The sequence below is a fragment of the Halichoerus grypus genome, chromosome 3 (assembly GCF_964656455.1).
Source record: "Halichoerus grypus chromosome 3, mHalGry1.hap1.1, whole genome shotgun sequence".
In the NCBI taxonomy this organism is placed as follows: domain Eukaryota; kingdom Metazoa; phylum Chordata; class Mammalia; order Carnivora; family Phocidae; genus Halichoerus; species Halichoerus grypus.
The window spans coordinates 140,042,352-140,186,530 of NC_135714.1; the positions used below are offsets into that span (position 1 = coordinate 140,042,352).

Sequence of the window (144,179 nt, forward strand, 5' to 3'; positions counted from 1 at the left end):
TAAATTGTAGTAAATGATAAACATGCACATTTTGTCTTGTCTGGTAGAGATTTAATTGGCTATTTCAACATCTCTCCTCTCCCTATAAAAATGGTCCTGCCTCTACAATGTACTTCAGCATTTCTCTTACTTCATGTGCATTTGTGTGTGTGTGTGTGTATGTGCTTTTGCTTTGAGCTGGTTATAACATCTGAGGGAATGGTTCTCTCACTCAGTGAATAGAATAAAATCCTTAACAAGTTCTCATTTTTATGTCTGTATGAGCATCATGATTTTACCTTTTTCTGAAAATTATCTTTTAACACACATAATGATCAACAAATGATTTTAGGGGCGCCTGGGTGGCTCAGTCGTTAAGCGTCTGCCTTCGGCTCAGGTCATGATCCCAGGGTCCTGGGATCAAGCCCCACATCAGGCTCCCTGCTCGGCGGGAGGCCTGCTTCTCTCTCTCCCACTCCCCCTGCTTGTGTTGCCTCTCTCGCTGTATCTCTCTCTGTCAAATAAATAAATAAAATCTTTAAAAACAAAAAAACAAAAAACCAAAAAAACAAAAAAAACCCAAATGATTTTAGATCAGAAACCCTAGAAAGAAACATGAATGTTTGTGTCACAAATAATCACATATAATTTACAAGATAAAGAGTTGCTTGGTGGTCACATGGGGGTCCATAGAAAGAGAGACACTGGCCCCTTGGCCTGGAAGTGACACATGTCATCATATCTCACATTCTGTTGGTCAGAACTAATGACATGGCCTCACCTAGATGAACAGGAGCCAGGAAATAAATCCCTGACTGGGTAGCTATTTACCCAAAACAACTCATATTATAGAATGAGAGCAAGAATGCTTCATGGACTATTCATGTCCTAAACAGAAATATATAGTGGATAATTGTGCTCATTGCCATGTGGCATTAGTAGACTTCTCACACTTAAATATTCCACAAAAGAATTCATGCTATCTGCATGAAAACAAATGTTTCAAGGTTGGCAAGTATTTTTCTCATAAAGGGACTTCTCATTTTTTATCTTTTTAAAAAAGTAACTTTGTCCAGCTTCAATCACTATTGAAGTACTAAAAACTTTCTATTATGTTTCAGTGTAAAGAGATTAGAGAGAAAAACGTATGTCAAAATCTGAATAAATTTAATTATAGAGTAACCCTATGACAACACAGCCAACTGTGAAATACACATAATCTTTGCAGCTTTATTTTCAGAGAAATCTTCCAAACTATGAAAGTGAGTGAATGCAGGTTGCATATCATTGTTCAGAACCATAATTGAGAATCAGGTAAGGAAAGTTTTCCTATCCTGATTTTTTTTTTCAGTGTATTAAGTAGCTCTGTTTTCCTATTTGCATACGCTTGTCATGGAACATACTATTTTCACTAGTTTAAAGTTGCCCTAAATGTAGTCCCTATACAGAATGTTGAGTTTAAATAAAATTATATGTAATTGTTGCTATTATTTTTTAATTTGAAGTTTGGAATTTTACTTTGGAGGTTATTTATCATAAACTGGAATATAAAGGAGTACATTTATGTGTTTGTATAGCTAGCAAAAGATATCACAGTTTACAGTCCTTTCCATAAATTCTCTTTAAATGATTACGTTATGAATTTTTCTTTCTAACAGTGTAGGTTAAAAAAGAAACAATGGGACCAAAATGGAGTCACTTGTGCTAAACCCCACATCAGTAAACCAAGACCTAATACCTAACTTAATTGCATTTCAGCCTTTCCCAGGAATGTGAACCTTTAACCACCTGGTCAGGATTAATGAGGTAATTGGCTTGATAGACCCCATCCACCCCCTAAAGGAAGGTGACTTTGCCTGAAACAAGCCACTCATTTTTAGAAACTTCCTTTATCTGTCCTCTTCTGCCCATAAAACTCTTCCATTTTGTACAGCTCCTCAGAGCTCCTTTCTATCTGCTAAGATGGGCTGCTACTTGATTCATGAATCATTAGTAGAGCCAATTAAACCTTCAAATTTACCCCATTGAATTTTGTTTTCTAACATACATAGTTTGGAGACTACTTAAAATCAGGGCTTCCCAAGTGTGTTTAATGGGCATTAGTTTTTCAAAGTGTTCATAGGTATAATGTTTAAAAAGAGTTATTGTAGTAAACTTGGACATCAATGGCTTACAGTCAAGTATGTTTCTTTTCTAATAAACTTCTTAGAGCTTTAATGTATAAACATTTATTGGGAAACATCAAGAGGAGAAATAGTTTTTCCAAATTTATTTAATTGTAGACCCTTTATTTGTCATGAAACAACTAACATTGTTAGTGATCTGGAGAACATTTTAGGGAAATGCATTCAGTTTGAGGGGCTTATTCTTGGAATCCTCATGTCCACCATTCAAATATGTTTAGAGGATATCATAAGGAAACTAAACTAATCCAAGACCATCTAGATTCCATAGAGTATGGCTGCAGGAGGGGTCCTGTGTTTATGCTTTACTAATCAGATTAATAAATTACAACACAATGTTAATTTATTTCCCTTCTCCTCCTATCATGTGGAAAAATGTCGCTACTGAAGTAACCAGTTATCAGTGTTTATTGCAATATTGTCATGTTTGTTTCCTCCAAAACAAAGGATCTGCATTGACCAAGCACTTAAGGCTGTCACTGACAACTCTAAAGATTCTGAATATTTACTGGCTTTTAGATGATAGGGACTTTTTTAAAACATAAATTTCTTGTGAAATCAGATCACAAAAGTATTTTTTAAAAAATAGCTAATATTGGGTGCCTGGGTGGCTCAGTTGGTTAAGTGACTGCCTTCGGCTCAAGTCATGATCCTGGAGTCCTGGGATCGAGTCCCACATTGGGCTCCCTGCTCAGCAGGGAGTCTGCTTTTCCCTCTGACCCTCCCCCATCTCATGCTCTCTCTATCTCATTCTCTCTCTCAAATAAATAAATAAAATCTTTAAAAAAATAAAAAAAATGGCTAATATTACTCTGAACTAATTCCAATTTAAATGCATTCACGACTTTCAATATATTAATATATTTAATCCTTACAATTACCTTACTTATATACTTCCCCTGTTATAAGTGACAAAGATAAGGCACAGAGAGATTTTTGAACTTTTTCTGAAGTCATGCCACACTATGGTAAGGGACAGAATTTGAGTCCAGAATCCAGATAATTTTTAGTCAGTGCTGAACAATGCTCACATGAAGAAATCACCTCCAAGATTCATTTGCACCCTATCCAAAATAACTATGTCTAGAAAGATCTTGTTACTTAGTTGAAACTTTAGAAATTATCATTATTAATATGTAAAAACATTTGAAGAGTGACAATTTCACATGTTTGACCTCATGGCAAAGAAAAGTAGTGAGATGCCAATGTATTTTTTTTAAGATTTTATTTATTTATTAGGCAGAGAGAGAGAGAGAGAGCATGCACACACAAGCAGGGGGTGCAGCAGGCAAAGGCAGAAGCAGAAGCAGGCTCCGTGCAGAGTGGGGAGCCTAATGTGGGACTCAATCCCAGGATCCTGGGATCATGACCTGAGCTGAAGATAGTCGCTTAACCAACGGAGCCACCCAGGCGCCCGAGATGCCAATGTATTTAAGTATTTATTGAGTACACACAATATGTTAGAAGTACACATAAAATTACTAGAAGTTGCAGATACACAGGTGAGCCACACAGACCTGGACCGTAATTTAAAAGTTAATTAAATTATCCAAAAAGTTGAATACATAATTACAAAGTGGGTTAAATGCTTAAGAAAAAAGAAAATCTGGGGCTGAGAGTGCGCAACAAAGGGATCTGATTTGTTTTGGGGGTGGAATTAGGAAAATTTGCCTGAAGGAGAGAAACTTGAGTTGAAATCTAAAGGTTGGATAGGAATGAATAAAGCTCTGGGAGTGGTGGGGAGGATGGGAAGATGAGAAAGAAAGGGAAGGAATGGGAAAAGAAGGAAGATGGGAAGAAATAAAAGGGAGCCATTGTAGGTGGTGGAGAAAGGCTTTCTGGGCAAAACCAATAGCATGGGTGAAGATTTGGAGTTCAGGAATATACGTGCTGTGTTTGGGAGACTGAAGAAAGACCAGTATTTCTAGAGTGTGGAAAACTTCCAGAGGAGGAAGCATGGGGCCAGTTAGGGATGTGGGGTTTTACCAGAAGAGTCATGGGAAATTACTAAAATGATTTAGTAATATGATTAAATGTACATTGTTACCAAATTATGGATGGATCCTATAAAACACACTCTGCAGACCATTGGAAAAGTAACATAAAGGTCCACTTCATTCCTGATGAAGAACTCAAAATAAATTTTAAAAATATATCTTGAAGTTGGAATACTTGTAAATCTTTGAATCTACTTAGAGTAAATTTGTTCTAGCTTTTATAAATAAGCATTTATATGATATACCGTAGTCAAAGTATTATTAAGTTATGTTTAAGAATAGATTTAAAAAAATCTACTTGCATGACTCTCATGCAAATATAAAATGAACACAGGTCAAAGATGTTATTTAACTAAACAGATGATGAAATCAGTCAGATGTTACAACCAGTTTCAAAAGAAAATTTAAAGAATGACATGTCCATGTGGAATTTAAGAAACAAAACAAGCAAAGGGGAAAAAAGAGAGAGGAATACAAACCAAGAAAGAGACTCTTAACTATAGAGAACAAACTGATGATTATGGGGTGGGGGGTGAAATAGGTGATGGGGATTAAGGAGTGTACCTGGGTGATGCATGGAAATGTCGAATCACCGTACTGTACACCTGAAACGAATATAACACTGTATGTTACTTGGAATTTAAAGAAAAACTTAAAAAAGAATGACACATACATAGGCAAGTAAGGAATGCTGAAAAAAGTTTACAAATAGGTGGGCAACGGGTCTATCCTCAAGTAATAAATTGCACAGCTAACACAATGAATTTGTACTTCTGTGGGAAAGAATCTTTGCATTTATTATCAGTTACCACTTGCAGGGCTGTAAAAATAGTGCAAAGACAATGGAAGAGTGAGAAAGCCTGAAAGGGTATGCTAGAGGAATACATTTTTGGTCAATTTCGAAGTCTTTCAGAATTTTTCCTACACATATATAAATATTATACATTTTGTGGCCTATAAAAAGGCTGCTCTAATATTGGGTCTAAAAAATACCGCTGTACTCTATAATAGATTTGACCTAAAATCAATGCCATTATTCCTGGCAAAGCTCTACGGGCTCCTGGAGCACTTCTTTATCTTGGTGTAGGTCAGCTTCAGAACCTGTGAATCCAGACTGATTTCAGTCACGCGAGACCCTGAACAGCGAATCCAGCCATATGACGTGGGAGTCTTAACCCATGGAATCTGTGAAATAATAAATTTGTGTTGTTTTAAGCCACTAAGTTTGTGGTAAACTTTTACACAGAGTACAAAACTAATATAAATATATACTGTACGATTCAATTCAAATGGAGCTCAAAACGAGGCAAAACTGAACCATGGTGTTCCATGTTAAGATCGGAGCTACCTCAGTGGCGCCTGGGTGGCTCAGATGGTGGAGCGTCTGCCTTCGGCTCAGGTCATGATCTCCAGGTCCTGGGAGAGAGCCCCGCATCGGGCTCCCAGCTCAGCCGGGAGTCTGCCTCTCCCTCTGCCCCTCCCCCTGCTTGTGCTCTTTGTCCCTCTCTCTCAAATGAATAAATGATTAAAATCTTTAAAAAAAAAAAAAAGATCAGAGCTACCTCTGGGAAGTGAGGGGCAGGTAACAATTGTTTGGGGTTTGAAGGGACTTCTGGAATCTGACCGTGCTCTAGTTCTTGATCTGGGCAGGTGTGCTCATTTTGTGGAAATTCATTAAGCTGTACACTTGGGATTTGTGTACTTTTTTGCAGGTATAGTTTGGTTAAATATTCTTGAAGAAAAATATGATTTAGCCTTCCTTCGGGTTTATATTTCTGATTCCATTGCAAAAAAATACTGATAATTTTAACATATATTGAGCCCTTATAATGTGCTATACATAGTTCTAAGAGCTTTATATAAATTAGCATGTTTTTATATCTCAATTTTGGTTTTGGCACCCTTTTTAATATAGACATTTGTTAATCTGAGAGAGTCAAATGTAAAAGTACTTGCCCTTTGGAGTGTACTTGAATCTTGTTTAAAAGTCTTTCCCTGCTCTGTAATGCTTGTACAGTTAAATCAAAACAGAATTGATTAAACTGCTTCTAGGAACAAGTGTTTTCCACATAATTAATTTAACATGTTCTATTTGTTTTAAAGGTAAGTATGAAGTCGTTGGTGTGTATGAAAGGCAGTTTCCTCCCCCCACACAGACACCTGTAATTAACGAACATTTCATTAATTATATTGAACTTATTTTTTCCATTCACTTTGAGAAGCAACATCACTTTTCAGTCCTAACATATAAGGAATCTATTATAAGACTATTCTTGGTCACAAGAAAGATGCAATATTTTCTTATTGGGATTTTTCTTCTAGATCAAACAGAAAGATGTCATTTGCATTTCTCTAACAAGTCTCAAGTATAAAGTCATGGTTGCTTAGCCGATCATTCTTGTCGTGTGGCTTACAGTTTTTACTCTTCTTAAATAAAAACAAAAGCTGACTTATCTTTCAAAAATCATTAAGTAATATAGTCCTGAAACGATCTTTAAACAACCACTTGTAGGTGCACAGTCCATATCAGAGAGAACATAAAATGGTGATTTCTGAGTGACTCTGACACTGGACTCTATAATAACTTATTCCTTATTAATAGATACCATAAAAATCATGTCATTTATAATTATATGGTGCAGAAGGAATGTAGATGCTTCAGGAAAAAATTCTTATGCATGGGCAGCCTTTGTCAACTTTCACTAGTTAAATATGATGTTCACTTAAATATAGTAATAAATTATTTAGGATAGTACTATAAAGATAAGATATATGGCATTACCAAAGATGCTCATTACATGAAAATATGCAGACTATTTCTACTATGGGACCAAGAGGAAAAAATAAAACCTGTAAACTAAAAGGAAGACATTTTTTGTTTTTCTTATTACATTTTCGATAGAAGTATGTTAACAGTTTTAATTTTTTCCTAAGAGAACATTGTCTACAATCACTGAGTGGTTTTTTTGCATGAATGATAAAATAATTTTTCTTAGTGATCATTATCATTTTGTCATTACAGTCTGGGTTTAAATGCTCTCCCCAGTTTGGCATTCCAAGCAATTTTAATTACATTTACTAAGATTTTAAATAAATAATATATTCCTTTGATTCCAAATTCAAAAAATACAGAAGTGAACACAGAGAAAAATCACCCTCCTACTTTTGTCTCCAAGACCACAATTCTCCTCCCCCTAAGCAAAATATGGCATCATTTTCTTTTGTACTTTTGCAGAAATATCTTATGCATACACAAAGCAAATATGTACAGATTATATATGCATGTATATTTTTTCCCTGTTACTCAGAAACGATCAAGCTGTTTTTAACACTTAGAGACAATAACCTCCTTGAGATGAGAGTTTGTATCTGATTCATCTGTGTGATTTCTCCAGCACACTGAGCTATATATATAATTCCGCCCCCCCTTTCTTTTTTGCACATGGTGGCATATATGCCCATTCTGCACTATGTTTTGTTTTGTTTTTTAGATAACAATATGTTTTCTAGTTTTATTGAGAAATAACTGACAGATGTCACTGCATAAGTTTAAGGTGCCCTAGAGCTTGATGGTTTGATTTATGTATATTCTGAAATGATTACCACAAGAGGTTCAACTAACATCCATCTTCTCATGTAGATACAATAAAAAAAGAAAGAAGAAAAGAAGAAAGGAAAAAAATTTCCCCTTGTGATGAGAACTCTTAAAATTTACTCTTTTAACAACTATATATCATTCAGCAGCGTTAGCTACAGCCCTCATGTTGGACATTACATTCCTCGTATTTATCTATCTTATAACTGGAAGTTTGTACTTTTTGACCACTTTTCTCTAATTCCCCCTCCCCCTCCCACCTCTGATAACCACAAGTTTAATCCCTCTTTTCCATGACTTTAGTTTTTTGGGTTTTGGTTTTTTTAGATTTCCACGTATAAATGAATCATATGGTATTTTTCTTTCACTACCTGATTTGTTTCACCTTTATAATGCCCTCAAGTTCTATCCATGTTGCAAATAGCAGGATTTTCTCATTTTTTACTGCTGAATATTCCATTTTATATACATATATATATATATATATATATATATATATATATACCACAACTTCTTTCTCCATTCATGCATTGATGGACCCTTAGGTTGTTTGCATGTCTCAGCTATTGTAAATAATGCTGCTATGAACATGGGGGTGTAGTTATCTTTTCAAGTTAGTGTTTTTGTTACCTTTGGGTATATTCCCAGAAGTGGAATTGATGGATCATATGGTAGTTCTAGTTTTAATTTTTTGAGCGTCTTCTATACTGTTTTCCATAGTGGAAAAACATTTCTTGTAATGAGTTCCATATCAGTACCTAAAGTACTTCCTTATCCCTTTTCATCGTGGTATAATGTTCCATTGTATGTAACATTCCACACATATATAACTCTATCCCCCCAATCTCCTCTACGTTCATATTTGGGTTTTGCCCAATAGTTTGCCATTATAATGTACATGTGGTCATCAAAAATAACTAACTTCAACTGAGAACTTGGTATGGCTTGGGCACCATGTAAAATGCTTTACATTCAATTCTCAAGCTAACTCTATGAGGGCAGTACTTTTTTTATTCCTACTTCACAGATGAAGAAAACAGGAGGTTGACTAATTTGTCTAAAGTGAGAAAATGAGTAACTGGAAGATTCACAATCTGACTGCTGCTCTGTGTGTCTTCAAAACTCTTATAACAGAAAATAATTACATAGATATTTACTAACAATTTCTATGTATTCAGTGTGCTGAGGAGGGAGATCACACAGATACATCAGACACAGACTCTTAACTTGAGGAGCTTATTGTCTTTAAGTGTTAAAAACAGCCTGATCTGGGCGTGTGGGTGGCTCAGTCAGTTAAATGTCTGCCTTCGGCTCAGGTCGTGATCTCAGGGTCCTGGGATCGAACCCCACATGGCGCTCTCTGTTCAGCGGGGAGTCTGCTTCTCCCTGTCCCTCTGCCCCTCCCCCCTGCTTGTGCACACTCTCTCTCTCTCTCAAAACAAATAAATAAAATCTTTAAAAAAATAAAAAGCAGCCTGATCATTTCTGAAAAATGGTAAGTCAGTCAATTATAGCAGATTTCAATAAAGTGATAGGTCAGTAACAAAAATGTTTTGTGTACACACTATTACAGTTTAAAATCACATTCTCAATTTCAAGTTTTATAATTTAACTAAAGAGTACCAAATCTAAAAAAAGTAATTACAATATCTAATAAAACTCTAAATCTGTGTCTGATGTAATCACAGTAGGCTATAAACTTAATACCTAAATTGCAAAGATGACCACTTTTTAGAGATGAACCAGAAAACATCTTGAAATCATTAATTATACAGTTAGAAAAAAATCTTCCAACAAAGGAAAATTTGAAACAAATATTAAGAAAATGAATGGCTTGAGAATAATTCTGAAAATGGCTTGCTTGTTTCTAGGATAGAAGTTAAACTTAATTTGATTATTGGATTTTGGAAATTTCTGTTTCATTCTTTTCATTGCCAATTTCCTTCAGGGACAAAGATTAGAAGTGTCAAAAATGACACGTAACAGACATTTCTTCCAAATGTTGGGGTTTATGTAGGGATGGAAAATGTTATAAAGAAACTGGCTTCCAGATTTGCAGCCCAGTTTCAAAAATTAAAAAAAGAAAAAGAAAAAAACAGTTGTAGTAAGAACAGAAAACACTGTTTATAGAGAGACACTTATATCCAAAATGTACTCTTGTCAATTAAATGACTCTTCTCACTCTAGTTCCTCAGTTGCCCTTGAATTTACTGCTCACACTCTGTTTGCCCATCATATTCCTTATCTAATGACTCCTATAATTTACTTACTGAAGGGACGCCTGGGTGGCTCATTTGGTTAAGTGTCTGACTCTTGATTTCCACTCATTTCATGATCCCAGGGTGGTGAGATGGAGCCCCGAGTGGGGCTCTGTGTTCAGCGAGGAGTCTGCTTGGGATTCTCTTTCTCCCTTTCCCTCTGTTCTCCCTGCCCCAAATAAATAAATAAATCAATAAATAAATAAATAAATAAATCAATAAATAAATCTTAAAAAATGATTTGCCTACTGAAAATAAAAAATTATGATAGAATTAGAACACAGTCGAATTTTTAAGTTTTGGACTTTGAACGGGCAATTGAATCAACAGATATGACTATCAAAATACAGACTCTTTGGCCCCAATCCTGACTTTAAAACAAAGTATTGAGAATTTTGGTAATTCCCATATGCTCAAGTCTTTGAGCCACTGTATGGACAGCAAGGAAATGACAGGGATTACCCATGACTTCTCTCTTCCTCCTCACATTTAGGGACAAACCAAGGGATTGAAAGTGCACCAACTTAAGAGACTGGAGAATTGTGTTCTCTACCAGGCTTTGCTACTTCCTAGCAGACTGACCTATGGGTCACTGAACATTTATGAGTCCCCCAGAGTCCTCCTGCTCTCCTGTGTTATTGTGGGGTTAAGATAACAAACAGATGTGCTGGCTCTTTATCTCCTGACATAAAAAAATATATGTATTAATAATGTTAATTAATAATATCTCAGAATAGGGGGTGTCTGGGTGGCTCAGTTGGTTAAGTGTTTGCCTTGGGCTCAGGTCATGATCCCAGGGTTCTGGGATCCAGCTCCGCATTGGGCTCTCTGCTCAACAGGGGAGCCTGCTTCTCTCCCTCTCCCTCTCCCTGACGCTCCCGGTGCTTATGCTCTCGCTCACTCTCTGTCGAATAAATAAATAGAATCTAAAAAAATAATAACGTCTCTGGGCGCCTGGGTGGCTCAGTCGTTAAGCGTCTGCCTTCAGCTCAGGTCATGAGCCCAGGGTCCTGGGATCGAGCCCCGCATGGGGCTCCCTGCTCAGCGGGAAGCCTGCTTCTCCCTCTCCCACTCCCCCTGCTTGTGTTCCCTCTCTCGCTGTGTCTCTCTCTGTCAAATAAATAAATAAAATCTTTAAAAAATAATAATAATAATGTCTCAGAATAGGTTAAAGAATAATATATTTTAAAATAGATACATTTCTATTTCCAAAAAAAAGATAAAAAACAAGGAAGGAAACAAAAAATATTTATTAACTATTTGTAAATTTATGGCAGTATTATTTTTTAATAATCATTATGATTTTTAAATAATTTTTAAATTACTATGATTCTTAATTTAATAGCTATTACTTGTTACTTTTTTACATTTAAATGAAGAACACATTTGTTTCCACTGATTAAGATGACAAGTTTCACAGTATAAAGCATTGCCTATTTTTTGAGAGAATTGAGTTTCACTAAGTCTCTGAAAATCTTCTTTTGTTCTTGAAGGATGTTTGCCTTGGGGATTACAGTATCTCTTGCTTTTTATTTTAGAAAAGAAACATGACTTAGTCTGACATGTGTGACTAATATGATCACAACCCTTGGAAATTAGATGGTTTTCTGGAGATATCACTAAAGAGTACTGACTGAAACTATTATTGCCTGACATATGAGTCGCTCTATACACCAAGGCTAAAAACTGTCAGAATGAACAAATACCAAGATGAGTATCTTTAGCTAGTTGCTCAAACTAGTCCAATCACTGATGACTCAGACACATCTGCCAAATGCATAAGCTTATTATCATTTTGGAGCCTCAAGAATCTCATAAAAAATGAAAAAAAACAAGATCAGATAATGAAGGCATCATCCAGGATTAGGGTTCTGTGACGTATCTCGTATCAACATGACATGAAAATAGGGATGCTTGAGCCAACAACAGGGTTGAGAAGAAAAATAGAAAGGAAAAGTCCAAAACTATGAAGAAATGAAAGAAAATTGCAAAGCCAAAGTGCTGTATATTGATCTCACTGAAGAGAGGGAAGAGGAAAATGGCAGCAGCAGGTTTAGTTGAAAAACAAAATGTCCAGAATGGCCTAGTGGTGAAGCATGAGGTCTTCAGAGCCAGGCTGCCTCCATTAGAATCACAGTTTTGCATTTCTAGCTGTGTGGCCTTAGGCAAGTGACTTAGCCTCTCTGTATTTCAGTTGCATTATCTGTAAAATAAGAGTAGTGGTAGACAGTGCCTGCCACAAAGGAACACTCTAATACTAATTTTATCGATATTATTAAATGGGCCATACAGTTAATATCCAAAGTTACCTATTATAGGATCTGACATACAGGCATTTGACAAATGATTCTTGATCTAATTAGTGAGAGACTGAGCTATTGTTTTTAATTTAAAGTATCAAGTTCTCCTAAGCTTTGCTCTAGATGTTAGTCTACTACAAAATATGAAAATAAATTTATAGGGGCACCTGGGTGGCTCAGTCAGTTAAGCGTCAGCCTTAGGCCCAGGTCATGATCTCAGCATTCTGGGATGGAGTCCCACATCAGGCTCCTTGCTCAGCAGGGAGCCTGCTTCTCCCTCTCTCTCTGCTCCCCCTGCTTGTGTTCTCTCTCTCTCTGTGTCAAATAAATAAAATCTTTAAAAATAAATTAAATAAAAAGAAAAGAAATTTACATTTAATTTTTTAATATACCTTAAATAGGAAGAAAAATAAGATATTTTCCCTTACTCATCTGCTTTATTCTTACTCAGAATTAAATTACATATGTATTTCAATGTAAATACTGTCAATCTTATTCTACGATTGCATAAATAAAGTTTAAAAGATATCAAAGACATTTTTAAAAATTCTAATAGGGTAATTGATTTCATTATTCCACTTAGTTTAACTTTTTAAGGCTAAACTCAATTCAAAGTTCTATGGGTAGAAAAATGACATTTAAAAAGTACCTAATTAAATTAATCAATGTGAGATATGTAGACTTGCGATTAACCAGACAGGTCTCCTTAAAAAGTAAATGAGACTATATTGTCAGTCCTACATTGTAATTTTACAGCTGAAATATTTCATCAGTCTGATTCATTAGGGGAATTCTTACTAGAACCCTGGGAGAGGAGGAGTACAACCACTTTGCTGCTTGTGGCTCAATTATATAGATATGATGTGCAGTTTAGAAGACAACAAGGAAAACTAGAGTTTGCTGCCCTCTGATACATATTTTTCCTGGCCATGGTTTTGTGAACACTGCAGTAACCCAACTCTTATATGTCACAGTATTATTTAATGACTCTGGGTTGAATTCATCCGTATTAAGGGATGAGACTGACGGGAATTCAAAACACGATCTATTTGGCATTAAGAGAATCCCAAAGGAACATTGGCATGGCACCTGCTATTCCTTTCCAAGGACATAATCAAAAGATAGTTGGACAACCCACACCACCCACATTTCCCAGGTGGTTAACAAATAACTGGATCATTACTGGATAGGCTAGAAGAGTTGCATGATATTTGAAACAAACTGTCCATGACTACTTTTCAAGTTTAGAAACATCTAGGAGCTCATTCTTTGGTATTTAAAAAAAAAGCTGTAGTTATTTTCAAAGGAAGAAAGTAACCCACCTTGGCATGGGGGTAAAACAGTTTCTATTGTTTTTGCTACTGCTGTTGTTTTTCTCTTACTCTTGGCAAAGCAAATTGTTTATTCTGAAATTTAGAATGATTGTATTCTACTTTACGTAAGTTACATAATTTGGTTAATATACTTCTAAGTTTAACAGAATTGTGGTTCCAATAATTAATAGGAATCTGTTGCACTTTTTGCTAAAGTCAATATATTTCAATCTGCTTACACATGTATTTGGTGATGGTTTGATAAGTTTGACAGGCACTAGTTTTGAAACAACAGAATTAAAAGAATGAATTAAACTAATTAAAATTACTTGGACAAACAGGGGTTGGAATAATCTTCAATGGATAAACACATGACAGCTTGAAAGTTAAACAGCATAGAGTATTAAAGCAAAAAAAGAAATGTTAACATAGATATAAAAGTTTCCCTTTCTCTCTAGGTCTATTCTACATTCTATATTGTCTTTTAAATTACAGCTTTATTGTACCATGTATCATATCAGTACTCCATTTCTTTTTATCACCAAATGATTCCTTTATTTACACATAATTTTCCATGTATGGATATACCACATTTTGTTTATTCATTCTTCAGCTGATGGACATTGGGGTTGTTTCCACCATGTGGCTATTATGAATAATGCTACCATGAACACTGTGTATAAGTTTTTGTGTGGGCATATGTTTCCATTTTCTTGACATATACCTAGGAGTGGATCATGCTGGACCTCATGGTAACTCTATGCTTAACATTTTGAGAAACCTTTATTTTTCAAAGTGGCCACGCTCTTTTACAGTTCTTTTTTTTTTTTTTTTTAAGATTTATTTATTCATTTTAGAGAGAGGAAACACACAGCAGGGAGGGGCAGAGGGAGAAGTAGAGAGAAACTCAAGCAGACTCTACACTGAGCACAGAGCCCGACGAGGGGCTCCATCTCAGGACCTGAGATCAGGACCCAAGCCAAAACCAAAAGTCAGACGCTTAACTGACTGAGCCACCCAGGCGCCCCTTTTACATTTCTACCAGCAATATATGAGAGTTCCATTTTTCCACATCCTTGACAACACTTGCTATTGTTTGTCTTTTTTATTTTGGCCATGCTAGGGATGTGGAATGGTATCTCCTTGTGGTTTTGATTTGCATTTCCCTAATGATTAATAGTGTTGAGCATATTTTTGTGTGCTTACTGAACATGTGTATATCTTGTTTTTGTAAAAATGCTTATTCATTTCCTTTGCCAACGTTTAATTGATTTGTCTTTTTTTAATTTTATTTTATTATGTTATGTTAATCACCATACATCATTAGGTTTTTGATATAGTGTTCCATGATTCATTGTTTGCATATAACACCCAGTGTTCCATTCAATACGTGCCCTCTTTAATACCCATCACCAGGCTAACCCATCCCCTCACCCCCTCCCCTCTAGAACCCTCAGTTTGTTTCTCAGAGTCCATAGTCTCTCATGGTTCGTCTCCCCCTCTGATTTCCCCCCCCCTTCATTTTTCCCTTCCTATTATCTTTTTTTTTCATAGTTAACTTTTTTTAATGGCAAGAATCTACTCTCAGCAAGTTTCAAGTATATAATACCATATTAAGAATAGTCATTCTGCTGTACATTGGATCCTCGGAATTTTTTCTCCTTAGAACTGAAAGTTTATATACTCTTTGACCTAAATGTCCCCATTTCCCCCTTTCCCAGCCCCTGGCAACCATGATTCCAATCTCTGTTTCTATGAAATTGGCTTTTTATTTATTTATTTATTTTTAAGATTTTATTTATTTATTTGACAGAGAGAGACACAGCGAGAGAGGGAACACAAGCAGGGGGAGTGCGAGAGGGAGAAGCAGGCTTCCCGCTGAGCAGGGAGCCCCATGCGGGGCTTGATCCCAGGACCCTGGGATCATGACCGGAGCTGAAGGCAGACACTTAACGACTGAGCCACCCAGGCACCCCTTCTTTTTTTTTTTAACATATAATTTGACTTTTTTAAAAAGAGCAGTTTTAGGTTTACAGCAAAATTGAGGGGAAGGTACAGAGATCTTTCACATACCCCATGCCTCCCACACATGCATCACTTCCCACATTATCAACATCTCCCACCAGAATGGTACATTTGTTAAAGTTGATGAACCTACATTGACACATCATAATCACCCAAAGTCCATAGTTTACAATAGGGTACACTTCTGGTGTTGTACTTTCTATGAGTTTGGATAAATGACATGGGTTCATTATTTTCACTGTCCTAAAAATCCTTTGTGCTCCATCTATTCGGCCATCTTTCCCCAAAACCCATGGCAACCACTTATATTTTTCCCTGTCTCCACAGTTTTGCCTTTTCCAGAATGTCATATAGTTGGAATCACACAGTAGATAGACTTTCAGATTGGCTTCTTTCACTTAGTAATATGCATTTACGGTTCTCCCATGTCTTTTCATGGCTTGATTATTTCTTTCTTTTCAACATTGAGTTAAATTCCATTATCTGGATGTACCACAGTTTATTTATACATTCACCTACTAAAGTATATCTCATTTGTTTCCAAATTTTGACAGTTATGAATAAAGCTTCTATAAACTTCTGTGTGCAGGTTTTTGTATAGACATAAGTTTTCAGTTATTTGTCTTTTTAGAGTTGTAAGTGTATTTTATATATTTCAGACATGAGTTCCTTATCGGATACATGATTTGCAAATATTTTTTCTAATACCAGGAGTGTCTTTTCACTTTTTTTTTAATATGTATGTTAGTCACCATACAGTACATCATTAGTTTTTGGTGTAGTGTTCCACGATTCATTGTTTGTGTATAACACCCAGTGCTCCATGCAGAACGTGCCCTGCTTAATACCCATCACCGGTCTAATCCATCCCCGCACCCCCCTCCCCTCTAGAACCCTCTGTTTGTTTCTTGGTTGTTCTCTTTTCACTTTCTTGCCAGTATCCTTTAAAAAGTTTTTGAACTTGATAAAGTCCAATCTGTCTGTTTTCTTTTGTTGTTTGTGTTTTTGGTGTTATATCTAAGAAACCATTGTCTAATCCAAGGCCACAAAAATTTACTCCTATGTTTTCTTCTAAGAGTTTCATTGCTTTAGCCCTTATATTCAAATCTATGATCCATTTTTTAATTGATTTATATATATGTTACAAGGTAAGGGTCCAACTTCTTTATTTTGTCTGTGTATACCCAGTTATCCCAGCACAATTTGTTGAAGAGACTCTTCTTTCTCCATTAAATTTCTTGACCGCTTTGTAAAAAATTACTTGACAATAAACTTAAGGGTTTATTTCAAGATGCTCACTTCTATTCCAGTCATCTACGTCTAGACTTACGCCAGTACCACAAGGTCCTGTTTACTGTTGCTTTGTATTAAACGTTGAACTCTGGAACCATGAGTCCTCCACCTTTGTTTCCTTCTCAAAAATTTTTTTCGTTATTCTGGGTCCCTTGATTGGGTTCCATATGTATTTTAGGATCAGTTTTCCAATTGTGCAAAAGTGCAACAGGGATTTTGGTAGAGATTGTGTTAAACCTGTTTATCAGTTTAGGAAGTATTGCCGTCTTCACAATATTAAGTCTTCTGTCCCCTGATCATGAGATGTCTTTCCATTGGTGTAGGCCTTCTTTTAATTTATTTCAACAATGGTTTATAGTTTAATGTTTGCACTGTACTTCTTTTGTTAATTTTTTTCTAAGTATTTTATTCTTTGTTGCTATTATAAATGGAATTGTTTCCTTAATTTCATTTTTGGATTGCCCATTGCTAGTATATAGAAATCCATTTGATTTTTCTACATTGATTTTATATACAAACTTGCTGAACCCATTTATTAGCTCTAATAGTTTTTTAGTGAACACCTTAGGATTTTCTATGTAAAGGTAATGTCATCTGCAAATAGACATGGGTTTTATTACATTTTCTTGCCTAATTGACCTCCAATATAGTCTTGAATAGAAGTGAGATCAGAGATCCTTGTCTTTTTCTCAAACTTAGGATGAATGGATTCAGTCTTTCACTTTAGAGTATGATTTTAGCTGAGAGTTTTTCATAAATGCTCTTTATAAGGTTGAGGACATTCCTTTCTACTCTTAGTTTATTATGAAAGGTTGCTGGATTTTGTCAAGTGCTTTTTCTGCATCTCTTGAGGTAATCATGTGGTGTTTGTCCTTTATTCTACAATTATGATGTATTACATTGACTGAATTTGGTATATTAAAAAAACCTGCTTTCCTGTAATAAATCTCACTTAATCATGGTGTTAATTCTTTTTATAAGTTGCTGGACTTGATTTACTCATATTTTGTTAAGTATGTTTACATCTATGTTCATAAGGGATATTGGTATATAGGTTTCTTCTCTTACAATGTATTTTTTTATCTTTTTTTATTATGTTCAGTTAGCCAGCATATAAGTACATCATTAGTTTTTGATGTAGTGTTCAATGATTCATTAGTTGCATATAACACCCAGTGCTCATCACATTTCTATCTTTGATATCAAGATAAATCTGACTTCATGGAATGAGATGTAAAGTGATCCCTCCTCTTTCTTTCTTTCTTTCTTTCTTTCTTTCTTTCTTTCTTTCTTTCTTTCTTTTCTTTCTTCTTTCTTCTTTCTTTCTTTCTTTCTTTCTTTCTTTCTTTCTTTCTTTCAAGTTTGGAAAAGGTTGGTGTTAACTCTTTTTTAAATGTTTGGTAGAATTCACCTGTGAAGCCATCTGGTCCCAGGCTTTTCTTTGCAGAAATTTTTTTGATTACTAATTTATTCTTTAATCATAAGTCTACTTAAGGGACTAGATTAAATTTTTAATCTTTAAATTTCAAAGGCAGTATTATAATGGAGATGAAGAATATGTGACCATGTAGAGAAATATTATATTCAAAATTAATAGGGTAAAATGGTTATTTGGTCATTTTTGTCCACCTGGCAGCCAACCCCTTTCCTATTTAAGAGAAATCCTAGAGATCGGAGTCACAATCTCACTTCCAGTACTGAAGTGTAAGGAAACCACAGACCTGAGCTTTGTCAATTGAATGCTTCTGCCTGAGACTGAATCTGGAGGTATTACGGCAAAGGCATGGAAGCGAACACGTGACTACCTTAAGAGTGGTTAGATATGGAGGAAGTGATGAGAGAGGTTACACGATGCTTCTAGACAGTTAGGATAAGTACACAGAGGTGTGACCAGGAAGGGCTAACTCTGTGTGTGTCACAGTTTGGGATTTTGGTACAAATTACCCGTTATAAGCTTATAAGCTTTTCTTAAAACATAACAGTCTCTTTCATAAGAGGAATGAGAGTTCAAGTCTTCCTATTTGTAAAGGAGTTTGCGTTATTCAATATCCCATAAGAACATTGCAAGCACAGTAATTTAGCAAATAGATATGATTTGGAATAAAGTGTCAATCCTGACAGTCTACTTTTAGTAAATTTTATCTTTTCCTATGACAATTATCAGGCTAATTCCTTATACCTTATTCAACTTATACTGTTCCCATGATTCTTTCTAACATTTTCTTTGATTGATCTGATCAATAACAAAATTTTAGACCAAAGTCTAATTTTTGGTTCAATAAAATGAGTCTTTATTGAACGTCTAGCCATTGTAGGGATACAATTATCAACAACAGAATCCCTAGCATCAGATAGTATAGTATCTTGTGGGTTGAGACATGCATGATTATAAATATAATATTAGACAGAAAATCACCACTTCTGTAAATGAAGTAAAATTGTTACAGTGGAGAAGAAATAGACTTACAGCTATGGATACTTAGAAATAAATCTTGGAAAAGGTGTTATTTGAGTAGGCCTTGATGGATAATAAGATGTTTCGAAGTCAGATTTGAGGAAAGAGCGAAACATGATAAAGGTAACTGAATGATCAAAGAAAGGAGACTGTGAGTATGGCCAAAATTTGGGTTGATTTAAGTTTATGACACATGAGCAAGAAAACAAATAATTAATTTTTTTAAAAGATTTTATTTATTTATTTGAGAGAGAGAGAGAGGGAGAGAGAGAGACCATGAGCAGGGTGGAGGGCAGAGGGAGAAGAAGTAGGTTCCCCACTGAGCAGGGAGCCTGATGCAGGGCTTGATGCCAGGACCCTGGGATCATGAGCTGAGCTGAAGGCAGACGCTTAACCAGACTGAGCCACCCAGGCGCCCCCAAATAATTAATTTTTATTGAGGATATACTATGTACCAGACACAGTTATATTATTTAAACATATTTTAGTTGATCAGCTGCTTTAATCTTCCCAAATCTATGAGGTAGGTGCTATTATTATCTCACTAGTCTCCCCCACTTTATATATTGGGGAAAAACAGATACACAAATAAGTTAAGTGATTTATTTTGGTAGACAGACTCTTAGATGGCTTCCTGTTATCCTCACCTCCTGCTACAAGTGGGTAGGAACTGTGACTTGCTTCTTACCAACAGAGTATGGAAAAAGTGTTGAGATATAACTTCTGTGATTAGGTTACATAAGATTCTAACTTTTATCTTGCTTGTCATTCTATTGATTCTTGCACTGGCTTTGGTGAAGTAAGCTGCCATATGGAGAGGACCATGTGACAAGGCACTGAGAGTGGCTTGCAGATAACAGCTAGCAAGAATCTGATGTCCTCAGTCCAATAACCTGGAGGAAGAGAACCCTACTAACAACAAAGTAAGCTTGGAAGGGCACCCTTTCCCAGACTAGTATCATGTGAGACCCAGCCCTGGCTGATACCTGAGTTTCTGACTTGTGAAACACCCTGAAGCAGAGAACCCAGTTAAATCTTGCCCAGAGTTCTTACCCATAGAAATTATGAGATTATATATATATGTGTGTGTGTGTGTGTGTGTGTGTTTGTGTGTGTTGGTTTAAGTTGCTAATTTTGTGGTTATTTGTTACACAGCAATAGATAACTAACCAACACTCTTGCCCAAGGCCATACAAGTAGTAAGTTGATGAGTGAGGTTATGAAACCGGGCAGTCTGGCTCTGATTTGGAAAATTTATGCTGATGGGTGCAATTTTAGAAGCATTTTACATGAGAATACTTTTCTTTTTTACATCAGTGATCACTCCTCTAATACGAGTTACAATTATAAAATTTCTCATCATAAAAGCCAAGATTAATGGGTGAGATCTGGGAGTCAAGTACTTCTATCTAGTGGAATTATTGGATATCTATTTGCATCCGCTGATAAGTGGATATTTTTAAGATTGTCCTGGGTAGGGGCAGGACACGATTCAAAATCACACAATTTTGAAACATCTCACTGACCTAAGTGCATTCAATACTTGTTAAAATTGCATGCAAATCTGAACATTTTAAGCACTTTTAAAATTATTCTATTCTACAGCATTTACATTTTTACTATATAAGCTAATAGTAACTTGGACTTTGCCTGTTACTGGTATTTAGACAAACAGAAGTATAAGAGAGGCCCTTGCAGCAGTCATTGTATATGAAAGATTATGGAGTTTCTGATATTGGATTTGCTCTAAGAGAGAATATTATCTAGCACAATCCTCCACACTTTAAATATGGCTCCAGAGTTGAAGTAAAGTGATAGTTCAGCGTGTAGCTCAGAGGCAGGTACCAGTTCTAATGACATCTGCATTGCTTTGCACAGAAGGAGACTGTGTGGGACTTGAGAGAGCTGTTTCCCTTGATGGCAAGACCCTAGCATTTATGCAACATGTTATGGGACCCCACTAAATGTAAGACAGAAGATAGGATTTTTCTCCTTTGGCAAGTGTGATGGGAGAGTTCCAGCTCCTCAGAGAGGAGACATTCCTGATAGAACGTCTGTGAATATGTCTGTGCCTGAGGCAGGAAGCCCAGTCCACTAAGTTGTGGCAAGAACCAGCAAGCAGTACCCATAAACACTTGGGTGAAGGTGGGGATGGGAGACTTTGTGGTGAAGCAGATGACAGTTGTTAAAAAAAAAACCAAAAGCTAAAACTACAGGCGCTAAATGGAGTCACTTATGCTAGGTGAAACCACCAAACTGGGATTTCATATCTAACCAAATTGCAGTTTCGACGTCCCCCAGAAATGCAGTTGTAACCAATCCGTCAGGAATTTTCGGGTCAGCATCAACAAGGTAATCTGTCACGTGGCCCTTTCCATTCCCCAAAGGAAGAAGAGGTAATCGACCTAATAAGGCCCTTTTGTCCCCAAAGGAAAGTGACCTCACTCAAATCAATCCTTTTTTTTTTTTTTTTTTTCTGTTAATGACTTCCTTGTCCTGCCTTTGAAAACCTTTCCCTTTCTGTGGCCCTCCATTTGCTAGATGGGATGCTACGTGATTCATGATTCATTTAATAAACGCAATTAAATCCTTAAAATTTGTTCAGTTGAATTGTTATTTAACAGAGTTTAGGGATTGGAGTGTTCATGTAGGTGTAAGGACATTTTCCATGTAGGCTGATAAAGCTGGGACATTTAGGTTATACAAAGATTAAAGAAAATAAACAAGCTATGAAATGCCACAGCACACTTACTCACTTGTCTGTGTCCAATCTCTCCTGTGTACAGTTGGTGATCACTTTCTGAAGAAACTTGTTCCTGAATATCTTATGCTGCCATGTAGTTATCTGAAAATACTGAATAAAACCAAGTAAATTATTTTTGAAAATGAATGTGTTTGTTATGTCAATCTACAGTCATTACTGATTAAGGATCTTTTTGGACAAGAAAGAGACTATTGAAGGCTGAGTAGATATGGAAATATCTCCATTAAGAAGTTTTAAACCCACTGAACCAGACTGAAACTGATGATTTGATCATGATATTTGTCAAATTAATGTCTAAAGACTATAGTCTGTGAAAGATAGTGCAGTTATGCAAATTTATGCATAAAAATAAAAATCCCATATGTGCCTAGAGGGAGAGGTTTCCAGATAAAATGCTAATGATACGAGATAACAATATTTAGCATTCCTACAGATTTTAATTCAAAGAACTCCAAATGTCTTACAAATTTATTATCTGTTAAGTGAAAGCTGGCAATATTATTTTCCTGTTGTAAATTTTAAAAGTGACAACATCTTAGTTGAACAAAAAAATATATATAATAATAAAATCTTTGAAGGGGAAAACACCCGAAAACACCTAAAGTAAACTTCACACGATTTTGAAACATCTCACTGACCCAAGTGCATTCAATACTTGTTAAAATTGCATGCAAATCTGAACATTTTAAGCACTTTTAAAATTATTCTATACAGCATTTACATTTTTACTATATAAGCTAATAGTAAAAATTTTTTAGACAGTGTGAATTCTAGGTTATGTGAACAAAATAAGGCTACTGCCTTATGGTGCTTACAAACTAATGGGGAAAATAAAACTAGTGAATGGCTCTAACATTAACCAGATATTATCTGGTAAAGAGCTCTAAAGGAGGCACCCTGAGGAAACAGAAGAAGACATAATTATCTGTGATTGGCACTGGAAAGGTCAATGAAACCAGATTTTGAAGCACATGTAGGATTTCCCAAGTCTGTATTAGAGGAAGTAAATTTCGGGGGTAATAAAATAATGTTAATGAACTGCCAGAATGTGAAGTGTATTAAGTAGAATAGTAGGGGCTAGACTGAAAATACAGGTCAAAATCAGACTAAGGCAGGATTGTTTTCTCCAGGCGATGATGCCAGACTAAGACAGAATTGTTTTCTTCAGGTCAGGGTCAGATTAAAGTGGGATTGTTTTCATCAGGTAATACGAAATAACCAAAGCACTTTGAACATGACAGTGACAAAATTATGTCTAATTTTTAAATCCAATTTCACAAGACCAATGTTATAAATCTGAAATAGGAAAGACAGGAATAGAAGCAGTTTGTAGGAGAAGATGATAATTTTTGTTTTGGGCATGGAATAAAAAACTGTTCAGATGAAGTCTTAGCAGTGATTTCCTTCATCCATACCCCTACCTCTCCCAACCGGTTTTCTTTCTTTCTTTCTTTCTTTTTTTTTTTTTTTTTTAAGATTTATTTACCTGAGAGAGACTTGCACTCATGCAAGTGAGTGGGGGGAGAGGCGGAGGAAGAATCTCAAGCAGACCCCGCGCTACGTGCGGACTTGGAGATCATGACCTGTGCCAAAATCAAGGGCCTGATGTTTAATTGACTGAGACACTCAGGCACCCCCTCCTTTTTTCTTAACTGCAGACACTGAGAACCCCAGAGATAACCTAACTGTCATTTGTATGTCCAAATCCATACAGTGAATCAGTGGTGTTTTGAGGTTCTGATGGGATGTTCCAGCGGAGATTTCCAGCAGGAGGCTGCCAATGTGAATAATGACGTCACACAGGAGTTGAGACTTAAACTTACAGCTTTGGGACTCCTTCTCATAGAATTTAAAAGAACACTCATGAGGGGAGGGGAGGATAGGCAAGAATAAGGGATGAAGATAAAAGATAAATTCTTCAATGAAATGTAGCCACACAAGGTAAGTAAGAAGGCATGATTTTCATCAGTTGGGAACTACTTTGGCACGGAAGTGCTGAGGCTAGATTTGGAGAGTCTGAATTTGAACCCAGATGCTTTGTTCTTCCTGTAGTTTACTACCTGGGATCTTTGAGACAGAGGACTCCTTAGTGAGTGTTTTTTGAATAACATTATGTACATTTTCTCATTTAATTCTCATGAAGATTCTATGAGATACGTACTTTTATTTTTCTCCCTTTATAAATGAGTGAATTGAGGGATAGGCAGCTTGAGGAGCTTGCCTAAAATCACACAGTGGAATAGTTGTGATTCCAGCCCATTCATTCTGATCCCTGGAACCCATTCTTTTAAACCCTAAGTTCCCCTTCCAGTATGTGCCTCCGTTCTTTCATTTTCTCCTCCTAGTCATTCTGTTTATGCTTATACCAAGAGACAGGAGCTTTACACATATGAAAATTATGAAAGGGAAAATAATCAATGTCACTTAATAAAATTTATTTTGTATTCTTTTTCTTATGGAGAAATATATAACATTCAGTTTTTTAAAAATATAAATGAAATAAAACTTTTATTATGCTAAAAAGATTAATAATATGTTTTATGGGCAGAAAAATAAACAGGAATAAAGTGAAGAAGAATGAGGGAAGTGAAAAAGAAAGAAAAACAAAGAGAATTAGAAAACCAATTGAGAGAGATGGAAACATACATAAGAGGAAATTTGTAAACTAAATTTACGAAACTCCTACCATGCGTCAGGCACACTGCATATTGTGACAGCATCTACTGGTTTCCCACTCAGCGAGCCCCCACTCTCCCTGCTGTCACAGCTCACCCCCTACGATAGAGACTAAGATCATCAAAAACTAACTTTTCCAAGTACCCTGACAGCTGTGGCATGGGTATGTGACCCAATCTTGTCTAGAGGGCTAAGACATAAAGAGGCATATGCAGAGAACCCGACCTTCCTGTTCAGCTGTGATTGTGTTGGAGATTATGCATGGCATTTTGGCAGCCATCTTGCAACCATGAAGGTTCAAATCTAAGGATGACAACCAAGAGAAATAGGGAAAGCCTCAGTTCTTCATGACATCATAGAGCCACTAAAGTAACCAACTTGATGGTTCTCTAGCCCCCATGCTCCTTGTCTATTAGACAAGGATAATGCATACATTCATTGCTTTACCTTCATTTAATTAAGTGTTCTGTTAGTTGCAGCTGAAAGGATCTTAATCTCACTAGTATTCACTGAATTCACATTCACTGAATATGAAAACACATGTTCATAACAAGTCTACAAAGATTCCACCCAGTGCTGGGAATGTTGCCTCCTCTGAGTTGCCCATAGGCATCTTGATCTGGCTCCACAAGGAAGGCAGGGAGGAATATGGTTGGCACTGAGGTCACTCACTTGTATCCCTCCTGTTAGTCTTTTGCTCAGTTTTAATGGAGAGAGAAGCAGCCACAGCCCAGGAGGGGTAAAGACCCCTCAGGGATGAGAATTTATGTCACAACAGTTGAGAGCTGCTGAGATGAGCAGAGGTGAGAGTTTTGGGTGAAGGAATCTTTAATAAATTGTGCAAAAGGGAAACAATAATTGTTGTCTTGGAGCAGCAGAGACTGTGGCTTGTTCGCTGACCTTCCTCTTATGAATTTAGTTTGGGAAAAAGGCCCCTAGAATTTCCATTAATAAGTGGATATGAGTGGTGCAAGGGGTGGACTGCAGTGAGTACTTTGGTGTGCTGCCCAAATCCCCCTTCAGATCTCAAGGCCTTATTTCCCTGGGTTGTTGCAATTGCTGCTGAGACACAGCTTTCAGGTCTCAACCTCCTCAGCAAATTGCCTCCACTAAAGACAATTGCCAAACCCAAGGTCATGTTCCTTCCCAGCACAGCCCGCAGGCCATGACTCGTCATCTTGGAGGTCAAAAGGTCCTGCTCCCTCACTCCAGAAGACAGCTCAGAGGGTCCAACCCAGCTTCAGCAGGGTCAAGTGGGGCCTTTCCTGAAATAACACTGCAGCCCAGTGCCTCCTCCTGCCCAATCCTGTTTCTTCCCACAGATGTTTATCCCAAGAGTGCTTTATAATAAACCACTTGCACACTAATTTCAGTCCCAGTGTCTGCTTCCCAGGGAACCCAGACGGCAACATCTGGCCTGAAATCAGAGAAGGCTTTTCTAAGGAAGCGATCTTAAGTTTGCCGAGTAAATAAGAATAAACCAAAAAAGGGGGCCAGGACATGTAAGTCAAAGGTGATGAGTCTCAATAGGAGTGATTTTCATACCACCCCTTGCCCCCAAGGGGCATTTGGCAGCATCTGGAGACTTTTCTCGTTGTTAAAACTGGTGGTTGCTACTGGCATCTATTGAGTAGAGGCCAGGAATGCTGCTGCACATCTTACATTACACAGAAATGCCCTCCACAACAGAACTATCCAGTCCAAAATGTTGCTAGTGCCATGGCTGAGAAACCAGGGCCTAAGGGAGTGGTAAATGGAGAGGCACTGAAATGGGAGGGAGTGCAGGACATTTGAAGAATTAGAAGCCTAATGTATCTGGAACATAGAGAGTGACAGGGAGAAAAGAGGAGGGAAGCTGCAAAGTAGACAGTGTAAAGAAAGTTGATTTTTTTTTTTTTAATATTAGTGGAAAGCCATTGAAAGTTTCTATGCTAAGGGCTAAAATGTTCAGATTTATGTTTCTAAGAAATCATGCAATCTGGTCACAGGTAATGACCTGGGGAAAAAACAAGTTGTCTAAAGATCATGTGGAGCATGAAGGTGGTGTATGGGGCCAAGGGAAGGCCATTCCAAGCTCTTTACCTCCCACTCAACTGCCTGCTTTACTAGGAAGAGAGCTATTAACAGAGATTCTTCTTTACCTAAGAAACTTACATGTATAATAAGACAAGCTTTGTTTTTTAAACATCCCTTTTCACCTTTGTGCTAATGGTCTTTCTCCCCTTTATATCCTCAGACACCTATGCCTCTCCTTAGCTCATACAAGCTTCATGTTGCCTGACTGTCTTTGGAATTTCCATGTCTGTGCGGATTCCCCATACGTAAGCTATTAAATTTGATTTTTCTCCTGTTAATCTGTCTCATGTCAGTTTGATTCTAAGTCCAGCTAGAAGGATCTTGAAGGGCAGAGGAAATTCTTCCTCCCCAACAGTGGCTTCAATTAGCCTGATGGCAGGGAGGAGAAAGTATTTGAGAAGTATCTAGAAGGAGGAAGTAATAAAACCTAATCATTGTTAGAGAGACAACACAATGTCATGTTTACATACACAGACTCTGGAGCCAGAGGACATGGGTTCAAATTCCAACCTTGTAATTTACTAGTTTGGCAACCTTGAATGGTTTATATTTAATGTCTCTATGCTTTGGTTTTTGGTTAACATGCCATTATGACTGTGAAGTGAGTTAATTTTTGTACAGTGCTTAGGAGTGCCTGGCCCATGATAAATGCTATATAAATCTTAAATAAATCAAATAAATGCAAAGATACAGTTGTCTCCAAGTGTCCTGGCTTTTCTGATTTGTGTAGCTGGTAGACAATTATGCCATTCTCTGAACTGAAGAACTGGGATGAAAGTCTTTTTTTTTTTTTTCTTGAGGGTTGAAGGGGTGGGCAGGGTTACACACAGGAGAGTGATCAAAACTGGTGAGAAGTCAAAACTCTATTTCTAAGAAGAAATAGATGACTGTTTTAAAAAGTACATTCTGAATATTTTCTAAAAAAAAAAATGAGGTCCATACTCTTTGCTGTACACCAGGAATATCAAGTAAATATTGCCTCCCCAACCTTGCATTGCAACAATTAAGATATTCTAGGCTTGGTTCTCCTTCTTCCCAAGCAGTAATTAAGCAGTGAGCTAATATTGATTCAATTATCTTTTACTACTTTGTAATAGTAACTGTTACTAACTTAAGTTATCTAACAAAGTAAAGAAATTCTACCAACAATATATCAAGAATTCCACAAACTCTAAAGATAGTTTTAAGCCTCTGAGTTAATAATTATCTTATTCTTATTAAAAAAACATTGTTTTCCCTTTCCTTCAGATGTATACCCACTTCCTACTATGCAGGCCCGGGATTATAGCAGAACTCATTTAAAAAAATTATTTGGGGATATTATTTTACCCAAGTGTTTGTAAGCAAATCTAAATTTATAAAGGTATCTGTCCATGTGGAGACGTCAAAGAAAGATACATTTGAAGTGCAATTATTCAAAATTATAATGCTAAGGACTATATAAATCATCCTGAAATTTGTTTGCCCAAAAATGCTGAGAATCTTTGTTTTTTCCAATTGTTTATTTAGAGCATGATGTTTCAAAACAAGAAGATTTTCAGGAGTATTGTGCCTAGCAACATTTCTATTTCTCTACTTCTACAAACTAATTTGGTTAATTGCATGGACTATTACTATGAATTTTTTAAAAAAGAAATTAATAGAGGGCTTAGGGAGTTTGTCTTATGTACTACAATCCTAAAATAGGAAAAAAAAGAAAGAAAGAAAGAAAGACAGTGATCAATTTGAGGTGTTAATTGCATAGAGGAAAACAGAAATTGTTTTACTTGTATAAAAAATCTAATTCTAGAATTTTGTGTATTTATGCAAGGTGAGGTGAAAAAAATTTGCTTCCTAGCTTCCTTTGAGCATAAAGTGGATCATCATTACATAGGCTACTTACTTATATCCTTATATTTTGCATGGATTTTGAAGTTTAAGGAGTAATTTTAGAAATATTATTTTACTTGATATTCAAAAGAACCCAACGATGCATGTATGGTAAAGCACAATAGCTATTTTACTGATATAGTAACCAGGAAATAGATGTGAAGGCCACATAGTAAATAATAGATACAATATACATCTGAACTTAAGTCTTCTGACTCCAAGACCAGAGCTATTTATTTCACTCTACTGTGATTTCCATTATGTATGTTTTCTTCACTTGATTCCAGAAACTTGGGCCTTCTAAAAGAAGTCAAAGGACCTGATGAAATCACCAACAACAGCTATTCTTATATTTTTGGAAATATCTCAGAACTAAATGTAGTGGTATAGTGGTCCAAGGCCAGTTCAAGTCCAAGTCCTCATTCCATTTTCTGATAATCTTCGTTTTTAAAGTAGCAAAGATTTTATTTACATTTTATTCGTCTTCCAGAGAAAGGTACCTACACTGCGCATGTATACATTTAGCCTGTCATGCAGTTCATGGTAGAAAATATTGCCTTACTAACTGCATGAATTGAAACACCTGTGCCTCAGGCATAGGCAGGTTACAGACCTGTCACTTGTAACCCAAAGTCCTGGGGGTCAGACAGTGATTTTGCAGGACTGAAGTCATTCTTATTTTTAGAGTCATTTGAAAACCTCTCTATTGAGGGCAGGGGCTCTCCCCGTTCAACACTGCATATCCAAACTGAGTGCAGTGTCTGGGACATAATATGTACTTAGTAAATATTTGTTGAACAAACGAATAAGTGGTTTTAATCATTCTCAGCAGGCCTCCAACATGCATAAAAGACTACATGCCCTTTAACTTCCAATTATGCAATTATCTATTCAGTCAGTCAAAAGATATTATTTTTTACATGCCAGACTATTGTAGGTGCTGGGGACACATAGGGGAAAAAATTCATTGGATTTGTATTCTAGTGGCAAGAAGTCTCCAAATTAATAACAGAAATAAACAAATACAGAAATAAACAAAATGAAACATTAAAAAAATTAAAATGGTAGATGGTGATAAGAGTCAAGGAAAAAAATAAATCAAAAACTGGAGATAGGGAGTATTGGATTGGTTCTCATATCACAGGCAAAGTAGCCAAGAACCACTTTAATTGATGAAACTATTGTTATCTCCATTTCATGTTTTCAGCCACTAAACTGGGTATTTTGAAAGTCACAACTGTTTTTATTTTGCAGAATTGTAATCAAGTGCTGGTTTTTTACTAGACACTGTATACATACATCAATGTCATAGAATTTGTCATATAAGAAATTTAATTTTAAATGCTGCCCCCTAATAATAGTGAAGGTTTTATAGGGTGTACCTGATACACATTAGATGGATTCCTGATATTGGGATGGTGTTCCAATTCAAGCTTTTGAAGCTCATAGTCCCAAACAGACAAACCAGACCAACCTCCCTCCCTCTCTTCCTCTCTCCCTCCCTTCCTCCCCCCTTCCTTTTCCTTCCTTCCTTCCTTCCTTCCTTCCTATTTCTTTTCCAGTGGGTTTTACCTAATGCTATGGGTCTTCAGAGCAAAGTTAAGTCTCCAGACACCCAGGGACAGATCTTGTGTCTAAGAAGGAGCTCTTCCAGTAAAGAGATACACCTGGCTGTCAGTTGAACTCTCCAGATTTAAATGACATTACTACCTAAGAACACATTTGACAAAACTAGTCATTTTCCTCTTCTTTAACCAATGTGTCTAGAAATGGATTTGGTACAATATTACAACATTTAAATGTATATTGTCAATTATTGTCTGTTAAGTGTTATGTGACTATTAGTGATGCAGTTTGATTTTAAAGAAAATCTCTTAAAAATTTGTTATTTCAAAGAAAAAAATTTATTCTTTCTGATTTTACTTCTCTCAGATTAAATGCTTTTTTAGAGTATTTGCAACATAATAAAATGAGCATTTTGAATGTTTTTAATCCCTAATAAACAACACTTTAAGTTTCCTTTGCTATTTCACTGTTATTCTTGGGCTGGCTCATTGATTTATAAATATAACATTTCATTGTTATTTATTTTTCATTCCTTCCAAGATTTTCTAATACTATTTGTGCCTCCTCTAAAAAAAAAAAAGAGAGAGAGAGAGAGAAAGCTCTAAAATACTGTTCAATTTTGCATTAGGGAAAACTTTTTCTTTTCTTAACTCATGGCTCCATAAACCTAGTTTATTTCATTGAAATCCCATGATATGAGTTTTGGTATCTAGCAGATTTTCTTTATACCTCGTCATCATATCTTGTAAGATACTTTTGTAATACCTGACTTTTTACAAATTGTCTAATTTTCCCATTTTGCTCATATTTAAAAAATTATGTATTATAAAGCAAGGCTTTAGTAAGAGATATGAAAAATATCACCTGGTGTTAAATAATTCGGTTTACTAAAATCCATCTTAAAATATTACCTGCCAGGGCGCCTGGATGCCTCAGTCGGTTAAACGGCTCCTTCAGCTCCGGTCATGATCTCAGGCTCCTGGGATCAAGCCCCGCATTGGGCTCCCTGCTTAGCAGGGAGTCTGCTTCTCCTTCTCCCTCTGTGCTCTCTTTCCCTCTCTCTCTCTCTCTCTTTCAAATAAATAAAATCTTAAAAAAAATATTACCTGCCAAGGGGGGCAGAGAGGTGAAATAGATAAAGGGAATCAAGGGCACACTTACCTTGATGAGCACTAAGTAATATTTAGTATTGTTGAATCACTATATTGTACACCTGAAACTAATATAATACTGTATGTTAATTATACTTCAATTAAAAAAAAGGAAAAAATGTATTGCTTGCCAAAATGTATATTTCATGAGGGCAGGGATCTTGACTTTGTTTAGGACATAAGAGATAGTCAATAAATATTGGTTGGGTAAATTGTATGCATTCTTTTCAAAAGTAAGATGTTCAAAAATTCGATCCCAGGAGCCTGCGATCATGACCGGACTGAATTGTGTCCTCACAAAATTCAAATGTTGAAGCCCTAGTCTTCTGTATGATTGTATTTGGAAATGGGGTTTTTAGGATATAATTAAGGCTAAGTAAGGTTCATAAGGGTAGATTCCCAATCCAATAAGATCAGTGGCCTTATAAGAATGGAAGAGAGATCCTTCATCCTTAGCTCAGGATGGCATATAAACCTCAGCTGCCTGGTGGAGAGCTTCATGTCCTTGGGGTTCCCGTACATACCAATTATTTTTTTTCTTTTGTTAATCTGTCTTATGTCTATTTAATTATTAGACCAGCCAAAAAAACCTAGAAGGAAGAAGGGAAAAGGTTTCCTCCTTTACAGTTCTTTTATGCTTAAAAAGAACTCCTCTAGGTTCTCAGTTCTAAAACTAATAGAGTTGATCCACAAAGACTGGAAATACTTGGGTGATTGATGGAGTTTAATTACACCAATGGAGCAAAAAGACAACCCAAAGCAATAGTAGCTGATGGCCGGTAGGGAAGAGCTAGTCAGGGCATGCAGCAGTCTGGGATCTGCTGATTTCAGTGTAGGAAAGAGCAGGAAGAAGGGGCACAGTGGTGGAGCAACGCCACTCTAGAAATTTCTGATGGCTTCTGAGGCTGTGCTCTGAGGAGGGCAATTTGCTGGCCATCCAAGAGGCTCTTGTTCCCACACAGCAGAAATTTCAATCAGCAGGGTTATTTCTAGATTTAAAAAAATGCACAAACAATGAATCATGGAATACTACATAAAAAATAATAATAATAAATTAATTAATTAATTTAAAAAAATGGCCCCGAAAGGCATAAATTGCATACACATTACTTGTACTTGCTGCCTAGTCAATGACAGATTTTCCTGAGACAATGAAAGTTGAGGTTTTGGGTTATTTTTGTGTGTTTTTTTTTTTTTTTAAATAAAGTGGGGAAAGTGAGCAGTGTGTAATTAGGTGGATTGCTGTGTGGAACTATGATCTACCCTGATCACTCCTAGACTCACATTTCATGATATTTATCGACTTATCCTCATCATAACCTCTGCTACACTGTAAAGTTATAAACAGACAACTAGTTTTGCAAATATTGCAGGCCATTCTATGGCAATTTATCCTACAAACTGAACTCTAGCATTTAATAAAATAGAACAATACTGGCAAAACAGGGCCCCCAAAATAAAATTCTTAAATTTTGCTCTTCCTCTTCTCTGTTTTTCCATATTTTTTATATTCCTATTTTAAAAATCAACTGAAATGGTTCTTACTCCTTGTAGTCTTCCTTAATTTCCCAAGTCAGCATTATTCCTCTCCTCCCAATATTCCTAGGACACTTAGTTTACATTTCTATTATGATATTTATTTCATTCTGTCTTAACTCTACTGTATTATAAAAAATATACTCTCACAAAAGTAACCATTGACTTTATCTATGATTATACGCAAGGACATCTTCCAACTTATCTAACAAGGATATTTTCTTGGGATAGCCTGGGTGGCTCAGTTGGTTAAGCGTCGGCCTTCGGCTCAGGTCATGATCCCAGGGTCCTGGGATCGAGTCCTGCATTGGGCTCCTTGCTCAGTGGGGAGCCTGCTTTTCCCTCTGCCTGCCACTCCCCTTGCTTGTGCTCTCTTTCTCTCTCTGACAAATAAATAAATAAAATCTTTAAAAAAAAAAAGGATATTTTCTCAGGACTTGATCCTATTTTTCACTTTGCTTAATATTTTTTATTGTAATTTTCTTTGCTCTCCATCTAATTTATCTGATTATAGTATCCAGCAAATGAGTATTTGTAATAAATGGTTCTGGGGACCATTATCCATGCATATATATCACATTTTCAAAATTCAAAATTAGGAATCTTGAGGTGTAAAATTGCCCCTGGCTAAAAGAGGAATATACGAAATAAAGCACCCAATGTCTACTGCAATTGGGTCTCCTAAAAGTGCAGCAACTATAAAATCAACATCAGATTCCACAGGAACTAAATTGTAAACAAATAATACTGGTCAGAAAACAGTTATCTGGTCTGTAAGAGCAAAAGGAAGAAAGAAAAATGAAGGCTTTGAAGGAAGTCAGCACTTCCAAATATTTTCATCTGTGTATAATGTTAGTGAAACTATAGAAGCTGCTTTTTGGTATTATAAGCAACAGTCTCCAGCCCTGAGAGGCACTTGACCCAAAAAGATGAAAAAAAGAAAGAAAGAAGATCTAGAACATTATTCCAATTGGCATAAATATTGCCTAAAGGGGATTTTGAAGTATGTTTTTATTCTATCTAGCACCATGAATATCATAGGTAATGATTTATATTTGGACACCAATGGTATCATCTGGAAATGTTGGCACTCCATAGTTGAATAGTCCGTATGTGATTACAACTCAAACAATTTGCAGAAGTATTATGGTGACAGCTTACACAACACTATGCACTTTGTTATTCTTTCATCAAACATTTACGGTTTCTGTTGGTCAGGGGGATTTTCCTCTGTCCTTCAAAGGTTCTTCTGGCTGGTCTAATAATTAAATTGACATAAGACAGATGGACGGAAAAAAAAAACCAGATTGACAGGAGCAAATCAAGTTTAATTTTGTACATTTAAGAACCCCACATATATGAGACTTCAAAGACAGAAAGGTCAAGTGAGATGTATGTGCCATCCTGAGCTAAGCAATGGGATAGTAGCCTGGGGCTTCAAAGACGAGGAGGGCAATTCACAGGGCAATTAGAAAAAGAGCAGATGTTTGGTAAGTAGATGTTTGCCCTGCCATACAGATGGGTCATTCAGATAAAATTTCTCTCTGATAATAGCTCTTATTCTGAGAAAGACACCCAGTTTAGATTCTTCTAGGTAGTTAAGGGAGGAACAAAAGTTTCTCTTGAGCCTGCTGAGTCTCGATCATCTCCAGCTCCAAGTCATCCACATGCCAAAATAGCACATTCTGGGGAGACTTGTTCTGAACACTTTCATTTCCTTTATATCTAGGAACTAAGGGCACCAGTTTGCACAAGATGCAAACAAACAGATAAATACCCATGCTCCTAGAAGGAGTAACAGAAAGGACTGATTTGGATTCTAGGTGTAAAGGAAAGACTGAGAAAAGTTGCAGCCTGACTAGTTTCAGGAAGGATTAGTTTGCTAAATAGGTGGAGATGGGTGGGGAAAGAGATGTTTTCCAGACAGAGGGAATGAGTACAAAAGCCCAGAGGTGTGAATGGATAGGTATGGTCAGAGAGATCTAAGTAGAAAGATTTTGCTGAATCACAAAGTTCAATGGACAGAATTGCAATTAGAAGTTTGAAGATGTAGGCAGGAGGGCCTTGTTTTGAAACTGGACTTTATCCTGCCGGTTCGTGTCTCTCTTTAGTGTGTATAAGAATTACCTAGGGAGCTTGTTAAACTGCCCTACTCCTGATTCAGTAAGTCTAGGGTGAGATCCAGAAAAATCAATTCAGCAAAAATCCTCAGTGGCATTTTTGAAGGTAGTTTTTGCTCATCCCTTGAGGAAAGAGCTATAGTAATTGGAAGAAGTTCAGGCATTCTAACCAGGAGCACAACATTCCTCAGGATAACTTGGGGTGGATGCCCTCGATTTGGTCTGATCAGTAAAACCCTCAGTCTGGGATTCAGGAGACCTGGAATCCAAGTTCAGCTCCCTTACTAACTAGCTGTGTTTCTTCAGAGTTAATCTAATATATCTGACTCTCATTTGCATCTTTTGTTAAAGAGTAATATGGCGAAACTTCCTTGCAAATAGATAAAAAATAGCTAAAATACGCTTTAAAAATGTTTATGCTTTATGCAACTTTAACGAAAGTTTTATGGTTATGAACTATGCAAATGTCACAGACTGATTAGATCAAGGATATGACCCAAATTAGCAGAATTAATGGATACCAGCTAACACTTAAGTTATGTTTTTGAAAATATTATGTCTTTCCTTTTGCTCTTAAATATCAATGTAGACTTTAAGGAGTGCATAATTGCTTGTTCTAGTTAAAAATCAAGGCAAGCTTTTTTTTCTCATTAATTTTATTATCTGTGTTACGTTTATAACTGAAAAGACATTCATTTTAATTATTTATGATATTTTTTAAATACTCCAATAGTTTTAGTGCAACAACTTTTAATGATTTATCAATAACGCATTGACCAGCTAAGAATATCTTCACGCCGTTATCAATACTGCTTACCTTTTCTGAACCTTTAGTTCATCTTATACATTGCCTAGTAGTTGGTAGAACAAAGTTTGATTTCCGGCCTTGTGAATACATATGAAAATCTCAAGGGACTGTTTCTTTCATGCCTGAATAAAAAGCTGAAAATTCAGACTTTCCATTTAATATTCCTCTTAATAAACTGATGTAGCAAAATTGACGACTGGGTTTTTTGGTTTGTTTGTTTGTTTAACTTAAAATAAGTGATTTAACCTCTCAGGGCCTCAGTTTCTTTTTTCACTTATTTTCAATTAAGTAAATGCAGAATTTTTTTAAACCTGCCAACTTAGTTATTTGAATATCACATTAATGGGATTGAAGTCACAGGTTCTTAAACCACGTGAAAGGTATTTTTGTCGTTTTTTTCTCTTTGCTTCAAGGCCACAGATTACAACTGGCTAATCATCTTGCAAATGCATCTATTGTATATCAGAAGAAATAAAAAAATTAAAAAAAAAAAAGAAACACTGGGAAATGAATGAATGTTTTGGAACAGCCCCTGAGAGTATCCTTCATAATAAGGCTAATTGCTTAGAACTTAAATAGAGGTTCTCAGACCGAAAGAAGAAAGACGTGGTCAGAACTTACCATTGATATCCTCCTAATAACTTCCCTACGATTACAAATTCAAATAGCTAAGAGATATTTATGTGCTATTTGCCAGGAACTGTTATAAGCATTTTGAATAAGTGACCTCATTTAATTATCTCAAGACCCCTACAAATATGAATATATCCCCAGTTTTTCAGTGGGAGGCACTGATGCACAGAGGTGTGAGCATCTTTCCTAAGGTAACACTAGTAGTTAGAAAGTAGAGCTGGCACTCATACTGAGGGAGTCCGACTCCAGAACCAGCCCTCGTCACATCTCATTGAACTAGATGAGTCTCTCTTAATTTGGACACGTGCAAACAGAGTTTGTCATCGATCACAAGCAATCACTTAGATTTGTGCTGACATGTGATGTTCTCAGTTTCAGTGATCTCTGCCAAGGTAATAATAGTAGACTGTGAATTATGTAAAATGAAAATATCATCTCTTTATTTTTTTGCACAAAAAGCAGAAGCTTCTTCAAATCTATATTCAGACATGTTAGAACAATTCATTCAGAAGTTCATTTTAAAAGTGGGCATTTAAATGGATTCATGTGCAATAAAGACAAGACCAGTGTTCTCACACAAGTTACTGGAGTTACCAGATGAAAAGTCAGGAAACCTGATTTCTTGGCCCAGTACTGCTTCTAACCACCGGTGTGTTCTGAAGAAAGTGAGGTATCTTTTTTTCCCTTGTTTCCCCTCACCCCATTATCACATCACAGGACTAGACTAGGAAGCCTCCAATATCCCTTTCAGCTCTGAAATTTTATGATTCTATAATTAGGAATAAAAGGTGTGGCCCATCCCGTGAGTTAAACATGGATAATAGATGATCCCGGGTCTCTGAAAAATATGCCTTTAATCTCATGTAACACCTCAGGCTCATGGTATCTCGGGAGAGCTATACCAATCACATTCAGCTGCTTCGCTTCTATAGTTTATGGCCGGAATTGGTTTGCTTTAGATAACACACTCTTGTGCTGGGCCACTGTTGCTAAGATACGGTTTTGTAAATAAAAGTTATTTTAAATATAATCCTGGTGCAGGGAGGAAAAAAAAACATGGAAAACAGTTGGCTGAGAATTTAAACTATCTTTTGAGAGGACTGAGACAATGCTTTCAATAAATATTTAAAAGATCCACTTTTAAGTGCATCTTAAAATTATTTTGGCTTTCCAAAATGAAATGGAGTGAAGAGAGGGTGAGGACCCAGGGGGAGCGTGAGCAAGTCTAAGGTCAACAGTGATGATGAGTTATTTTGCAGCTCAGTGATTTGGCCAGTTTGGAAAGACACTGATATTGTTGCTATGAGGCTCTGTGAAGATATTTTGTTCTTGACATTTACTTCTCAGTCTCTTCATCCAAAAGAAGGAGAGAATTTGATTGTCATCATTTTAAAAAGATCAAAAAAGGCCTTATCTTAGGAATTGCTGTTGAAGGCTGAAGAGATTCCAACTGGACAGCCCTGTCCCCAAAAGCAGCTCATGCTCAGGCAACCTGACAGAGATGATAGAGTAAGTTGTTCCTGATGTGCTGGGCAGAAACAGGCAGAAAACCCCGTGGCCCCCAGACAACACCTCCACCACAACCTGAAGTCCCACCGTTAGATGCCCACGTCTTAAAGCCGCAGTGATTTCCACCCTTCGGGAGCCCTTTGGAAATGTGGAGTGAGGCATAATCACTTTCTGGCTCGTGCCTTAGAGGGGGTTTCTGTGCAGCTGGCTGTCAACAGGATAAAAGGGGGTGAGAGACGAGGGGTCTAGAGGGCACCTTGGTTGCCAGGCCAGGAAGAGAAAGAGTGGGAAGCATACGATAGGGTTTCAAAGTCACATTGTGCCTACTTCAACCATTTCAGCGAGGGCCAGCCCAGCTGCTCGAGCTTATATTTGGCTTTGTGCACGAGGCCTGTCCCATTAGCCTATTTCATTTACTTTTTATGAATCTTGGCAAAATTCATATTAATCACATTCAAATTATCAGGCTTCAGGCCTAGGCTGAGCAGACTTGTCCTGTCTCCCAGCCTGTGTATATTCAAGAAGCGTAACTTGATTTTATGTTTATCAGTCAGAAGTCCTTTAGCATCTGATAAGCTTCTGAGAAGGGATTTAAAGCATCCCCCCGCTACGAAGCCTCGTTAGGTCTTTGTAACACTGACTGATCCGGAAGGATCCCACTGAGAAAATGCTCTCTCGCCCACTCACACGCGTCAGGCGCCCCAGCAGCATACCAGTCAGGAGCTGCGCCATGATCAGGGCCGTGCAAACAGCTCTTCTCTTCCACTCCTGGGGCCATGGCCTTCTATTCCCATTATTGTTATTACTAGTATTACATACCCAGCATCTTCATCAGACTCCACCAGACCAGAAGTTGGTCGTCACAACCTGGACATTCTATGTCTTAGCACTCCCGAACCCCCTACCAGCAATGTCAGGCTGAGTACTTGGCACAAGATTAGATTTTAGTTGATATTTCTTAAATAAATAAAAACGATAAGAACAGGGCATCATTGCACCGTTATTTGAAATAATATCTGAAGGCAATGAACATTCTTAGTATTTTTCTCAGTTTCTTAGAGGGGAAAATAGAGCTGAAAATTTCAACCGTGATTTGGTTGTTTTTGTGTGTGTTGCTCTGAGTAATAAGGAGCATAGATCCTGCTCGGAGGAGTTGGAGCTCATAAATGGTAGGTGATGAGTATTATTTGAACCCACAGGGTTTTACTTAAATTTGCTACCCTGGTTTTGCCTCAGTCTGCTTTCTCTTCTTTCCCTTTCATCTGACTCAAGATCACTTACCTTCTTGTCTTTCTGTATATCTCCCCTGTCCAGGTTATAAAAATAAATGAATAAAAGAGTAAAGAAATTACCCTGCTAATAAATAAAAGGTTAACTTAGAAATTGCTAATGTCTGATGCTTGGCTAGTATAAGGACCCATATCATATATTTCTCCAGTATGTGCCCCTGGGAAAATCCTGGAAGAAAGTGTTGGACTAGGAAATTCAGACCGTTTCACAGAAACGGAACCAAAAACAAAACAAGTAGCTTTCACTGCCAAAGAAAAATGAAAACTATAAAGCTTGCCAGAAAGGGACACTAAAAAAGTAGGCAAACATAATAATAACAAACTCAGGACTTCAAACTCACTGTCTTCAGATAATTCTGTGATTCTAAAGATTTGGAGATGTTATATATAGCCATTTCTTAGAATTTTCAATAAGCCACACTTTCTGGGTATTTGCGGTCAACCGTAGCCATGGTTGAGATGTTGCTCCACAATTTACTAGTCTTGTGCCCTTGGGCTTCTGCGTTCTCTAATGAACATGCAATAATGGGTGTTTTTTTTTATGTACAATAGAATTAAATGCTCATTGAGTCCTCCATGCGTCAGACACTATCTTATTCACTATGCACACGTTGCCTCATTGAATCCTCACGTAACCGTATGAGGTAGGGACCATCATTTGCACATGTTTTAAATGACATAGCTGAGATACATAAAAGTTAAGTCAGTCGCCCAAGGTTACACAGATGGTAAGTGGGAGAATTGGGATTCAAGCCCAGGCTAAGGGCTTAAGAACCCACACTCTTAACTACTATTCTTTAAATCAATATGTTTGCAAAATCTTAGAAATGGAAGACACTTTAGAAAGAGTTTAATACAACCCATCTTTTACATTTGAGGAACACGGGCTTCCCAATCAGAGATTTGGTTGGGGTCGCCAAGTGAAGGATTCAGAAGGAGGAGCCAGGTCTCCTGTCTTTGCATCCATACCTCGAACCTCACTCTGCCCTGGGCTATCTGAGTACTTTCAAGAAAGCAAACCCAAGAATATTTATTTTGAGAAAAGTCTTTTATATGGTTTAGATAGTTTATATAAGCTGCTAAAATATATTCAACCTGTCCTGCCGGAATTTCATGTCATCTGCAACATCAGAAGAAAAGAGCTGATAAAGCAGAGGGAAATAGAGAAAAGTGGAAATGAACAGAATTAGATTTGGTTTTTGATTCGTTTCTATCTCTCCGAATATGAGAAGGTATGGCTGTTGGATTGTTCATCCTTGATCCATCACTTACAGGATTTCAACTATATAAGACAACAAAAGATTTTTGATGCACATGGTCTTTTGGGGGTTAGTTTCATCAACCACAATCTCTTTTTCTTTCTCCCAAGTGTGGTGGCCTGTGGCCCAAGAAAGTATTGTAATTTATGTCTATATCTATCTTTGTCTATCACTTTATAGTGTACGTTTTCATCCTACTAATGAAAAAGGTAGAAAAATAATAGAGATGAGAGTCTCTATTCCTCTATAAGGAAAAGGAAAGAAGATATAGGTATGAATGACATCAATCCAGCAAATCAGACAAATGCCCACGATATAATATGAGAGGGTCAAATTTCAGAGCAGCCTCCATTTTTCCTCCAGAGATCTGAACAGCTTTTGTCAGAATTGCCCTAATCTGGTGGTTGCTTAAGTATAGGTAAACGGTTCTATCTGACATAGCTAATTAGCATTCAAGATTTTGTTGGGTGCTTAAAATAGTCTTGTTTTGGTTTAACACATTATATAAATAGTTTCCAATCTGGTATTTATTATTTAGGGTATAGGCTAAGTGGCTTTAATAAGGACATGCCAAAATACTTAGAGCACTTTTACACTCACAGATACTATGAGTTAGGGCTTGGGTTAGGATAGAGCAAAGATGGCTTCCTTTGTTCCAACATGTCTGGGGCCCCAGCCATGAAGATGGGAAGTTCTGGGGGCGATCCAAATGACCAGGAGCAGGAATTGTCTGGAGGGTTCTTTACTGAGGTTTCTGTACCTTGGCTGGAAGGACTTGAAGGCTGGGCTTAGCTCTGGTTGTCATCCAGGACCCTATACGTGACCTCTCCTTGGGTCTTGGGCTTGACACAGCAACGCAGTTGTTCCAAAAGAAGTTCCAAAAGGCTTCCCGAGACTGAGATTCTGGGAAAACCAAATGGAAGTCACATGGTCTCTTCTGGCCAAGTCTTGGAAGTCACATAGTGTCACTTTTGCCATAATTCATTGGGGGCAGAAGTTACAAGTCCTTCAAAGGAAGGAGACATAGACTCCACTTCTTTATGTCAGGTTTTAGAAACTGTCACAGGGTGCTTAAATAAATGAACACTCCGAAGGTGAGCATTCCAGGGCTGGGGATGGCTCTTGTCTTCAACCTACAGTTTCCAAAATTTCTCCAGTTGTCACCATTTTCTAGGCAACAGAAAAGGAAGAGTACAAAGTAAGCATCCATAAAGAGATGACCTGGAAATGGCATTCCTCAGATTCTTTCATACCTCATCAGCCTGAACTTAGTCAAATGGTCTGACATTGGCAAGAGAGCCTGGGAAAATAGCGTGTAGCTTGCAGATGTGAAGGGATGTATGTGCCCAGCTGAAGGTTGAGGAATTCTATTGCTAATATAAGAAGGAAAGAAAGAATACGGGGAGACAGAGGGCTTCAGTCTGCCCCTCTGTACTTCCCTCCTCCTCCAAATCCCACAAACTCTCTTCTTTCTATTAATACAATTCTTCTTCTTCCCCAAAAAAGACAACCCAAAATCCCTTCTGTTTTTCCATACAGCATGAAGTTAGGATTTCTGGGTGATATTCAGTCTTCTCCATCAGATCTGGGTATGGGTTCTTCTTGGCCTGGCAGATATCATACAAGAACCAAACAAAATGTGTCCATGCAGAGCCTCCCAGCTGGTTCTGGATAAATAACCTCTGGCTATTACATGATAGAGAAATAAACAATCTTTTCTTTTACTTCACTGTATTTTTGTTTCTGTCAAACTAATATAGTATCTATCACAAAATCACTTGAATTTCCTGTATTTATTTCAGTTTTATATTTAAAGATCACTTCTTAAAAAACAAAACTATGCATTGTAGCAATTTAGGATTCAGTGAAGTAGAGTCTATTTTGCTTATTTCCAGTTATCTCGCTCAATGCTCTCAACAGACGCTACAATACGGAGCACAAAGAGAAGAGCAGATGGCTGCAAAAAAGAATCAAAGCAAATTTGGCACTCATTGTTACTGTCATTGCCACTTCTTTTGCTTTTAAATGAAAAAAATCATTATAGTTCATTTTGGGAAATTTTCCTACAGACTCAGTGAAACCCGGGGATGTTCTGCAATCAGATTAGAAGGAAATCCTCTCCCCCTTGCCCACTCCTTGTCCAGACAACTGATATGAGGCCACCGGAATATTGCATGTGGAATGATTAGGTGAGGACTATGTATTCACCAATGGACTTCCTGAGCTCCTACTCAACCTTTAATTATTTAGGGATGATTCAGACAGGGTAACATGTAGCAAGTGTTGAAATAAGTTTCTAGGCCCAAGATGGAGCCACTCTTGCCCAGGGAGTCATGAGAGCAAATGGAAACTTAGATAACTTTCACATCCCTGTAAATGCTCCCCTCAACTTGAAATGCAGTATGTCCAGGGGCGCCTGGGTGGCTCAGTTGTTAAGCAACTGCCTTCGGCTCAGGTCATGGTGTCCCAGGGTCCTGGGATCGAGTCCCATATCGGGCTCTCTGCTCCGGGAGAAACCTGCTTCTCCCTCTCCCACTCCCCCTGGCTTGTGTTCCCTCTCTCACTGTGTCTCTCTCTGTCAAATAAATAAATAAATAAAATCCTTGAAATGCAGTATGTCCAGTCAGCCAATCCCCAAACATCAAGCCAAACTTGGGGCTCTATGCTTATTTCCTTGTTCTTTATTCATTTTCTACTTTCTACTTTTCCCTGTTCCTTTTTCTTGATCCTATAAAAAGTCCCTGCTTTCTGCCCTATTTTGCAGTTCTTGGGACCCTTGGGAATGGAGGCCGCCTGCTTTATAAAGTGTTAAATAAAGTTTGTTTGTATCACCTAAACTGTCTTCTTTAATATTTTTAACACAAGTTATGTTTATTTTTTTCTGGAAGGGTCTGTGTTCCTTGAGTCTGTTCAAAGTCCTCGGCTGTTTATTTTACAATTCTGAGATCAAAATGTTACAGTAACACCTCAATTAATCAGATGGTGTGGATAAGGGATAGTCCTGTTAACTGGAGTTTGAGAAAAGAAAACATATTATTTTCAATTGTGACTGAAAAATGAACCAGGATTCCTGTACAGAACCTAGTTTCAGTGACCCTTGCTTTAAACCTACCCGGGGTGCTGGCAGTGGGCAGGGGGCAGGGTCTACTTACAGAAAGCACCAAGATTCTTCACCATAAGCAACTTATTCCAAGAGGAAAAGACCATTAAGAGCATAGGCCAAAGTCTGAAGAGTGTTTCTGAATATAGCTGTGAGAGTGTCCTTTAGTTCAATCTCCATGAACTCACCACTGAGTGCTGGAGCAAAGGAGTTGTAATAAAAATAGGCCAAAAAGGGGAAAAAAATATCTGGGAAATGTCAAGCACATGTTTGAGTCTCAAATATGAGATGGGGCTGGCAGCACAGACATAAGCACCCTTCACCCTGGGCATCTGCGGTTGTTGCCCGGCCAGCAGTGGACGTTCGTGTCAGTGAGGGCTGCCATAAGATGTCTGGAGGCTTTGAGACTGAAAAGATTATGCTGCTTCTCCCACATGGACATTCAAAAAGAATAATAATTCCAAGCTCTTAAATAAATATAAGACCATTTAAATAGGTTATGATTCTGCTATAAACTAAACCAATAAATTTTTTTGAATAGCCAATAAATGTTTTACAGAAGTTTTTCTGATGCCTAGATTTTGTTAGTGCTCTAAGCATGTACTTAATCTGTCTGTTGGGTAATCCAGGCTGGCTTTAAAAGCAGTCTCTTTGGAGAGGAGAGGGCTGGCCATTAGTATTCTGGCACAGATACCATTTTACTGAACACAAAGACACCTATCACAAAAAGCGTTGGCAGAGACAGAAAACACAGCCAGGGCAAGTGGGATCAGGAGAGGAGAAGCATGGCGGGTGCTACACATAGTCAATGGTACTTGCTTACCTAGCATACGTGGACACCCGCCTAAGGTCTGCAAGAACTATTCAGGAGGAATTTGTGAGGAGTCTAGAGTTTTTGCCGAGAAGTTTAGAGAATAGAGGAAAATAGTTTATAATAACTATGATTCTATTTTTTACTTTTAGGTTGATGTGATCTGGCTGTTTTTCGTGATAAAAGATCAAGTATATTACAAATAATTGAATCTTGATAATTCAATGTCTTGAGGTACCATTACCAGAAATCTCTGAGCATTGCCTGTATTATAAAATAGCATAGATACATAAAAAATATGGAGGCAATTGGATTATTGTGCAAAGTGCCATAACATGCCCTGAAAGTTATTTTCTGTTATAGTCAATGTTCTGTCATTTCACTTTTGTTATTGTTCAGGGCAGCCAACACTATTTCTGTTTTTTGTTAATCACAATTTTAAGACATGTGTCAAAATTTCAATTCAATTCAACAAACATGTACTGAACACTTACCATGCATCAGGCAGAATTCAAGGTGCTCAAATACAGAAGATGATGAACACATAGTCTCTGTCCTCAAAAGCTTCACATTGAAAAGGTACACCAAAAAAAAAAAAAAAAAAAAGATTAGAAACAAGTATGATTAAAATAGAAACGCATCAGTAACGTATCAGCACATGAAAAGAATACCTAATTTAGTTGGTCGATGTGGGGTTTCAGGGACAAAACATTTCTAAAAGGAGGTCGTGATTGGTCTTTCCCAGGGGAAGAATAGAAGTTGACCAGGTGATTAAATAGGGGTTGGGAACCACCCATATATGCAGTCATCCAACATTTAACAAAGTCATAGAACATCTGTCTTAGTAAGAGACTGAGCATGCTTTGATGTAACTGAATTGAAAAGTGTGTATGGAAACTTGGGGAGGTAAGCCAGGAAGGGTAGGAACAACCTACTTAATCCTGAAAGTAGGAGGAATTGCTAAGAAATGAAGCAAATGAGGGGCGCCTGGGTGGCTCAGTCAGTTAAGCCTCTTCCTTCGCTTCAGCTCAGGTCATGATCCCAGGGTCCTGGGATCAAGCCCCCCCCATCAGGCTCTCTGCCCCCCATCACGCTCTCCGCTCGGCAGAGAGCCTGCTTCTGCCTGCCTCTCTACTTGTGCTCTCTGTCTCCCTGTCAAATAAATAAATAAAATCTAAAAAAAAAAAAGAAAAAAAGAAAAGAAATGAAATGAAGCAAATGAGGAGCATGATAGGATTTGCATGTTAGGAAATTCATGTACCAGCTGTTTGGAAAGTAGAATGGCAATGATAACTAAGGCACTATTTGAGAAGACTAATTGGGGAACGACAGGGTTTCAAGGAAGGCTTTCTCACCGAGGTAGAAAAAGAGAAAGTATTTCAGAAGTAATGTTGGGGAAAAGGAGCAAGAAAATTAAGATAATTCTCACTTGTTCTTGTAAGTGGCTGTTTCACGAACTGAAACAAGGAAAACTAAAAGAAAAAGCAGATTTGGGTTTGTAAGCAAGGTGGAGGCTGGTGGTAGCAGTTAGAGAAGGTAGATTTGCAATGCTTGTGAGAGATCCTGTGGAGATATCAAAGAGGCATTTGGAAATGGAGATTTAAAGAAAAGAAGTCTAGGACGGAGAGAGAGATATACAATTGAACCCTGAACAACATAGGGGTAAAGAGTGCTGACCCCCCCTCCATGGAGTTGAAAATCTGTGTATAACTTTTGATTCTCCAAAAACTTAACTAGTAATAGCCTTCTACAGGAAGCCTTGCTGATAACATAAACAGTAGATTAACACGTATTTTGTATGTTATATGTATTATATATTGTATTCTTATAATAAAGTAAGCTAGAAAAAAGAAAATTTTATTAAGAAAATCATAAAGAAGCGAAAATACATTTATATTACTGTACTGTAAAAAATCCATATATAAATGAACCCACACAGTTCAAACTTCTGTGTTCAAGGGTTAACCATAATTGATCTTGTTGCATCTTACACAGATCATCTTACACACTATATTTAATCATCTGTTCTATATGGAACATTTCTCTACTCCATGTTCCACTGAGTAGGAAACACCTCATTGTCATTTTATAATATGAGTAAGAACCAAGTAAATGGGATCACAATAAGAGTCAGTTTTAGAAGTCAAAAATGCAAAGGCAGTGGCTGAGAATGAATCCTCTACTAGCCATATTTAAACATCATACTTCATTAAAAGAGACACTTTGAATTATTCTATGCATTTCTTACATTGCCAAAAGGCAGTGTGGGATAAAGTTTAAAAGCATATTTTCTGGAGAGACTGTTTTTTGCTCCCAGTTCTGCCTCCCCTGAGCTGTGTGTAAGTTCTCTGTGTTTCAGTGATCTCATGTGAATTGAGGCTAACGTGGGAATAGCTTACAGCACAGGATTCTCCTGAGAATTTAATGAGATGTTTCAGGTTAAGCATTTAAAAGAGAGCCTGGCATATAGAAAGTGTTTAACACGCATTATCTATCATTATCTTAAATGAACAGTAGTTTTTGTTATTCTTCTGACATAAGTTTACCCAGAATGGGGAAGAGTGGTCTCAAATTTCCTTTTATATCTGTATCAACTGAACCCATCACTGGTACATGATGTACATAGACATTGTGCTCATTTCAGAAGGTGTCTGATACAAGGTCAATGGCGTACATTTTAATTCTAGGGAAATGGAGATCTTTTCCAGCACTAAGGAAAATAAAAGCACATTCAATATATAAAAAATATATTTAGTTTGGGAGAAATTTAGCTGTTTGGCATTGTTTCCAGTAATCAACCAACTCATAGTTTCAGTTTTTCCTAATAATGAAGATGCAACCCAAGTCTTAGTAAACCAACTGTGTGAAGGACAAAAGGGAGAGCTGGTAAAAGCTGGAAATGGAAACAAACGCAATTAATAAGCCTTAATTGCAAAAAACTGAGGGCAATATTTGTTCTTGGGCGTTCCTGTGATGCATTCGGAAGCAGAGCAAATGAGCTTGGAGAGTGAATTGCCAATGAAGACGAGAGGATGTGGGCAGAATCCTGCAGCATCAAAGAGGGAAGGGGAATTTCAGGAAAGGAGAGGTTTAAAAAATAAAGGACGCCAAGTCAAAAGTGTCAAATCGAAACCTGGCCCCTTCCCTGAAAAAGAACCTCTATCCGTGTATCTTGTGTTCAATGAAAGAAGTAGAACTGTGAGGAGGTAATTTAACAGCAGCATCACCCCTTGCTACGTGATGCTCAATTCAGCTTCTGGACTATAAAAATGACCTCATTCTTTCTCCTAACTTTCTAGATATTTATATGCCTTCCTCTGAATAGTCAATGGTTCTTTTTTAAAGCTTTGTTTATATCTTACAATTTTCTCAAAATAAGCACTGTGTCGAAAATTATGTATATTAAAATGCACCAAAGCAGCCTCTCACACCAGTTTCTTTTCTGCATACATTTCTAGTATGCATTTGATAGAGTCGTTCCTAGTTGAAGTTTTACTTAAAAAAATATGAAAGGTAAGCATGGCAAGGTACAATGTGGGAGATATGGAAGGGTGAGAACATGGGGACACTAAAGCATATTTCAATCTATCTAACATAGCTTCCTATAGGATGCACAACAACTAGATACATCTTTTGGAGAAAACAGCATAAAAACAAAGAAAAAACCGACCATGTAGTACAATTTGCTTCTAGGAAACCACCCACACTTATCGATTTGGAAATATATCCTTAGGATATTTTTGCCAGAAATAATATATTATTCTCCATGTTCACATGTTCAGATATCTTTTTCTTTTTTCCCTCTACTTTAGAGGCAAATTGATACATAAGAGACATACCCCCGGCTTTGCCTATGTTCTAGTGCATTTTTCCATTGGTAAAATACAAACTTAGTATTCATTTTAACCTCACAGAAAATTGGTCTAAATGGATTCCAGGTGTGTTGGCTAAGGATGACTTTTACACGGTGACAGCCTTGGCTGCCAGGTTGTTATGCCCTCGGGGTGACTGACATGCTCTGAATCAGATTCCAAGCTCCTGGGGAAGAAAGATTAGGAAGAGCTAAGGTCACGCATTCATCTCTGGTCCATCGATCTCTGGCCAGGTTTGGGAAGACTAGGGTCACATAAAAATATGGCAGCTTTCAGCGAAGTATGGCAATGGACCGAGGGGAAACCACGCAAATTATCTACTACAGGCTCTAAGTAGGGTTTATTCACCAACAGGACTAAAAGCAATCAGGGAAAGAAATTGTTTGGAAAAGATATACTTGTGATGTGACTTAAAAAAAAAAAAGAGTTGTCAAGTTGTTCTCCAGGGTGGACACAGCAGTGTTGCGGCCATGACAAAACAGGAAACCCAAAGGATCTCATCTCAGCTACAGACTGGAGAGTTGTTCTTTATCCAAGGTCAAAGAAAGGCAGGCTAGCTCAGATGACACCATTCCTGTCCCAAGGCCACCAAAACAGAAAATGACAGATGCAGATAACTATGTTCTTGCACCAAGTTTCGCTATGCTTTTCTAAGAATGATGTGTGCCCATGGGGCCCAAACAAGATTCCATGATAAGTCTTTTCTGTACCCAATTTTTCTCAGACGAGTAGCACCATAAATATATATATATATATATATATATATATATATATATATATATGACACTACCAAAATTTTACATGGTCCTGAATGTTTTATTCTTAATGGCAGATCTATAGTAATAATAGCACAAGTTTTGTTTTAATGAAGGTGATTGCTATACTTAGTTACAATAATCTTCTTTTGGCAATAAAAACTATACAAAGGAAGGAAGGGAATATTTACTTAACCATTACTTTTAAATATTCTCAGCAAGTGAAAGTCTATAATAATATAGGTGAGCTTATTCTAAAACTTACATTGAATAGTAGATGCCTAGCATAGCCAATTCAATCTTGAAAAAGAAGAATAAAATAGGAGGAATCTTGATGCCTTATTGTTAAGGCTTACTATAAAGCAACAGTAATCAAGACTAGTAGTATTGGTGAAATGATAGACATCTAAATCAACGAGATAGAATACAGAATCCAAAAATGGACCCACACTAATATGTCCCACTTATTTTTGAAAAAGGTGCAAAACAATTCAGTGGAGGAAGAATAGTCTTTTTAAAAAACAGTGTTGGAACAATTATACATTCATAAGAAAAAAAAAGGATATTGACTGAAACCTCACACTTTATACAAAAACTAACTCAAAATAGACCACAGATGTAAATTTAAAACATAAAAGTACAAATTTTTTAGATAATAAAAGAAGAAAATCTTCAAATGCTAGGGAAAAAAATCTTAGACTTGTCATTAAAAGCACAATCCACAAAAGGAAAAATTGGACCTCATCAAAATTGAAAACTTTGTGCAAAATACCTTCTTAAGAGAATGAAGAGACAAGCTAAGACTAGGAAAAAATATTTGCAGATCACATATTTGACAAAGGACTAATATCCAAAACACATAAAGAACTCAAAAATCAACAGTAAAAAACCAACAATCCAATTAGAAAATGGGCAAAGACATGAAAAGACATTTCACAGTTAAGGATATCCAAGTGGCAAATAAGCATGTAGAAAGGTATTCATCTTCTTCAGCATTAGGGAAATGCAAATTAAAACCTACACTCATGTCAAGACGGCTAAAATAAAAAATAATGACAACACCAAATGTTGGTCAGGATGCAGAGAGACTAGATGGTTTGTTCAGTGCTGGTGTGAGGTATGGCCAATCTGGAAAACAGTGTGGCAGTTTCTTATAAAACTAAACATGTAACTAACATGCAACCTACCAGTTGCACTCTTGGGCATTTACTTCAAAGAAATAGAAATTTATGTTTATGTGGAAAACCTATACACAAATGTTCAGCAGCTTTATTTATACTAACCAAAAATAGGAAACAACTCATCCTAAAGTAGATGAATGGTTAAAGAAACTGTGATACATCGTGCTAGCAAATACTACTCTATAATAAAAAAGAATAAACTATTTAGTACACAAAACTCCCTGGATGAATCTCCAGGAAATTATACTGAGGAAAAAAACCTAATCCCAAATGGTTACATACTGTAGGCTGCCATTTATGTAATAATCTTAAAATAAAAAAAAATTACAGAAATGGAGAACAGATTGTGGCGGCCAGGGGGTACAGGTGGGATAGGGGAGAGTGGGAGCAAGTAAGTGGAAGTTATAAAAAGTACTGCGTGATGGAACTATTCTGTATCTTGGCTGTGGTGGTGGTCACACCAATCTACACACGCAATGAAATGATATATAGGGCTAAACACACACACACACATACACAAACAAGTGCATGTAAAATTTTACTGCATGTAAAAATATGAATAAGGTCGATGGATTCTTTTTTTTTTTTTTTTTTTAAGATTTTTTATTTATTTATTTGAGACAGAGAGAATGAGAGAGAGAGAGCACATGAGAGGGGGGAGGGTCAGAGGGAGAAGCAGGCTCCTTGCTGAGCAGGGAACCCGATGCGGGACTCGATCCAGGGACTCCAGGATCATGACCTGAGCCGAAGGCAGTCGCTTAACCAACTGAGCCACCCAGGCGCCCAGGTCGATGGATTCTTGCAATGTCAATTTTCTGGTTATGATACTGTACAATAGTTATGACAAATACTATGATGGGGGATATTGAATAAAGGTTATGTGGGACATCTTTGTATTATTTTTCAGAGCTGCATGGGAATCTCAATTATACCAAAAAAATGTAAAAAAAAAAAAAAAAAAAGATAAAACCTGTTTCCTCAGAGGGGATATCTCTAGCAATATTCTAGAAGAAGAACACAAAAATAATTTGCAGATATGGGACTTGAGGCACATTTACATGAAACTCAATTATAAATTTAAAAACTGGGGGTCTGGTACCTAAAGTAAAAGATAATTGTATCTTTGGAGATGCTTAAGCTTTTCTTTCATTCATAATCTTTCTGACCAAGCACTGAATTCTATCTATTTCCACCATTCATCATTACCACTTGTTTTTTGCACAATAAATGGACAGATATTTTGGATACTGGCAGTCACTCGCAGAGTTTCAAAACCTCACACTGTGTAAGAGAGTTGGCAATAGAATTATTTCTTCACGGGTCACCTGGGTGCCTCAGTTGCTTAAGCGACCAACTCTTGATTTCGGCTCAAGTCATGATCTTAGGGTCATGGGATTGAGTCCTGGGTTCAACATGGAGTCTGCTTGTCCCTCTCCCTCTGTTCCTCCTCCTCCTCTCTATCTCAAATAAATAAATAAAATCTTAAAAAATAAGAATTATTTCTCCATGAATGGGCCTGTTTCTTCACGTACCCGGGTACTAACTGGGTATAGACTAGGTGGTTTGTGACTTTTGTTTATTCTTCTAAATCCTGAAACATTTTACTATAAATCTCCTAAATTGGTGCATCTCTCAAAACTTCTTCTTACTTATTAGAAAATTATTTTAATCTAGACTGGTGGGGGAGAAATCTTGTCTTAAAATCTCCAATTTCTTGGTTCAGAAGTGAATCAAGAGAAAGAAATGGCGATCTCAAGGTTCAAGGTAGAGATTCATTCGTTTAATTATTCTGCATTAGAAACTGAAGAAACCATGGGAATGAGCACCCAAGGTATTGTGTCTGTGAAATGGGCATGGACGGCCAGTGACAGGAGTGAGGTAGCAAAAGATGAGGTTCTGGAGAGCATGAATTTACACCAGAGCAGAGGTCATTCTACTGGAAGGCTTTGGGCAGGGCTTTGACACTATTACATACGGATTTTGAAAAGATGACTCTGCCTGAAGCTTAGACAATGAATGAAAGAAATCCAGAGTACATGTGGAGGCTTTTGCAGTAGTCCTAAAGAAAGAAATGAGACAGAAATAAAGGAAGCTGGGCTTCTGTTTTTAAGTTTTTAAGAATTTAGAGACATTTCGAGGTAATGAAACTTAACAACTCTATTTGCAAATCTAACTCTTTGTGGTTAAGACTCAAATAGAAACAAAGCCTTCCTTTCACTTCCAAGATTTTTGCAGACTTTGTTCCTGCTTTTTATAAAATTGTACTTATGTGGGACATTTGGCTTAATTTTAAAGACATTTAAAATAGGCAGTCCTTTAGAAGATCATTCCTAAAAGTAGTATTTGTGAAATATTCTTGAAGCACGTACATTTTATTTATTACTCTAGGTAATCTTTTTCCTCTCACCAGACTAATAAAGAGATGTACCTGCACCACAAGATTAAAAGTATTTGGGAAACTGCCCTTATTTACCTGTACTTTTGCATTACAGCAGTGTTCGACAGTGAGGAACACTGTGAGAACCTATCTCATGAAGCTCATTGCTAAACTTATTGTAAGGATGCTGTTGCAATTGTTGTTTCTTATAATATGCAATATCCTTTTTAAGAGGACCTTAGGGAGAAATTTCTCACTGGTCTCAGTATAATAAATGAGTTTCTCCTAAAAACAGATTGCTTTTATCTAAGGCATACTTAATCACAATCCAAATATTTTTACTGCTAGAGACTTTCATACCTCTTCTATCAAAAGTGCAGAAACTGATGGAATCATTATGCAATTATACTACTTTCTACTAAGGAAGCAAACTTGAGTCTGTTTGGGCAGGGATTTCCAGGGTCTTGAGTACCCAGAGAGTGGGATAGAAAGAGGAGCATGGACCCCATGTGGGCATGTTCTTTGGCCTATGGACTCCTTGCACTATGGGTAGCGCATGGCTGAAAGAGTTCTCGTTAGTGGAGGCAAAACCTGTCAACAACCAGCCAATAGCTGCTGAATGGAATGAGTGCTTATACGTCTTACTGGATAAATCATCTGACTGGCATTCCAGAGCATGTACTACAAGATCAGATCAATACCAACATTTCTTCAGTCACTGAGAAAATAGATTTCATGGCTAATATCCACAACTAGGAAAAGCACTGCAAGATACCATTACTAATTCAATCCCCCTAGTGGAAAATAAACAATTCCTGAAAATGTACAAGAGTTAAGAGTTTCAGGGGCACCTGGATGGTTCATTCGGTGAAGCCTCTGTCTTCAGCTCAGGTCATGATCCTGGGGTCCTGGGATGGAGTCCTGTGTTGGGCTTCCCGCTCAGTGGGGAGGTTACTTCTCCCTCTCCCTCTGCCCTCCCCACCCCCCACCCGCCCGCTCATGCTCTCTTTCTCGATCTCTATCTCAAATAAATAAATAAAATCTTAAAAAAAAGAGTTAAGAGCTTCAGAATAGACGTTCAAAGTATTTCACTTCTTCGTTTATAAATATATTTGGATCCATTGATCTTGGTATTAGAAAAATAATCTTGGTGTATGGCTGGAGTATTTGTATATGCCCTGTAAGAGGTAATTTGTGTTAGAGGTATGAAATAACATTTATAAATCTCAGTAAGGTCAGATGGAGGTTAGTTAAAAGAGTGGGTGGATATATTTAATCCACCGAATGTGAATGCTTAGCCTTAGATTCAAAAGCAAAGATCAATGAGAGGAGAGAAATACTCTCTTCTGAATGGAAAATAATGAATATAATTGAAATACACTAGAAGTGTGTTCAATGAGGTTTTTTTTTTTAACTCTAACGAATTTTAGTTGAGTGTTTCACCCTATCAAATGTTCAGACAAAGCAGGAAAGACTAAAGCCATGGATAAGCATTTCTGAGTAGCCCCAGGAAAGAAAACTAGGGTCAAGTAAACTAACCTCCTTAAAATTTTGAGATTAGAGACTCCATTGAGATTTCTGATAAAAGCTAAGGACCCCTCTCTCGAAAAAAAAAAAAAAATGCCTACACTAAAATATTTACCTATAATGTGCTGAGGGCTTCAGCATCCCTAGAAGTACTTCCATGGACTCTACCATTTCAAGAAGGCCAGAATGGAATCTCTGCCTTCCATTATTTTTCATTCCCAGTATCACCATCCTCATCCAGGCAATTTTATAACACTCCTGCTCTATGTTATCCTCTCCCAACCTCTCCTGTTGAGTTAACACTTCCTGTTAAATGTCACTAACCAGTTAAAAATTTGAAATAATTTTCCCTCTACTACTGAACAAAGTACAAACCCCTCAACCCACTATTTATATCTCCCTATGATTTGATCACAGTTTATCTTTTCTCCTTATAAATTCTACTGTCCTTCCTGCTTTATTTCTTGCATATACCTAATAGAACTTTTCCACCTCTATCTAAGTTGTTTTGCTTTTAATGCCTTCTTTCCTGTCTCTGCCTATCAAGCTTAAGGTTCAGTTCAAACATCAAGTACACTTTAATGTGGTCCTTAGGTCTTTCCATACTCTCTACATCCCCATGACATTTAGTTTGTCTCTCATATGGTATTTGGTATATATTTATTTATACTGCAATCATTTATATACATAATTTATCTCTTTTTAAGACAGTCAATGCTTTGGGTTTGGGATATGTCTTGTATACCTTTTTAACCCACATTTATCTACTTAATAAATTTTTATTGATACCAATCATGTGCTTGGTACCTAGTATAAAATCATTAGCAAAGCATACATGGTCCTTGCTATCATGGAACATATAGATAGACAGACAAAACACAGACAATAAATTGGCAATGAAATAAATAATTATAAAATGTAAAATTCGAGGAAAGAAATAAACAGGGAATTTAGTCAAAAAGTAACAGAAAGGAAACCCACTGACAATGATCAGGAAAGGTCTTCCCAAGTAGGAGACATTGAACTGAGAACTTCAGATTGAGAAGGAAGCTGCTATAGGAAAAGCTTAGGGAAGAATACTTCAGATCAAAGGAAAATCATGAGCAAAAACCCTAAGATGAGAAAAGGAAAACCTTTAGAATGTTCTAGAAACTGAATTAGAGTCTATGTGACTGAAGCATAGTGAGTGAGAGGAGGAGTTGTACCAGATGTGATTGTAGAGAAAAGCAGGGGCCAGATTATTTAGGGCTTTATAGTCCATGATAAGAATTTTAAATTTTATGCTACATGTAGGGAGCAGAGGGGAAGCATAATTCAATCTGTATGTAAAAGCTCTTGTAGGCTCTTGTGTGGAGAATGAACTGAAGGTGCAGGAACAACAAAGAATCAGGAAAACTGTTAGAAGGCTAACTCTCTAATGAAGTAGTAGAGAGAGATGGTGGCAGCAGTGGAGAAAGTGCATAGTGTTGACTTGATCTATGAAGGTAAAAAATAGACCTTAGCAATGGATTTAAAATGGAGATGAGAGAAAGAGAAGAACTAAGGATAATTTCTAAGCAACTGGATGATTAACAATTAATTTGTCTTCTTGAGGAGAAATGGATTTAAGCAATTAATTTTAGTTTCTCACTTCATCAAGAATCACTACATCATGAGGCCCCTGGGTGGCTCAGATGGTTAAGTGTCTGCCTTCAGCTCAGGTCATGATCCTAGGGTCCTGGGATTGAGCCCCACATCGGGCTCCCTGCTCAGTGGGAAGCCTGCTTTTCCCTCTCCCTCTGTCTGCTGCTTCCCCTGCTTCTACACACTCTCTTTCTGTCAAAAATAAATAAAATCTTTTAATAAAAAAAAGAATCACTACATCGAAAACTAATGTATTGTATGGTGACTAACATAACATAATAAAATAAAATTGAAAAAAAAAGAATCACTAGAAGATTCTAGGAAGATGATGGCTTGAAGATGACTCTGCTGACCTCCTCCCAACTTTGGTCTAAATACTAACATGAAACCTGAAAGAAACATCTGGGGCCCGACTACAGGTCAGGGAATGAGAGCCAAGTCCAGGCCATCATAGTTCCTGCTGGTATAACCTGTCCCTTCTGGGTTGGGCAAGAACCTTGAGATTGAAAGTTCTTGGAGAAGACCAAAATGCCCAGGAAAAGCTATAAACTGTCTCCAAAACAAGGGGAAGATTGTTTCTGAGAAGACCTGTAGGTCTACCTGACCTCAACAGGGAGAAGCTGAGTGTTGGTCAGCGTCCTCTTTGCCTTCGAGTCTGAATGGAGAGAAGTGGATGTTAGATCCAGAAACAGCAATGTCGGCTATAGTAATGAATCTTGCAATATACATATCCCGTTTTGAATTCATAGTGTGCCATATGATAAATAATGGCTTTTTTTAAATACAAAAGAATATCTAGATGAAGGGGGGAATCAGAGGGGGAGACGAACCATGAGAGACTATGGACTCTGAGAAATAAACTGAGGGTTCTAGAGGGGAGGGGGTTGAGGGGATGGGTTAGCCTGGTGATGGGTATTAAAGAGGGCACGTATTGAATGGAGCACTGGGTGTTATATGCAAACAATGAATCATGGAACACTACATCAAAAACTAATGATGTAATGTATGGTGATTAACATAACATAAAAAAAAGAATATCTAGAATTACAAGTATAAAATCACCTCAGCTAAGACCTAGCATATCTAGAATTAAAAGTATTAAGCCACTTTAGAAAGACCTCAACAACTACACTGTCAGTATCCTCATGTTACATATGGAGAAACTAAGGCACACAGAGAGTAAATCACTTGCCCAAAGTCATATAGCGGCCAAGTGGTGGAGGTGATTTTTAATTCAGGCAAACAAAATCTGGCTACAAATCGTTTACAGTGATAAAAATGCCCCAGGTTTGGTGACCATAGAAAGCAAATCATTTTATCTTATTGAGCCTGCTGTTCATCATCTATAAAGTGTGGTGTGTGGGTCAGATGACTCTTACGGTCTTTTCCAACTCCAAGGTTCCATGAGAAGCACATATCAATGTCTTTAAATAAATGAACATTATGGATTTGATATCAGAATCATGATCCATTTGGACTTAGATTTAATAAAATTAAAAATTTCTTAAATTAGGCTTTTTGCCCTCTCAATGGAAACAAAACTTAGTCACAATATATAGCATTGAAAAGCATTATATCAGCACTGACAGTCTTTAAACGAACCAATACAGAGACTTTTTTTTTTTCTGTAATTTGAGATTAATGTAGTTTTTTCAATAAATAATATCAGGCAAAGTAAAAAATGAGCCAATGTGAAGGTTTAGGTATCTAAATTTACAAATAATGGCCTGAATTAATGGAAAAATACATTTGCTGTTTAGTGAATTGCTTGTAATGATGATATTGGAAATGAGTCTACCTTGAATTTTTGATAGGGCTTGACAGGCTAAATAAAAAATAAGCTTATAACAGCAGGAGCAAAAGACAATGGATTATGATATTAATAGGTCATGAGATGACGAGCAATGAGTGTGCATTTTTTATTAGTAAACTTCCTCAAGAGTTAGTGTTTTTAAAATCTTTTTATTTGGAAATAATTATAGATTCATTGGAAGTTGCTTTTCATCAAGTTCTCTCCAATGGTTACATCTTATATAATTATTATACATATCAAAATTAGAAATTTGACATCGGTACAGTGTCCTATGTCATGAGTTTGTTTTAAACCTTAGGAAAAAATCCTTCATTTCTTCATATTTCATGTGCCTTTCCAACTTACACTTGTGGCTGAAATTGTGGTTGACATTTTAACAGGATAAATCCTGTTCTTGAATAAGGGGCTTACTGCGTGCTCTTCCTGCCATATTTAGCTCTGCTTAAGATATTCTCAACATTAGCTAAAGTATATCCTCATTTGTCCAAAAGCCAGATTTTATCCTATCTTTATAGATAAAGTTGCTGCAAAGAAAAGAAGTATTTGAAAAGTCTGTTAAAACATTTTTTTTAATGGTAGAATTAGTCCCGGCGAATGTTTCTGCCTGAAGTCAGAACTGATGTTTCGAATTCTATGTACTCTGAATTTACAATTTTCTTTTCCTCTAGCTGCTCTGTGATCTTATCTGCTTTACAGTTGTTTGGAGTAATTTTCTCTGTACACCCTGATCTTCTGACAAGTATATTATCAGCTCAATTTATCATTATTGTTGGTCTTTGAGTCTGGTGGAAAAGGCAGTGCCTGAGTTCCCTCCGACACACAGAGAAGGTTACTGACTCTCAGCTCCCTCCACTGTGGGATGTGGAAGGACTACGCTGCAGGAAGGGCAGATTGGAGCTCTAAACCCGACAGGAGCATCAGCTAGATTATGCTTACTTAGATCTTGCTGCACCTCTATTTCCCCATCTCTATAATGTATGTTATAAATTCAAGGACTGCTGAGACACTTTGTTTTTCTTTTTCTTTTTCAGATTTATTTATTTATTTTAGAGAGAAAATGCAGGGGGGCAGGGACCAGGTGGTTGCAGAAAGAAACTCAAGCAGACTACCAGCTCTGCAAGGAAACGATCACTGGTGGGGGAGCTGATCATTGGGCTCGATCCCACAGCCCTGAGATCATGATCTGAACTGAAACCAAGACTTGGAGGCTTAACTGACTGTGCCACCCAGGTGCCTCTAATAACCACTTTCTATGTTTAATTCAAGAATTCTGTGATTTCTCCAATTCAGCTAGGTCATGCAAATTCTACTCTGTAGCCAGCAGTCCCTAGTATAGAATGTTATCAGCAGGAACATAGTTTTAATTCTTTGAAAGGATACAGATGATATGCTTGAGACATTATTGATAGCTTGGTTGATGGGTCAATGAATCTTTTCCACCAAGACAGTCTGGCTTGGCCACGGCCTTGACCATTGCACTCTCCAGACTAGGAAGCCTTTGCCAGGCTGTGAGCTCTGCCAGGACATGAGCAGCAACAAATTGAAATTCCCCTGCTCAGTTGCCAAAAATCTAGAATAACGGATGATGTGTGGTGCAATAAGAACAGGAGATTTGGAGCCAGTCCTTGGTTTGAATCCCAACCCACCTCTTGCTAGCTCTATTTATAGTTATATAGGGATCAGGACTGAAGGAGGACCAGGGTGGGTGAAAGCTGGACAGAATTCTAAGAATAAGCACAGAGATAGTTTTATCCCCTCCTTCATTTCAAACTGCCTTCTGGCAAAGATGCTCCTGGACCCAGAGTTGTGATTTCCGGCCAAGCAGAAGTCAAAGGACTGAGAGTAAATCCTGCCCTTAAAAAGGGACGTCAAGAGAGGTAGGATAACCTCACAACAGGTAAGTACAAGCCATGAGCACAAATGAAGATGAAAATTATAGACCTTTAGATTTGGAAAAAGAGTACTAAAGACCTAGTCCTCAATATCCTACTAGCTCCTGACCAGTGGTTGTTGACTCTCTGCTTCAATATCCCCAACTGTGGGTAATTCACCACCTCCCAGAGTAAACAGTTTAATTTTCTGCCTTCCTAATTACCTTCTTAATTCAGTCCTTCCTAATTAAGAACTGTCCTTAATTTTCTTATATTTTTCTTATTCAACATACTGAACAGGAAGTAAAAAGGAATACGGAAGAAAAAAACAACAGCAGCTGTTTCTGAACCTTGGCCTGAATGTCTGACAGTAATTTCATTGGTTATATTCACAGGAATAATTTAACCTCAGAATCCATGAATTGCTATGGATAAGCGATTTTTGGTGAGCATTGCCTTTAGGCTTATTTTGAATTTTATCACTTTAGAGAGAACCAGTTTATATTTCTCAAAATTTTACATTATTGTGACCAAGTTTTGGAAAAATTCCAGAATGGTTTCTTTTTTTATATCTATTTCAACTACATGGTTTGATGTTTTCCCCAAGCTCTTGCTTGAAGTGCAAAACTGTTCCCATAGCTCTGGTAATGCTCCTTAAATTTCTCATTAAAAACAAAGTACAAAAGCATACTGTATAAAAAAAAACTAACTTTAACAAAAATGGCCAATCTTAGATGGAACCAGAGTTACAATGGCTGTTTCATATTTGAAGCCTCCCAAATGGTTAAAAGGAATCCTTTTCTTCTTTTCTCAAAATGGAGGGTTCCTTTGTATCCTTCTATGTTTCCTTAAATAGATAGGGATTATATATGAGGACAACCAGAACCATTAAAAATGAAGGGACTTTCAGAAGAATAATTTGTGTTTTCTGCAACCACAGTGCCATTATATTTTAATATCTAATACATAATTAGCAGAAACTTGCTTTACTACTCAGCTCTTCAGACTTTGCACTCCAGAAAAAACAAACAATGAAGTCGAAGAGTCTAACTCTTAAGGAATCATCCATCTGGGAAATAAAGATATTTTAAGAGGAATATTTATGCATACTAACCTAAACAGTGAAGATTACCATAAAGTGATAAAAAAAGAGATTCCACTAGTTAAATATGACTTTTTAATAAAAGTTACTAATTCTGAAGCATGAGAACAGAGCAGTGTTGAGAGGGAAGGCTCCAGAATCAGGCAGTCATGAATTTGGATTCTAGCTTCACCGTTACTACCAATGTGATCCTGAGCAAGTTATTTCTTAGTTAAACCTAAGCCTATAATTATATGCTTAAAGATAAGGCTAACACCAATATTTCACCTCATTAAATCCTCGTGATGAATAGTGAGATAACACACAAAGATCACCTCCTGCAGCACCTAACTCATAGCTGTGCCTAGTAAATATAAGCACTATTACATTATTGCTTAACACTGGATTCTAGAAATATTTATTGCATTTGCTGTATTCCAGATCCCATGCAAAGTACTGAGGATATAAGAATTTGAAGTTCTTTCCTTTATTGGTTCTCAAAATCTAGTAGAGTGGAGAGAAAGAAAAACAAATGGCAGTATAATGTGAACAGTGCAGTGACTCAGAAATGTGGGAACATAGTCTAGAAGGGTCAAGGCAGACGTCTCAGATAAGACATTGTGCTTATAGATGGCTTTATCACTGAAAGTCTTTTCGTTGACGCAGACTTCTAGAAATGGTTCTTGATCCTTTATCAGTTATGCCAGACTCTCCATGGGTAAGGTTTCTAGGAATAAATTATGTGCTTCTAAAATCTGCCATAATTTCTTTAGGCTCTTAAGGAGGCTGTCCAGGCACTATTCTAGTGATTATCATTAAACAAGAGCATTTGGGGCCTTTCCAGAAGTGTCAGGAAGTTCTCTTGGGATCCTTCACTGATGGGAGAGAATAGGTAATCTTATATCACATAATGGTTTCATTGTGGCTTCTGGAATCAGGCTCCTGGGATTGACTTCTGACCGTTTTATGAGCCCTGGCTTGCTGTGTGCAAAATACTCCATTTCCCTAAGCCTCAGTGTTTTCCCCTATAGAAGGGGGGAGCATAATATTGCTTATTTTATGAAATTTTGTGAGAATTAAAGGAGATAATATATATAATGCACTTGGCAGATGTTAAGTGATAAATGGAACACCTCTATTTGTAATTTAGTTCTATTTCCCTGGATAGTGAAGGGTGAGGGAGTCTGTGAGTGTCAAATTAGATAAGGACTGGTTTCCATTTACATTGTTGTGATAGCTCTATTTTCTCTGTGCTTGTTCATAATGTTCTCATTTAACGTGTAAATACGTTTTAATCCTGACATAGTGTGCTCCTGGTTTTATGACCAAATCTGTTGCTATGCTTGCCCATGGTTTTATTTTTTATATTTTAATAAGAATCCATTGGTTTATCCTTTTTATCAGATTCTTCTGAGAATCAGCCAGAGCTAAATAGCAACGCTTTGCTGAATACCCAAGACAATAAAGAAAGAAAGGAGCAGGGCCTTGGCAGGAAGATATGTTACCCATAGAAATATGAATAATAGACTCTGGACACAGGAAGTGGTGGGAGTGACATTCATACTAAAATAAACATGCTGATTAATTAAAATTTCACTCACCATGCTTTGCTTGCAGGCACTTCATTGTTAGTTTCACCAGCAGCCAAGCTGTATTGTCATTCTCTGATTTCTAGAGATTATTGTCTGAAATGTTTTATTGTAACTGAAAAAAAGCAGCTCCAGACTCACGAGCCACACCCTACCACATGACAATAAAAAAAACAAAAAACAAAAAACACACATTTGGTGGGTTCCAACAATCAGACATGTTTATACCATTTCAGCAGTAAACCAAACTCAGATGATTTACCTGTTTCAATTCCTAACCCCATATTCTCATGATGCTCAAATTTGATGGTATTTATGTGAGGTTTTCTGCTTAAGCAAGCTTTTTAAAGCTTTTTCAAAATTGTGAACTATAACACACATACAGAAAATTGCATAAGGCTTAATTGGAGAGCATAATGAGTAATTATAAAGAGAACGCCCAGAATGAGAAATAAAACCTGCTGCCCTTTGAATTCTCTACCTCACTGTGTCTCCTCCAGATGCCATTCCTTTCCTGTCTGCTTGAGGTGACCATGGCCCTGATTTTATAGTAACGCTTACTCTATGGTTTCCCCAAATACATATGCATCCCTAAAAATGTAGTTTATTTGGGGGTTTTGGGAACTTCATATGAATGTATCAGACAAAATGTATTATTTTTGTCTAGTTTCATTTATTTAATATTGTCTGTGGGAAATTTGGAATTGAACCAGAGTTTACTTAGTTTTGTTGCTGTAAAATATTCCAGTATATGAATATACCATGATTATCCATTCTACTCTCTTTGGACATTTGGCTTCTTTATACTTCAGGACAATTAAGAGCAATGATGTTATAGACATTCTTTTACATATATAGTATTCTGGTCCACATGGGCAAGAGACTTTATGAGTTCTATTCTAAGGGGTGAAATTGTAACATGATAAAGTATGCATTTTTTTTCAATTTTACTAGATAATTCCAAATTGTTTTCCAAAGTGGTTGTACCCATTTACACCCGACCAGCAGTGTAATGCAACTCACAATATTCACATTTTGGTCAATTTCATGGGTGTGTAATGGTATTTTATTGTGGTTTTAATTCACCTTTTCCTGATTACTAATGACATTGAACCCCTGTTATATGTTTAACAACAATCTGAATTTCCTTTTTTGTGAAGTTCAAATATTTTGCCCATTTCTTTACTGAGTTTTTTTCCCCTTTTTTCTTAATAGTATTTTTTTATTAAGTCTGGATACCAGTACTTTGGAGGTCCCCCCCCCAAGTTTTATTGAGATATAATTGAGAAATAAAATTGTAAGATATTTAAAGTGTACATTGTGATGATTTGATATGTGTATACATCGTGAAATTAGCATGTCCATCAACTCATATGTTTACCCTTTTTTTAAAAAAGATTTTATTCATTTGTTTGGGAGACAGAGAAAGAGCATGAGCAGAGGGAGGAGCAGAGGGAGAGGGAGAGGCGGACTCCCCACTGAGCATGGAGCCTCACTCGGGGCTCCATCCCAGGACCCTGGGATCATGACCTGAGCCGATGGCAGATGCTTAACCGACTGAGCCACCCAGGTGCCCCTACCTTTTGGGGTGGGGGGCAAAACATGTAAGTTCTACTTTCTTAGCAAATTTGAATTATATGATACGGTATTATCAATTATAGTCACCACGTTATACATTAGATGTTCAGACTTAATTCATCTTCTCTGAAAGTATGTGCCCTTTTACTAACTTCTTGAATTTCCTCCACCTCCCAGAAAAGTGGCAACCACTTTTCTACTCCGTTTTTATGAATTCTACTTTCTTTTTTAGATTCCCCATGTGAGTGATACCATGAAGAATTTGTCTTTCTCTGGCTTATTTCACTTAGCATATAGTGCCCTCCAGGTTTATCCATGTAGTTGCATGCAAGGCTGAATAATATTCCTATATGTGTGTGTATGTGTGTATGTGTGTGTACCGCATTTAAAAAATTCATTTATCTGTTGATGAATGCTTAAGTTTCCATATTTGGCTATTGTGAATAATGCTGCAATGAACGTGGGAGTGCAGGTACAAGCTACTTATTTCATTTCCTTTGGATGTATACCCAGAGTGGAATTGCTGGATCAGATGGTAGTTCTATTTTTAATTTTTTGAGGAATCTCCATACAATTTTCCACAGTGGCTGCACCAATTTTCTTTCTCACCAACAAGGGTTCCGTTTTCTCCATATCTTCACTAACGCTTGTTATCTCTTATCTTTTCGACAACAACCATTCTAACAGATGTGAGGTGATACTTCATTGGGGTTTTGACTTACATTTCCCTGACGATTAGTGACACTGAGCACATTTCATGTACCTGTTGGCCATCTGAATGCCTTCTTTGGAAAAATGTGTATTTAAGTCCTTTGCCCAGTTTTAAATTGGGTTATTTGTTTTTTGTTACTATTTTTATGGTATTGAGTTGTAGGAGTTCCTTATGTATTTTGAACATTAACCCCTTATCAGATATATAGTGTGCACATTTTCCTCCCATTCCATAGGTTGCCTTTTCATTTTGTTGTATGCAGAAGCTGTGCAGAAGCTTTTCAGTTTGATGCAGTCCCACTTATCTTTGCTTTTTTTTAAATTGAAATTCAATTAGCCAACGTATAGCACATCATTAGTTTCAGATGTAGTGTTCAATAATTTGTCAGTTGTGTATAACACCCAGTGCTCCTCACATCATCTTATCTTTGCTTTTATTACCTTTGCTTTTGGTGTCAAATCCAAAAAATCATTGCCAAGACCAATGTCAAGGATCATACCCATTATATTTTCTTTTAATTGTTTTACAATTTCGGGTCTTATATTCAAGTCTTTCACCTATTTTCAGGTGATTTTTTTGTGTATGGCATAGATAGGGGTTCAGTTCCATTCTTTTCCAGTTTTCCCAATTGGATACCAGTACTTTGGTATAACTTACAAACATTTTTTTCCATGCTGTGACTTGTATTTTCACTCTGTTATAATTATGTCTTTTAATGGACAAGAGTTCTTATTTTAATGTAGTCAAATTTACTAATTTCTTTCTTGAATATGCTTTTTTTGGTCTCATTTAAGAAGGAAATCTTTCCCTAACCCTAAGGTTATGAAGGTAGTCCATTATAGTATCTCCTAAAAGCTTTAGAAGAAAAATTTTTTCTTTCACATATAAGTCTATAATCTACCTGGAGCTGTGGCTCTTTGTATGGTCTGAGGTAGGGTGCAATTTCTTTTTGGGGGGAGGGTTCCATTTTTCATACAAGTAACGATATTGAGAGATAGGGACTCACTCATTGCTCTTTAGAATAACTTCTGTCAATAACAACAACAATAGCAACAACAATAATGAAAATTATAAAGAATGGGTATATACTCATTTAATTAAAATGTGGATATCTGTTCCCAGACTCTTTTGTACAATTGTTTATGTATTTATCTATTTCTGTACCAATATTATCTTAATTGATATAACTTTGTACATGCTTAAAATATTTACAGTAATTATAATATAAAAACATATTGAGGGTATTACAGGATAGTAAAAACTAGGTATCTCTTAGTCAAGTTTCATAATTATTAATGGTAAATTATTAATGGTTTGCATGGTCAGAATCCATGTAACATGTTTAAATGTAGTGAAGTCAAGAAGTCATTTTTAAGAGATGATGAATGATTCTGATAATCTGGGTCTAGTTTGAGAAGATATGTATAATAAAGAATCAAATGAGGAAGCAGTGGATCTTAACCAAGGGTGCAACATCAGAATAAGTTATGGAAGCCTTCAAAATTTACTTATGGTTGCTTAGTCCCCAGAAAGTCTAAGATATAGGCTAAGCATGTATACTTTGATGGAAAAATATTTGATTCCAATCATCATTCATGTTGATAATTATTCCAAAGAGTCAAAAGGTGATTTCAAGTGCCAGATCCACCACTTACTAGCCTATGGTCCTGGGATCAAGCCCCACATTGGGGCTCCCAGCTCAGCGGGGAGTCTGCTTCTCCCTCTCCCTCTGCCCCTCTCCCTGCTTGTGCTCTGTCTCTCTCTCTCTCAAATGAATAAATAAAAAAAAAAAGAGTTGTTGAAAGTATCTAAAAGAAGCGAATTATATAGAATTGTTTTACGACCTGCAAAACATTGTTTAAATAGAAGTATTTTCAGCTAGAGACCTATCAGGTTAGGGAAGGGCTAGGCAACAAGGGGTAGTAAATTTACTTAATACAAGGTATGAAGGCAAAATTTAAGAGATTTAGTGGCACGCTTTAAGTGACACCGAAAATGGTCTTTTGTGCTCCTTCAGGGATACTATCTTCTTGTGTCATTTGTCAGGTAACATAAATAGCAATGGGAGGAGAAGGCAATGATATTTCTTTAGCCTTAGTATCAAGTCAACCATACTACTGGGTCTCCCTAGTGCAACTCACTTGTAGGTTATGCCCACTTGATCTCCACTTAGTTTACTTGGTTATTATTTAATAGCCAAAGTGACTTGAACAGCAAATTGCAATGGAATAGCCTTGTCAAACAAAAGTTAGTCAGTGTAGTTAAAAATAATAACTAGCTGCATACCCAAAGAGGTCCCCAAGAGAGCCTCTTCATCCTAATAAAATGGCTCTTGTTCCTAAAGCTGATTGTTTAAATAAACACAAATTTCTGCTTAAAGCAAATGAAAGTACACTTGGGTGTCACATGTACCTATTGCTTTCAAATTTCTAACTTACACCGTAGATATCCACAATAAGACCACATCGTCTTAAGCAACCTAAATATATTTACCAAACTTCTGAATCTCCTGCGCTATCCTAGGTGCTGCTCATGTGCCAACAAACATCCTCTAACAATTGGACTTGGAACCAACAAGTTAAGAGGACAATAGGGGAAGGGAGGGAAAACTGAATGGGAAGAAATCAGAGAGGGAGCCAAACCATGAGAGACTCTTAACTCTGGGAAACAAACTGAGGGTTGCAGAAAGGGAGGTGGGAGGATGGGGTAACTGGGTGATGGGCATTAAGGAGGGCACGTGATGTGATGAGCACTGGGTGTTATGTGCAACTAATGAATCATTGAACATTATATCAAAAACTAATGATGTACTATTCATTGGATAATTGAATTTAAATTAAAAAAAGAATAATTCTTGAATATATTAATTATTATTCCAGCAACATGAACATTAGCTGAGATTTTAACACTTATCTTTGATTAATGTTAGCTCTTCCCTCAGCTAAAATATTTGTTCTTACTAAATGTTTAAAAATAACTGTTTTGAATGTATAAATTATGTATAACATAGGCAAAGAAAAGAAAGCAAAAAAATTCTAATAATTGTTGTATGCTACATGATTTGGCCAGATTAAGATTCTTTGTAATTCTTCCTGTCATGTGGTAGCGGGCCTTAACACAGCTAACGCTCTTGCTCACTTTCAAGGCTTCACTTAGATGTCTTCAAGAAGCTTCCTTCAGTCTGACTGAGTTAAGTACCTCCCAGAAAAGCGTAAATACATGTTTAGGGTTACCTTCACCCCTGCTGTATGTTAAAATGATACATTTCTGTACATATCTTCCATGAATTTAACATCTGTCAGGAGTAAAGGCAGTCTTGTTTTCTTACCAGCATCTTCCAGAGAATTGGGCACTATTTAGATTACTCAAATAATTAGTTGAATGGAACTGAACTGATTCTACTGTATGCTGAGAGCCACAGTTTCTAGTGTATTAGCTTACTTGATTATCACCTTGTTTTTCTTATTTGAGTGACTTCTTTGAAGACACTCTAGTAATGTTGAGGCACTTAGAGTATTATCATGGCTATTTAATTATAAATTATAATTTCATTCAAGCTGTGATTTTTACATTTTTAATACATTATTTATTTATATTCAGGTACAATCTTTCCCTTAAGAAAGTACTTATGGGGTGCCTGGGGGGCTCAGATGGTTAAGTGTCTGATTCTTGGTTTTGGTTCCAGTCATGATCTCAGGGTCGTGGGATCGAGCCCTGGGTTGGGCTCCGCACTTAGCGTGGAGTCTGCTTGTCCCTCTCCCTCTGCTCCTCCAACTGCTTTCACTCTTGCACTCGCTCTCGCTCTCTCTCAAAAGTAAAAAAAAAGTACTTAAATAGAAAAATAATATGTCCTTAAAAAAAAAGTCTAGTTGTATGGATGTGCTCAAGCTGAAAGCCATGTATACAATTTTTAAAACTTCCATTTGCCTGCTAGTGGGTAGTATTCAGTGTTTAAGTAGACACATTTTGGAGTTACCCAGATGTGGGATTAAATTCAGCTTTTGCAAATGACTAATTGTGATTTTGGGGGATGCTATGTAGTCTTTGTGAGCTGCAGCTTCCTTATCTAAAATAAGAGCACTATCTAACTTATGGCTTGTTGTGGGGTTCTAAGTGCTCACTTGGTAACTAACTATTAGCCTCTCTGAAATAATTCGTACCGCTAGTCATTGATGACAACGGATTTCTTTCCCCATGGCCCCTTTCCTTCATTCAGAATGAGGTTGTTTTATTGCTTTTGTTATTGTTGTTTGTCATTTTGTATTAGTACTTTTAATTGAATGTTTTCCAATTTCAAACCTTTTATTGGAAAGACAGATCACTGCCTTCCTTTTAATACTTACTAACTACTGATTTTCACTATTTCCTCAAACCTCAACACAATCTTCTGGCCTCTGTGATCCTATGCTCAGTATAGGCCATGTTACACCTGAATTCCACTTTGCATGCAGTCTGTTAGTTGGGGGCAATTTGCTTTCCTCTCCCCAACTTCATTCATACCCAAATATATTTCTAAATATCTTATTATGTTCCCAGTTTCAAAATGTCTTTTATATGACCTTTAAAAATATTGTCCATTTGGAAACTCAGGTGCATTCCCCTTGTTGGCTCCTCCATACCCCTGACTCCCCCAGTCTTCCTCAGTCTTCTGTTCCAGCCCAACTTGTTTCCCTTTGGTCATGCATTTTAGCATCTGCATCTTTCCCCAGTCTGTCCTTATGTATGGCACAGGCTTCTCTCTTACTTTGCTATACCATGTCTCTCCTGATTTTTCAAGATACCTCCTCTGAGAAGATCTGTTACAGGTAGAACATTTTACCTGCAAACAGTCCCTAACCAGGTATCTCCTTTCTATTAACTTATTCCTAGATTTACTTAAATGGAATCACATAATTTTGGAGCTTAAGTCTATCTTAAATATAAGATAGAAATTATTTAGCCTAAATATAGATACATCATATATAGTAGATATATCTATATAAGATACAGATATTTAGTCTAATTTCCTCATTTTGCAAATAAGAGAGCTGAGGCCCAGGGAGATCATTACAAGCATTGCATTTAAGTCTATTAAGATTACCTAGAAGGAATGCATGAACAGTAGTGTTTCAAAAGGAAATAAGCAATAAAACAAAACTAATGGAATGAGGGAAAATGCTTGATATGGGTGCTTACTCATTTCACTAATTTTTTTTAAAAGCTATAAAATACTAAAGCTCAAGATAAAAAAGAAAATTAAAAAGTAGGGGCCAAAACTACTAGCACAACTTGATTTAAAAAAAAAGAAAAAAAGAAAAACAAGTCATACTTTTTTTTTTTGGCCATTTGGGAAAATCACAATATTTTGCTTGATTACTTTTCCTCACTTTTCAACCAGTAATATGGATTGCATGAAAAATAAACAAAATAATTAAACTTTATGATTTCATTCCAATGCTTGCTGGCATAGAGGTATAAAAAACAATCCATGGATTTTGCAATCAAATAAATCTGCGTTTCAATTCCTATGGGTATCAGTTTACTCATTTGTAATATCATGAGTTAATGTAGAAATAAAAGCATCTGGTAACAGACCTTGAGTCAGACACATATTTTAATGCAACATTCCCAAGAGGCAATTTAATCAACAAATCTTTCTCTTCTATCTCCCTTAGGAGTATAAGACATAAATGCAAAGCCTGACATCAATACAGGTCTATAGATCAGTGACTTTGTCTCTGGGGGATATTTTGCGCATATCCAGTGAATCCATATGAGCAGGTTTCCCTGGAAGAAGTTCGAGCACTGCACAGATATAATAAGAATGACACAGTTTGAAATATTGTGAGAATTACCAAAATGCAACACAGAGACATGAAGTGAGCAAATGCTCTTGGAAAAATGGCACCAACAGACTTGCTCTACACAAGGTTGCCACAAAACTTTGATTTGTAAAAAAACACCATGTCTGTGAAGCACAATAAAGTGCAATAAAACAAGGTATGCTTCTTTATGACCTTCTGGAAAAGGCAACATTTTGTGGAATAGAAAAGGGGTGAGAATATCCAGCTAACAGTAAAGAAATAAAACTAATACCTATAATCAGATTACATTTTCAAGCAGAATTCTCTAATTCGGAAGGGAATTAGAGATACATATAATCCTAATGGCCATTTTCTCTCGACTTTTCTTCACTTCATTTCTTTCCACAGCCAAAATCAGAAAGAAGGTGAATGGTAATACCATGCCCTAATAATTTAACTTGGAAAGAGAGAAAAACAAAGTATTTCTAAAACTCAATCATAGGGTCAGCTCACTGTTAGTTTAGTAGCAATGGACAGACCTTGGCTTGATTCTTGCTCCACCTGTTACTCAGTGTGGGGTTCAAATTTTATAACTTGAACTTTGGTTTCCTCTTACGTGAAGTGGTCCTATTAGTCACGCATCCTCACAGGTACTTAAATATTTGACATAATACTTGGCACATGCTGAGTGTTTAAAACTTCTAGCTTTTATCATTTTACTCTAAATTTATAGAAACTACATCGTCATGATGCTCAACTAAAACAGTTGACTGATTTTTGTTCTTGGGTTTAAGAAAACCCAGTGGTTCCATAATTGGTATTTAGTGTGCACACTTATTTCTTCTTGAATCACTCTGGATCTGTTGTTGACCCTAGGCTTTCTTATTAGTTCATCAAATTCTATGGATAAAAAAGAATTTTATATTCAGTTCATTATTTATGTAAAGATAAGGAATCAGCGCCTCACAGCTGAGTGAGAATCTTAGAAATGGCCATCTCAACAAATGTGCTGACAAAGAAGCACCTATGTATTAAGGCTGTTCTCAAGTAGCAATTTGTTTCCATAGCACCTAAGTGGAGAAAGATAAAATTTCCCATTAGTCCCCCGAAGCAGAAAAACGTTTAAAATTCCAGGTTTGGGTAAGGAAAGATGATGATATTTTCCAATGTACGTTAAAAGTTGGTTTTAGAATTATTTTCTTTGTTCTGTTAACAGAAAGTCATTATTAGGTAGAATTTGAATTCATATGAACCTTCACCATGTGAAAAGTTTGATATTTGTTTGAATTACAGGACTAAACGTGCAAGTTTCTGAAATCGAAAATGTCATTTTTGCTTAGTTTAGAAGGGAAAATAAGATAGATAATGAAAAGAGCAAACATCTCCTTGGTAAATATGAACTTAGGAGGAGGAGTCCCCAAAAAGTTTCAAGATGCAAAGTCTTTATGATCATTAATGAGAAGGGAGGAAATTTAGTTATTATTTATTCATTTGTTTGTTTAAGAAATATTTTTTGAAAAACTTTTAAGTACCTGGCACTGTGGTAAATGCACTGGGGACAGAGTTGTATAAAATAGCCCCTGCCTCCAAGAAGCTTCAAGAAGCAGAGGAGGAAGACCACAGGGTAGAAAATGTTTCATTAACAAGCAGAAATAGGATGCTGTGGGAACATCATTGGGAGGGAAACCATGAGTCAAAAGAAAAAAGAAACAAACTGAAGAGAGACATAAAAGAGACTACTCAGAAAAAGCAAAACCAATTTTAATACAGAAAATGTCCATCTTTCTAAAATCAAACACATTTAATACTTTCATAATACACCAAAGTTATATCTTGTTCTTTAAAATATCTTTGCTCCAAATGATTCTGAGGCTCAATCACGATTACAGAATACATAAAATTAAGTATATTAACATGACACAACCACTTAGTACTCTATAAAGTACATTATTTATAAGACTCCACAAGGCACACAGTTGATACAAGTTAATATGGGCTATATGAATTGTTCTCAGTTTTCAGGTATTTAGCCCTGCTAGCCAGGGTGAACATTCTTTTAACAGTATACTTTGGTGTCCTTCTTTGAAGAATGGACATTGAAAAAGTTAAAAATGAGTTACTATGTAGGCACTGATGTATGGAAAATACACTTTGTGTTTTTATATATTGTAAGCTGGAAATGCCTTTTGAGTCACATATAGATTTATGCTAGAAAGCTCGACAAACACTGAACAGTCTGTAAAGAATGGAAAACCGCTGGACCAACAATTCAGATGAATATAATTCAACTATTTGCTGCAATACTGATTTGCTTGTTAAATTAATTGCTCTGAAATCCTTTGGTTGTCAGGTACCAAAATAGTTTTGAAGTTAGAGAACTGCTTTCCCACTTAATTCTTGTGGGTGGCCCAATTCCCCATGATATTCACAGCTGAGAAATATGTTTTATGCATTTTCATCTCAAGTGATAATCAGGAGCAAATTAAATCCTGTCTTAAATCTTAAAAGAAAAATGCAAACCACTCCTCAGTGACTTCAGACTGTAGGTCTGCAAGACATAGGCTTAGCTCCACATCTTGAATGCTGCTTTTGCATGCTGTCCCCTCTGTAACAGACTAAAATATGTCTATCATTACATCAGGATTGCCCAAAATAATGACCATCTAATCTAATCAACCCAGGATGGCCTAACCTAATGAGTTTCAGATGTAGTGCTTCTAAAGTCAGTCAATAGTAATACTCTAAAGAAACTTAATTCCAACAAATTGAATATAAAATTCTTCATATTATATGCAGAAGTTTACAAAAAGCACTTCAAGGATATCTGGTCAAAACTATTGCCCAGAAGATTCCAAAGCCCGTACATTTTGTCCCAGTGTAATTAGACAGCTACAATAAAAGCAGTAAAAAGCAAGACAAGCAAATCTTGGTCTTTCTTAAATGAGTACAACCTCATTCCCTTGGGGGAACAGGTAACAAAAGGATGTTGGAGATTGTGCTTGTTTTTAGACAGATGTCACCTGGGACCATATGCTTACAGGAGTTTCAGATTTTTTCATTATCATCATTGTTGATTTTCTTAAATGCGACTGGGCTTGCTTGTTTCAAAGACGTCTTGGAAACATCTGTGTGCATGGTGGACATGGCTATTGTCTCATAGTCATCATCCCGAGACCGGAAATCACAAAAGCTAAAGAAGAACTGCAAGTCTCTCTGGAAATTTTTGTTCAGAAATCCATAAAATATGGGGTTGACACAAGTGGATATCATTGCTGTAAGGTGGCACAGCAGGAATAATAGATTATGGTTACACGTTGCAATGATCTGATGATTCCAATCAAACACAGTGTTAAAGATGGTAAGGGGCAGCCAGCAGACCGCAAACGCCACCACAATGGACAAAAGCATGATGTTGATTCTTTTGGTTTCACTGGACCTGTACTTATTGTCTCTCACCTTGTCCATCATGTTGTTTCTCCTTTTTAAGCGTATGTATATCTACAGAGAAAGAGAGAGAGAAAAAAAAAGTTCAACTAGAACCACCAATTTAATGTGGAATTCTGTGGAAAGAAGGTTAAAATGGAAATGGTAGGGGGAAACATTTTCTTACCTTGAAGTAGCAAATAAATATAAAACAGAGTGGGCCAAAATACTGCAGCATCAAGAGGAGAGTTGTATAAGACAGCCTGTGGGAGTCCGATGGAAATTTATCAAAGCACACGTATTTGTCCTTGAACGCGTCAAGTGTTACATTCTGGAATGGCTCATCGGTCAATACTTGGTAGATGAGGAAAGGTAGAGAAGAAACCACAGCAAGGACCCAGATGACCGCAATACCTATGTAAGCGTGTCTGTTACTTGGTCGCCACCCTCGTGGGTTGATTATCAGCTGATGGCGCTCCACAGCAATGAGAACCAGAGAGAAAATGGACACGGTGATTGAAACGCATTGCACAAAAGGATTCAGTTTGCACATCGCCTCGCCAAAAACCCAGTGGTCCATTAATGTGTAGACAAATGTGAAGGGGAGACACATGATGGCAACAAGCAAGTCTGAGAAGGAAAGGTTCACAATCAGGATATTGGTAACATTTCTCATCTCCTTTTGTTTCAAGATGATTATAATCAAGGCCAGGTTTCCAGAGACCCCGAGAATTATTACAGCTCCATAAGCAAGAGCTAATGTAAATATCATGGCCAAGGGCAGATGACAATCATCGCTTTCAAAAGCCAAAAACTGGGAATTCTCTGAAAAATTACAGAAGATTGAATGATTTTCAACCTGGGAAAATAATGTTGAATTCATTTTGATTGGTTTGGTGATTATAGATTACTCTAGACAAATGGAAAATATGTTTCTTCAAAGCAGATCAAATGTTCAGCTTATTCTTAATTAATTCTCCATATTGCAATCCATTTATCAAAATTACTCTGAATTCTTCATTCCCTTGAACTGAACAATCTGTAAAGAGAAAATGACCAATGGCATTACTAATTTTATTGAGGGCAGTCAAAATGAATTCTGACTCATAGTACTGTTTTAAGTGAAGACCTTGAAATAAATAAACAAAGTGTAATCTGTATAAACATCTTTTTAAAGTAGCAGAACCACTGCAAACATTTTGAAAAAAAAAAACTCTTCTAATATTTTTAACTGGACTTGCAAATTTGTCTGTAAATTTAGCCTGTAAATTAGTAAGGTGTGCCTAAATCTCATGCCCAAAGTCTTATATATGTCTTATATAAACCACTGTCAACAGATTCCTAAACATTGTAAAAATATGAATGTGTAACAAAAAATTTAATGCACAGATTAACACATAAGATATGAAACAAAGAAAAACAACAACAATTTCCCTAATTCTTCCTCCTACTATAGAAATGAACTAATTCATTAAGTTGTACTAATAGCTCCACCATATACTGACCTGCTCTTTAAGGCAGACATTATTTAGCACAAGGATATTCAAAAGGGGATGATCAATAGAGTGAAACATCAAAAACCTTTGTCATATGAAGGACGGTGGAAGGGACAGATGACGTTTAATCCAGAAAAGGCTAGGAATGGTATAGATGTCTTCCCATATTTGAATGGGTAGCATGTGCCATAGGGAACCGGGCTTAGAATATTATATCTAACTATACAAGTTAGAAATAAGACCAAGGGAAATATAGTACAGTGTATATTACAAACAAAACAAAACAAATTTCACATCATTATGAGGAACAAAAGTTTAATCAAATGAAATCAACTGCTTGCAAAACTATGGGGTGCTCCATACACAAGAGTTTGCAGCTACTACATGAAAGCGTTTTGGGGAGCTCTTGCATTGTGTAGGAGACTTAAGTGGCTATAACTGAAGTCCCTTCTAACTTTAAGGATTTTATTAATATGTACAAGCTTTCAAAGGATTTCTAAGGTTTTATACATGTAAATATCCTTCCTCCCCACTAGACTGTATACTGATAAAATGCAGGGACCTACATTTTTGAGGTAATTTTGATCTTTCACAGCATTTTGTGATATAAAGACTCTTTTCTTACCAAAAAGAGAAATTACAGACAGTGGTTTTTTTAGAGATTAAAAGCTCCTTTGAAAAAAATCTGATTTCCTCCAGATTGCTAAATAAATATATGAGATTCAGGGTTTCTTATGTTAATTAACAGGCCATTGTGCCTGTGTTAAGGAAGGGTATTGCATTTATTTCTTTTTTATGGGAGAATAAAGAAAATCATGCAGATTGACTTCCATTTCAAAGGAGATAAGAAATTTAATGAACATTTGCCTTTTAAGTGGTACCTCTAATGAACCTTTCCTTGAGTGTTTTTGCTTTCTAGAATATCAGGTTTTTTTAATTATAAAACCACACCTTGGCTTGATAAAACTGAAGAATAAAAATAAAGGTTTCTAATATTCAGTGAGAATGGAGGAATTAAGACTAGGAATGATTTCAAGTGTGAACGTTTTTAGAAGTATAGCTCTCCCTTCCTCTGTGCAACAATCAATACACAATGGCTCGTGGACTCATGCAGCCATCACCCTTTATCTCTCAAGAATGCCAAAGGCAGGGGGCGCCTGGGTGGCTCAGTTGGTTAAGCGTCTGCCTTTGGCTCAGGTCATGATCCCGGGGTCCTGGGATCGAGTCCCGCATTGGGCTCCTTGCTCAGTGGGGAGTCTGCTTCCCCCTCTGCCTACCGCTCCCCTTGCTTGTGCTCTTTCTCTGTCTGACAAATAAATAAATAAAATCAAAAAAAAAAAAAAAAAAAGAATGCCAAAGGCAGAGAGAATAATCTCTGTCTCTTAGTGTCTGAGAACAAACCTTGAAGAAGTAATAATCTAACATTTCTTTGCAAATTCCTCACTGAAGAATTCAAGAAAATGTTTGCATCATACTTCATATGCACGTTGCTGTCAAGACATTCAACACGACTTACTAGTTAATTGTGAGTTTCTCTTCATTATTTAAAGTAAAACTAGCATGGTAGGAAAGTGCATGCTCTTTATCCTATGACTTCTCATGGCTCCCTGTCACTATGCACCACCAGATGAGTCAGTATCCTGGAATAAGACACTATGAGTACATTCCTCAGCCTGACACTTGAATACCTCTACATTTTGCTTCCCTTTGCCTTTCACTCTTTGCTCCAATAGCCCCATTGTGAATGCTCTGTTCCAGGTGGGCCAGTCTCTCCCCAGCCCACCAAGTACCCTCCAGCCTGTTTTAGTTTCTGCATTCATCTGTCTCTGCCATTGCTCTTGTTGGGTGTTCTGTCACATCACCAATTCAAATGCTACCCGTCTTTCAAAACACCATTTAGTGCACTTGAATCCTTAACTGGCTCCTTCCAATCATGATATAATCTTTTTAAGGTAGGTAGTGTATATACCTCATAGCGCCTTGCAAATACTAGATTTAGAACAAAAATGCGTTGACTGACACAGTAGGTGCACGGTTGGAATAGTAGGTTCTAACGCCAGTAACTGAATTCTGTCATAGTCCTTTTACATAAGGACTTTTACAAAAGGACTTCTTTTACCTAGTCCTTTTACATGCAAGATGGATGCCAATTACAATACTCATTTTATTAGGTCAGGAACATTAGGGGGAAATGTTCCATTTTTGTGTTTAAAAACCGAATTGTTTCTGAAAGAAAATTCATTCAGCCAATAAATATTTATTGAACACTCAGTTTGTGTCAGGCATGGTTTTAGGGGAGACAATGGTGACTTTCTCATTGAGTTTCCAGTCTTGTGAACAAAGAAAACCAAGAAAAAATAAATTGGTAAAAAGGATAGTATGCCAGATAATAGGTATTATACAGAAAAATAAAGCAAAGAAGGGGAGCTGGGGTGGTTGGGAGTTGCACTTTATTACTAGGTGGTGAGGAAGGCCTCTCCTTGCCTGAAAACATGGCATATGATCTAAGACCTGAAAGTGGTGAGTGAGGAAGCCATGTAGATATGTCAGGGACTGCATCCCATGTGGAAAGAATGAACGTAAAATCCTTCAGGCTGGAGTGTACCTGGTGTACCAAACAGCAATGAGAAGTGCAATAAATAAGAGACAGACTAGTAGAAAATTACTTAGAAAGGGTAAGCAGAAGAGGAATAGATTATGTAAGACCTTATTCCATGGGACAGTTTGACTTTTTCTCTGAGGAAGATGAGGAATCACTAGAGAGTCTTTGGTAAAGACATGTAGTTAGATGGCTTGTTTTAAATTATTACTTGAGCGGCTGTTTTCAACAGACTTAAGATAAGAAAGAGAAGAAATAGAGAGATTCATTAAGAGGCTAATACAATAATCCAGATTAGAGATAACGGAGGCATAGACCGAGGTGTCTACAGTAGAAAGGAAGAAAAATAGAAATTTTAAATCCATTGACTTATTTTGACAAAATTCAATCCATAATACAGTGTGTGGGCTACAAAGGCAGTTTCTTGCAGCGGGTTTTAGGTGAATACTGAAATTCAACTCTGATACCTTTGAAATTATATTTGATGGACATGCTCTGGTAAGGAATAGTGGTCTTTCCACTAAGTAGGCATTAACTTAGTTATACAGAAAATGTAAACTAATTTTTTTAAGTGTTTGCAAAGCCTCCTTTTCTAAGTGCATGTTCGGTAGTCATTCCAGTTTGGTAAAACAGTTCTGCATTGGATAACGTGTATTTTCAGCCTATCTTCGTATAACTTCAAAAAAGAATAGTTGTCAGAAAATAATACTGAGAAAGAATTTACATACATTATCTTTGCAAAAGAAAATAATTTGCTATTTACTATCCCAATAGTTAAAATAAGATATGCAACTACAGACATGGCAAAATTTAAGGTTGTTAAATCTCAATGTAGCTGTCATGAGCAATTAAGAGACAAAATAGAGAAACTACATACACCACCAGTTGGAAACTTGGCCCCCTTCCAAAGGGAAATTTCCTTCTCCTTTCCAATGAGAATGCTGGCCTTCCACTGCTTGCCGTTCTTAGTGCTGTTACTACCTGAAAATACAAGTTTCTGGTCATAGTCTACAGCAGATAAATTTTTTCATATCCTCAGAACTGGCCGTTCACCTTACTTGTTTTGGAAAAGAAATGCCAGCCTCGTTACATACAGCCTCCCAAAGTTACTGCTAGTTTATCTATGTGAGTTACATAATCCTCTGTTCCTTCCTCTTCTGGTTCAACAGACAGCTGCCTCAAAACGGTCAGGGAAGACTCAGAATGCAGTAGTCACCCACCGAAAAGCACTCCCGCTGTAGTCATAGGTGGGCAACTGGGCTGGATAGCTTTCTACTCTGTTCACCAGGGAAGCCCATTCTAGAGTCTTGCGACTGCCAGATACTGCTTCTCCGTTTCTGTCCAGGTAGAGACAGGCAAGCTCTGCACTCCCCCCCCCCCCCCCCGCCTGTGTGCCACCTAGCGGGTTATGCTTTTGCACAGGATCCAGGTAAGCATGGCAAATCTGAGCACTCTGGGAGAAAAAAAAAAAAAAAAGTAAAAAGAAATGTCAAAACACACTCCCTCTTTGCCTTCCCCTAGGCTTTTCTGTGCTCCAGCAGTTACCAAAGAATGAAATGGCATGGTTAAACCAAAATTCCTATTGGCTCGCTTACGTGCCCACCTTTTTCATATTGTGTAACTAGGTGAATTGCCCCCAATTTTCCTCATCCCTAACCTTCCCACACACACCCGTTTGCCACCCATCTATCAAGGAACATCTCTACCCGTGACGATGAGACTGGCAAACAAAACATCCAAACCCAAACCAACCCAAAATAAAAAAGAAGCAGAGCCCAAACTCAGTTCTCTGTGGACTAACATCAGTTCTTAAAACATTCGCCTCTCTCCAGTCTACCTGGAGACCAACGGAACACTCTTAAGCCACCTGTACCTCCAGTCCATGCCCAATCTCCTAATCCTGCCAGGTTCCATCATCGCTGTTCTAAAAGGAGCTAAAGAGTTCGATGATCGAAACTCGGAAATAAAAGGATAGGGCTCAGGGTGTCTACCAGGGCGCAGCGACAGACTGGAAGGGTCAGCACCGAGGGAGAGGGGCTCCATTCCAGCCCAGACGCGGGGAACCCACAAGTGTCCGGGGGACCGTGCCTGCGCTCGGGTCCGCGGCCCCCCGGGCAAGCCGGCGCCTCCGCCGGCTCCCCGCGGGACACGTGCGGCGCGAGGGGGACCCAGGTGGACCACCCGCCAAACCCACCATTCCCCAGACCATCCCAGAGACCGGTTCCTCCGCGCAAACTCCAGTGCGGCCGCCCGGGCAGCCAGCTCCAGAAAAACCCCAAAGATAAGCCAGGTCAGGGGGAGGACGGCCTTACGAGAACCTGAAAGGGGAGAACTCATATCCCGGTGCAGAAACCCTGGGGGAGCAGGGTGTGCGGATGCCGCCAACTCCCGGTTACTGACGTCGGCCCACACCTATAGGCAGGAGTCCCGGAGTTGTCCGATCATCTGCCGCACCTTGCGACCTGCCTGCACCGGGAGCCCAACTAAAAGGCTGATTGTGCCCCACCTCAGTTTCCCAGAGTCAATTTCGGGCACTCGCACGTTTTTTCTTCCTCAGTGAGAGATTTCTGAAAAAGTCCTTTAAAAGGTGTAAACTTGAAACTTACCCCTCTGTTGGATTCGTCTTTTTCGCCCGTTTATTAAAGCGGGAAGAATGGTAATGGAAGGGAGCAGAGAGGGGAAGAAAGATCCGTTGGTATCTCTCCTGCTCAAATCCTAAAGATTGATGAAGATAGGAAGAGACGCCCCCTTAAAGCCGAACTCCACCTCATCCCCGGATCACGTGACGGCGCCCCGCGAGTAGCGCCTGATTCTCCCCCCGCAGACACCTCAGCTTGGATATACACCTCGGGGGTGCGTTGCCTAGGAATTCTGGAAAGAAAAGCAATTAAACATATCCACACATTGTTAGACACACATACGTACGGTGCAGAGCAAAGTAAGCACTCATCCCCACACTCCTTGACTCCCGGGAAGGCGAGACAATTTTACGAGGCTTTTACAAAGTCAGAGTCACTGTGTTTTCCTTTGTTTGCAGGTCAGTGCCATCTTGTGGCCGAAGTTATAACCGGCTGAAAAGCTGGAGCGTCAGCCGAACTCAAGAATGAAAGGGATTGTTACTTAGGAGAAAAGGAAATGTGAAATACACCGCAGCAATGCCACTAATAGGTTTCTCGCTTTCTTTTGTGACGTTTGTATATTTCTCACACCAGTGCCGAAAAGGTTTTTCCCCATTTTAAAAGCGAACAAAGAGAAGACCTTAAAAAATAAAAAGTAGCAAATCTCGGATGAGATAGGCTGGCCCTGTAGTCCTTTCTTTCCACTGAGAAAATGCAGTCAGGTTTATTCCCGGTGCCTAGCGGCTTTCTTTAGGGTAGCACGACGAACTGAACATTTCCCTGGCGGTCAAAAAGAGTCAATGCCATTTCCTCGGTGCTTAGTCTACTGCTGTACTAAACGTTATGAAGAAAAGAATGGAATGTACACAAGAGTACATTGTGGCAAAACCATCATGGTGCCTGGTGATTCTGGATAATTACTGGTACACTGATCTTAGATGTTTTACATAGTTATGTTCCACTTTGAAAAACCAAAGTTGTGTATTTCACAAACACATGCACACAAAAATTATTTACTGGGGAGGATGAATACAACTTCTTCCAAATCAAGCTGCCAGAAAATAAAAAGTGTTCCTAATAAAGATATAGGACACTGCCTAAGATGTGCATAAAAGTTTTATTACACAACAACTATGATTGCATTCTGTCTTCAAACTAAAAACAAAACAAAATTCCAAGAAAAATGGAATGACCTGAACTTTACACTCTTAAAAAAATGTTTTCTTTTTCTGGCTATTAGGCAAAATAAACACTACTTAAAGTTCAGTATAAGTCATAGCTGGTTTATTTATATAGTGATGTAAACATCTCTGTTTTTTTTTTCAAGGAAATATTTCTAAAATATTTGTCATTAGACATATTTTTATACAGTTGAAAAGGGATTGTGATCAAGAATTAAAATATCGTGGTCATGTAATAAATGAACTATAATAATAGATGTGAGCATACATTTTACAAAATCCTACTACTGGTTAAACAGAGTAAAATGGCATATATATATTTTCTTTTTTAATTCTTTTTTTTTTTAAACCAAGGATGAAAATATAAAGCCTAGATTAGGAATTTCAGTTTTTTAAAGAGCAATAACTCTTTAGGTTTCTTGTTGTCTTCTGTCTACTCCATTCCCTAAAGTCACGTTCTGAGAAGCAAGTTTACCCCAAGGTTCTGATATCAGATTGGCTATTTTCAGTCTGATGCAAGAATTACAAATGAAATCATCTAATTTTCGTTGAAGAATACATTTTTATGTAAACATTTTTGCTATGTCAGCAAATACTTTGGAGTTGAAAATATAATCTGGATTCGTTAGACACTTTCCTTTCTGTATTTCCCCAGAATGCTAATAAAGTCATGTCTATAATAATGCTTAAACTACTGTGGCCCGTGTATTTTATCATTTTATTAACTGAATTGTTATAAAGTGTCCCCCATAAGGCAAATTTATAAAGCTGCGTTCTTGAAATACTAATATCAAATACCAATCTTTGAAAGATCATTGGTCTCAAAGACTTTTCTTTATGTCAAATTTTGTGATACAAAAAGAAGTTTTAAAATGCTCAACAAGAGCAACAAATTGTATAATTCTCAAGGAATATCATTTATTAAGTACTCTTCCGAAGTGTAAAATATAAATAAAATTTTAAAAAGTGTAAAATAAAAAAATTCAGCATAGTATAATTACCAAATACAACATAAGATCCTCTTATAATGTAATCTTATGGAAGGGATGACATAAAGTAATCTGAGTTCCTCAGAAGACACGTGTTAACTCTAAATTCCTCAAAAAATGTATTAAAGAGAATATATGTGTGAAATAAAGATAACTTCTTTTTCTACTCTTAAATGAACAGCCAGTTGCGTACTTTCTTATTTGGGATTCAAACTAGATAAAACCTCATCTTTGCTAGGGAGAGAGAACTTTTTCCATCTCATGTATTTCCTTCTGAAATTTCATTGCTGTCTGACCTATAAACCATGACTAGAAGAATTAAATTAATGACCTGTTCTCATGTTCTCTTGGGCAAGTCTTTTGTTCTGTCTTTAAACAGAAGAATAGGCTCTACTCATTAAATCTCTGTAGACCTTAGTTTTATCATCTAAAAAATGGTCTGGCCCTTTAAATTGCATGATTCAATGACTGCATAGATAAAAGTGTATCACTATACTTGCTGAGGGAATTCATCCATTGTAACTACTTTATTGGTCTCCTGATGAATTTCTGCTGCAAGGGTTAAAGATTCTAAAATGCTATTAGGCCTTGATAGAGGAAAGTTGTTATAAATTATGACTCAGAAAAATCTTGATAGGCATTAACACTACATGTGAAAACTAGAAAGTGGATGACATTGTAGGAGCAAATTCCATTGGGGTAAAACTTAATATGAACCACGTTGGTGAATCAGTTCATGTTCTACGCATTAATTAGGTGCCAGTTTTTCCTTCTTTCTGTAACTTACCTATTGCTTGTATTTGAATGGATGATGTCACAGAATATAGATTGCAACATTATTTTATGTACCACTGGGGAAGAAAGAAAATGCTTCCGGGCGCCTGGATGGCTCAGTTGGTTAAGCGACTGCTTTCGGCTCAGGTCATGATCCTGGAGTCGTGGGATGGAGTCCCGCATCGGGCTCCCTGCTCAGCGGGGAGTCTGCTTCTCCCTCTGACCCTCCTCCCTCTCATGCTCTCTGTCTCTCATTCTCTCTCTCTCAAATAAATAAATAAAATCTTAAAAAAAAAAAAGAAAATGCTTCCAGTAAAGCAATGACACACAATCAATTGCAAATGAATCTCAAAGTTAGAGTACTAAAATATTTTTTAAAATCCTCAACTTTTTTTTTTAAAGAATCTACTTCTTTTTTAAAATTTTTATTTATTTGACAGAGAGAGAGTGAGAGAGGGAACACAAGCAGGGGGGAGTGGGAGAGGGAGAAGCACTCTTCCCGAGGAGCAGGGAACCCAATGCGGGGCTCGATGCGGAGCTCGATGCGGGGCTCGATGCGGGGCTCCCTGTGGGGCTCCCTGTGGGGCTCGATGCGGGGCTCCCTGTGGGGCTCCCTGTGGGGCTCGATGCGGGGCTCCCTGTGGGGCTCCCTGCGGGGCTCCCTGCGGGGCTCGATCCCAGGACCGTGGGATCATGACCTGAGCAGAAGGCAGACGCTTAACGACTGAGCCACCCAGGCACCCCTTAAAATCCTCATCTTAGAACAAATGAAGTATAGGAGGCAAAGAGTTTTGACTAAATTGATTAGTACAATCAAATGGTCAATATAATCACTTAATTCAATTGCCTTGAGAATTAACTCGCAGAAAGAAGTAACAATTAATTTAGTTAAAATGTTAGTATACAAGTATGTAGGCAAACAATTCAATTACCTTCTTTGTGTAGAGAAGCTAAGAAATATTTATGGATTTGTTCTTTTCTTGATTTGAACCGGGAATGCACTTCAAGAAAGTTCTCATTTTGTTACATAAACTACAAATTCAGAGCATTTGTTTTAAAACTGTCAGAATAAGACTCTAGAGGATTAGGGTCTTAAAATTATTTAGTAAATATCCAAACATTCTCCTGCAGATCCCACCTTGTCCAACACGCTTTAGACATTCAACAAAAGTGCAATGTTATTTTACACAAGTGTCACATTGTGCATTTATTACATGGTATAATGAACAGAGCTTTGCCATTGTTACTATTATTGCTTTTGATTATAATTATTACTATTCCCTTCATATCTCCTTCCAAAGATAATGAGTACGAATAGCTGGTGAAAAGGGCAAATGTGAATGCTGACTCTGAACCTGCCATCATCTATGACAAATACCTCTGACAGTTCATTTTGTTCCACTTTCACGTCACACCACTCCCATCCCCAAATCTCAGCCTTCATATTAGACCCTTTCACAACACAAAACAACACAACACTGCAGGCAGCCAACATCAGTAGATCAGACTTTGCTCCATGATGTAAAGCTATTTCACATCCCTGAGATAGGGCAATTTTTCCCAAAGGGAAAAAAAAAAAAAAAAGACTCCTTATGTCCACATAAACAACATCACAAACTGGTCAAAAGTGGTATGAAGCGTTCCCAGGTATCACTTTGCTTAGGTAAGTATCCCTTCTTCACTCCTTGCTGAAAGTCTAGCTATTGCTTTTCTTTCTCCAGATACATATAAATCTAGAAAAAGGATAAATAGCCAAGGATGGGCTGGGGTGTAATCGGACTCTTCTGAACCCAGGAAATTGCTTGGCTACCACTCTTTACTAGCATAGCATAAAGGTAAAAGTAACTGAACTGAGCAGATTATTCAAAACTTCAGCTGAGGGGTGCCTGGATGGTTCAATCCATTAAGTGTCTGCCTTCAGCTCAGGTCATGATCCCAGGGTCCTGGGATTGAGCCCTCCATCAGGCTCCCTGCTTGGCAGGGATCCTGCTTCTCCCTCTCCCTCTGCCCGCCGCTCCCCCTGTTTGTGTGTTCTCTCTCTCTCTCTTTCTCTGACAAATAAATAAATAAAATCTTTTTTAAAAACCCAAAAAACCTTAGCTGAGCCTAAAATATTACCCAGAAAATTCTTGGGCTTGAGTGACTTCCAATTTCTCTCCTTTCTATTAGAAAGTACTTTAAATTGTCACCTTTCTCCCCGTCTCCTACCTTATACCTTCAGTTTCAATAGACTCCTTCTTCCTTCTGAATTAAGTAAAAATCATAGGGCATTTACTCCCTCACTTATACATCCCTCATTTCAGCAGTGACTCCTCTGCCCCAGCTGTTTCAGCCCCCAGGCTTTGAGTCAGACTAGCCCAGAGTTTTCCCAGCTGACACCCCAAACACCATGTGACAGAGACAGGCCACCACCACTGTGCTCTCCCACTCAATCCATGAGCATAAAATCCATGACCAAGTTGTTTTATCCCACTAAATTTGGGAGGTTTGTTACACAATAATATAACTTCTTCAACAATTCAGTTTTCTTGGCGCAACACTAGAATGAAAACAAAAATAAAATCTCTCACTCTTGCATTGTAACTCCCTCACCCATGTCATAGCTTCTTCTCTTTCCTGGTAACTTCACCAAAAACGAACATTTACTGTCTCCTTATTTGCTCCTCAGATATGGCCCACCTGGAACCACCTCTGCCCATAACACAAATGATCAAAGCCAGCGGAAACAATTCAGACATTGTATTTATTCTTTATGTTGCGTTTGACTCTCTTGACCATCCTGTGCTCTTGGAATTTTCTTTTCCTTTGACTTCATGAACTCCACACTCAGGCTTTTCTTGTTCCTTACTGGATATTCCTCAGTTTTCTCTCCCAGGATCTGCTGTCTCCCTCTACTTCTTAGGTGTTTCCCTCCCTAGGATCCTGCTATATAAACGGGCCCGAGATAGCACCGGTATATTGGCCTAAAATGACTCCCATATTGTTTTCTCCTTCGCACAGCAGGCTAGGACTAGTAGCCCAAAGCCAGACAACACCAATCTCAAATTCTCACACATCTAATTGCTTTAAATGTAATCTAAACAAATATACTTTTTAGCCAGTTAGAGCCCATCTACTTTTCGTACCCTGAGAAACTGCACCCATCATCTGTTAACCATGGATAAAACAAATCCTGTAGCCACAAAAGACACCAAATTCTTGCCGCGCTTTGGAGCTCTCTGCAGTCAAATGCTCTACCACTGAGCCATACCCCCAACGCTTTGGAGCTCTCTGAACCAAGGCCCCCACATGCTACTGAGTGCTATCACCTAGGCAAGTGAGCCCACACTCTATTTTCCCCTTCTCCCCAAGAGCCCCCTGTCCTATCTCCCTTCTGGATGGTAGCCCCATGCTGTTGTCTTTGGAAGATCTTTTTGCCTGGAGAACCTTCCCCTGTCATGCAACCCTGTCCAAGACCACTCCCAAAAAGCTGTGTGTTACTGCCTTTTGGGGTCCTATCTTTTCCTTGATTGACCTGAAATCCCCAAATTTACCAGAGATCTCATTCTTAATCTTCTCCTTTTTTTTTTAACCTTAATGCATAATCATAATCATACCCTCTGTCACCAATTGCGTGCCTGTATGCTCACAACCCTACATCTCCATCTAAAGGACAGATCTCGTTCAGGCTTCCTCAGCAAATGTGCTTCCCAGCTGGTGGACAGCAATCTCAGTCTTGTCATCATCTCTATCCCTCAAACCAGAATCTAAGAACTGTCCCATGTTTTTGTCTCTCACACTCTCAGATTCAATTGCTCACCCATTCCCATTGATTTTACCTCCTAAACATCTCTCAAATGTGTTCTTTCACACCGTCAAGCTCTACTTATTTCTCTGCTAAATGGTCTTTCTATCTCAGTGGCTTTCACAATGGTCCAGTTATATCCCTCCCCAGCTTAAATATTCTAGTTGTTCTCCAGACCCTTCAAGTGCAATGTCTTTTTAACCAATATTTTCAGTATCATCCTCTACCACTTCCCACACACTCAGGCATACCAAACTATTTGTGCTTCTCTGACTGTTACATCTTCACTCACCTTCGTGCTATTTCCCCACTTCTTACTTACCCATCCCAGCCATCTCAGGATTTAACTCTCACCGATTCCTCAAACCTCAATTCCAGTAGCTTCTCAACTACGAAGCCCTCTTTTATTTCTCTCCATATTCCCAAATGCCCCCATAGGCTGAATGTGCCTTATTCATATTCCTGCAGCACTCTAAGTTTTTTTCCAACATGGAATTTAGTACACTGGATGTGGTTAATTATTTATTTGCACAGAACCACTCTGTGATCTCTGGAAGGCAGTGACTACTTTTTTCACCTCTTTAAACTCACAGCCTAGAATTCTATCTGGTATATCACAAGATATTGAAAAAAGTTCTGTTGAAGGATTGAAGAACAAAGAATAAGGTAGGATAACATAAATTATGAACATCACAAATCAAGGCCATTTGTTCATATGGAACATTTAAAATTGTCTTGGGCATTTTAGTTATGGTGGATTACTGCTCTTTTATACATGCGCATAATACATGTATATGTATATTTTACATATATGTAAATTCTACATATGTATTACACATATATATGCTTACTATATACTTCTCTTGATGATTCTTATTTTTTAAATTTTCTTTATGTGTTAATTCTGCTTTCCCTCTTAAGTATAAACTTGAAAAATGAATCCTACTGCTTTTAAAAATGCATATTATGTCCAGCAAAAAAATGTCTTATATGTTTTTCTACCTGCTGAATAATATACTTTTAAAAGCTGAATTACCTGTGAGCACGCTAAAAGTAAGAATATGATAACAGATACCTTTTCGAAGAGCATATCATTTAACCACATCAACTTTTTATTCTGGGCTTATGCTTTGAACAGTTCTCTAAACATTCTTTTTAAAGACTATTCAAAACAAACCAACATATCAAAAACAAACTAATTCTCTTTCATTTCCACTTAAATATAGTAAAGCTATATTTATACTTATAAGTAGATTTAAAATACTAACCATGAAAACTTAGCTAAGAAATGAAAATTTATTTTTAAAAAGCAATATTGGGGGGATACCTATCAATACCACCACTTTTTGTTTTGATTTACAAAAGGGAAGATTATATGGCCCTATATAAGGATTTACATGATAGAAATATTATGTCTCCAAAGGAATCTATGTTCTCTTCTTTTATATATTTTGTGCTGAGATTTTTAAAATAATATAATTAGATAAAGAATCATTTGTTGATATGTAAGACATCCACAATTTTTTAAAAGAATGAAACAAGTATCATCATGTAGTTAATATAGTTGCAAGGAAGAGAATGTGCCAGTAATAATGGAAAGCTATCAACGGTATTTCTTTTTTTCTAATATGGAGAGAAACAATTTCTATGACCATCAAATTTTTCTCAAGATCCAAAAAGTTTCTCTTTCTACACATATATCTATAATGCATGCTTGTTAATGGCACAAAGTCATAGGTAGTCAGAGCTTAAAGGGGGTTCTATATCTACTAGTCTTAAAACATTTCATTTTACAAAGAAAGTGAATACTACAAAGGTCAAGTGTTTTGTCTAAAGCCACGCCATTAATTTGGAATAAAACCTGAATGAAATCCAGATGTTCTGACAAGTGTCCATTATACAAATACATTTGTGATTATGTGCTTGTATAACTATATATGTGTATCACACATACATGTGTATGTATATTTAACATGGAAAATTTATTTAAAAAAAGAGAACTGTACGTTCTGTCTGGAAATCAGTCACTGCTTTATATTTAACGATTTAATCGTTAGGCAATCAAAAAGAAAGATAAAATATTGCTTAAGTAGCAAAGTGCTTGTCAGAAGAAGGCAATTATATGTTTATCCTGCCCCCTTAGGACCTCAAAATTGTCATGGAATTCTCTGGGAAAATGGCTCTATGCACCCAAAACTTTGGGTTAACTTTTTTTTTAATTGCTTTTGTTCCTTAAAAAACTGCATGTATTTCACAATTATGTTAGTTCCTTGTTTTAAGTCCTAAGTATTGATTATATGACAAACTATTACAATTCCAAAGAAATCAATGCAACAATGCACATCATAAAAATATTTTGATAATACGTGGAAATGGCCCTTTCCACGTCTTTTAAGAATTAAGGATTTAAATTTACCATGATAGAAGCAGTGGATAAAGAAATGTTTACTCTTAATGAATATAACAAAATCCTCACAGAAAAAAAAATGCATCAAATAAAATAATACTATTTTTTCTACTTTATTTACCACCACTATTCCTATAACTAATATCTCAAGATCCCGTATCATTTGAGATTATGTCAATGCACTTTAGTAACTGTCCTTCACAAATGGTAGCTGCTATTAAAATGCAGCAATAACTTTGACAAAAAACAACAGACATGTTCCTCAGAGAAATGTTACCCCAGGCATTGTTTGGAGAGTGTTTTGTTATTCAATAATTTGTCTTAGGAGTCCCAAGTGATTTTAACTTTCACCTTTATAGAAATGCTTTCTTTCATAACTGATGAAGAACCATGAGAACTGGAAAATAGCCAGTTTAATTTTGTAGCACACATAAAATCCAGCTTAATTTCCCAAATGAGCATTTTATAAATAGTGAGTAGGAAAAAATACATAGAGCAGAGATGGACATTACTATTTGTGTTCCCAGAGGTAGTACTCCACCTGCTTGAATTTACTCCATAAAATAGGAAAATTACTTATTATGTTCTCCAAAGAGTGATGATGATCAGTCTTGAATCCCTCCTGGGAAATTTGAAGATAAAAGCACACTGATCTTCATATCTTCCTCTTTATGTAGCATATTGTTGGAATTTTCAAGTTGACCAAATCTTCAAAAGAAGGATTTTTTTTTAATAATTTGTTTACTCCATGTATATTGAATGTGTATTTAAAGAAGGCTTTTTGAGGCTTGCATGTTTGTGTGTGCAGTGGGAAGGGAATGATGGGTTAATTAAAATCTTCATCTCAATGACATGTTGACCTTTTATTTTTAATACTCTAATAATAACAGTTACTTAAAGCTAAGGGTCGATATCATCAAAAAAAAAACAAATTTGTGGAAGAGAAATAAAATCCATCTTGTATTTTTAACATACAAAAGCTTGTAGCATAGATTAGTATTTAGAAGATAGTCACAATGGGGTTCATTTGGAAGTTGTTTTAACGACTAAGCGTATTTGAAGTAGGTATGTGCAAGGGATGGAAGAAGAGAAATTTATGTGGCATATGTGTAGAGGATTGGCCATGCTGATGTTGGTGTTAAGAAAGTCTAAGAACCAAACTTTGTTTTCTCACCGGTCACCCCTTCCTGACATACTATCCCTAAGCTCACCGACTGCAGGATCCAATGGGCCTGCTCAGACTGCCTATTCTGTCAAGCATTTGGGTGAGAATGTACTAGTATTCCAGAAACAAACAGAGAAGAATGAAATAGGAACTGGATTTACTTGAGGTATTTAAGAACTCTTGGATGACTTTCTAGCCGATACAATGACAGTCTATACAGATTCCCTGAGTATCGAATATTAAAATTCAGCAGAGAAGAGACACAAGAATTTTTGTCCACCTCTGGGGTAACAGTAGGGTTTGCAGCCCCCTGAAACTAGATGTACAAGTTGCATTGCTACCAAGGGATACAGTCCTCCCCATTTTAGAGTGCCAGGCCCATGGGATTACACTCGTCACCAAACACTTGATGCTCTAATTGTCAATGATCATTTTCAGTTTTGAAATATGCAACAAACACAATCTTTTGCCTGCAAGGCCATGGTCAAGAACATGTGGACCTTTCTCCAGTCTCTCCAGTGTCTCTCTGTCTCTCTCTCTCTCCCCACTCCCTGCCTCCTACACACACACACAGATATACGCAGATACACACAGAGCACAGAGAAGCCTAAGATACCTGCCAACTAATGACTAACAAAAATAAGGCAAACCTGCAATACAGATTTGGGAACACTGGGGATGGAAATCACGTTGAGGAGAAACAGAGGGCCAAATTTTGAGGTGTTTTTTGGTTGTTGTCTTTTTTTTTTTTAAACCTATGACAACTCTTTTTACCCCCCAGTCTCCTTTATGTTACCCAACAGTCCTGGGAAACGTGGATTCCATTTCAACCTCACTCCTCAGCTCCACGCTGCTTGCCCACGCCCACAACTACTTCTCCTTAGCAATGGGAATAAATCCTTTTTCCTATTCTTCGGGGTGCATCAAGTCTCTGACCCCTTTGTGTCCCCCGTCCCTTCAGATTAACCTCCCTGCCTAGACTTCTCCCTTCCTCATTCCAAAAAGGTGCAAAAAGAGCAGCGTTGTTTTGTTTTTTGGTGGGTTTTTTGTTTTTGTTTTTTTTTTTTTTCCCGAACAAAGAGAAAACCTGGGCCTTGAAGCTTTTTCTCATGGAGCCTAAGCTCTTAGAGGTACCCCTGCACTCACTCCCACATCAGCTCAAGACTCCTCCGAGTTCACTTCACCAGGCTGGGGACAGAACCGGCAAAAATCTTCCTGCTCCGCAAGTTAACTTGGCCTCCGCCGGGAACCAGAGGCCAGAGTGACGGGGTGCCATCTCGAGGGCCTGCAGCTTCTCTCTGGGCCCCCAAACAGCAAGGTAGGGGCTGGGATGCCCCGAACCCGGGCTTGGGGAGAGGCTGTCGCGGAGCAGGCGCCCTAGAGCAGGGTCTCCGGGGTCCCGGGAGTAGTCACGTGTTTCCGAGGCGCCTCTAAAACCCCCGCTGCTCCCCGCTCCTTCCTCCCTACCCCCCACCTCTTCCCCACCGCCACCTCCAGGTCCTCCCCCTGCAGTCGCCGCCACCCGGGCGCAGAAGCGACCGCGTTCCCGGGAGCCGAGGCACCAGCACCGGCCCGGGCGCCCCGAGGTACCGGGTTCAGCCTCTCCTCGCCGCTCCCTTCCGCGCGGGGTGGGCCAGCAGGGAGGGGCGGAGGCCGTTCCGGGCTCGGGCAGAGAGTCCGCGCGGGGCCGGGGAACCGCACCCCTGTCCCTGGTCCCGGGTGTAGTAGGGGCTCCCGAGAGGGCGAGTGGGGAAGCCAAAGGCAGAGCCGCTGGAAAAGTGGGGGTTTGGGGTGGAGGAACAGGCAATTGTCAGGCGTGAAGAGAGAGCGGGGAAGGGACCAAGCGGAATTCTTTCGTGCGGGGCAAGTACTCACCCGGGGTGGGGCAGGCGCTGGCCGAATCCAGGAGGAGTGTCCGCAATCCGCACTGGAGCTGGATCGGGAGCAAGCGGGAGGGGGGTCTGCGGGGACCTAGCGCTCCCCTTGGGGGCGAGCCGCGGGAGCAGCCCGGCTGGCATCCGAGGCGAGGGAACCGCAGCCCACGGGGTGCTCAGCCAGTGCACAGCCGTAGCCGGGCTCTGGCGCGGTCCCCGGGCGCGGTCCACCGGGCGCCACTCGGTCAGTCCACCTGGCGCGCGGTGCCGCAGCTGGCCGCAGACCCGGAGGCAGCTGCGCGCCTGGATTGGCGCTCTTGTTTGCAAGGTGGCCTCATAGGACAAATGCGAGCAGTACCATACATCCATACACCTTGAATTCCAGAAACAAGGAATTTTTATCCCCAAGTTGACAGAGCTTTAGTTTCTCTTTTAAAGGCACTGAACCATCGTGTTGGATCAAAGTCGAAAGACTTTGCCAGAGACCATGGAATAGCCTGAGGCTCTCAGCAGAATTTTGAGCCGGAATGCGATTTTACATTTCAGATTTCTCAAGGGAAAAGAAACTCTGCTGTTAGAATTAAGAGAGGGTGGCGCGTGCCTGCGTGTTTGTCAGCTGAGCAAAGCTGTATTTATCTTTCCAACTCAAATTTTGCCAGATTCTAGCTTTAAAAATAAATCGTGGGAATATTTGAGAACATGGAATCTCGCCATTGTTCCAGGATCATAGCAAAATAGGCAATACTTGATATTTATCATTGCTAGAGGGGGAAAAAAATCATGTATTTTATCCTTTTGTGTGTGATTGGCATCCTCTGTGAAAAGATGTGTATTTTCATAAGACAGGAAATTATCCTAACAAAGGAACCTTATTTAAATATATTAGCTGTCTTTTAGTATCCTTTGAGTTCCCTGAAGTTCCTCCTGTTATTCTTTTTAAGAACTATCTACTTAACATACCTAAGGTCTATTCGGAAGATTTCCTTTGTCTTGGTGTCAGCTATAGATCAATTTTTATAAGAAAATTACAATATCAGAAAATTACAGAAAGTCTACAAAGACATTGCTTTTTAAAAGTCACCACAGTTTGACAAAGAACTTTTATTGTTTTCACTTTTTACTCTGAGGATTAAAGTTTGATGTTGCAGCCTGGGAATTCTGATGGTGGGAGCTAAAACTAGATAGAAAAGAGGAAAATGTCGTTAAGTAAACACAACAAAGGTTACACACAGTCAATACCAAATTTCTCCTAAAATCATATTTCATTTTTAAAACATTGTCTCTGGTTATATTTCACAACTTCTCTGGCTCTCTGAGATGAAGAAAAGTACACATATTCCATTACTCTCATTATGTATAAAGTATTTATGTTTCATAAAATTGTACAGTATTCATTATAACACTTGTCGAAAAGCAGATAATTATTAAACAGATCTACATTTCATTATAGGTTTGCTTATTGTGCTTTTCAGAGAAGTAAAGGGGTAAATTTAAGAAAAGAAATGCTTTGTGCTTTTTTTTCTTTCATTTTAAAGTAGTTTCTTTACCTTTGATTTTCAATTAAAAAAAAAGACAAATCTTATTGGACAAACATTTCCTACTGTTTGAAATATCCCTTGGCTACTGTCATAGAGGAAGAAATTTTTCTTTGTCCAAAGTTCTTCTAGTCGGACTAAGAATTAAATTTCCGTAAGACAGATTAACAGAAGAAAATCAGATTAATTTCCTACCTACAGGGAATCTACACAGACATGGAAATTCCACAGACAGGCAAAATGAGGTTTATTATGTCATCCTGAGCTAAGGAGAGTGGTAAGGGAGGAAAGCCACTAGCAGGAAGGTGAGAGGAGATGTTTGGAAAATGAAGGTTGCCCTGTTGTGCAGGTAAGTTTCTTAGGCAAAAAGGAATTTCTATAAATAGCTCTTTTCCTGGTACAGGTCCTCTATCTAAATTTGTTTTAGGCAGTTGGTGGGGAGGTCAAAGTTTCTACCTGAGTCTTTTGGGTCTTGATTATCTTCAGTTCAAAATAATCTACCTGCCATTGCATGGCCCATCTTGGGTATCCTGCCTTTGGCCGCCACACTACAAGATGGTGCGTTAAAGAAACAGCTTAGCATTCCCTTCCTTGCCCCTGGCCGCATTTGCAATATCTCCAGTTGTAAGAAGTCACTGGAGCAAAGATGCACAAAATGCTCATTTAGTGCAGAGCACGATATTAGGTGTTAGGTGTATGTTTGTGTGTAGATGGGATGGATTGGCCTGGGGCTAGAGAGAGAGCAGCGCCAGGTTGACTACAGTCTGACCAAAATAAAAGGAATAAATGAATGTTAAATGAGTGAATGAATGTTAGGAGAGGGAAAAAACATAAGAAAAAATGATAATTTATCAATCTATCAATAGGTACAAATAAGCATCCATGATATTCAGCAACAGTGTAAGTGTTCATGCTGTTGTGAAAAAAATCCATCACTGGCTGTCAGGAAAATGTCATTCATTCATCCATTCATTCATTCATCATCCATTTAGGGCCTTTTCTCTCTCAGGCACTGCAGTCTGTAATTACTCACTGTGTAACCTTGAATTAACTCCTCAGAATATTACTCACATAATATCTTGTATTTGTTATCTTAATGCTGGAGCCTAGCAATGCACCTCACACATTAATTGTTCAATAAATGCTAGTTGAATGAGCAAAGGAAGGACCAACTAATCTTTCTTAGTTATTCATTAATAAAAGAAGCCTCCCCCTTTAAAATGATATATAAGTAGTGTTTTTTATGGAGGGAAAGAAGTGTTGCCCTCAGTTTTTCCTGTGTCCAATGAATACTCAGGATGGCATTTCCTTCATCTTCTTACTAACAAGGCAGTGGTTTTTATAATTTAATGAATTCAGTATTTTCTGTGCATGTATTATCATAGAAAATTTTTAGTGACACACTGCAATCTGATGTACTTCTTTTACATTTAAATAAAAACAAATGTAAATATTTTTTGCTATTTTAGTTTCATGTTGCTTTATCACTGAAGGCATCTCATTTAAAATTTTAAAACGCTAAACAATCCCCATTGTCTATGGATATATCTCCTCATTACATTTTAGGGCCATTTGAAAACCTGTCTAATTTCAGTGGTTCCAATATATATGTGTACGTAAACAGACATATATATACATGTAGTCATGCACTATCCTGAACTTTTTTACATTCCCCAGATGATTCATTTCTGTTTTTTTTAAAGTGGGAAAAATTAAACTAACTTTTAAAATGATGAGTAACAAGTGTTTACTTAGCATCCACTATGTACAACATAACTCTATTAAGCACCATTTCCATCATGAAAAGAATTAAGACATTTTCCTTTATGTCCATTAGTGTCTAATTGAGAAGACTGCCCACTGCATTGGAGTCAGTCTGAATTTTAGATTCAGCCACATTGTTTCTACTACCACAAATTGTACTGCATTTCCTCTTCCTTCAAAAAATTTTGGACAGTAATATTTTACTTTAAAGGAGTGTCATCTTTTAGTTACACATCCCAGGAAAACACAAAGCCCATTGTAGAATCAACTACCCAATTTCTCTTTTGTCCTTCCTTACCTTGGTTGTAGAAAAGGTAGTCAATAGCCACTGACCTACAGCAAAAAATGATTGTCTCAAGAAAGTGAGTCAGAAGAAGAATAACTAAGCAGGATCACAGTAACAAATAACCTGTACACATTATAAATATAAATAGGATTTAAACAAGGTAGATGGAACCAGGGGAGTTATCAGAACCCAGGAAATTAGGCAGAAAGGCCAGTCAAAGCTACTTTGATTAGAAGCTCACTGATCTATACAGAGTAGTTACTGGGAGGCCATGAACTAACTGGTAATATGATGAATAAGATGATTCGGTAGGTCATGTGAGTAACTTTTGCACCAGTTACCCCTTTTAACTTGGGGCAATATCAATGTAAATTGTTGGCTAGTGTCTAAGAATGAATGAGTAAGACCCTGAGCTCTTGAATTAATTTATCTTTAAAGGGATGGTATCAGCTTCTGGAAAGTAATTTAATCAACATAGAATCAGTTGTAGAAGTTGTGAAAAACTTAAACTTTCAGATTTTCTCATAGAACAATGATGCCTGTATCATCCTATTTGAAACCTGCTGTATATAAACCTGGAGTTAAAATTACTGATAATGAACGTATGTACACAATAGGATTTTCTATTTGGAAGTATTTTGGATCAGGACCTAAAAGTCCCTTATAAATTAAAGATAATAGTATTCACTATTAATTAGATATGTATGTATTCTTATAGTTTTAAATATAGTTATCCAACTATAGATCTAGAAATATGTACATAAACTGATATGTAGTATATATTCTTTTTAAAGTTGCATTATATAAGGATCTCTATAACAACATCTGTATTCATCAGAATTAATTAACTATTGCTATCCTGAGTGTTCTATAGGAAACTCTTGTTAAAAAATAATAGTGCTTACTTTTTTTATAATTCTGCCAAATCTCTAAAATGTAGCAGTAAATAAGAAATACCATTGTGCTATTAATAATATTACACTGTTAATTTTGTTTGAAATGGAAAAAAAGCTTATTATGGGGTATGATATTAGTATTACTTCTACATTTAAGATGTAAGTTTTCCTCAGACGATATGAATTTATTCAATCTTTTTAAAGCTGAAAGTTATTTTCAATTTTTAAATTAAAAAATAAACAAGTAAATTTTGTTTTTAAAAACACTAGCAGACTGCTGGTCAGTGGCTATCCTAATTCATGATAATCGGGCACATCTCAAAAGACTAAGAACTGATCATGGAATGACTTTGCCATCTAGTATTGTGCACACATAGTCAACAGTAAGCTTGATAAACAGTAAGTGCCTAGTATATAGACCTAAGTCCTGGGATAGTGTTTCTACACTTGAGAAGCTTACATTTGAACACGCATGAACTAGATAATATTTAGGATACTAGACATTTGTTTGAATTTTTCATTTTTACATAAATATTTATTTAGCACCTACAATGGTGAAGTTACTAGGCCATGTATTGTGGTAGATACCACGATGAATAAAGGACAGTTTTCTGCTTTTCCATTGCTTATAAATAGATAAGGTAAGCTGCTATGTATTTTAATAGCATTGCAAAGCAAATTGTGACATACAGCGTCAGACAGCTATAAACAGAGCAATATGGGAGTTCCAAAGAGGAGATCACATCCAATTGAGTAGGCCAAGGAATACCTCAGGATAGGTGACTTTTAAGTTTGACCTTGATTGAAGTTGGAAACGAATGAATGTTTAAGATAAGATTATGTGACCACACCATGAATAAGCACCTTGACTAGACAATTAATAATAATGAGCTATTTTAAATTAGATATCTTGAAGTTCTCATATACATTTGCCTTTTCCTTCCCTTTCATTATATCTACATAAATCTAAAAAACAAGGTCTGCTATTTTAACACAAATTGACATACCATAGAAATGATGATAGACTTAAACTTACTGTACTTATTATTGGCTGATATTTGCTCTGCACTTGGACCAATTAAAGACCTCATGAAACTTTGTTTAGGAGATTAATAAGGTATGGGAACAAATTTTAAAATTTAGTTTCCCTCTCAGTGGATTAATTTATCGTAGTCACGCAATTTTTTTTTAAAGTTGGTAACTAACGTCTTTTTATTCCAAGCAGAGCTATAAAATGGATTTAGAACTCCAGGAGTTTTATAACAAGACCCTTGCCACCGAGAACAATACTGCTGCCACTCGGAATTCTGATTTCCCGGTCTGGGATGACTATAAGAGCAGTGTGGATGACTTGCAGTATTTTCTGATTGGACTTTATACATTTGTAAGTCTTCTTGGTTTTATGGGCAATCTACTTATTTTAATGGCTCTCACGAGAAAACGTAATCAGAAGACTATGGTCAACTTCCTCATAGGAAATTTGGCCTTCTCTGATATTTTGGTTGTGCTGTTTTGCTCCCCTTTCACACTGACCTCTGTCCTGCTGGATCAGTGGATGTTTGGCAAAGTCATGTGTCATATTATGCCTTTTCTTCAATGTGTGTCCGTTCTGGTTTCAACTTTAATTCTAATATCAATTGCCATCGTCAGGTATCATATGATAAAACATCCTATATCTAATAATTTAACAGCAAACCATGGCTACTTCCTGATTGCTACCGTCTGGACACTAGGTTTTGCGATTTGCTCTCCCCTTCCAGTGTTCCACAGTCTGGTGGAACTTCAGGAAACATTTGGCTCAGCATTGCTGAGCAGCAGGTATTTATGTGTTGAGTCATGGCCATCTGATTCGTACAGAATTGCTTTTACTATCTCTTTATTGCTAGTTCAGTATATTCTGCCCTTGGTGTGTCTCACTGTAAGTCATACCAGTGTCTGCAGGAGTATAAGCTGTGGGTTGTCCAACAAAGAAAACAAACTAGAAGAAAATGAGATGATCAACTTAACTCTTCATCCATTCAAAAAGAGTGGGCCTCAGGTGAAACTGTCCAGCAGCCATAAGTGGGGCTATTCATTCATCAGAAAACACAGAAGAAGATACAGCAAGAAGACAGCATGTGTGTTACCTGCTCCAGCAAGATCGCCTCAAGAGAACCATTCAAGAATGCTTCCAGAAAACTTGGGTTCCGTAAAAAGTCAGCTCTCGTCATCCAGTAAGTTCATACCAAGGGTCCCCACCTGCTTTGAGATGAAACCTGAAGAAAACTCAGATGTTCACGAAATGCGAGTAAACCGTTCTATCACGAGAATCAAAAAGAGATCCCGAAGTGTTTTCTATAGACTGACCATATTGATATTAGTGTTTGCCGTTAGCTGGATGCCCCTACACCTTTTCCATGTGGTAACTGATTTTAATGATAACCTTATTTCAAACAGGCATTTCAAGTTGGTGTATTGCATTTGTCATTTGTTAGGCATGCTGTCCTGTTGCCTTAATCCTATTCTGTATGGTTTTCTTAATAATGGGATCAAAGCTGATTTAATTTCCCTTATACAGTGTCTTCATATGTCATAATTCTCAATGTTTACCAAGGACAGAACAAATGTTGGGATCGTCTAAAACATCTTAACAACTCTGTATGTACAAAAACAAATTTTAGTAACGTGAAATTTATGTATCAGAGTTCTGGATTTGAATGTCAGTTCATAATATGTGGAAGATAACTTAAATGTGTTATATATAATATGATGAATTCATTTAGTTGTATAAAGTCAGTGTAAATGCAATCTATAATTTCGCTTTAAGAAGTAGTTACATTAACTTTCATTTCATCTTGTCTTGTAAACAAATGAATTGTAATTTTTGTTTAAAATAAAAGTTGTATCTAATCAACTCAGTATTTTTTGTTCAAAATTACAACAAACAAAAATATTTTTCCTGAGGATCATTTAATTTCAAATATGAGGAATATATGTTATCTATTTATCTTCATTTCTACTTCACAGGCTTCTTAATATTTAGTTTGTGAAAATACAGAAAACATTTAGTATGCTCAGCAAATCATAACAAATGATAGATGTACACCCACGTCATGATTATAATTGTAAGCATTGGGTACAGCTTTGGGAGGAAAACACTGATTTCCTATTATTGATAATTGGTCAAATTGTTCATTTGCCCCACTGTCCAGTAACACACAATTTACCAAATAAAAGCAGATTTTAAATCTTTTCTAGTCTTATACCGCATTAACACTATCAAAGAAAGATTGTTTTCATATATATCTTTTATAATCTAAAATGTGAAGTATAAATGGTATCTGTATTTCCAAATATTAATTAATTTAAAAATATTTCAAGTGTCCCCAGGGGGAACAAAAGGTTAATTTTTTTGGTCAAGATATAGAAGGTTTGATAGACTTTGTGCTAGTTCAGTACTGAGGTCTCATATGCTATCTTACCAAACTTTTCAATTGAAACTTTTTGTTTATTTCAGACAGTTTTTTGAAAAACTGAGTCCCTGAAAATCACTGAATGTTTTCACAAGCGGCTCATATGTGCAAAATAACATTGCCATCTTCAGTTCCTATACCTGATTTAACCCTCCCCTGTATTGATTTCTGTCCACAAAGAAAAGCAACAAAACAAAACAAGAAACATTTTAGGTTTGCAAATAGGTAATTCTGGTAGTTATCTAATCTATTGAAAATCCAGAATCTCAATGGGGGCTTTCTTTCACACACCCTCCTCTTCCTTCCCTAGATGTTATCTACACACGGAGGGAGCTGAAAATAGTACTGGTCCACATGGTGCCCTACGCTGGCTCCCACTGAACTCCAGCTGAGGAGTAATTCTCTTGCCTGGTCTCCATGTTATGTCCACCTGTATAATGTATGGCTTGTTCTCAGCAAGGTCAGGACCTGAGAGTCCAGCCCCAGTTCACCCCTGCGGACATTTCATTGACTGTGTGGTTGCACGGAGACTCAGCCATGCCCTCCATTTTGTTCTGAGCCTAGACTCTCTGCTTTATTGGTCATGTACCTGCCAAGTCTGGCAACTTCCCAATAGTTGGGAAACTTTAAATTCATGACCAAGAACTCTGCAGGAGCTTATGAAATTCTTCTCACATATATCGCTAAGAACTGAGGCAGGCAACATGGGTGTACTGGGGCCTTCTCTGCCCAAACACTATAAGCTGCCATTTCTCTGCTGTTGTGTTCACCCTATGTTGCTACAAAAGCACTCTGCTTTTCAGTCTCTTTCTAGATTTTCAAATATGAAACTGCGTACAGTCCCCTCTACTTTTAGCTTCTTTGATCTGTCTGGTGCTATATGATTGTCCACTCCAGGTTTTTATATGACGACAGGTAGAAAAAGTCAAAGAACTTTGGTCCATTCTTGGTTTTCTCTTTCTTTTTCTCTCCTTTTTATTCTAAGGGCCTGTACTTCTTTCTGCCTACCAAGAATGTCCCCTAGATCTTCATTTTTCTCTTCACTGTGGCTTACAGTAAAACTCTGTTCAGAACGTCAAGGTTTGCTTTTGGAAGAGAAAGCTTTTGTGATTTAAAACCTTTGCCCCTCACAGTGCTTAGCTTCAAGACTGTTGTCTTACTCTAGACCAAAACCAAAGAAGTTTAAGTCAAAGAATGACCTCTTATTTTTAAAAGCAATAGGTATTTTCACTTTCACTGGGGCAGTCGATTTCAAGATTTAATTTTAGTGGCTGGGATGGGGGGATCTCCCTGATGAGTGCAAATATAAACATAAAGAGAGGTATTTTATCCTGGTGGAGTAACTTACATTAATAAATGTAGAATACCTGTCAAACTTCACAGATTTTATGCTTGTTCAGAGATGAGTTTAGTTAAACTGGATAAACTAATTTGGAGCTTTTAAACTATTGAACTCAAAGGAAGAAATTTCTCTACCCTGACCAGAAGTGACTGAATGTTCTTAATAATTGAAATTTGAGAAGTCTAAACAGATTGGTGGTTAGAAGTCATGGGGGGGGGGGCAGGGAAGATAATCGTTTTGGAAGGTTATTATGAATGATCATTTCTTCTATGGAGACTTGGTTAGGAAGTGAAACAATTTATGTTCAATCAACTCTCCATTGCTCAAGAGCTGATTATCTTAACTCTCCTATTCTCTTCTGGTATCTGACTTGATTACTTGTTCCATAGCATCTTCACAAAGCATGGCTAGGGGAAATAAAGAGATGAAATTATAAGCAGTCAACCTCATTACTTTTAACAATTATTTTAAAATATTTATTTCAGAAGAGGTGTTAAATTGAGTTTTGGTGCTTATTTAAATTATTCCTGCTGGCTATGTTGCCCGTTACTGTGGGTAATAAAACACTAAATGAAAAAAACAACAACTGGGAAATGCACAAAGAGCAACTAAAATGATTAAATAATGAAGCAATGTATAGGAGGATTACTTCATTCAGATAGTATTGAGGACCTGCTGTGGGCCAGGAACTCTTGTAGGTGCTTTGGGAATAGCAGTGAGAAAGAGCCCTGCTATTTTATGTTTGCCTTCTGGGAGAAGGAGAGTCAGTGGCAGGAGGTGGACAAACAATAAGCAATAAGAACAATAAAAAGGGAATTAGATAGTAATGACATAGTATACAGACAGATGTATTCAATTCCTAAGGCTGCTTTAACAAAATGCCACAAGCTGGGTGGCTTAAAACAACAGAAAATTATTGTCTGACAGTTCTGAAGGCTGAAAATCCGAAATCAATGTGTCCACAGGGCAACGCTCCAGTGAAAACTCACAGAGGAATCCTTCCTTGCCTCTTCTTAGCCTCAGGGTCAGCCAGTGATCATTGGTGGTTTTGGCAGGTGCATAACTAATCTCTGCCTTCATCATCACATGACATTCTCCCTGTGTCTTTATGTTCAAATTTCCCTCTTCCTACAAGGACACCAGTCATGTTGGAGTAGCCCCCACCCTTGCCCCCATTCCAGTAAGACCTCATCCTAATTTAACTAATTACACAACCCTACTTCCAAATAAGGTCACATTCTGAGGTCGTGGGGTTAGGATTTCAGCATGTCTTTTGTGGGAGATAGGGGGTGCGGTTCAATTCATAACAATATAGTAGCGAAGATGAGTAATGATAAGAGCCTTAGAACAATAAAGAGGAGAGTCAGGAAGGGTGTGCATTTGGCAGGAGAAGCAGGAGAGTTGGAGGTAATTTGTAATGGGATGCATCCATAATCCTCATTGAGAAGATAACTTTTGTGCAAAGATTTAAAAAAGGTAAGGGTTAGCTGTGTGGCAGTAAGGAAAAAGAGCACTCCAGGCAGAAAATAAAGCCAGTGTAAAGGCCTTGAAATCGGAGCACACTTCATGTGTTAAAGGAACAGGAAGGAAATTACTATAGCAGGAGTATAGTCAAGAGAGAGAGAGTAGATAAGGAGCTAATTCAAGGGCAGCTCTTATAGGTTCTTACAGGCATTCGTAAGGGCGTTGATTTTTACTCTTCAGAAAATTGAGAGCTATTGTGGATTTTGACCAGAGATAGGATAAAATATGACTTACATTTAAAAGGATCACCCTAGCTATGAGAAGAGACTATGTTCCTCTGTCTTTTTTTTATGTCACAAACATGAGTGCTTAATATCCATCTATCTATCTAGATACACATATTAAGGCATTAATCATACCTATATGTGTGTGTGTAGAGAGAGACATTAAACATTCCTCTTTCTTAAAATCACATATATGTGTATGTGTGTGTATGTATGTTTTAATTCCATAATTTCTTATACATTTCTTATTTACTCTTCTTTATTTACATTTATTGGTTTATTATAAAGGATATTATATAGTATATAGATAAACAGCCAGATGATGTGCATAGGAAAAGGTCTGGAAGAGTCCCAAGCACAGGAGCTTCTGTCCCTGTGGAGTTGGGGTGTTCCACTCTCCCGACATGTGGATGCATTCACCAATGCAGAAACTCCTAAGACCCATAATTTAGAGATTTTTATGGAGGTTTCCTCATGCATGCATGACCAATTATTAACTCAATTCCCAGCCCCTCCGACCTCTCCAGAGGATGGGAGGTGAGGTTGAAAGTTCCAAGCTGCTTCTTTTTTTGAGAGAGAGAGAGAGGAGTGCGTGTGAGGGGGAGGGGAGCGGCAGAGGGAGAGGGAAAGGGAGAATCCCAAGCAGGCTGGGCGCTGAGGGTGGAGCCTGTGGAGCCCAAAGATCTCACAACTGGGAGATCATGACCTGAGCAGAAACCAAGAGTCTGCCGCTTAACTGACTGAGCCACCCAGGGACCCCTGAAAGTGCCAAGCTTCTGTAATCATGGCTTGTTGTTTCTGGTGACTAGCCCCCATCCTGAAGCTATCCAGGAGCCTACCAAGAGTTGCCTCATTAGAAAATAAGACATTTCTATCATCCAGGAAATTCCAAGGGACTTAGGAGCTCTGTGTAAGAGCCTCTTAACAACCCCATCACTCAGCAAACTACAAGGGTTTTAGTAGCTTTGTGTCAGGAACAGGGGCAGAGACCAAATATATATTTCATCTTATTTCACAGTGATAAAAGAATGCCAACATATTATGACTGTACTCTTCTTACACATCATACATTAAAATCTACTTATTCATAGTATTCCATCCTAAATACATTTCAACAAATTCTTATCTACAATTACGGACCTGATACGATCTAAATTTACATAAAGCTATGTATAAGCTTTATTTATAATACTTAGTAGATATATTCATGCATTTTGCTGCAGAAATATTAATATATTTGATTATAGAATGCTACCCCAGACCATACTGAAGGTAGCAAATAATAGAAGGTATGATATCCTGATATTAATATTTCTCTAAACACACCTGACTTCAGAGTTTTGGATAAAGGCTTGAGGTTATATAATCTATATACCTACTACTTACTTATTCCCCATCAACCACATTTTAGTAAATAATTTCTTTGAATAATCTCTTTATCCCGTGTGTGTGTGTGAATGTATTTGAAAAGTGTCACAATAGGTGTGTCACACAATTCTAAATTTTCTAAGTCTCTTCTACTTTTAAACTTCACATTCTTTTCTTGGATGCTAGCTTGGGTCATCAACTATCATTTAAACTCCCTAATACTAGAGATAAGATCTTAGAATGGCAATTGCTTCTGTCAAGCAAAGTCAAAATTAGCCTTGGGTGCTTGGACACCACTTAGGAGGGTTTGTAAAGGCTCCTCTGGTCTCTGGAGGGAGGAGTGTGATGACTGGTGATCAGCGTCTTCCCTGGAGGAAGAGAAGCCAGAAGAGAGAGCAGCATTATTGTTGATCATGCTCTAGTTGATTCTCTAAGCCAGGCACAATCTCTAGTATGTCTTTTTTTTTTAATTTTTTATTGTTATGTTAATCACCATACATTACATCATTCGTTTTTGATGTAGTGTTCCATGATTCATTGTTTGTGCATAACACCCAGTGCTCCATGCAGAACATGCCCTCCTTAATACCCATCACCAGGCTAACCCATCCTCCCACCCCCCTCCCCTCTAGAACCCTCAGTTTGTTTTTCAGAGTCCATCGTCTCTCATGGTTCATCCCCCGCTCCGATTTCCCCCCCTTCATTCTTCCCCTCCTGCTATCTTCTTTTTTTTTTTTTTTTAACATATATTGTATTATTTGTTTCAGAGGTACAGATCTGTGATTCAACAGTCTTGCACAATTCACAGAGCTCACCATAGCACATACCCTCTCCAGTGTCTATCACCCAGCCACCCCATCCGTCCCACCCCTGAACCACTCCAGCAACCCTCAGTTTGTTTCCTGAGATTAAGAATTCATCATATCAGTGAGGTCATATGATACATGTCTAGTATGTCTTAAAACATATTGAATTGAAACAGCACTGAAAAGCACGATGCTAGTATTTAGCATGATTAAAAAATAGAGTAGTCATTTATCATCACCTTCATCATCATCAACAACAATAGATGCTTATTATTTGCCAGACACTGAAGGCACTTTACACAAATGGTCTCATTTGCAACTTCACCTTCAAGGACAGGGCTATCTGGTACTATCCTTATTGTGGTCTATAGACCTTCATAGAACTCAAGGAAGTATTTTGGGCCATTGAAATCATTAAATCATCAAATAGGTGCTGTTCAGGTGTCTATTAAAATAATATTTATTATGTAATCAATCTCCTTTCTTTCAACAGAACAGTTTTGAGAGATCCCACATGCATACTGAGTCAAAGTTCATGGTAGGCGGTGTAAGCCGGAAGAGCTTGCCGGTAACACAGTAAGTCAGTTGAAAGAGCACTCAGCTGAACACTCTAAACTACAGCGGTACTTTTCACCATTAACAAAGTTTGTAACTCTTTTTATTCTGATACTTAAGTTGTTTCATATGGACTATTGTTTCATAGAAGCATAAGGAATACTGTGTTAAACTACAAGTTAATGAGAAAGAGGAACATGATAAGTTTTGCAAATTTGTCTCAAGATGCTATTCAACAGCTTTAAAAGTTGCATTATCTAATTAAAAATTTTATATAGCAAATTAAGATGTCTCTACAACTAATAAAAACATCGTTAAATAGAAAATAGTTGGGCTTATTTGGTTTATTGGGAATAAAGATCATCTAAATCCATGATAAAGTGTTGGAGTGAAGTGCTCTAAATAGAATCATCTTAGAATCATAATGCAAAAATATTTATTAAGAAGTTGAATTTATGAAGTGCAAATTGAAATAATTTGAAACATCAGGTTACGAAAGCAGGGGTTTTTTTGGTGTATGATTGACCTCACAAATACTTAGTTGCATCTAAATCTATAGGTTAATATTTACCTACCATTAAAAGTATAATTTTCATTTGTGAATTTGTAAAGTTATTCTAACTTATTTTAAACTAAGTTAAAATATGTGTTAGATATAAAAAAAATCTAAATCTCTCTAGAGATATAGTGGATATTGTTAAAGCTCATTAAAAATAATACTCTCCTTTCCCATAAAATAAAATAAAATAATAAAATAAAAGGTTATATTGAGCAGTAGCTTTGGCAGTATCTATAAATACTTTTATTGTGTATATGTACATAGTGCTGAGCTAAGAGTTTTGGTGGCAATTCAGGAGATAGGAAAGAAAGGGGCAAAGTAACTCACTATAATCTTGTGCTTTTTGATTATTTGCTTTTTTCTCCATTCAAGTCCACTGACTCAGGCTTCCCACACTCAATAATAACTGATTTGAAGTCCTCTTCCTCCAATTGATCGGTCTCACCTCTCTTTTCTCCTAGAGTTAACCGAGCATCTTTTGTTTCATTGTTTTCTGTTACACTTTTCCTACATCTTTTCCTCGGATTCTATTGTGCACCCTGATTAAAGCTGTGACAGATTGCCCCCTGCCCTCATTTTGATGATTTTCCTTAAAGAATAGGATTCTTACCAGAAAGAGTTTCCTTTTATGACTTATTAGAACAGGATAATGAAAAGATTTGGTTTAAGTGGAATCTAACTCTGTTTTCATAGATTTTGGTCAGAAACAGTAACACTTTTGGGATGACCATACTGACGATCTCAGGGTTTAGACAGCTGACGCTTGAATTTATACTCTCCCTTCCATTCTTAAATGCTTAAAGGAATATATGTCTACTCTTTCTGTCTATACTTCACCAAAACCTAAGTGTCTTTGCTTCCTGTCCTTCAACAAGACAGATCACTTCAGACATGCATAAATAGCTAGAATTTTCTCATTCTATTTGCAAATATTTTAAAAGCTGCCGTAATTTTATGTGTAATCAAAAGTAACAGAGATGGGGGAAGGATGACAGACAGACACAGATAATCCAAAGATAATGTCCACCTGACTTTGCTATCCCTATTTCACTTTGGAAAACTTCTTGTTTTAAAAAACATACTCACTTAGACTCTTGATAAAGTAGGAATGTTTACAAACTTGAGTACGCTATGCCAGGTAACAGTCAGGAGTGGTAGACAGAAGCCCTCCTACTACTTAAGTGGATGATGAAGGGTTTGCAGTGGTTAATACCAGACACTGATATTTCCACCATGTCATTTTCAGGTAGCCACAGAAAATTTTAACTACCTGAGAAAAAGTCAACTCATCTGCAGTATACTCATTTTACTCCTATTCCAACAACCAGATTAAGACTTTTTTTTTTTATTAAAGACTTTATTTATTTGAGAGAGAGAGAGAGAGCACAAGCAGGGGGAGAGGCAGAAGGAGAAGCAGACTTTCCACCTTCGCAGGACCCTGGGATCATGACCTGAGCCGAAGGCAGGCGCCTAACCAACTGTGCCACCCAGATAGCCCTGGACAATTTTTGTTATTTCATTTTATTATGAAACAATATTATTGTTTAATTTTTAATGCTTGTAAATATTGTTACTTTTTAAAAATCCTTTGTGTATTTTCTTTGATTCATGCTTTAGATAAAAACATATCATTTTCTCTTTTCTGGTTATCACAAATAATTTTCACAATCATTTCCTGCTCAGGGTAAGCCCCCCTTTCTGGTGTGATGACAAGGGCAGGAAGAGCAAGCTAAATAACAGACTCCCCACCCTAGATATCTGGCTAGAGTAAGATGAGAATAAGCCCTTGCCTTTTTCCAAACCACAGTTCCCTCCAAGCATCAGTGTAAACTATATCATGAACAGGTGTATTTGCCGGAACTGCCTTGAACCAACCAGAAAGCCCACGAGAAGAAGGAATTCTCCAGGACCTGGAAAAACATACTTGGATTTACTTTTAACAATGCTGCCTATTTCAGTTACTCACATTTGGACTTCTAAAACCACAGCTTATAATCAATGCCATTAAATACAGGGAGTAGTAGAATGTCTAATGCCAGTTGATTTTCTTATAAGTGGGAGTAAACCATATATCCAAAGAACCAGATGTTTATTTTCATTAATATATAGAAACCACTGGATTATTATGCTGCTCTGTCTAATTTTTCACTGTCCTTGTAATTTTTTTGATGTGAACTTAAGATCAAATTTATATTTTAAAATGTTATTTGAACTTATTTATATATCATAGTGTCAATTTTGATTCACATCATCTTATTCTTCAATGCTAGGAATACTCTTTCTTTTCGTAATACTTTGTCTCAGATAATTTTGACTTTCATTCAAGTATTTTGATTATTTAGCCAGAAGCACATAATTACATAGAAAATCAACTTTAATGTTAACAAAATTTTAAAAAAGAAATTTCTTCTTATAGTAATCTTCAGATATAAAGACAAATATATTGTTTAACCATATGAAATTACCAGCAGTTATTTTGATCTATAAAAAATGGATACCATAAGCTTCAACTTATAAATAAAAATCCAGAAGCCATCCAACATCAGCAAGGTATAGAAGTTTAAGACCAAATCTCCAAGAAAGAGACTTATTTTCTTCAACTACTTTCTTTTTTTTTTTTTAAAGATTTTATTTATTTATTTGAGAGAGAGAGAATGAGAGAGAGAGCATGAGAGGGGGGAGGGTCAGAGGGAGAAGCAGACACCCTGCCGAGCAGGGAGCCCGATGCGGGACTCGATCCAGGGACTCCAGGATCATGACCTGAGCCGAAGGCAGTCGCTTAACCAACTGAGCCACCCAGGCGCCCTCAACTACTTTCTTTTTCTGATGTTTTAATTAGGTTTATTAGGTATAAAAAAAAATCTAAGTTATATTAAGCTATATGGGTTGAGTGTAAAGATACATATGACATGAGGGAGCTAGGGAATCTCTTTTTTCTTTTAAATTTATTTATTTGAGAAAGAGAGAGAGCAGTGGCAGGGACAGAGGGAGAGGGAAGGAGAGAATCTCCAGCAGACTCCCTGCTGAGCTTGGAACCCATCACGGGGCTTGATGTCAAGACCCTGAGATCATGACCTGAACCGAAATCAAGAGGCAGACACTTAACCAACTGAGTGACCCGGGCACTCCTGGAGCTAAGGAATCTTGAGAATATTCATTTAGAGTATAAGTTCCATGAGGGTAGAGATTTGTCTAAATTATATCAGTACTAATTATTCATCAGTATATCCTCAGAGTCTATCACAGTGCCTGACATAGAACAGGTGATAAATAAATAAGTGTTGTAAGATGAAATCTATGAACAGACATATTGAAAGTTCTCACAAAGAATTAAATATATTTTAGGATTTGAGAGGTTCCATGAAGCACTGGGGTGGGGGAAGTATCATCACAAGACACTATGAATCTTCAATCTAGCCACCGAGGTAATTCAACTATTTTCCATGTGTCTGATTCTTTCTGTATAACTATAAGCTCTTTATGACTTCAGTCTGCATATATCATTCCCTTCTGTTCCCTTCCTGCTTTCTCCAAAATTCAACTTGCTATGACTCTCCCCTTTTCTCAACCCCAATTTCACCTGATAACCTCAAATGTGATAGCTAGCATCTCTTAATTGCACTCTGTTGACATTACTTAGTAATGTTGCTAATTGCTTTATTTTTTTCATAATTGGGGCCAGGCTTCCTACCTGCCTGCCTACATAGTATTTTTAGACACTGTGGGGACCAACTTTAACTACCCACAATTTGGGACATCCTTTATTACCCTTGGACTGGAGATGGGAAATCCAAAGTTGTTAAGTCCAGAGATAACGAGAGAAAAAATTGGCCAGTGGGAAAGTCTCTGTGGCAAGGGTAATGAGATACTGTAGGCTAATGATCACCATGCTCAGTCTTTTATTGTCAGCTGTGCTGTGCTTCCTCATTATCACCTCTTCATTTCCTGAGGAAAATCTACAAAACACTAGTCTTGCTGAAGAGCTCACAGAGGGGATAAATGAAGTGAAATGATATTCCATGTCAGGGGAGTCCCAGCTGTAGAAAGAAAGTAGAAGCTACCTGAGCAAAGAACATTGGTGAGAAAACAAATAATAAGGGGAAGCAATCTTCAGCATGTATTAACTTGGGAGCAGATATGAGTGGGGGGAAAGAAAACATTTTCTCCCAAAATATTAGATGAAGTTGGCTCTTATAAAGGTTATGCGTACGACCATATGCTTCTTGTGTTTCTCTCGGATGGTTGCCACAATTTTAGTCACTCTTTTGTCCTAGTTTGCTTCAGCTTTCCCCATTCCACCTCAGTCCTGATGTTGTTCTTATTGGACAAAATAAAAATAAAATCTCCTGCCAACCTCTGAATCCTTTTTGCAAAGGCAGAAAAGAATTTAGCGGTTTTATGACTGAATAAGCATTAAACTAGACTCAAGGTGCATCACAGGCAATTTGCTACAAAGATTGTGAAGATGGAAGGAAATCTCACCCTTTTATAAAAATAGGCAGGCAGATGCAATCCATTACCTACACAACCTCAAGATAAATGATAACTTGCCTATAGGTGAGAGGACTCAACAGAACCATTTTGCTCTGCATAGTTCATCTTAAATTCACTTGGTATTGGAGTGACATCTGGGTTGGCTAATTGTCTTTAACCAACAGAAAACAGAATGTCATGTATCTCTACAACAAGCAGGCACTGATTAGTCGGAGCCATGCACCTAAGGTAAACTCTCGCAGAGACAGGAGATAGGGCGCTATCTTCCTTGATGGTTTCATTTCAAAGAGTGGGCTCCGAGGACTTTACAAAAAAACTTTCCTGGGTTGTAAAATTAGCAAGAGGGTTTTTTTTTTTTCCCTCAGTTTTTAAAAAAGCATTACAAATTAAAGCAACAGAAAAAGAATTTGCAATGACATTTTTAAAGGAAAAGATCTAAGAAAATAGGAGATCTCTTTCTCCTTTGGCATCAGAGAAAATTCTTTTTTTTTTTTTAGAATTGTTGTAACCCTTACAATGTATGACAGCTGTTCTCAGAAGAGGGCAGTCTCCCCTTCCCCCCCACCCCGGGTTATTTAAAAATACCTGGAGGCATTTTTGGTTGTCATAACTAGGGTAGGCCTCTAGTGCATAGAGGCCAGGGATGCTGCTCAACTTCCTTTAGAACACAGGACAATCCCCACAACAAGGAATTATCCAGCCCAATGTATCAGTAGTGCTGAGGTTGGGAAAGCCTGCTCTCCTACAAGGAGAGTAACCACGTAATTTATCCTCTATCTGAAACGTTTTGTAGAATGAGAAGATGACATCATTAATAATAAGGCTGGGACGGCAGATACATGTATACATGACGAATACATGTATATGATGTATAGTCACTTTGTCTATAAACCAGTTGCCAATGATTAGACTGTCAAGAATTATGCTCAGAACACTTTTTATCATTGACAGAGTCTCTCAGAATATGCCAGTAAGTATTTAACAAATGACTTGCTGTAAGGGAGTGGGAGTGCTCTGATTTGTAGTGTCCGTGATTTGGGTAGTGTGAACACCACCAACTGGGTCAATTTCAGACTATCAACATGACCTCACTAAATGTGGACTTGGGAGGAGATGCACGGTAGCACACCACTACATGGTATTTTCACCATACAGATACAAAAGATGTAAATAACCTCAAGAACAAATAGTAAAATTGTTAGAAAGTGATAAATTTTGAACATCTAGGACCTTTGTTTTTAATATGATATATTTAATGATGTTTATATATTTCTTAATAATGGCTGTTTTTTAACAACTGACTTGCAAATTCCCCGGTAAATTTGACAATAAGCTTTCATGAGATGGTGCAGGCCGACTCCAACCAACCTCTATGGCTTATTTTATGACATAACTGGAAATAAGAATTCACTTCTTAGGTGAAAAATAAATGTAAAGGGTGAGAGCTTGTTTTTGCTTCTTCTCACACCAAGCCCAAATCCTTCCCATTCTCCCCATCCCCCACCCCTCCTCGAAAGAGGAGAATTCACTAATTTAATTGTTCAAAGCCCAGGTGAAAGGAAAAACTTTTCTTCTGTCAGTGAAAGGAAGAACTTTTCTTCAAAAGCAGAAATTTAGGCCCCACAGATCTCTGTTGCATCCTACCCCAGGGTCCAAACTGGTAAGTCTAGAGATGAGAAGAGAAAAAGCAGACACATGAGAAAGTCCCAGTGGCAGGATCCAAATTTCACATTATTTGGAAATCTTTACAGTCTGTATAAAGTTGTGACACTTCCTAATTTCATCGTACGACAAGCCCAGCGTTACCGTGGTATATTAATATTCCCGAACGTGATTGCTAACATTTCATTAGACTTGTCACACTTATGTTAGTTCCACTTTTATTTTATTATTTTTTCAATAAACATGATGTTTGGCAAAAGAACTGAAAAATATTTAAAAGATAAAAATGATGTTTGTATAGTAATATAAACTATATTATTAATGTACTGATTAATTAGTTAGTTACAATACTTTCCATAATTTTCTATAATGTGCTCCTTTTGGTTGTATAAAACCATACATCCATTTAGAACAAGCATCCTTAAAGAGGTTGATTTTTTACAGACTTTCATATTTTTTTCTGGTCCTATACTATTCAGATTTTGTCCCAAAAACATTTTTTAAAAATTTTATTTATTTATTCGAGAGACAGAGCATGAGAGAGAGCACCAGTGGGAGGAGGGGCAGAGGGAGAGGGAGAAGCAGACTCCCCTCTGAGCAGGGGGCCTCACTGGGGGGGCGGGCTCCATCCCAGGACCCTGGGATCATGACCTGAGCTGAAGGCAGATGCTTAACTGATTGAGCCACCCAGGCGCCACCTGAAAACATTTTTAAAAAATGCCTAGTTTTTAAAAACAGATTCAAATGAGTTAAAATATACTTTTCTTACAATAAAAATTTGTTTGCATCTGGTTATTACCTTACCTAATGTTGTATATGTGTCTTATCTAGTTTATTCTATCTCAAACATTCTAGGGGATTTTCCATCTTACAGGACTAAACTCTTCATTAATAGACTTATTTGTTGCTGAAGTCTAACATTCATATGCAAATCATGGTGTTCAGTTTAGTTAATTTTCACAAAAAGAGCACATCCATGTAATCACCACTCAGATCAAGCTAGAGTAATTTTCTGGTGCGCAGAAGCTTACCTTGTTCTAGTCACCACACCTGTCTTTTCTTCTAAAGTCAATACTATTCTGGCTCCTAATATTATAAATTAATTTTAGCAGTTTTTTATCTTTATATAAATGGAATCATATACTATTACTCTCTTGTGTCTACCTCCATCATCTCACATTATATATGTGAGATTCATTTACTTCACTGAGTATATTAGTTTATTTATTTTCAACACTATTGTATTCCATTGGGTGAATATAGAGCAATTTATTTATTCATTCTAGAATTGATGGACATGTGGGTTGTTTCTGGTTTGAGTTATTCCAAATAGTGCTGCTATGAACATGTTTGCATTTGGTTTTTGATGAATATGTTGTACACATTTTGGTTGAGTATATACCTAGGAGTAGAATTGCTGGATCATAGACTGTACACATGATCAGCTTTAGCTGATATTGTTGAAGAGTTTTCCAAGGTGATTATACAAGTGTATATTCCTATCAGCCCAGAGGTGTAGGAGAGTTCTATTTGCTCCAGATCCTTGCCTGCATGGGATATTGTCAAGCTTTTCATTTTCATGTTTTTATTTTTAAATTTTAGCCATTCCTGGGGCACCCGGGTGGCTCAGTCGGTTAAGCACCCAACTCTTGGTTTTGGCTCAGTTCATGGTCTCAGGGTGGTGAGATTGAGCTTGAATCGAGCTCCACACTTAGCACAGAGTCTGCTTGAGATTCTCCCTCTCTCTCCCTCTGCCCTCCCCACTCATGTTCACTTTCTCGCTCTCAAAAAATAAATAAATCTTTAAAAAAAAACCCATAATCTAAAAAAAATAATAAAAAAGTAAAAAAATAAATTTTAGTCCTTCCTAAGGGTATCTAGTGATATCACATTATGGTTTTAATTTGCCTTTCTCTGATGATTAATAGAGTAGCACATTTTAAATATATTTTTTAGTTATTTGGATATTCTTCTTTGTGAAAGCTTGTCCAAGTTTTTTTCCATTTTTATAGTGGATGTCCTGTCTTTATTTATTGATTGGTTGTTCTTTATATATTCCTTATATTAATATATACCTTCTTTGTTCTCTCACTTTGGTTTGACTTTTCACTCTTTTATTTAATAGAAGTTCCTAATTTACTTGATTTGAATCAATCTCCTTTATGTTAAGTTGCTTTTATGAGAAAAATCTGAGAAATTTTTTCCTTAACGTCACAAAGATCTTATATGCTTTCCCCATAGCTCTGATAAGAATTGATGTTTACCCAGCCACCCCATCCCTCCCACCCCCCCACCACTCCAGCAAACCTCAGTTTGTTTCCTGAGATTAAGAATTCCTCATATCAGTGAGGTCATATGATACATGTCTTTCTCTGATTTACTTATTTCGCTCAGCATAATACCCTCCAGTTCCATCCAGATCTGTACCTCTGAAACAAATAATACATTATATGTTAAAAAAAAAGAAGAAGAGGAAGATAGCAGGAGGGGAAGAATGAAGGGGGGGAATCGGAGGGGGAGACGAACCATGAGAGACTGTGGACTCTGAGAAACAAACTGAGGGTTCTAGAGGGGAGGGCGTGGGGGGGATGGGTTAGCCTGGTGATGGGTATTAAAGAGGGCACGTTCTGCATGGAGCACTGGGTGTTATATGCAAACAATGAATCATGGAACACTACATCAAAAACTAATGATGTAATGTATGGTGATTAACATAACATAATAAAAAAAAAAAGAATTGATGTTTAGAAGGTAATTTCTTCAGATTTGTTCTTTGCCTTGATTAGCCTTTCCCCTTTGCATTTTTTGAGGATTTTATTTATTTATTTTTGACAGAGAGAGAGAAAGAGAGAGAGAGAGAAAGACTATGAGTGGGGGAAGGGGCAGAGGGAGAAGCAGGCTTCCTGCCGAGCAGGGAGCCCAATGTAGGACTTGATCCCGGGACCCTGGGATCATGACCTAAGCCAAAGGCAGGCGCTTAACCGACTGAGCCACCCAGGAACCCCTCCCCTTTGCATTCCTATAACAAATTTTAGAATTTCCACACTAGAATTCAATAACATATTTTATTATGCCATTTTGAATAATGAATAGGATTGCAATCAATCTATAAATCAGTTTTAGTTAGAATTGACACCATTACAGTATTAAATTTTCAAATTCATAAATATTTACTTGAATAATCTTTGTATTTTCTCAGCTATGTGCTGTAGTTTTCAGAATAGCAGTTTTGCACATCTTTTAGATGTATTTCTAAGTATTTGGTGCTTTTCAATGTGATTCTAAATGTTAATTATAAAATCATAAACATTTCATTTTTGAAGTGTTCATTGCTAATATATAAAGATTTTCTTTTTATATTGACTTTCTTAGCAGTAAACATTCAATTTTGTGTATAAATTCTAATGATTTATATGTGAATTATTTTGGATTTCCTACAGATACAATTATGTGATCTGCAAATATTGATAGTTTATTTCTTTCTTTCTCATCCTCATACATTTTGTTTATTGTCCTTCACTTATTACACTAAGTCCTCCCCTATAATATTAATAGATTTAGTGATTGCAAGTACCCTCATCTTGCTGCCAATCTCAGGGGAAAAGAATTCGTACTTAATTTCTATGCACATCGCAAACTCTATGCTGGGTGTACAAAACCTAAAATTGGATGAAAAAATGAAAACTTCCATGATACTTCTGTTGTTACATCCAAGGTATCATTCTGATACAATACAACTTATGTCCTATTCACTTCACCTGAATTATGAGATGAAATTTGAGGGGTATTTGAAATATACTCAGACTAGTGGCCGGATTAAAGTGTTAGTGCCAGCATGTTGGTATTTTCTTTCTCTTTGTATGTCAGTGCAGCTTACTGATCTCAATCAGCCTTAGAGATTAACCTCACACTTATTTTAACTATGATACTAGATATCTGTACACCTAAAAATGATGCAGTCAGTATTATTTTAGTTTGTTTGTTTTCCCCTGGGTCGATTCAGTAGTCAAGGTTAGTGGCAACCATAGACTTTGGACCAATACAGGCCTGGATCAGTAACTCAAAAGACTCATTCAAGTGTAGCCTTAGCCTGAGGGATCCACTTCTCTGAACTTCAGTATCTTCATCTATTAAATAGGGAGAAGAGTAATCATATAGGTAAATGTGAGTATTAATCAAGATAAGATAATAAAGCATCTAGTATAATGTTTGAGACAATGACTAGGTCTCAAATAAAAATTATTTATTATTAATGGCAAAGGCAATAATAAAATATGTCTGAATTAACACAATATGTCTGAATTAACACAATATGATTTATTATTAATGGCAAAGGCAATAATAAAATATGTCTGAATTAACACAATATGATTAGAACAGCTAGGTTCAGTATTGGAGAGAACCACAAAAGACTTCTTCCTTTTATTATTTATATATATATACTTATTCCTTTTTATTATTTAGAATCACATTGCACCAATTATAAACTATATAAATACACAGAATACAGTCACACCTTTGGTAAGTTACTTGAGTGAACACCTCTGAAAATAAGTTCCAACATTTCTGAAGTAAAGACTAATACTAACCCTATAGAATTAAAATTGAAAATTAAAGGAGATTGTGTATATAAGAAACAGCAGGGGGGCGCCTGGGGGGCTCAGTAGGTTAAACATCAGACTCTTGGTTTCAGCTCAGGTCATGATCTCAGGGTCCTGGGATTAAGCCCTGTGTTGAGTTAAGGGCTGGGGTGGAGCCTGCTTGAAATTCCCTCTCTCTCTCTCTCCCTCTGCCCCTCTCCCAACTTCTCTCCTTCTCTAAAAACAGCACAGCTTCTGTACGTGAGAAGCTTGTAATCAAAGGTAGCTGCTGACTTATCAGTGCTGCTAAACACTATGAGGATTAAGCCGGGGTATGGAAAGCCCTTAACAGGGTGCCTGAGCTAGGAAGTGTTAAAATGATTCCCTATTTCAATTACCACCATTCCTAACCTCCACCATCACTACTGCTAAAGATCGACTCCACAATTCCAAACTTCTAAAGGTCAGAATCGAACATATGAGTACAATGAGTGGAGGATGTGAATGGGACAAAAGAATTCCTGAAATTTTCCAGAGTCTCTGCATACTCACCTTTAGCCTGTGGATTAAGTCCTCATTGATAAACTTATCTTCTCAAAAAGCATTTCTTTTGTCTTTGTTTTTGTTTTTAAGCCCCTATATAGAAACAAGATCTCATGTGTTTGTCATCTCAAAAATACTACTTGGGCTTTCTACAAAAGGCTGTTAAAAACTGGCTACCTAGGTGTACTCACCAAAACCCAGCAAGACTATGTTACTGGTTGGAAATTTGAAAGCCCCTGCGTTTTCTTCTCTTCCGCATCTTTAACCTGCTGGTAATCATATTGTCTGGACTCCAGTAAGCTTTCCTGCCTCTTATTTAATGATCTAGGACCTTCATTTCCTGAACAGGGGTAGGTGCACAGAAATGAATTCTACCCATTAGGACACACTGAATATTGTCCTAAGAAACAGCTAGGTTCAGTATTGGAGAGAACCACAAAAGACTTCTTCCTCTTTCATGCTGTGAAACTAAATGCAGACTTTTTTTTACCAGTAAATTAGAAGAGGGCTCACTCTTAAGAGCAACTAAAGGAGAATCACTGGTCCTTAAAGGCAACGTGTGGGGCGCCTGGGTGACTCAGTTGTTAAGCATCTGCCTTCAGCTCAGGTCATGGTCCCAGGGTCCTGGGATTGAGTCCCACATCGGGCTCCTGGCTCAGCGGGGAGCCTGCTTCTCCCTCTGCCTCTGCCCCTCCCCCTGCTCATGCTCTCTCTCTCTCTCTCCCTCTCTCTCTCTCCCCCTCTCTCTCTGTATCTCTGTGTCTCAAATGAATAAACAAAATCTTTTAAAAATAAATAAATAAATAAAGGCAACATGTGCCCGAGGACCCAGAAATGGACTGGGAGGTCGGAGATATAGTTTATTTTTCTGGATCTTACCTGATCATCTGGGTAATCTGATTCAGTTTCCCACTGGTGATGTGTCATATTATGTTTTTTTACTAGTATAACGGGATTAATTGGAAATCTGAAGAAAGGGACAGAGATTAAGAATCAGATTAAGATGAACTAGGAATTTTGACATTTGTTAAACATGTTTAACATTTATAAAAATTTTAACAGTTGTTGCTCTCGTTAATCGTTACTACAACTTTATGTGGTGTTATCTTCATTTTAGGGATGAAGAAACTGAGGTTAAAACAATTACTTACCCATGTCAACAGCTGGCTAGTTGCAGAACCAGGATTTGAGACTTAGTTGTCTGAGTTCAAGGTCACTGTTATCTCTTGGTCCCATCCTGTATTGCCTTCCTTTTTTTAAACCTGGCTTCTCCTTGTCTAAATAAACAACTGGCTTTATCCACCTCTGCCTCTACAGGGGATAATTAATTGTGTAAAGATTTAGGCAGGAGGTGAATAATCTATGACCACCCTACCCCACTCAGCTCTACTCCACACGCCAGGAAGAATATGCTGGAACAAATGGAGAGAAAAACCATACCGGTGTGTTTAGATGAACATTTGGGGAGTTTACTACCCAGGCCAAAGATGCCCAACTCAAGCTCTGCTTTGTAAGGGCTGTAGTTTAGCTGATTCGCTGATTCCTGGGAATGAAATTCTTGATTGCTATTATTATCAATTGAGGCCCGTTAAAGTATAAGTACTTTTGGGGAGCCTGGGTGTCTCCGTTGGTTAAGTGTCTGCCTTCGGCTCGGGTCATGATCTCAGGGTCCTAGCATTGAGCACTACATCATTGTTGGGCTCCCTGATCACGGGAGAGCCTGCCTCTCCCTCTCCCCCTGCCCCCCCCCACTCATGCCTGTGCACTCTCTCTCTCTCTCAAATAAATAAAATCTTTTAAAAAATAAGTATAAATATTTTTAAAGGTACTTTTAAGTACTCTTAAGAAGGCACTACACCTGGGAGGGCTCCTTATTTTGAAGTTTTATACTAAGAACATAAAAGATTTCTTGAACTTGGCAGCAGACTATAAATGTAGATGTTATTACTCTAGTTTTATAGGATGCTCACACAGAAAGAATGGCCTTTCTTAGGATGACAGTCTGTGATGGAGGTTTATCACGTTGTGGGCTAGGTAAGACTAGGATATGTTTATTTCAGATAACTCTTTTTTATATGTGAGAATGCTCCTTAAAAAAATCTTTTTATTATTTGAAATACAAAGCCATGTGTATTTGATAGAGAGAAGTATGGAAGTGTTCAGTGTTCATACCAGTTGTATCTAAGTGATAAGCTCTGGAGTGAAGTTTTTACTCTCTTCTATGGCCTTTCTGTACTACTTGAATTCTTTATAACAAGCATGTATTATTTACATAACCAATATAAAGGTAACTCCTGTGGTAATGACATGAAAGTGTTCCACAAAATTCAATTTCTTAAAATGCATGTCATGTTACTGAAATGGGAAGGAAAAAATGCTATTTTTCATGTAGACTATATTGTACAAATGTACAAAAGTAAAGATGATAAAACGTCCAGTGTACACAGATGACCTTACATTGAACTGAGTACGTCTCACCCCAATGATCACCAGGTAGCCATTTCCCAACAACCCCCACACATTAGCTCACCCGCATTCGAGCATGGGCGCTGGGTAAATGATGTGGAGCCAAATCATAGTCACATAATACCCAGACTTGCATTACAGCCAGTGTGCTACTGAGGTGGTATACTGTATTTAATATGCTAAAATAATAACTTTTACATAACTAAGATAAATGACGCATGTTAATTTAATTTAGAGACTCCCCAACCAAAAAAGTGTATCTTTGGTAACTCACGATGTGTGCCTTGATCTCCACCTCAAGTAATATTAGGTACTTGCCTGTTTCTTGTGTGTGGCGTAGAACCCATAGAATAAATAGAGCTAAGAGAGAGTGAAGATGCAAGTCAAATGGACTCAGTTGACCTACACAACAAAGAGGGAGAAGGAGAATGAGAGACAAAACCATGCAGGTGGGAGGGCGCCCGGGTGGCTCAGTCAGTAAAGCCTCCAACTCTTGATTCCGGCTCAGGTCATGATCTCAGGGTTGTGAGGTTGAACCCCACGTGGGGCTCTGCCCTCAGCACAGAGTCTCCTTGAGATTCTCTCTCTCCCTCTGCCACTCACCTCCACACTCTCTTAATAAATAAATAAATAAATAAAATCTTAAAAAAAAAAATATGGGTGTATTTAGATGAACATTTAGGGAGTTTAACATCTGAGAAGTTCCAAAGTACCATATGTGTGTGTGTGTGTGTATAGTGTGTATATAATATATAATATATAATATATATAATATATAATTTATAATAGATATAATATACATTATGTACACACATACACACAGAGTAGAAACAAATGAATCTGAAAAGTATTGTTGGTATTGATTAATTGCCTTTAGTGTTCCTTAAAGAACTTCAGTAAATGCTAATATTTCCTTCTTTTTTTTTTTAGATTTTTTTTTTTAATTTATTTATTTGACAGAGAGAGAGAGATAGCGAGAGCAGGAACACAAGCAGGGGGAGTGGGAGAGGGAGAAGCAGGCTTCCTGCCCAGCAAGGAGCCCGATGTGGGACTCGATCCCAGGACCCTGGGGTCATGACCTGAGCCGAAGGCAGACGCTTAAGGACTGAACCACCCAGGCGCCCAGTATTTCCTTCTTAGTACCTCTGGATTTCTGGACTGTGTGTCTTTGAGGCTTACTTGGTGCCAAACCTGAGTCTTGTGGACCCAAGCTCATATTCAATTTGAAATTCAATAACAATAAAAGTACTTTTCTGGTATTAGCAATAGCCCTTATTTAAAAGAGAAATAGTGACATGGTTAGGAGTGGATAACTAGGAAATATGTCTATACTGGTTTCCTTTGGATCCTCTTATTTATTCATCTGTTTTGCTAAAATGTGATGGTGACTACAGTTCTTCATCAAGAGAGTCATTTCCTTTATTAGAATTTTTGACCAATTCCAGAGGCTCTGAAATTTCTCTGTTCATCTCATAGTTGAGAGTATTTATCAGCTGCCCTTCCATCACTCTAATTATTGTTCACAGTTTGCTGCTGCAGTGATTGATTCAAGACCAAGGAGACCTCTCAGCTTTAAAGAGAAGGACAGCACCCTGGAGGTGACTGGGGGTGTTAGTGATTACCAACTGAGGCTTTAAAAGCAATAGACTATCAAAACATGACGGCTAGTCCCACATGAGCACAGAGATACCAGAACAGGGCTTCCCCAACGTTCATCGAAAATGGAAATGAATAAACAGATATAAATTATTTACTTCCTGGTCTTTTTAGAAGTAAGTAGTTTTAATGCTGAGTTTCTGTAGAGTCATGAACTTTTCTCTCCCAATGATTTCTAGATACATATTGTCGTGTGGAAATTTTTGACTGAGAGTCAAATTTTCCATGTTCACTTGGACGGTGTCATGTTTGTTTGTTTATTTTTAATAGAATAAATATATTCATCTTAATTGATGGTTCTCTCTGTAAGAAACCCAGAAGATACAGTTGTGTTGAATTCTATTGCTTTTATAAACACTTGACTTGGGGAATATGCACTTTTCATAAAAAAAAAAATAAGTTTCTTAGTTCCTTTACTATTGTTAACAGATGACTTTCCCAGAAATGAACTTCATTTTAATGTTTCATAAAATAAATATTTTGTCACCCTTATTGTATTACTTTTAATATTTTTCTTTTGAGGAAATTGGTATGGTTTGGAATGTGCATTACCACAAATGATTAATATGTCTAACCTTTCAATTAAATATATAATGGCTAAAAATCAACTATGTAGTTCAAAAGTTCAGGACATAAATCAGTTGCTTGCCACAAGGTCTCTTGTTCAGTGTGGATGTTTTTGTCTATTTGGAAAAAGAAAGCATTATCTATTGCTCTATTAGAGTTTTCTTGTTGTTCTTTCACCTTTCATTTCAAATTGTTTTTGTGTGTTCACTCTTCTAAAAAGGTCCTGCTGGCTTTAGTTCACTTCTTCGGCTCTCCAGCTTAAGGGGAGTTTTTAAAGAAAGAGGTCGCATATCCCCTAGCAACCTGGTTTGAGGGAATTGATGTATCCTGCAATGTAATAAAGCAAAACCAACATCTGGAAGGTGTATTATTCCTAGCCACTTCTCCACTGGTCATGTTGTCTGGTGAAAAGTAAACAACCCCAGGTCTTCAATAAAGGTGTGAGAAGTACTTCCTAAAAGCACAATGTGCCACGGCAAGAGCAGCTAATTATTCTCTGAGGAGTAGATTGTCAAGAAACTACCAGGTTAGCATGAGCTACCTTTTTATAAAAAAAAAATAATAATAATTGTCAAAATATTTAGGCTGAATATGATTAGAAATAGCCTGAGGACTCATAAAATTATAGATGCTACCAGTAAGAAGTTATAAATTGAATGATGGTGTTACAATCTCAGTATACACATTGCCTCTTTTTGTTCATTATTGTTAAACAAAGCAGAAGCTCACATAAGGTGGCTACACACAGGCACACTCACAAAAAATACAAAGACATCATGTTCTCCTCACTCCTGCCCTTCATTTTTGGTACTATGTCCCAGACATGTACGAGTTTTTCCTTCAGCGAAGGGTTTCCAATCATGGATTAATACTTTTTTCCTTTATTTGATGTTCTGCAATTTCCAGATTAAGGCTGGAGCCAAAAATGTATACACACTTCTACAACAAGCATGTATCCAAAAATTAGAAAAACTAAAAAGAGCTATGAATGAGAAGGCAGAAACATTTCTCAACGTTGTATATCATTCCTTATCGGTATTTTCTTTTTCTCTTTATCGTAGGATTTCAGCCTTTCCAAGAGAAAGAAAAAGATAAACAAATAAAGAAAATTCCAGCTAGATGAAAGAGACATTTTGGGCCTTCTGACAGCTGTATTATTGCAAGCTAGCAGGCACCAGCTCTCTGATAGCTTCCTATATAAATCATCCCAAAGTGATAATTGTCTAATTTTCCCTACACTGAGGAAAGGATTATGTTATAGCAAAATCTCCATCAAATTCCAACAGCAAATTACTTTTGGCCAAAAGCTAAATGGACTCTTAACCACCATCTTATCTAAATAGCTTCAGTACTGATGAAATAGATTAGAATAAGAGGACTAAAAGAGATTCTGAGTTTGATTTATTAAGAGTAAAAGTTAAAAGTGAGTGCTCATGTCCTTGCTTCCAGGATAATTACATTTTGATTATTATGTTGTTACAAGGTAGGAATGTTAAGAGAAAAAGATTTTCACAGGAATTCAAGAGCACGAAAAATTCATAAATAGTATCCCTGGCCTCTGTTCTCTACAGTGAAGACTAATTATGTGTCTTATTAGTGTCTTATTAGTGTACAGCTTGGTACTTGGTACTCACTGCCCACCTTCCCTTCAACTCAGTTTTTTTTTCTCCCATATATTAGTGTCCTTTCTGTGTCTAACCCTATTAATCCCTTAAAGATAGTAATGGTTTAAACAGTGTCTGATAACTCTCATGTACTTTTCAAAGGTCTATAAATCCATGCACCCTTTCAGGAGTATAATTTAAAAATACATTTCAAAAGACTTAAAAATATACTTTTTGATCCAGAAATTGTATTCAAGAAATTTTCTAGTAAGAAAATAATCACAAATTTACACAAAATTAGTTATAGGATACTCATGAAAAGTTGTATATAATAAAAAATATAAATAATCAAAATGTTCATTAAGAAGGATTGTTAAAATCAATTTTGAGGAGAAGACATCAGCAAGATGGCAGGATAGAAAGCCCTACACTTTCCTTCCTCTCCACAGACACACTAATTCAATAATACTTGCACCAATTCCCTGTGTGAGAAATCTAGAAACTAGTTCAGAGGCTCCTGAACCTCAGGTGAGCGTGAAACCAGCCACATCAAAGCTGGTAAAAACAAAGAAACAAACAAAACCCACCATAATTTCACTCTGGCACAGAGCCATAAGATTGGGAGGAAACACCCAGATCTTAGCTTCTCCCTGGGGAGAGAAGGAGAGGACTGCACATTACATCCAACATTTGGATTTTTCAGGTGGCTTCCCAAGGAACTCATTTCTAACTTGCCTGAATCTAAGTCTCAGGAGCTCTAAGGTTGGGAGCTGCCAAGAACAAAGATGGTGATCTGGACTAGTGTGCAAGCACTCACCATAGATCCTCCCCACAGCTCAGTGTAGAATGAGCAGAAGATAAGCTTCAAATCCTGGCTTTACCCTGGAGAGAAAAAGTGTTAGACTAGGCATCAAAAATTCCTTTTCCAAGATCTGCCCAAGGGACCGGCTTCTGTCTTGCCTGTTTCAGAGCATTGCCAAGACCCAGTTTACTCTAGATGCCTGAGAGCCGCTGAAAATAAAGATGACAGTTTGGACCAGCAAGCAAGCATTCACCATCTCCCCTCTCCTTGGTTCAGCACAGAGCAAGTTTCTAAAAAGCGCTAGATCCCAGCTTCTCCTTGGGAAAGGAGAGTTGGGCCATATGTTCAACATTCCATCTTTTCCAGGGGCTGCCCAAGGGACCACCTGTGTCTTGCCTGTCTCAGAGCACTGATGGAACAAGGCACACTCTAGATGCTTGGGGGCCACTGAGAACAAAGGTGGGTTGGACAAGCATGCAGTCATCTATTGGAGCCCTTCCCCCAGCAGGACTCCAAGCCCCTGACTTATCTCGGGAAGAAAAGAGGAGACTGAAGCATATGCTCAATGTTCAAACTTTTCAGGTGAAAACCCAAGGCAATGGCTTCAGCCTTTCCAGTCTCCAGCATACTCTAGATGTCTGGGGCACCTGAAAACAGAAAAAGAGCTTAGAAAATGCTGCTGGTCTGGACAACCCAAAATATAGCAGATAGCCACAAAAGGAAGCAAGAGATTACAAACTCTTGGAGGAGAAGGGGGGAGGAATCAGCAAATCCCTCTAATTGGGAATTTATACGCACAAGTCCAGAGAAGACATACACACAGAAAAGATTTGAGAGGCATCCTAAATCTCTTGCCAGACTGATCGGAGATGGCTTTATCCTGTATAAGACCAGTCTGTGAAGACTGGGAGAGGTGTCTGTTTTTTCTACTGCACAGATACTAACACAGAGCCAAAGAAAATGAAGAAAGAAACAGGGAAACAGGGGCACCTGGGTGGCTCAGTTGGTTAAGCGACTGCCTTCGGCTCAGGTCATGATCCTGGAGTCCCGGGATCGAGTCCCGCATCGGGCTCCCTGCTCGGCAGGGAGTCTGCTTCTCCCTCTGACCCTCCTCCCTCTCATGCTCTCTCTCATTCTCTCTCTCTCAAATAAATAAATAAAAATCTTTAAAAAAAAAAAAAAGAAAGAAACAGGGAAACATGGCCTGAACAAAGGATAAGATAAAGCTCCAGTAACTACCCCTAATGAAACAGTGATATATTAATCGCTTGACAGAGAATTCAAAATAGCCACTATAAAGATGCTCAACATTCTGGAGAAAAACGATGAAGAATGTAAAAATTACAACAGATAGAAAACATGCAAAAGATCAAACAGAAATATTGGAACTGAATAATGCAATAACTGAACTGAAAAAATCACTAAGAAAAAAAGAGAGAAGATTCAAATAAATATCAGAAATGGAAGAGGAGACATTATGACATGATAACACAAAAATAGTAAGAATCATAAAATCTACTTTGAACAATTATTTGCCAAAAATATTAGGTAACTTAGAAGAAAGGGGGAAATTCCTAGAAACATACAACCTACCAAGACTGAAACAGGGAGAAATAGAAAATCTGAACGTTGATTCAGTCATTAAAAACATCCCAACAAAGGAAAGCCCAGGACCAGATGGTTTCACTGGTGAGTTCTGCCAAACATTCAAAGAATTAATGTCAATTGTTCTGAAACTCTTCAAAAAGCTGAAGAGAAAGGAACACTTTCAAACTCATTTTATGAGGCCAGCTTTACTCTGATAGCAAAACCAGACAAGGACACTACAAGAAAAGAAAATTACAGGCCAATATCCCTGATGAACATAGGTGTAACAATTCTCAACAAAACACTAGCAAACTGAATTCAACAGCATAGTAAAAGGACCATCCACTATGATTGAGTAGAATTTATCACCTGCAAAAATGGCTCATCATTTGCAAATCAATAAATGTGATATACGACAGTTATAAAATGATGGATAAAAATCTTATGCTCATCTTAATAGATACAGATCAAGTGTTTGACAAAATTTTGATAAAATAGAGAATAGAAAAAAATTTTAAAAATCAAGAAAACAAAGTTGATTTCTTGAAAAGATTTAAACAATTTAAAAACCTTTAACTAGACTTAGAAAAAAGAGAGTAGACTCATATAAAATCAGAAATGAAAAAAAAGACATTACAACTGATGCACCATAAGAGACTACTATAAACGGTTATATATCAACAACTAGGACAACCTTAGAAATGATGCATATATTCCTAGAAACATATAACCTCACTAGACCAAATCATGCAGAAATAGAAAATTTGAGTTAACTAGTAAAGAAATTGAATCAGTAACCAAAAACATCCCAAAGAAGAAAAACCCCAAGATTAGATGGCTTCACTAGTGAATTCTATCAAACATTTAAGGAACTAACACCAATCCTTCTCAAACCCTTCAAAAAATTCAAAATTTCTTCCAAATTCATTTTATGAGGCCAGCATTACCCTGATACGGAAGCTAAACAAGGACACTACAAGAAAAGAAAACTATAGGCTAATATCCTTGATGTATAAACATGCAAAAATCCTCAAGAAAATACTAGAAAATTGAATTTAACAACACATTAAAAGGATCGTACACCATAACCATGTGTTTTATTCCTGGGATGCAAAGATGCTTTAATGTATGAGAATCTACTAATGAGATAAATTCTATTTAAAAGGGACGATATATATAACATGTCTAAATACAGTGTTATGAAACGTTGAGAAAGAAATGTTAAGTAATCAAATTGAAAGAAAACAACAGCATAATCAGAAAGAGGGAAAGACTTTGGATACAGAGAGATGGGGAAGAAAGAAAGGAGCAGGAATTTTCCCCTAAAAGATAGATGCTTTCATAACTGATTCTTATCAAATACTTAGTTGCCCTCTGAGTTCATGTGCTTATTTTCTTCAGTGGATTTTATGTTGCTGAATCACTTCTTGTTTATCTCCTCATATTCTTTCACGTTCTCTTGTAGTTTTCCATGTATTCATTTTGCTTTTAGCTTGACTTGTCTGACTTCTTTGAACTTTTGTTGTCTCTATTCTCCAGTATAGAAGAAATGGTAAATACTAATTCTGACATGAATTGTAAAACACTCATTAAAAAACCTTCAGTCTAAAATCAATTACAGCTTTAGGTCACCAAGCACACAGAGAAAAAAAAAAAAAAAGAAAGAAAGAAAAACTACATTATCTTTAGAGACAAAAGTGCAAATATTGGTTTTTATGGTAGGAGAATATTTGCTACTCCTCCCTGTATTTGCTTCAATGGAAAGACAAATTCATTTAACAGGCTATTCTTTTTAGAAAGCGCCAAAAAACCAGCTGAACAGAGACTCTGAGAGGCTGCTATTCATTACCGTTGTAGAAATAACAGACTTATTTCTCCTTTGCCTCAGGAAATAAAGAAAATGAAGATTTGACATTCTAGCCTACTTCTGAAAAGTTGGCAGATCCTCCTATAAGATATGTAGAGAATGTATGCTGCAAGCGTGGTAGGGATCATATTTGTTACATCCCTGTCAGCGTGTGCCCTATACAGCTGGTATTTATGGAAACATTCAGTGTCATGGTATGCCCTCTATTTTTACTTGCCGCCTCTGACTGCCTTGGGATAACATGTGCAGAGTCAGCAGGCAAGTTCGAGAGATTATCGCCAGCACTGGATGGAGTGAGAGTTGCCCAAGGACCCTTCTAAGACTTTAGAGACCAGAAGAATAGCTAAATAAACCCCTACGCCAGGCATTTAATTCTAGACTAAGGGGAGAACTGGAGACAGCCAATATAAACTATTCTATTGAGAATCTTTGATCTAAAGAACACTGGAGAAATCAGGTATAATTCTCTGTAGAAAATGACTGGTTTATGCTTTTAAAACCACACAAAGTTCATTTAAAGTAGAGAGTCGTTACCTATTGTATTGTCTACGAAGCTTTCATTTTCTTCACTGTGCTCTGTAGAATGTCTCCTGTCAGTTTTGCCTGTGAGCTCTCTGTTTGCAAGCTACTATGACCCTGTGGTTTTCTCTCTACTTACTTAATGCTTCTTGTTCTTTGGTGAGATGCCCCCCGTTCCGTGTTCTTTCTGTGCTTTGGCCATGAGAAGTCATTTTATTCTCCCTTATATTATATCAATGTTTGCCGTAAAGAATAATCTTCTGATTGAGTATGAATTGAAAAGGAATTCCCATTGGGTAAAACCATGAATGCTGTAATAGTTGCAATGGAATACAGTTTAGATCCTAAATTATACCTTCTTGTGGATTTTTCTGGCTAGCCACTTAATGTCTATTGTGTCACAGAGTGTAAAGAATAATAAGCATCAGAATATCTGGGTGCCAGTTCTATTGCTGATACTTAGTAGCAAGCTACGAAACATCGTTGATCCTTATTTCTTCTTTGTAAACAGGCAGTGATGATCTGGGTGTAGCTTACAGGCTCATCTGAACAGTAAAGAGAGAATGTATGTAAAAATGATTTATACATCAGAAAAACACTTGATAGACCTAAGGCATTATTATACAGAAAGTTTTGATTGATTGAAAGGTTGATTCTTTACAATACATTTAAGATTATAATATCATAGGTCAGAAAAGGGTACAAGTGAAATGAAATCTCTGCATGAAGATAGTATTACAGAAGATTTAAATATAACAATATCACACATCAGCAAAAAGATTTTGCCCTGAAAAACTTACTGTCCAGGGAACAGGGTTAAAGATATTCACAGCAATTGATTTTTTTGTGAATGCGAGTTACAAGAAATGGAACTGCCTAAATGTACTAATGTCTTAAAAACTTATGGATTGACCAAAATACACACTTGCACATGGGAAAAAATAGTACAGCCTTGTAACCTCCTGAGGCCATAGCTATCATGAAAAACCAAGAAATTGGAAGAAAGTTCCATTGTCTTTTTTCCCATTTATTGGAGTTTTCTTTAACTTCTAAATTTCTAAAATTACTTCTGAAATTAAAAAGTACAATGAAAAATTGATAGGAAGAAAGAAATTTAGAAGGGTCATGGATATGACAAGAGTTCAAGAAAATAAATAGTTGATTTTAGAAGTGAAATGACCCTTTTAAATAAAATGAAACTCAGAACTTCTAGCAGTTGACATTGACTGAAGAATCAGCAGATAGAAAAGGGTAGTTGAACCAAGTCGCACCAATTCTGCCCCCTTGATTTTTGCCTTCTTTCTTGGGTTCTTTATGATTCCACTGCCATGAATATGCTGGATCCTGGGGCGTTCCTTTGGCATGCAAACAGCCTTGCATTCATTCTTTCAGCCTGAATCTAAATCTGGGGGCTTTTGGTTTAAACTAACACTTGAGTTAAATATGGACTCTCCTAGTAGCTACCTCTACCATATTTCACATTCTTGACATCCTTAGTCACAATCTAAGTGCAAGCTCCCAATATCTTCCCTGACCCATCTATCATTTCTACTCTGCCTGACAGATTATTCATTTACATCCTAAACCTCTACACAGAATACTTCTCTTACTGTCTAGAAAATGTCCCTCTCCAGGGCGCCTGGGTAGCTCAGTCGGTTAAGCATCTGCCTTTGGCTCAGGTCATGATTTCAGGGTCCTGGGATTGAGCCCCGCATCAGGCTCCCTGCTCAGCAGAGAACAGAACCTGCTTCTCCCTCTCCCTCTGCAGCCACCACCGTCCCCGGCTTGTGCTCTCTCTCTCAAATAAATAAAATCTAAAAAAAAAAAAAAAAAAAAAAAAAAAAGAAAGAAAATGTCCCTCTCCAAGAACACCACTTTTTCTGTAACCATCTCTGGTGGAGGATGTTCATCCTTTTAGAGTTAATATACCAAATATACCCCTATACCAAAGAGTGGGAAATTTTTAGTTTGAGTAAGATTGGAAGCCAGAGTTTTTGGACAGAGAAGTGATATGACCTGTTAAACATTTGGGAAAGAACATGCTGGATGTTGTAAGGGAGCAAGAACACATTGCAATAATCCAATTGACTGACAACAGTGTCTTGGATTAGAATGTTAGTGACAGAGGTGACGAAAGTGGCGAGACACTGAATATTTTTCAAAAGCAGAGCCGTCAGCACAGATGTTGAATTGGATGAGGATTTAAGAGGAGTCAAATATATCTCCAAGTTGTGTGTGTGTGTGTGCGTGTGTGTGTGTGTGTGTGTGTGCACAATTAGCTGGGCAAAAGGCAGTGCTATTTAATGAGATGGGAAAGGCTGGGAAAGGGGAGGATTGTTTGGTAGGGCTGTTGTATAGAAATTTAGAAGTTTTGATTTGGACATTTCGGTTTGAAAGCCAACTAGCCATTCATGTAGAGATGTTAAAAAAGCAGCAGAATTTTCAAATCTGAAGTTAAAGAGAGGGGTTGAAGTTGTAAATTTAGGACTTTTCTGCTCATAGGTGCTATAAAGCCATGAGATTAAAGATTTTCCAGAAAGGGAATAAATATATCTAGAGAAGATTTAGCAATGTAAGAACCATAGGTACACATATAGAAGGGATGGGGTAAAATAATAAAAGAGACTGAGAAGAAGCAGTTAGTGAAATAGGAAAACCAAGAGAGAATAGGATTTTTAGCAGGAAAGAAAGAAAACATTTCAAGCAGGAGGAAATGATCAATTAATGCTGAGAGAATAATATGAAGATGTAGTAACAGACATTTCCAGAAAATATGTCTTTGGATTTGAGTTTTTAGTGAGGACAACTCATTTCTTGCACTTAATTGAGGCTCTTTAGAGAGCCCTGTTGTTGAAGAAAGTCATATTTTTCCAGTTACCAAAAAACCCATCTTAAATGAGAATCTAAATATAAACAATAATCAACAACAAAAGATATAATGTAATTTGCTTCAACATGGATGGGACTGGAGGAGATTATGCTAAGTGAAATAAGTCAAGCAGAGAAAGTCAATTATCATATGGTTTCACTTATTTGTGGAACATAAGGAATAGCATGGAGGACATTAGGAGAAGGAAGGGAAAAATGAAGGGGAGGAAATCGGAGGGGGAGACGAACCATGAGAGACTATGGACTTCGGGGAAACAGGGTTTTAGAGGGGAGGGGGGTCCGGGGAAGGGTTAGCCCAGTGTTGGGTATTAAAGAGGCCACGTATTGCATGGAGCACTGGGTGTTATACGCAAACAATGAATCATGGAACACTACATCACAAACTAATGATGTAATGTATGGTGATTAACATAACATAATAAAATTAAATTAAATTTAAAAAAAAGGAATAAACAAAACAAGAACAGTATAGAATCTGAATGAAAACAGCTTGAAAACTTTACTGAGAGGTATTATAGTAGGAGAATAAGGGCCCTCCAAAGATGTCTCTGTCCTATTCTGGAAGCCTGGGAACAAACTATTTCACATGGGAAGAAGGACTTTGCCAAAATGATTATGTTAAGGATCTTGAGGTGGGGGAGATTAGCCCGGATTATCCAGGTGGGCCCAATGTAGTCATAGGATCCTTATGAGAGAGAGGCAGAGGGGTCAGAGACAGAAGGAGATGTGCTGACGGAAGCAGAGATCAGAGTAATGTGGGACCACGAAGCAAGGAAAGCTGGCAGCCTCTAGAAGCTGGAAAGGGCAAGGAAATCGTTTCTCTTCTAAACTTTCACAAGGAACACAGCCTTGCCAATCCATTTTGGATTTTTGACCTCAAGAACTATAGAATAATAAATTTGTATTGCTTTAATCCACTATGTCTTTGGTAATTTGTTGCAACAACAATAGGAAACCAATACAGATTTTACAAGACTTGAAACAATGGGAAGAAATCTCTTATCATACATACAGAGATAATTCTGTTTATACCGGGAATCATTTCTGGAAAGACTCCCAATTGGTTGGTACGACTTGGAAGAACCTTAGGAAAGAACATTTTCCTTCATCTTTTATCCTCTTGTGCTATCGAAATCTTTTTTTTTAATTAACCATATGCATGCATTACTTTTCGTAATTTTTTGCACGTATATTACTTTTTCTAATTTATTTTTGAAAATGCCACACAGATGAATTTGAACCAATTCATTTCCAGTCACTGCAGAACGGCAGTTGTCTGACCATTAGCGGGTCCGATTGTCTCTGCCGCTGGATTGGACAAGAAAGCTTGAGCAAGAAAGAGGTGGACAGTTGGCTTGTATTGATGCTCTTAAAGATAAGCAGTCATGCATTTCACCCTGGCATAGAAATATACAGAATGTAGAGTCACAGAGAAAAAATACAGTCGAGGTTTTCAAGCTTTGCCAGATATGCTACAATCCAAGTAATAAGGAATCATCAAATAATAGTGTTCTCTTACACTTGGACATGATGATAGCTTTGAGGCAAATTTCATATGTTTACCTGTTAGTATTCATTTTATCCTAGAAAAAAATTGAAATGGTGGGAAAAAAAGAATAATATAAAATTTCCTGAATAATAGCTCAATAGCTTTGATAGAATTGGCATTTGGATAGAGACCTGCTGTTGTTCCGTGTACTGTATTTTGCCTGAATGATAAGTGGGTGATGTGTGAAAGAGCATAAATGTGGTTGTTTAGCAAGTGGCATGTTTTGCTTAATGCAAACCACTAAGACGTAAATCATTTTTGTAAACCTTCAGCATTTCCATTTTATTATAAAATGACGCTACTGACAATGATCAAAGCAATAACTGTACAACTAAAAAGAATGAGGTGCAATCAACAGGGCATTTCTATTTGGGGACAATAAAATAATTTACAAAATTAATATTTGCTTATTCTGATAGACAGTTGTTTATTGCTTTTCTGAACCATAAACTATTCTGATTGCAGCTCAATCACTAGTAATCTAAATAATCGTTGTCTTTTCTCTGAAGGCCACACATATTTGCCATACTTTGCTGTTGTCCTCATGTCTTCCTTTGGTTATCTTACTTTGGTTCAAAATAACAAATTACATAGAACAGTACAAGATTTGTCTTATTTGAGGCTATTAGAAATTTGTAATGATTGGGGCGCCTGGATGGCTCAGTCAGTAAAGCAGCCAACACTTGGTTTTGGCTCAGGTCATGATCTCAGGGTCCTGGGATCAAGCCCCATATCAAGCTCTGTGCTCAGCAGGGAGTCTGCTTGAGGGTTCTCCCTCCCTCTCCCCCTGCCCCTTTCCCCACTTGCTCTCTCTCTAAAATAAATAAATAAATCTTAAAAAAAGAAATTTATAACAATTCATCAACCTGTATTCCCTAATCACTGGTTTTATATGAACAAACATAATTTTAGCAGTTTACCCTTACATGTTTTTTTCTCAACAGAGGAGTTTCATGATTTTTTACAAAAATGGCCTAAAAGACTAGACATACTCATTTTTTAAATATGGAAAGTTCACTTGAATGAAAAGTACTGTGTATTTCACTACTCTTTCACAGAATTTAAATATGAAAAGTATGGGCGCCTGGGTGGCTCAGTTGGGTAAGCATCTGTCTTCACCTCAGGTCATGATCCCAGGGTCCTGGGATCAAGCCCCACATAGGGCTCCCTGCTCAGCGGGAAGCCTGCTTCTCCCTCTCCCACTCCCCCTGCTTGTGTTCCCTCTCTCGCTGTGTCTCTCTCTGTCAAATAAATAAATAAAATCTTAAAAAAAATAAATATGAAAAGTATGCTTTTTGGAAATGTACAATGTTTATCACAACCTAAGAATATCTTTGTTTTTTTTTTCCTATTGACATGAATCTTTTTCCAAAAGTTTCCATTTAAGGCTAGAAATTTTAAAAGTGATGAAATAGCATTTAAGTGTTCCTGAGTATTAACAGACCTGAAAAATGCGAATTCAAAAGATAAATATTGCATAAAGATACTCTTTGAGGCCTCAAAAGAATATATCTTTTTACCTTTCCACAGTGTAATTCCAAAAGAAAATAAATAATGAAACTGTACAGTTTCCTTTGACAGGGATTTTACCACGATACTGATTTCACTTTATGATTCAAGGTTTGCAAAATAAGCCCTTCGAACTTTTCCTGTAATGAAGATGCTCTGCCACCAGGCGGCCTCAGGCTGTGCCTTCACCATACTTGGTGGACAGCACGGCCGGTAAAAATTTTACATGCTTTCCACTCGACCATGCTGATAAACAAAACCATAGAACATGTAAAAATAGCCAGGTATATAATTTTTCGTACATTAATACTAAGATATGAAAGTTTCTAAACAAAAATGATTTCAAATTTACTATTTTTCTCAATGTTACCCATCTTTACTAAAGTAGTATTTCATTTTTCCGGGCAGAAGTAACCCTCAATGAGGCAGCGTTTTGCAAAGGGTGATAGTTGCTTGCTCGGCCCAGCTGACTCAATACAGTATTGACTACAATAGCCATTTGGACTTCTCCCCCTCTCTGTACTTGTGAAATGAGAATCCTATGCTATGTATAATATAATTCACGAAGCACAGTTGGATGTCGAACAATACGCAGTGGGGTGGAGATTGGTTTAGCGCTCTCCACACTAAGGAGATGGTGCAAATTCTTAGGTAGATAAAATGGCTTCCATTCTGGCCTCACTTCATTTCCTATGTACTGTCCTCAATTTTGCCTGCCTCCTACTTGCTGTGTATGCTCTTTGACCATTCTGAAAAGGGATTGGGAAATTCCCAATTTAAAGACAGAGCAGATGTTACTGTGGTCTAGGCACATGCACATCAGCTTTCTAGAGCTGAGAGTTCCTTCCTTCAATGTGAGGAGGAAAGAGAAACAAGTCTTGCAATAAACTCTAAATATGCGATCTTGAAAGAAGCGTATCATTTCCTCTCTTAAATCAGTGGGACGCTCTGAAGCTACCTGACCATTTATTTTATCCTTAGATCTTTGTCTCGAAGCTTTCTAAAAATGCTGTTTCCAATCTATAATGTATCATTTTATAATTTATGATATATTGTTTTATTAAGGGCAAAATCTTTTAATACTTCAGTCTTTTTATCAAAAATTTGGCCGCATTGATATTTATTAATGAATTTATTCTTGCATTCTATCAACAAACATTTACTTAATGTCTACTACATAGAAAGCACTGTGCTAGGCACTAGGGATACAAAGTATAAGACTGACCTGATTCCTGCTTTCCTGGAGCTTTTTTTTCTAATGAATTATAGACTTGAAACAACTCTCCTTTGCTGATCATAGTGATTCTCTCTGCTAGAAACTGCCCTGAACACATGAGATGCTAAATCTTAACAGTGAGGCATAAAGAACAATCTCCCGTCTCTTCTTTGCTTTTCTCTTTGCTGCAAGAGTCCCCAAGTAGTGTCACTTGGGCCCCAAAGGATTATACAAGTTAAGCAAATATTTCAGTACTGATACTCTTCTCTTTCAGTTCTCATGGATCAGTTAAGTAGTACTAATTCCCCAACAACACAGTTCAAATTTTAATTACCACCGTGTATTGAGTTATTGTATAAAATCCAAACGTCACTGCTAGCTTTTCAGTCCGCAAATCACTATGTAAACAACAGCGGTGTCTCATGATTAGCGATCACATCACATCTTTCAAAATCTGTTGGTGATTGGTCACTGTACACCCATTTTTGGCTTTGTGTCCAGACGTCAAAGCACGTAGCTGCATTGCCTCTTCTCTCTCGGTGGTAACCCCACCTGACATTTTACAAAAACGATAACTGAAAGAGGAAATTGGCCAATAAAAATGCAAGTACAGCAAAGAAATGAAAAATGATAATGCTGGAAATGAAGTTCAAATCAATCTTAAATGGACTTACAAAAGAAATAGCTAATTATGGGAATGTTAACACTCCTACTGTTTGAGAGACTCTAGATATGTAGCCAGCTGGACTTATTAAGGTGAACTCATCAACATAAATGAGGAAAGTGGTGGCGAGGAATATTCCCAGAGGAAGTGACACTAGCAATAAACTTCACATTAAAGGAACTCTCAGAGATAGTTCATGACATTGGAAGCACTAAGGAAAAATGTTGGGAGCTGATCCAAAGTTAGAAGGAAGTATGAAGACTTACAAAGGCATAGAAAAGATGCACATTTTGTATCATTACACAGTAAGTTTTCCAATAAGACAGCGAGCACTTTCCAAACTACTGTTTTTATGACTTTTTTCCATGTATTTAAAAAAATTTCTTATTAAAGTATAATTAACATACAATGTTATATTAGTTTTAGGTGTACAACATATTGACTTGACAATTTTATACATTACTTAGTACTCAACACGGTAAGTGTGGTCACCATCTGTCACCATACAGTGTTATTATAATATTATTGACTATGTTCCCTATGCTGTACTTTTCATATCTCTAATTTAATTGATTTTATAACCATGAGTTTATACTTCTTAATCCCCTTTATCTGTCTCATTCATCCCCCCACCCACCTCCTCTCTAGCAAACTACTCCTGGTAAGTTTTTTCCAAAGAAATCAAATATGTTAATTCTCAATGTTTCTGATGTTTTACATTACGGTGCTTCAAATAAATAAATAAATAAATAAATAAATAAATATTAGCTTTACTATTTTTTATTTCCCAACACATTTAGAGCAAATCATGAAAAAGTCTTGTTAATGTTTTAACAAAAAAAAAATTTTTTATTTTTTTTAAAGATTTTTATTTATTCATTTGACAGAGAGAGACACAGCGAGAGGGGGGGTGGTGCGGAGAGTGAGAAGCAGGCCTCCTGCAGAGCAGGGAGCCTGATGCGGGGCTCGATCCCAGGACTCTGGGATCATGACCCGAGCGGAAAGCAGACGCTTAACGACTGAGCCACCCAGGCGCTCCTTAACAAAAATTTTTTAAAGATCACAGAAGAATTGTAGTTTTTATTGTTAATTTTTAAGAATTCTTTGCATGGTTTCAGCTTGAAGTGTTCATTTGTTTTATGGTCCTGTACTACTGTGCAAGCAGAGACTGCTGGTATAGATTGTAGCCTACTCTCTTCATAGGACTCTTCATGCATGGAGGATGCTCCAAGAATGGTTTAAATATTGGCCATCAACCTCAGAACTCACATTCATCTTTAGTGACTAAGCACCAGCAATGCTTCCAGTCCTTCTGCAAAAAAAAAAAAAAAAAAAGTTTCATTGGGCTATTTCACCATTTTGGTAGGTATAATGGAATATGCCTGAAATGTGGAAGGATATATCATTTAAATTATTTTTCCAGGCAACTCTTCAGCTCCTGTGTACATAGAATCAATTCTGATGGGACTGATTTCAACAGCTCTCTAAACATTTTAAGTCATGACTACATTCACAGTGGTAGACACTGCCCCAGCTGAGATCCTTGTTCCATAAGAAAGATAATAGAAGAAAGTATTTAAATAACATAAAAATGTATTAGAATCCTAGCTATCACTGCACAAGAGTTCCAGTAATATTTATTTTGAGAACAGAAGAAAAATATATTTATTTTTATGACCTAGAGAAAAATGATCTTGATTTTTTAACCTAGTATAATTAAATAGACAATATTATCTATTAGAAAAGAATATTTTCTAATTACATATTCTCTTAGGAGTCACACACATTTGTATCACACTCTGAATATTTTTCATCTTCATGGTCGCCACTTGAATGTAGTTTATTTCTCATTTCCTGATGTCAAAGCACTAAAAATAAACTCAAAAGAGAGAGAGAAACTGTAATTTCTTTTTGTTTACATTTTTTTGTTTACCTTTCATAAAACAGAGCAAAAACAATGTGTTTTTTTCTCTAGCTAAAATATATTCCCATAATTCAACTTCTGACATTTACAGAGATATACCACTTGTCATGGTTTTACTGAAACAGTCACATCTATTTGCTTGATTTTGAATGTGTATTTGGATGTGCAGCCTTGGAAAAAGATTACATACAAAACAATTTCCAATTGCGATTTGATGATGGAGGTCACATATTTCACCTAATGAGTTTTGTGCCTCAGTGCTATAGTTTGAGAGGCCTGGAAATGAGTTGTGCCAGTTGATGGTTGTGTAAATGGATAAACAAGGCTGGATCAGTTCAGCAAAGCACCAAATCACCAGTGAAAAGATAATAAAAACAGCCTCAACCATCCAGCTACTATTCAGCAGCTGGAAAAAGCACAAGACCTCAGGTTCACTCTCATTTAATATGGAGTAAAGTCCCTTTTTATAGTAAATATCCTTACGCTGCATCACAGGTAATAAAACATGAACCTAAATAAGTGAGCTCTACTTAGATAATCCTTTTAATGCTTATATTTTACCAGAACTGAAGAGTAAAACGCATCTTGGATTAAACTGTTAAAGATCAGCTGAAGCACATACACATAAGGCAGCAACAAAAAAATTCTAAAATTTGGAAGCAATATATATACTGGATAGTGTGTTAATTTTTTAAAAATAAAAATTAAGTTAAACCAAAATAAGTAAAAGCCTTTACTTAGCCAAATGTATTAAATTTTGGAACTCTCTTGATTGACATCAGTGTATAGAGGAAGGTACCTTTGGAACAAGAGAGCGATGAGAAGAGCCAAAGGCTAGTCCCGCCTCGGCCACTACTTAGCATTTGTGACAAGAAAAAGAAAAGGAATATCCTTCACTGAGGACTTACTCTGTGTCAGGCAATCAGACCCTTTGTTCATACACTTCCTTTAGTTCTCACCATAATCCAGAGAGAGTATCTTTGTCTTCACGCTACGGCTATCAAGCAGGAACGCGGGGCTGCCCAAAGCATGCAGGCAGTTCATAAGGGGCAAGCACCAGAATTAACACGCAGATTCATTGCACTCTAAAATCTGCATGCTCTTCTCAATAGGCTAAGTCTCATTTCCTCTCAAATAATCCAAAATATGAAGGATTCCTTTTTCCTATAAACCCAGAGCTTCTCTTTGGGCTTTGAAGCTGCCCCCCATTCTCGCTGGGGCTCTCTCTGTGGCATCACGTTGCCACCAATATTTGAAGACCTTAGTTACATTTAAATCATTGCATTTTGTAGTTTTCTTTTTACCCTAAGTAAAAAAAAAAAAGTGTATCTCAATATCTGCCTCTGAGTAACAGAAGAAGGTCAGTTGAAGTAATCAGCATTAAGAGTGTCTCATAAATTTAAAGGTAGTAGACAAACTAAGGTCATGATTGTTTCAATTACGGGACAACAAAAAATTTGCTTTCCAAACTTAAAAATACTTCAGAAAAGCGTGTAGCCATATCCTTTATTCAATGCCAAGAAAAGCTATTAAAAAGACCATATTTATATGGTAAGAATCATGAGGTCGTCTGCTGAGTTTAAGGGTAAATACAAATGAAAAATAAGAGGCTTAATGTTCCCAGTTAAAAATACAGAAAGAGACCTTCCCCCTCTTCAAGCTTTTACTTTAAAAAATCTGTAACTGTGAGTTCTTTCTCTGTAAAAGATGTAAATCTTTTAAAAGCTAGATAAGCCTTGGGATGCCTGGGTGGCTCAGTCATTTAAGCATCTGCCTTCAGCTCAGTTCATGATCCCAGGGTCCTGGGATCGAGTCTGCATCGGGCTCCTTGCTCAGCGGGGAGCCTGCTTCTCCCTCTCCCTCTGCCTGCCACTCTGCCTACTTGTGCTCTCTCTCTCTCTCTAATAAATAAATAAAATCTTAAGGAAAAAAAAGCTAAATAAGCCTCTTCTAGCTTTATTTCCCAGAAATATCTTTCTTAAGGACCTAGGAAACATCTTGAAATGTAATCATCAAGGAAGAGAGAGCACCCTCTCCTCCTTTCCATGAGAGGTAAGGCTGCTGAAGCTCAGCTCCTTGCTCTGAGTTCTAAAACTACCTCCCATCATAAAGATAGGAGACTTTTTTTTTTTTTTTTTTTTTTTGGATAAAGCCAATTAGCTAACATAGATGGTCATCCCAATTACAAAGTGAATTTGGGATGAACTATGTATGACAAATGGTGCTGTCAAGTCCTCTCATTTGAAGACTAGTTATTGTTTATTTTGAGAACACGGATATAATGTCTGGTATCTGCTTGGCTCTACAAAAGGGTGATACTACTTTCCATCTCTGTAATCCCTTAGCTGCTTGACTATGATATGTGTCACATTTTTGTTTAATGTTCATCCAGTAATAAAATTATTTTCTTTCTCTTTTACCTTTATGGAGAGGTTTCCTGAATTGGGGGGTGGGTGGGAGGAGATTTTTATTTTCATTATATCTCCCAACAACGGAAACTATGTCTTCAGAGAATCAGAAGTCCTTATAAACTTGAGTCTCAAGTGCCGTCAGAAAATGAGAAATACAAGGACAATAAGCAATGAACATTACATCAGTGGACGTTTGAAGAATATATGTGACTGACTGGTAAGAAAAATCTATAATGAATTATTCTTTTTGGTATTGAAGTGGTGTGCTTTACACCCATCCAGAAGAACACCAGTTAGTCTAATTTTTCTACAAAAGATTTGAATTTCATTAATGGATGTCTTGGGTAGGAGAATATGAGGAGTTACATATTTAAGTGCAAAACAGGATAGAGAAGTGACAGTGTTCACCAATAGTCATTCTCTTGAATCCCAGCCCATAGGATGTTCTGTTTAAGAAACAGGGAGGAGGGAAGGTTTTAGAGACTGCATACTATATTCTGTTTTATAGGTTCACAACAGTCCATTAGCATATTCAAAAGCCTGAGATATCTTGTAGCCAAGAAATTTGTCTCATTTTCTTTGATCTAATTTTCTCTAAATTTACTTGACCTTTCAGAACACTTTATAAACTACTTGTTAATATCACCAATAATGCTACCGTTCCATAGAACAATATCTCTCTTGGAGAGATTTTTTTTTTTTTTAATACTGAAACTGACTACACTAGGGGAACACATTTTGGGAAGTGCTGATTTAAGGCCAGCACTGAAAATCCAGATTTCCCATTCCCATTTAATTATTTGAGCAGAGAAAAAAGGCACACTATATGATCAATCACAAAGTGATGCAATAAAGCAGTTTGCTTCAGAGTTTAGCATATGGCAACAGCTGCAGTTCAAGGTTTTTGGTTAATGAGGATTAACAAACACAGCTGGAAACCTCTATTAATCATTCAGGAAGAGTAATCTGTAGAAGTAGCTTTAAAAGGCCTTGTTTGAGTTTTCAGAGTTTTCAGATTGTGCCTACTCTAATGGATTTCATATTAATCCTTGAGGAGTAAAATTGACATAATCCTTTTTTATAATTAAATGAATTATTTTTAATCAGATCTACTGTTATGCAAGCACTTTTCCAAGCTAAGTAGTAAAAAAAAAAAAAATCCCTTTGTGCTGAGGTGGTTGTTTCCCTAGTAGTTTAGTCTTTGGAATAAGAAATGAAACCGTCTACCCCCATATTGAACCTGAGGACTGAAACTACTGATCCACAAGCACCTACAATAACAAGACTTTGCTACTTCACTGTCTTCATTAGTATTCCTTTAGTTTTCCTGAAGTTTCTTGCACAACTAAAGGGTTCAATTGTTTATACAAGAACTAAAAGACCCATCAACTCTTCAATGGAGAGCATCAACAGTCACACCTCAAGATCCTTGTTTTAATCTTTCTTACAATCCTGGACTGATGTATCAAGACCCTACTCAATTCTAATCTATTCCTCTGCTTTGAAATATTCAACTTAAGTAAAACCTCCAAATTCTAAAATAATTTTGACATTACTCTTTGTTATGTCAATAATTATGTCAATAATTTTGACATATTTGAATGTATGTCCCCTAGCACCCATATTCATATGTTGAGGTTGTAACCTCTAGTACCTTGGAATTTAACTGTATGTGGACATAGGGTCTTTACAGAGGTAGCTGAGTTAAAATGAGGTCATTAGTGTAGGCTTTCCAAGATAATGGGTGTCCTTATTAAAGGAGGAAATTTAGAAACGGATACACACTAGGAGAATGCCATGTGAACATGAAAACAGAGATCAGGGCGACATGTTGTAGATGTATGTGTACAACCAAGGAACTCCCAAAGATTGCCAGCAAACCACCAGAAACTAGCAGGGAGGAAAGGAATGGATTCTTCTTCATAGCCCTCAGAAGGAACCAACCTGTCAACGTGCTGACACCTTGATCTCAGACTTCTGACTTCCAGAACTCTGAGACAATAAATAATTGTTGTTTAAGCCTCCCAGTCTATGATACTTTGTTACCCTAGCAAACTAATACACTTTTCCTCACTCCAAGATACTTCCAGTAATCCGTAGAGCTGGTGTTCTTTCTAGCAGCAAGCAATAAATTTAGTCTTGCCTTATCAACAGGTTGTATTACTTATATTCAAAGTGCTAGCATTCAGTAATAGCCAGTCACAGTTGCTACTTCTGGTTCTCTTAGACTGAGGTTTCCTCAGATCCAAGAACTTTAACTCAGATGTTATGAATTATATTTTTATAATTTTTTCCTTCCACTTTATTCCTGATCTTCCTGCAGTCCATGCTCAGCCCGAGAACTCAAGTCTATGCAGTCCTCTCCTTTCCACTCTACCCACCCACTCTTTGGAATTATTCCTGCCCCATTTGGCAGAAAGCTGCTGAAGGACCCCATTTGCACTAAACCTTCCCCCTCCCACACAGTGCCCAACCCTGCCCTCTGCTCTTAGCCGCTACAATATATGTGACCATTCCTCCCAAGCCTGACAGCCCCCTCCCACTACACACACCAAACAGTAACTATATAAGATGATGTTAACTAACCTTATTGTGGTGATTATTTCACAGTATGTAAATTTCACAATCTACATACTGTATGTATGTACAATAGGTACGTATATCAAATCATGTTGTACATCTTAAACTTACACACTGTTATTTGTTAATTAGACCTCAGTAA

At 37.3% G+C, this 144,179-nt stretch overlaps 3 protein-coding genes across 28 annotated transcripts; 1 reads left to right on the forward strand and 2 right to left on the reverse strand.

Annotated features, from left to right (window-relative positions):
- Window positions 1–3,582: 3,582 nt before the first annotated feature.
- On the reverse strand, window positions 3,583–93,214 carry LOC144381391 (uncharacterized). 9 transcript variants are annotated; one of them, XR_013446550.1, is made up of 6 exons: window positions 62,267–62,571; window positions 45,060–45,129; window positions 41,415–41,824; window positions 22,151–22,252; window positions 10,025–10,181; window positions 3,583–5,344 (listed from the first exon to the last, which is right to left on the reverse strand). XR_013446550.1 is itself a non-coding variant. In XM_078069391.1 (5 exons), the coding sequence occupies exons 2-5, from the start codon at window positions 45,109–45,111 to the stop codon at window positions 5,284–5,286; spliced, it is 354 nt and encodes a 117-aa protein (XP_077925517.1). In that variant the 5' UTR covers window positions 45,112–45,129; window positions 92,639–93,214; the 3' UTR covers window positions 3,583–5,283. The 9 variants fall into 9 exon arrangements, 2 of the variants coding, with proteins under 2 accessions (XP_077925517.1, XP_077925516.1); XR_013446555.1 differs by lacking the exons at window positions 41,415–41,824; window positions 62,267–62,571 and adding an exon at window positions 92,639–93,214; XR_013446552.1 differs by lacking the exon at window positions 41,415–41,824.
- NPY5R (neuropeptide Y receptor Y5) lies at window positions 59,355–100,011 on the forward strand. Of its 18 annotated transcripts, XR_013446542.1 has the most exons (5): window positions 59,355–59,610; window positions 59,885–60,029; window positions 76,696–76,771; window positions 79,015–79,274; window positions 80,883–82,335. XR_013446542.1 is itself a non-coding variant. In XM_036116580.2 (2 exons), the coding sequence occupies exon 2, from the start codon at window positions 98,353–98,355 to the stop codon at window positions 99,691–99,693; it is 1,341 nt and encodes a 446-aa protein (XP_035972473.1). In that variant the 5' UTR covers window positions 59,355–59,610; window positions 98,344–98,352; the 3' UTR covers window positions 99,694–100,011. The 18 variants fall into 18 exon arrangements, 3 of the variants coding, with proteins under 3 accessions (XP_035972473.1, XP_035972474.1, XP_035972472.1); XR_013446544.1 differs by lacking the exons at window positions 76,696–76,771; window positions 79,015–79,274 and adding an exon at window positions 61,439–61,557; XR_013446543.1 differs by lacking the exons at window positions 76,696–76,771; window positions 79,015–79,274 and adding an exon at window positions 63,674–63,858.
- On the reverse strand, window positions 72,073–80,813 carry NPY1R (neuropeptide Y receptor Y1). Its single transcript, XM_036116584.2, has 5 exons — window positions 80,771–80,813; window positions 80,452–80,560; window positions 78,723–78,826; window positions 73,938–74,789; window positions 72,073–73,825 (listed from the first exon to the last, which is right to left on the reverse strand). Exons 4-5 carry the CDS (start codon window positions 74,631–74,633, stop codon window positions 73,373–73,375), a joined length of 1,149 nt encoding a protein of 382 aa, XP_035972477.1. The 5' UTR covers window positions 74,634–74,789; window positions 78,723–78,826; window positions 80,452–80,560; window positions 80,771–80,813; the 3' UTR covers window positions 72,073–73,372.
- Window positions 100,012–144,179: the final 44,168 nt, after the last annotated feature.

Excerpts from the sequence above, each read along its gene's own strand:
- NPY1R (XM_036116584.2), bottom strand. The coding sequence starts at position 74,633 with ATGAATTCAACATTATTTTCCCAGGTTGAAAATCATTCAATCTTCTGT. Across the intron at positions 73,826-73,937 it reads TATTTATTTGCTACTTCAAG|ATATACATACGCTTAAAAAG; the intron begins GTAAGAAAATGT and ends CTTTCTCTGTAG.
- NPY5R (XM_036116580.2), top strand. The coding sequence starts at position 98,353 with ATGGATTTAGAACTCCAGGAGTTTTATAACAAGACCCTTGCCACCGAG.
- LOC144381391 (XM_078069390.1), bottom strand. Across the intron at positions 22,253-41,414 it reads TTCAAGTCCTTCCAGCCAAG|TATTTTCAGATAACTACATG; the intron begins GTACAGAAACCT and ends GGTTTTATTCAG. Across the intron at positions 5,345-22,154 it reads GAGAGATTGGACACAGACAA|ATTCCATGGGTTAAGACTCC; the intron begins GTGAGTAAGTGT and ends ATTATTTCACAG.